Source organism: Vipera ursinii (assembly GCF_947247035.1).
Source record: "Vipera ursinii genome assembly, chromosome: 7".
Taxonomy (NCBI): Eukaryota; Metazoa; Chordata; class Lepidosauria; order Squamata; family Viperidae; genus Vipera; species Vipera ursinii.
Genome location: NC_139521.1, coordinates 227,612 through 368,318, shown reverse-complemented (window position 1 = coordinate 368,318; position 140,707 = coordinate 227,612). Strand labels below are relative to the sequence as shown.

Sequence of the window (140,707 nt, the reverse complement as noted above, 5' to 3'; positions counted from 1 at the left end):
CTCCACATACCCTCCAGAGTTCCCTGAGACGATGCCTCATCCTCCCAGGGATGTTCTGATCTGCCCAAGCAGGTGTGGAAGACATCCTGGATTAGTCTGAAAACCAAAATGGGCCTCATCCATGACTGTGGTCTTGCCATATATTCCAAGCCTGGTCAAAACTAGCATGATTTTCAGTCCGTGGAGGTACTTTCTTACATTCGATAGAGCCCCCTTCTGCAGATCTATGCCGGAGTTGGATGCGAGTCAGAGGAAGTCGTAGTTACAACCAAATTCCAAATGCTTAGAGGGGAAGAGAGGGTGGGCAGAGCCACCTCCTGCTAACAAAAACCTCAGGCTTGGATCTCCTGTGATTGGCGATGCAATTCCTAGTGCCTCTGAGTTGGTGGTTTGCAAGTATTTTTACCCACCACGTCTTTCCTTTGATATTTCCTTTTCTTTGCAAACTGTTTGGAAAAGTTGTGTTGTTCACCCATAGCCAAACAAAGTTCACTTTGGCAATATTGGGAACCCAGAAGATTTGGAAGGGGAGGGGAGGGGAGGGGAGGGAAAGGACTTACAAGATTTGCCATTTTTGTTCTCCATGCTCCACACTTTACAAAGCAACGTGTCATTCTCTTGGAGGTTTCTATTATGTTTCAGAGCTGGGGAGGCAAACCCACAATACTCAGAATTCAAGCTGCAGAAGGAAATCAGATTATAACTTCTGTTCAGACAAGCGACATTTACAATCATGTTCCCATGTATTAAGTTTCACAACTCAATTGCATTTGTTTATACAACCTCTTAGGTATGTGTTGCTGTATATTCTCTTTCTTTTCTGGGCAAAAGATTTGGAAATCTTCAAGAAAAGTTTGGTTATATAATGAAACTATATAATTATAGCCCAAGAAAATCAAGAAAGGTTTCTTGAAATCTTCGGGAAAATTATATCTTAATGAGGCCTTTCTTACCACAAAAACACACTGTTTGTGGCACCTGAAAGGCTGACTCATTCACTCAGGGATAAGCTAATGGAATCTTAATGCCTGCTTTAAATGGTTGTTTATCATTATATACCACCGAGGGTTGCTTCAATAGTTGAGGTGGCTAATAAACTGACTGAATAAATACACTTCCGCCTTGCAAACCAGGATGTGGTGCTGTAAGTGCTGGAAGGGGCCAGCTGGGAGAATATATATTAGGACAGACAACTTGGCCTCCACATCTCCTCAGTGTAAAGTCCCTGTGGGGGGAAATCTACACAGGTGGTCTTTGATTTACCATCAGCCGTGACCGTTCCAACCCAAAAAAAGGGGATTTGCAACCCCGATTCAAAGTTTCACACAGTCGGAGCCCCTCCTTGTCAAGTGCCAAACTTGAGGCACTCAGGAAAAGGGCCAGGTGGCTACATTTTGCAATGTTTTTGCCGAAAACCAGCACTTCCAGTTTTTGGCAAATCTGTGCCCATGGCAAACCATTGGCTCACTTAACAACTGTGTTATTCACTTAACGACCTCAGCAATTCATTTTGCAACTGCTGATTTGTTAATATTTCAGCGTTTGCTTCAGTAACACCAATCTGTAATATTTTAAAAAGGGCGAGTATAGTCTGGAAAATGACAGATGCATATCATTTGCAGGAGTGTGTAAAAAGGGTATTTATGTGTAAACCAGATGTAAGACTAAATCAAAGACGTTTACAAACTGAGTATGATAATGTTTTATTAGCTGAGGGGCTAATTGTTTTTTTTTTCTGGGAAAGCTTGCCTCAGAGTTCACTTGAAAATATATTCTATTTGTGCTGCCGAAATTGAGCACGGAATCTGACTAGGTGTTCCAGATTCAGATGGCAAATTCTGTTGTAAAACAATTCAGGCTTTGTTGTGCTGCCTCAGACTTCAAGGCAGATATCCTATTACCATGTATTTTTCATCTTCCTCCTCTTATAAAAACAGGTGTTGCCTATTCCAAATCACAAAGAAGATTATATCTTTATTCACTTTCTGCAATTACATGGTGTGCAGGAGAGGGATTCTCACAGTGTACTTCTCCATTTGAACTTTCACTCCTTGGCTGTGATTTCTGCCCATTTTATCTAAGGAGGAGGAGGAGGAGGAGGAGGAGGAGGAGGAGGAGGAGGAGGAGGAGGAGGAGGAGGAGGAGGTGGTGGTGGTGGTCAGAAATTCATTGCATCAGCGCCAGTGAGGAAGCGGACTTGATTTGTCTTATTCCAGAAAAGATGATGGCCGCTTTTTGATTTCCCACCAGACTTCACTTGGGGTGGACTTCTGTTTTGGCATGGACCGAGCTCCTGATGATCAGAGGAGCATCAGTTTACCAAACTATGAAATCTCTTTCTGCTGCTGTTATTTCCTTTGCTGAATTATTTTTGTTCTCTCTGAGGAGAACAAGAAACAACAAGAAGCTGGGTGCCTTTCCTACTGCATCATCACCTCCCAAGGAACAAGGGGATTTTTCCTATCTCCCCTAATAAAAAGTAGAAAGAGTTTCCAATGGTCGGCTTCCCTTTCTGTTCACTCCACCTGTCCTAGAACATAGACGATAGAATAATAGGGATGGAAGGGACCCCAGTGGGACCCCCTTCTCCAGCAGGAGACCCTATAGCATTTCGGACAGGTGGGTGTCCAGCCTCTTCTTAAAAACCTCCAGTGATGGAGCACCCACCACTTCTGGAGGCAACTTCCACTGGTTAATTGTTCTCACTGGCAGGAAGTTCCTCTTTCGATCCAGATTAGATCACTCTTTCATGATTTTCCCTCCGTTGCTTCTTGTCCTGCCCTCGGGCCCCTTGGAGAATAGGTTGACCCCACCCCTCTTCTCTGTGACAGTGCCTCAAGCCCTGAAGATCCCTCCCGGTCCTTCTCTTGGTTAGATTAGAAATACCCAATTCCTCAATCGTGCATCGTATAGTTTAGCCTCCAGTCCACTAATCATCTTTGTTGCTCTTCTTCGCCTTCTTTTGGGGGGCTCAACATCTTTATTTGTATCAGGGTGACAGGAGGAATTGCAAAGAAGGGAAGGAAGAAGATTAATCTGCAAGAGTTGTTGTTTCCAGGCTTCCAACATTAGGTGTTATTTCATATTCCAGATATGCTAGAAAATGGTATCCTTGTTGCCCCAAGGGCTCAGCTTTTAACTCAATTTCAATAGCTGCTCACCCATAACAACTCTTGATTTAACAGCGGTCTGAATAGCGTCAAAGCGCGCCTGGGGTTCTAAAATCGCTAATTTACTGTTAATGAAGAGGCTAGCAATTGCCTTCCATCCTCCCCCTTTGGGCTCCTCAGTTCTTAACGGCTGGTTAAATATTTAAGTTTAGCTTGACAGATTGTGTTCTATTATGGAATATAGTCTCGTTATTAAATACTAATCCAACGGTCATAAATTTCGGCAGTGTACAGGGTATAGAACAGCAGATAATAAATTGTTAATAAATGTGGACCATTGTAGTAGGTTATGACGCTGTCAAGCTGAGTTTAGGATGTCTGAAAGAAAATCAGTTTTCAGTAAAATATTCCAAGTATAGGCAAAAACGTGAAACACCACAACCATCTCCAATAGATCACCATATAGACACTGCCGAGAAATATAATATCTTTTGCTACGTAGCTAAAACTTGACAGCTCCTTTGTAAAACAAGAACATTATTATAGGTTGCTCTTTAATAATACATCTTCTGGGATTCCTAAAAGAATGCTATGAACCTCTTTTTCTTCAGTGTGCCACTGCTGAGACTTTTGCCAAAAAAATACCCTTGTTCCCGCTCTGGGGATAGGTGCCCGGTAGCAATGCCAAGATCCAGAATTTTCTCTTTTGCCTCTTGTTTTGGAAGAAAGGACTATCCCAGCACTCTCATTGCTTGGGCGGGCCCCACCTGAAAATATTAGAACTGCAAGGAAGAATTGGCAGGCTTCTCAGATTGGGAAGACCAGGAAGGTGAAGCAACATCCCAAGACGCAGCCGTGGAAAACCCGCCTCTGTGCTACTGCCAAGAAAATGAATCGGAAGGCGGGATGGAGTCAAGGTCGCCAGGGGCTCAGCTTGAGAGGCTTCAGTTTCACTGCTAGATACATTTCTTGGTGGTCTTGGCTATACTGACTAAGTGAAGAGATGCTTTGGTCTCTTCAATGATGCCTTGGATGAATGGATGGATGGATGGAGATAGATAGATAGATAGATAGATAGATAGATAGATAGATAGATAGATAGATAGATAGATAGATAGATAGATAGGAGATAGGAATAGACAGACAGACAGACAGATAGATTCACTTAATGACCTTATAAGTCCACTTAACAACTGTGGCAAGAAAGATCATAAAATGGGACAACATTCATCTAACCATTGTCTCGCTTAGCAATGGAAATTTTGGCCTCAATTGTGCTTGTACATTGGGGACTATGAGGTGCGCATTTTTTATGTACAGCCAAATTCCTTGCACATAATTCCTTAAAAGCTTCCTCGTGTTAGGTTTTTTCCTTTATTTTTCCCTTTTAAAAAAGAAGTTTGCACTTGCTAACGTGCAACTCTAACCTATGAGAAGAGCTGCAGAAATCATCCCCTCCTTTTAAGGGCAGTTCATTTTCATGACGTGGTGGCTTCCCTTTCTCTTGTCCCGTTTCCACCCCAAAGGGAGGGGATGTTATTACAAGAGCTATGATTGCCTAAATTACAATTTAATTAATGCCGAATTGAGAAATAGCATTAATGAACAAACCTTTGTGGCACGTCCTTGTGAAAAATCCCTTCCAAGTCATTAAGGGATGTTGCTAAGGATTAAACCCTGATTTCCTGGCAGCAAGAATGTCACCTTCGTCTGGCCCTGTTTGGAGAAATGTGTGGCTCAGTTGGGGAGCTTCTGGCACCGAGAAGTTCCTCCCATCGCCATTCAAGGCCTAGTACATAATAGGCACCCCGTGTGGGAGTCATGTTGAGAAAGCCAGCCGCCGTTTGCCTAAAACAAACAAAATGAGGCTCAAGAAAAGCTTTCTTTCTTCCTTCTTCTTTCTTTTCTCTCTCTCTCTCTCTCTCTCTCTCTCTCTCTCTCTCTCTCTTTCTTTCCCTTCCCTTCCTTTCCTTTCCTTTTCTTTCTTCTCCTTCCTTCCTTCCCCCCTCCCTCTAGAAGAACGTGTACCATAACAAGCTACTCCTCTGGACACCAGAACATGGAGGGCAGAACTTTTATTCTGTTGTTTTCAGTCGGGTCAGAGCATTTTGCCTGCTCTGTCAGTACCTCCTTCATTTCTCAGGCAGAGAATTTCACCTCTCTGGTAACCTGACTCCCTTACAAAACGGTGGGCACCAGGGGGATGCAAAGATTATGCCCAATGTCTTTTTAAGAAATATGGCCGTGCCAGAGGTGTTACGAAGAAGGCCTGAAAAGATTCCCCACCTCTTGGAAGGAAAACCTTGCCAGTTTTCATTTATTGTCCCTCTTAAGTAATCTGGCATTATAAAACCACAGGCTTCATCCGAACCCCAACTGTCCACTCACAGGAGTGTGACTGTTCCATCACAACCGAACTGAACTCGGTGCTAAATCTCCCTGCAACGAGATGGCAACCGGTGCTCTGAATTAGCCCCACGGCAAGCAACAACACCCGTCCGTGAATTCGACGATAATAGATGTAAACAGGGGAGAAGAATCCCGAATGACTTCACACTCCTTTAGTTCGCCACCATGCGAAATAACTCATTTTTTCACCTTGCAGAGAGTATTTCAAACTCCCACTCGAGAACTCGGATAGACAGGCACAGACTCTCACTCCAGGGAGTTGTAACGCTGAGTTAGCTCTGAAAGCTCCTGACAGATAAATCACTGTTGACTTGTGTTCAAATGTGGCACCACTGAGCCTTTGTGTGGAGGTGTGCAGGCCGAAAGGAGCGTGAAGCATTTCTGCCTGGCGGCTTGCAAATCTGAACCGTGGAGAAAGGGGGCAGCCAAGAGAGTTGATCCTTCCTCTCCTGGGCTGGTTCTCCTCGCCTTGCTTTGGCTGCTCAGAGACTTTCAGCGGAGTCTCAGAGGGGACCCGGGGCCCTCAGGCAGAGACTGGCTAGGAGGGAACCATGCAGGCTTCCTTGCGCTGAGCAGACCTCTTGAATGGTGAGAGAGATCAGAGGAAAACACGTTATGTTTATGGACTTGGCAAAACAGGGAAGGTGCATGGATCTAGAGCAGGGCTCATCAAACTTGGCCCTTTTGTGACGTGTGGACTTCAGCTCCCAGAATGCCTCAGCCAGCGTTGAAGCCAAGTTTGAAGACCCCCGATCTAGAGTGAGACAGAAGTAGCGGAGATTTCGCTAGGAATCCAAGGGCCCCCAAAGAGCTCTTTGGAGCAACCTTGTTGTGCCATTTTATTTTCTAACCAAAACTTAAATTCAGATTAATTTTAGGAACTTAGAAGAATTTCTAAGAACTTCTAAGAATTCCACAAAGATTTTGTAAGACGAAGTTGGGGGGGGATCATGTGTTATTGTCAACATCACTTATAATAGCTATGTGCTCCCTCCCCCTGCCACCACCACCCCAGTGGTGGGATTCAAATAGGCGAACAACCGGTTCTCTGTGTGGATGCCGCTTCCGGAAGTCCATGTTGTGACTCAGGGCCAGCCTGTGGGTCCGACAGCTGGCTCCGATGTATCGGATGACTCAGATGTGGGGGAGGAGGGAAACGAACCGGCTGATGATGATTTGGAGGCTTTGCAGAGTCCTCAGCCGGGGACCTCTTCTCAGCTGCGTGAGCCCGAGAGTGCGGAGGAAGATGACCCACAGCTGGCCCTGTTCAAGGACGCCCGACGCAGGAGGCAGTCGAGCAGGAACAAACAAAGAAAGGCTGTGAGACTCCTCGGGAGGAGGCACAGGGAGACCACGCCCTGAGCTCTCTATAAAAGGAGTGTTTGGGGAGGGGCTGGTTGCTGAAAGCAACTTTTCCGCTTGAGAAGACAAGCTCTTGTGTTTTTGTTAACTGCGTAATTAAATCTTGGCAGATGCCTTTTAGCCTTGGAAGCTCTCCAGTCTCTTCTTCTTAAATAGGGGTTTGTCTTTACAAGGCCAGAAGAGGGCTGGTTCAGAACAGTCCATTCTGGGCCTGGGCAACAAAAAATTAGCTACCGGTTCTGCCGAAGTGGTGCGAACCGGCTGAATCCCACCACTGCCTCCCCTCGAACTGAACCTCTGAGGCTTCTTTTATTTTTGTCTTTAGCAAATCCTTAAAAAATATAAAAATGGAACGTATAATAACATAGTTATCATGCTATTTGTTAGGTTGGTTCGTTGGCAGCCAAATTAATAAACTGAATGCTGTATTTTACTAGCTGCGCTGAGACGCTGCTTTCCTGGCAATGCTTATTTGGAGCAAATGGCAACACTTGATTGACTTTCTCTGAGCTCCTAAACTAATCTGGGATAGTCCTGATTAGTATTTGGATGGAGACCTCCAGAGAACACAGTACCAAGATTGTGGGTTAGGCTGAGAAATGGAAAGAATCATCCAGAAGAAAGCAGGCTGGCACAGATTTTTTGTGGAGAAAACCTGGCGGGAGGATCAATGAAATGGCAAAAATTCAAGCTCACTTGGAAGAAGATGTTCCTTTTGAGACACAATCACTGACAGAGAATTAAAAATGATCTCCCCTGAGCCTTTTGGTAAATTCCAACTCAAAAACGCCCCTCTAAAGGACACGACACTTAACCTCACAATTTTACACGATTTATTTATTTTTAACGGTACAAGGATGTTTATAGTGCATGCTGAAGCTTTGTATATTGAAGGCAAACAACTGGAAAGCCAACCCTCTTAGGAGCCGGGAGAGGAGATCTCAGAAGAATGCGGTGGGCAGGACCTCTAAGGAGCTGGCAGGCAGGCAGGCGGCCAGGGGTCCTGCCATCCACCTGGAGGCTTCTGCTGAGAAACAGCCCTCAGAAACACAAAAGCAGCCGATTTCTTCATGCTTAGGAACACCTAATGCTCTCCTCAGAGGGTTTTCTCTTCGCTTCTCCTCTTCTTAGTGTCCACGAATGCCTGGCCAGCTTGTGCAAGGCGCCTATTTCCCCCAACAGCCTGGAGAAAACTCTCCCAGAAGTCAGCTCAGCATCCTCCATCAGCACATCGCAGTCTACACTCTTGTCCCATTTTGGGTTTCAGGGCCTGGGCTCGTCTCTCCACACTTCCCTGTCCAAGAGCCGTTTTCCCACCGTTCAGTCAAGAGCCGAGGATCCCTGGGGGTTGGCTTCCCTCCGCAGGTCAAAAGGCCACCCTGGGGCAGGCGGAGGGGGAGGATTTCCCACTGAGGGAATGGCTGAGGTTCACCTGGGTGATGGCAAGTATGCAGGCTGACCAAAGGAAGGGAGACCTGACAAACTGGGGACTAGAAGGCCTTCTTCCCCGTAGAGCCATTCTTTTAGCCGGGAGGGGAGACAACGGCCCGTCATCCCGTTGTGGCTTTGATGAGACTGTGGTCTGTCGGCCATTTGTTTGTATATTTCACTTGAATCTTTTGAAAACGACAGTCTGGGTGATGGAGGAATTAATGAGGAATGCCATAAACGTTCTTAGTATATTCTGGTGAAGGAAGGGGAATGCACACACAGAAATGTTTTGCAGTTGTGTTGAAAAATTGTGACTATGCAGCTGGGATAGAACATTAGTTTTCTAATGGGAAAAGCTGTGATTGTTGGTTATTTCTCCTTCCTTCCTTCCTTCCTTCCTTCCCTGACAAGGAAATAATCTGTTTATGAGCATGGAAAAATACCTTGAGGAATCAAACATATTTGCTACACCTTCCAGAAAATTGTGTTTGGAGGAGGGGGAGAACCACAATTTTCATAGGATAAATAGACCCACCTACCATACCCTGGTTACAAAAATCCAGATAATCACAAAATGAAAGATTAAAGACTTTTCTGAATTTCTTTCAGGATTTTTGCAACATGCTGGTTGGATAAGCAAAATATAGTTTGTAGTGTTCTGTTGATGCTTTCCTTTTTCATTAAGCTCCTGCTGACCAATCATTTTAACTAAATACTGTATAAAGATCTACTTCTGAAGTCACAGCATTGAGATATCATTGGAATCTCGAATTTGAGAGGGAGGGAGGGAGGGAGGGAGGGAAGGAGAGAGAGAGAGAGGGAGGGAGAGAGGGAGGGAGGGAGGGAGGGAGGGAGAAGAGCTGGGCTGCATTTGGAAATTTATCTTCTTCCAATTCCATAATAATTAACTCTGGTCCATTGGGAAGTTTATTGTTGACATTGCTGTCAACAACCCTGTGCTTCTAATAAAGACCTCTCTATTTAATGAGTGATTTCTCTCAAATGGAAGAGAGGATCCTCAGAGCAGATTAGTTCTTTGGCCAAGAGCAACCAAGCCCCTCCTTCCACTGGGCTTTTGACCTCAACCTTCTGATGCACTCACAGTTCCTAATACAGTCCCAGGTAGCTAATCCTCCTGGCTGGTTCTTCTGTTACACAAGCACTATTTTCCAGTGTTTCCAGCATGATAAAAATAGACTTATTTTTGGATTGTTCCTCCTAGCAATGACGGATGATGTCTAGGATTAGTTTAATCTACTCATGGATCTCCAGAGGTGCAAGATGAAACTTCTGCTTTTTACTGCTCCGATGATTGGTACTCTTCTAAATAGCATATCCCATTCCTGATTCCGAGGCTGCTTGGCTTCAGGAAGTATTGGAAGAAAAGGCTTGGACCTCACATCAGACCTTGCCTGAATCATGGGAGCTTCCCACCTTTTTCAGCTGACCTGCACTGTGAGGTCCAAACCATTTCATCCAAATTATTTTCAAAGCACGCACAACTGATTTTTCTCCTTCTCCGACAATTGTGCGTAGCTGTTGAATATATTTGGGCACGTTGGATTGTAGCTGTTCTGCTTCTCTTGCTAAGCATAACAGTTTTATAATTTTTCATTTTCTTTCAGAAAATACTTTGGGCTACAGTTATATGCTCACATGTGGGAGAACATTCGGCTTAATTATACTAACTGCCAATAAAACATTACTTGACACCATATTTATCTGTCAATATATTGTGATGCCTTTCACAATCTTACCTTGATGTTATTGACGGAAGGACAATAGGATTCTTGAATTGGAAGGACCCTTTCAAGTTTTAGTCCATGTCCTGTTTGAGGTAGGAATCCAGATTAAAGTATCCTAGACAAATTAGCATTTCTTGAACTTCAGTTGAGGGAACATCACCCCTCTGGATCATGGGTTCCCCTGTCAACTCTCTCTTGTTAGAAAATGTTTTTCAATGTTTTGATGCCTTCCTTCCTGTAACTTAATTCTTTCCTCCATGTCCTTCCCCCTGGAACGAGATAGAACAGATCCCAATCTTTTTCTATCTGACATCTTTTTAAGTCTTTGAAGAGTGCTGTAAGTTACTGAAACATCCCTGCCTAATGCTAAGATCTTTTGATCTCTTTTCATAAAACGTGTTGCTATTCTCTAGCCATCTATATTGCTCTTCTCTGAATGCGTTCCAATTTCTCTGAATACTTCCTAAAAAAGGGCAGCCCAAATTGGTCAAATTATTACATTGGGAGTCTGATTAATGCAGAACACAGTGGAGTAAGTTCTTCCCATGATATGAAAATTAGGGTTCCATTGTCACAATCTAAATTTGCATCTTCCTTCCTTGCTAAATCATATACTGTATTCATAACGCTTTTTCACAGAGCAGAGAAGACTATATCCTTCCGTTGAGCATTTGATAAAATGACATTATTGTGGTTTGAACAATAATAGGGCCATGTTTCTCATGGGCAGCCATGTTATTCTTTTTTGGTTTAAGATGATTGAATCCTGTGTTTTTAATCTTAATGTTGTAACTCTAACTATAGGAGATGACCAGGCTGAGTCCAAGGGAGGAGGGCGTCAAACATGTCATCAGTCTGGAGTCTCCATGTTCCCACAAGAGACCCAAGTCCAGCCCACCTTGAGTTACGTTGACTCTAATCTACCATTAGTAGTTCAGATTCTTGTAGAGAGTTTTTGCATACAATAAACCTATATATTCCTTTGAACTGCCCGGATTCCAGATGAGCTGCAGATGACACTAACAGAAGTATATGAGCTGGGAAGTATGTCCATATGATCTAATAAATAAATAAATCAGACTCATATTCAAATTATAGTCAACTACTGTCCCAAAAATGTTTTTATGACTTCAATCAAAGACAGATATTCAAATCTTTATTGGCGCAAGGTGTCCAATTCTCTCCACATTGCATGACACCCGTGTGGATTTTGGAGACAATCAACCTAATTGTCTTTTGCCTTTTAATCAATTTTACTGCATCTACAAGTGAAATACTTATGCTAATTTTAGATACTGCTGTCTTAGACCACAATGGCCAATATTATGCTTACTATAAAATAAATAAATCAAAATTTAACACTTTTGATTTCAGCATTATATCCTTAAACCACTGAACTTTATCGTGAAAAGATTTAGAAATTTCTAAAACATTCCTATAAAGACAAAGACAATAAAAATGTGGGGACTTTAACTCTCAGAATTCAGAATTCCCCAGCCAGCATGTTATTGGATTTTAAGAAAGCGATTAAACTTGATTGTTTCTTGAGAAATGAGTTGATTTCTCTTATCAAACCATTTTCAAGGCTGCAGAACTTCCTCCTGGTCCCGTGGTTATTCTCACATTTCATTATACTCTCCACCTTGATCTGGTAGGCAATACAAATAGAAGAGGGAGCGAGGAAAGCTGTATACAGAGCTATCTGGACCTGTGCAGCATCTCTTATTCCTTAATACTAAGTAACAAGGTCTAATACTTAGTACACGGGCCAGCAACCTGTGGCTCTGGAGCCACATGCGGCTCTTTCAGCCTTCTCCTGCGGCTCCCAGTCATCCTCTGCCATTTGCAGAGAGAGAGGGGGGGGCACTTATGCTTCCCTTCTCTCTCTCTCTCTCTCTCTCTCTCTCTCTCTCTCTCTCTCACACACACACACACACACACACACACACACACACTGAGTGGGGGAAGAGGACTGGCAGACCAAGGGCAGGAGAGCCAATCCAATAAGAATGTGTGTCAGCTGGTCAGAGAAGATCATGAGGCCAGCTGGCCAGATGAGCAGAAAATTGGAGAGAGGGGGAGAGGGGGGAGGACAGAGGGAGGGAGAGAGAGGGAGGGGGAGAGAGGAAAGGAGGGAGAGGAAGAGAGAGAGAGAGAGAGAGAGAACTCATGCACAGCAGCCTCTATTTCTTTTTAATTAAACTCTTCACTCAAGCTTCCTCCCCCATCGAGTTTTGCAGCTCCCCGTGTCTTCTTTTCTCTGGGAAACGGGTCCAAGTGGCTCTTTGAGCATTTAAGGCTGCCGACCCCTGACTTAGTAGAAGGCAATGGCCAATGAAGTAATCAGGATACGTAAATGGAGATCAGGCTAAGAAGATGAAGCAGTAGCAGGACATGCACAGAGTCATTGGTGACTTTGACATAGCCAAGCTGGTTTCTAGAAGAACAATTTGATGGAGAAGGCACCACAAGATGCAGGAAAGAAGAAGGAAGAGGAGGAGGAGGAGGAGGAGGAGGAGGAGGAGGAGGAGGAGGAGAACATAACTTTTATGAATATGAAATAAGTCAAAGTTGCCTTTCCCAACTCAATGTCCTCCAGAAACACCAGACTTCAAATATCATGGGACAAGAAGAATGATTGCGTTAAGTTAGAAGGAAACATCACAAATCTTCAGATCGAGGAAATTAGTGCTAGATTATACAGACAAAGCAGTTTTCCCTTTTCTGTTGACTCCATCCAAAGCTGGGCACATAGCAAAATAAGCACCGCTCATATTTCAGCAAAAGAAGAGCATTCCTGGACTCACTAGGAATAGAAGAATAAGCCCCCAAAATCCCACTTCCTCCTCTGAATGATCGAAGAAAGCAGTTGAAAGTCCATGAAAGACGAAAAGACTATAATTTTGGAAGACAATTGAGAATTGAATCCAACAAACCCGGCACATAAAAGTCTTTTCCAGAGCTAATGGAGTGCATGGGAGTTTCTAGGGAAGAAATTGGATGGAGGAACCGCTTTGGGCTTTTGAATGTCATCCTGGCTCCAATATCGACTCCTTACTTAGCCACCTAATGGACTCAAATGTTAAAGAGAGAAGGAAATACACATTTGTTTCTATTGGTAGCTAACTGGGAGGTTTAATGTCTTTCTCCCTAGAAAACCAATAAGTGGATTCAATTACTTGTTAGCTGTGAAAGGCTGATAATGGAAACACTTTATTCTACGTGATCACCCCTAAACCAAGCAACATTTTGAGGAAAAAGAGAAAACTTTTATGCACAAAGCAAACCTTTTGGCTGTTCCTAGCAAAGATTTTATGTGCTGCCCATTCAGATCTTTGCTTCCCAAATGGGTTTGATTGGGGGGTGGGGGGGGTGGGAAAAGAATTTAACTGCCAGCTGGCTGTCAACAACAGCTGGCACACCTGGCATAGTGACGTGGTTCCCAGGGTGACAATATTATAATATGCAAACATTACAAGGTGGGACACGTAGCGGCTCTCTGAGTGAACACTGGAAACATTTGTAAAACAAGGACCCCGTTCCCACAGCAGATGCCACCTGGGCAAGCAGCCTTAGACGACCTATTGTTGCAAGTACGGATGCAAATAATACGCTGAAAAAGACACTGGAGGCTTGTTTGAGTGGCAGGCTGGACCGGCGGTGAGGCAGGCGTCTATTCCGTTCATTATGAAGCCTTCACACGGGATGGAATAGGTTGAGAATCACCTGGGCCGCTTTTGTGATCAGGAAGAGGAGGAGAAGTAGAGTTTTGGACAACAGACGTGGCAGTGGCTGGAGAGGGCAGAAGACAAAAGAAAGCAACGGTATCAACCATTAGGCACCCTGGATGAAATCCCAAAACATCTGGAGAACCACTTGAACAAAGGCAGCTTTGCTGGGAAACAGCTGGCCTCCTGCAATTTCATTAAACAACGTCTGCTCATCAGAGAGTCTTGGAAAGGACTTGAGAGATGGACAAAACTGCCACTTCGAGTCCTAATTTTTGTCTGACCGGGTAATCAACCATAATAATCATAACAGCAACATAGGATTAAATTTTGTAACACCTTACGTTCCTGAAATTGAAAGAGTCGCCAAAACCTAAATAAGACTATTTATAGTCAACTATTGTGTCAGATACAAAAACAGAAAACAGCACGTTTCTCTACCTGGCACGGGGTCTGACAGACTGCAGAGAAGGCAATTGTTTGTCTTGTCTCCAAAAACCGGGCAATGTAAAACCAATTTTTCTCATCCACTTAGAGAAATAGAAAGGAACATTAGAGTCCCAAATATACCCGGTGTTTTGCTTCTCTCTTGAGGTTCCAGGCCTTCGTTCCTTCCCTGCGGCCTGTTTATCAGCCCCCTTGATTGACAGCGGTGGTAAGTCCATGCCAAGCCTCAGGACTCCCGTGGAATTTAGCTTCACCTTTTAAATCAAGGTCTGAAGGGCACTTTTCTTCTGCTCTGGAAACATTTCCAGGATGTAAAAAAGACAGGCATGAGCTGGGAAGCTCCTGCAATCTGTGCTAGAACTCCCAAGGCTTCGTCTGCCTCCGAGGCACCCTGCGCTCTGCTTAATTACCCGTGTGGTCCACTTAATGACTGCAATGGGGAGAGAAGGGATTTGGGTCATTAAGCGAGGTGATCATGTGGGCACGTTTAATGGCCACCATGACTTGCAGCCACAATGGGCAGGCTCCATGACAGTCATAAATAGAGAACTACCCATAATGCAAATGAACGAACCAGGGAATTTACAGCGTCATAGAGATTATCGCTTTCTAATATATGTTCTGCATTAGGTGCAGGGAGTTAAATGTATTGTCTGCATTATATCCCATTAAAAGGCTGAGAATCGCTGTAAAAGCCAAAAGTGAATATTATGAAACATGGTTGACACAACACAGACCAATGAATAAATGAATGCAGCTGGTTCTTGGGTTACGACGGCAGTCGTAGTGCATTTTATTGTCTTTGAACTGTATCCAAACCATCACCCTCCGGAGAACGACCTCGCTTGAAATCCCTCAGTGTGGCCCTTTCTACAGAGGTGTCCTTAGCCATGTCGGCCCCACAAGGAACCAAGAGCCCAGACTCTGGGGGAAAAAGTAAATGAAACCATCAATTAAGCAAGTTTATGCACCCGTTCCTACTAGCGTTAAGAAATGCATACTTCGGTGACTGAAATGCATATATATATGTCAATGTGGTGCAATAGTTGGGCTGCTAGATCTGGACTAGATCGGGGCTGGGAGGCCGTGTTCTGGTCCCACCTAATCTAGTGGGTGACCTTGGACAAGAATCAGCACAGGGTAATGGAGCACAGTGGTTACGCTGAGCCCGTTTGGGCACAGAGTCATCTGGTTGATGCTGGGCCAGGCTCTCTTCCTCACTAGATGGAGAGGTTGAAGAACATCTGTCTACCAACCTGAGGTAGACCAGTACAGTAGATTGTGACCTACAATCTTCAATAAAGAGTATTTTATCCTGCAGCAAATTAAATGATGTCTATATATTCATTCTGATAACGCACAGATTTCATACTGGGTAATGCTGTTCGTGAAATGAAACCTTATTCACAGGACCAGTTTAAATTTGACAGTAATGCTGTTGGACACAAATCTCGTTGGCAGATTTCATGCACTCTAAAGCTGTGTTTGCATTTGATATAATTGCAGGTGTGGGTGGTCGCCATACAAAGCTGTTTCTACCATATCCCAAATGTGTGTTTAGAGATCATAGCAAATCATGGCTGAATATAAAATTACAACTAGACAAGCAGAAGTTACGTACATTTGATCAGTTTATATAGCTAGTCATCTCACTTTGGGCAGCAAACACAGGATTTAAACAATTAAAATAATAAATAATAGCAATAAAAATGATAACACAATAATAACACACTGGCGCCTCAGAGCAATTAAACTTAAACCATATAATCACAGTCAGGTTAATGCTAATAATGACTGTGATCTGCTAACCATTGCCTTTCCTGGCATCAGTAAGATCTTAGTGTCTTAATCTGATCTGTTAAGAAGCCTCAGGGGAAGTTTAGGAAGCCGCACTCCTCCTGAAATCCAGACTGAAGTTGTCAAATTAAACAAGAGCACTGCGGCTCCCGATGTAATGATATCAAGATTCGATTTTGCTGTGTAATTCGGTCTAGGGCTGCTAGATTTCTGCTACAGAATTCAGCCACCACTAGGGTGCAGCAGAGCTTATACAAAACTCTAATATTTCTGCCACCTAGTGGCCATGTGGATTTATGCTGCCCGCTTCTGGTAGCCGGGAGCAAAGACAAGGGGCCAAAAATCCAGCATAATCCAGAAAGAATAATCCAGAAAGTGAGAATTAAGCAAAAGGGAATTACAGCTTTTGGGAAGCAAGATCAAAATCATTCAGAATACTGCATCCAGTTCTGGTCACCAGAACATAAAAAACACATTGAGATTCTGGAAAGAGTGCAGAGAAGAACAACAAAGATGATTAGGGGACTGGCGGCTAAAACATATAAAGAACAGTTGCTGGAACTGGGTACATCTAGTCTAATGAAAAGAAGGACTAGGGGTGAGATTATACCAGACAATATTTGAGGGGCTCCTACAAAAATGAGGGGGTCCAGCTATTTTCCAAAGCACCAACAGGCAAGAAAAGAAACAATGGATGGAAACTAACCAAGGAAAGCAGCAACCCAGAACTAAGGAGAAATTTCCTAATGGTGAGAGCGGTCCACCAATGGAACAACTTGCCTTAAGAGGTTGTGGGTGCTCCATCACTGGAGGCTTTCAAAAAGATACTAGACAACCATTTGTCTGAAATGGTATAGGGTCTCCTGCTCGATGAGGGGGTCGGACTAGAAGACCTCCAAGGTCCCTTCTAATTCTATTATTCTATGTTCTAAGAATTCCAGACTCAAAGGAAAGGAGTTAATGAATCCTTAGTTACCATGGCCCTGGTAACTAAGAAAGACCTTGTCCTTTGCCTTCTAGTCTTACTGAAACAATTAGTCAACTCAGTGACCCTTGCATAGTTAATCAAGGGCAATGGCAATTAAAATCACCAAAGATTAATAGCGTTAGAAATAGTATTGGATAGATGAAGGTCATCTCCAGAATGACCTTGAAGTAGTTCTTCTAACTCTACCACTAATAAACCCAACGGGAAGGGTTGAGTGTAAGATATAGAATCTCATTTAGTGTACAATAAATCATATTTTATGGCATGTTTACAGTGTTACCTTAAAAGCCATGCCTATTTTTAGCATAAAGCAGGCTTTATAAATATGAGTCTCCCATAAAAGCTTAGAAGCATTAGTATTAGACTTATAGTAAGCTAGACACTTCTTGAAGAACTAAATTATTACGGTTGTTCCCACAGCCAAATGTTTAGTCTGGATTTGGCATTTTTATCCACCTGTCAAGTCCTTCCCAAGGATCTCGGGTGAGGAGAAGTTATTGTTTGATGTTGTTAAAAGGATGTAAGCTTTTCCAAGTAAAGCTGCCTTTGGCAATTGACTGATGGGGATTTTGTCGATGCTGATGGGGTTCAAGTGGAGCTCCAGATGTGTTGGGATTCCACCCAAAGTGCCTATCGCTACTGGTACTCTACTTTTATTTTCAGGTCTTTGTGTTTTGTGAATTTTTCCAGTTCTTTATCTTCTATTCTGCTACCTCAGAATAACAAAGTTGGAAGGTACCCTGAAGGTCTTGTTCAGGCAGGAAACTCTACACCATCTCAGAAAAATAGTGGACCAATCTCTTCTTAAAAGACGTCCGGTGTTGGAACGCCCACAACTCCTGGAGGGAAGCCGTTCCACGGGTTAATTGTCCTCACTGTCAGGAAATTCCTCCCGAGTTCCAGGCTGTTTCTCTCCTTGATGAGCTTCCATACGTTGCTTCTTGTCTGCCCTTCTGGGGCTTTGGAGACTAGGCGGACCCCCCTCCCTCTTCTTTGGGGCAGCCCCTCAAATATTAGAAGACTGCTAGGACATCACCCCTGGCCCTTCCTTTCACTAGAGGAGACAAACCGAGTCTCCCTGCACTGCAACACCCGTTATCTAGAGCTGCCTTTTCTGTCAACAATTGTGACCCCTGGGGTGTTACCTGGCAGGTGTTTTCTGCTTGAATTCTAAAATCCCAGACCCCCCAGGCCTCCTTGATTTACAGCCACAACTGAGCCCCAAATGTCTGATGATCAGTGGGACATTTGTTGAGGTTTGCCCCATTTTATGACCTTTCCTGCCACAGTTGTTAAGGGAATCACTGCAGTTGCTAAAATAGTAACACAGCTATTCAGTGAATCTGGCTTCTCCACTGACTTCCCAGAAGGTGGCCAAAGGTGACCACCTGACCCCGGGCACACGGCGGCCATCATAAACGACACATGCCAGCTGACCGGCATCTGAACCCTGGCCATGTGACCACGTCGGGGATGCTTTTCCCAGCGGCTTTGCAACTTCAGGCGGCCACTAAACAAATAGTTGTGAGTCAAGGGTGTTTGTAATGCTTGTCCCTCGTTCAGACGATTCCTTATACCGATTTCTACTCCCCTACAAAGGGTTTGCACAGACCTTGTCCCACAGCCAGAGAAACAAGTGCTGCATCTAAAATATCAATCTGTAATTTCAAAAATTAACTTTTAGGCAGGGGGTTAATTCCAACTGCTAAGGGCAGTTGTTATCTCCTGCTCATTGCCTCCTGACCAGTGTCCTCCCATCCATTTAAAAATCTCCTTTTAAAGATCTGACATTCTTCATTCAGTATGTAGCAGCAAAGACGAAGACCTTAAGGAGACTCAGCTTCCCTTCTCCGGGCTGCATAAATCAATTTATGCGCTGTCCACGTGGCAAAGGAATAAATACATATCTAACGTGTGGCTGATTTTTAAGATGATATATTGACAGAATTAATGAAGATACTTGATGATAAAGAGTTTCTGAAAAAGGAACACTTCAGAAATTTTTGTAATACTGAGAGTGGATCATAGGAAAATTAGACATGAAAAAAATAAAGGAGTGAAATAAACTGAAGAAGAACAATGACTAGAAATTGGAAGACATATTAGAAGACAATTACCGTAATAGGGCAATAGATGGGAGTAAGGAAGGGGGGGTTGTGTGCCTTTTCGTTGCCATCTAGTGGGCCACTCAAAATTTTGCAGCCCAAATATGGAACCCCAAATGCCATTGCTTTTCTCCAAGATCTCAAGGTAACGTTTATGGGGATACTCCTTCTTTTTATTCCCAACTCCGCAAGGCAGAACAGAACAAGAGAAAATGCTTGGCCCGAGGTCGCAATGTGAATGTCATCATCTTATATACCAACAGAAGCCCTGCACGTTTCTCTACCTTTCCCATCTAATGACATGAAACCAGAGTAGAAAATGCCAATTTGGGTATCTGTGCAAAATAGGGTATTGCTATTTTCAGCAAGGTGCCCTTGTGTAGTATATCTTGCATCCTAAGGAAAATCTTGCAGTTTTTCTGTCCCTCTGAAAAACAAATAAAATAGCTCACCCTTAATAACCTGGATCTGCAGCAATCCTTGGTGCCCACCGTAACTTTTCAATTTTGCTTGTGAGATGAGCAAGGAGCACAATAACATTAGCAAATTCATTTTCTACTCTTCTTTCCATCCTCCTTCTGTATTACTAGTTTATCATATTTCATATATATATATTGGAAATTATTCGGTCCCATAGTATTTCATTTGCAGGAAAACAAAATAGCCCAATCGTGTTTTCTATTAAACTAGAACAAAATGTAGAAAGAGGGACTTAATACAATATAAAGTTATATAACATCATATACACACTGCAGCTGCTGACATATTTTATTTTATTATTATATTTTTTTCCAGTTCTGAGCCTTCTTGCCTCTATGGGAAACCTCTACAGTTTTTACTCCTAAGCAATTCTGCATGAGAGCCATTGCAGCACAGATTGTGAAATTAAAAAAGCTAGGTTAAGGGAGATTTCTTGACATCTCCTTCATTTAGGCCCAGCTTTCCCACTCCCCAATTATCCAAGTATCTCCAAAATCAGACCCCATGCCCCCATTTAAGTATGAGACTCTCAGCTTTGCCCACCTGTAAAAATGCATGCAATTTCAAAAAATCATCTGAAGAAAGCAAGGTCTGACTTGCTCTGAAAACCTGGAAATGTCCTCTAGGACGTTTAGCCTGAGTCAGAGTTTGAACAGATGTGACTTAGAAGGTCCATGAATTAAAATCCAGGCAAGGGAAATATTCAAGCAATTCACGTTTTCCCTTCAAAGGACGAACGCTCCTGTCTCTTTTGCCTGGATCTCCAACTCCTAGCAAAAATCACTGGTTGGAGCAAAGGGTCAAAAAAAATCAAGATGGCAGCTGCAACCGCACGACTGAAGCCCCGCCCCTTCTGCATGTGCAGGGCCTGTACAAGGGGGGGAGGGGCCTGTTCAAAGGATGGCAAAGGCCACCCTGGTTTTTTCTACTCCCCCAGCAGACATCTCCGTGGGCTGTGATTCATGCACGAGGAGAAGAGAAACGGGACGCCTCCCGAAAGTTATTCCTGAAGTTAATCGGAGAGACAGATTCCAAAGCCAACTATTTTGTTACAATCACTCTGAGAATTAAATACTATTTTTCCACTGCACTTCCTCCCCTCGTTTGCTTTTCCTGGCATGAGTTCCTTCCTGCATTTTCCAGTTACATGTTCTTCAGCAAAGCTTAACACAATCTCTAGCTGAAAAGGTTTTAGACTCCTGAGTTGTAAAGCGAACTAGTCAATGGCCGCCAGGTTCAGTATCGCCTCCCGATACCCCAGAGGAACATTTTTAAGGGGATTAGAATGGGCGATGAATGAGGGTTAGGGTTAGAGGTCTGGCTTTTTCAACAAATTGGTCGATGATTTCACAGCTGAATTTTGATAATCATTCACTGGATGAAGCCTCTCTTATGATCACCATACCTGGCCCTTCCTGTCATCCTCACGCCAGCTAGAAGAAAGCTTTTGCTGAATAGGTTAGTTTCACAGATGTTAAGGTTTCTGTTAAGGATGTTCACGCATTAATGTGTATCTATTTAGAAAAGTGGGGATTTTCTTAATTGTTAAGCCATAATAATTGGCTTGCAATGCCACTTGATGCGTATTTATTTAGAAGTAAACCCTACTGTGCATAAGAAATATGCTTGGCTTTGAAGTTTATATTAGTGTGTTTTGATGGCCAAAATAAGAATAGCAAAAAATCTAGAGACTGATCCTGCCTGCGTTAGGGGTCTTCAGACTTGGCCCTTTTATGACTTGTGGACTTCAACTCCCAGAATTCCTCAGCCAGCATGCCTGGCTGAGGAATTCTGGGAGTTGAAGTCCACAAGTCATAAAAGGGCCAGGTTTGAAGACCCCTGGCCTATGTTATTGAACAAGACAAGGGTGACCATAGGAAGGCGGGGGTGGATTAAATCAAAAAGATATCAGAAGGAACATTATGCTAAAACCCCACATCCTTTGTAAGAGTGTCCATGTTGCACACCTATTAAAAAGGAGTGAGGTTTTGCATTTCTGCAAAGATTCTGCCATGTTTGGATGCTGCTGACAAAAGGCCAGCCTAAATAGATTCTGTGCACACACAGCTTCCGATTTTACACCCATGATGGGAACCATCTTGGGAACCCACCAAATAACAGAAAGTTGCCTCTTTGTTTTCCAGAAGCTGACCAGGCTCTGCGGTCTGGAGCAGACAGTTCTTCTCTCTGCCTGTTTTATCTCGTTTCTAAAAGGTTCCCTGGAATCAAAAACACCTGGCTGATTCATTCATCCAGTTCTTAGACAAAATGAAAATGAGTCCTCAAAAGTAAAGCTCAGACAGGTTAATACGGAGCGATCTGACACCGCGATGTTCTGAAGGCTGGTAGCTGAGGAGGGCTGGGGAGCCAGAGTCAGCCTCTGCATTCACACCTGGTGCCAAACTATGTTTTGCTTTGTTTCTGGTTTTTTGTTTTGTTTTTTTTGAACCAGTCTTCCACCTCAATACTTCCACAGAATCGTAAGCCACAGTCCCACTAACCACATCTTGGCTAAAAGAATCAGTCATTACCTCATGCTGAGATCTGGAGCCTATCAGAAGAGGCAGTGAAGAAAAGGAGGGAGGGAGGGAGGGGAGAATTCTCTTGCCAACCTCAAAAACAAGTCTAGTCGCTTGTCAGCATCCAGCTTGAAAAACTTAACACTGGAAAGGTCTTCTCAAAGAAAAGGAGGAGGAGGGGGGGAAGCGCTGAGCCCTCTCAGCATCACCACGGAGCCTAAAGGATTTGTCATTCTGTTTCCAGGACCAGATGTTTCCACACTGACTTCCACATCAGCCCACATCCCAGCCAATTCTCAAACCTCTAGGAGAGCAAAGGACACGTCAAAGTCACCAGTGAAGAGGAAGGCTACCAGATCTGGATTGAAGAGATCTGTTCTGCATCTCCCTGCTGTCACCTAGTGGTTGTCTGACGTTTTACAACTCAGTTCTGGCAGCTCTATATTTGATATAATATCCAATTCTCTAGCAAAAATACTGTTCCTGGAAGCCTTACTAAGAATATGACCCCACAGGACTGTGATATACGGACTAAAAAGTCTGGCTTTAGGATTGAGAAAAGGGTGAAATATTGGGGGTCATATTGACAAATACGAACACAAAACTGTTTCAGAATAAATTTGTGCTTCTCGGGAATGATATTAAAAAGGACATGTTAAGATGGGATAAGCGGCATTCATCCCTATTGGGTAGAATTTCTGAAATTAAGATGAATGTCTTGCCAAAGATGCTCTTTTTGTTCCAGGCATTACCAATACTTGCAACTGATACTCCATTTAAACAACGGCAGGGGGATATTTCCAAGTTTATACGGCAGGGGAAACAAAAGCAAAAGTTAGATATAAACTATTGCAAGATGCTAACGAAAGAGAGGGCTTGGGTTTAGCAAATCTGAAACTGTATTTCAATGTTTGTTGTTTGGTCTGAGTAAAAGAGCAGGTGAACCTCCAGAATAAGAGCTACTTGATTTAGAAGGCCACGAATTAAGGTTTGGATGGCACGGTTATTTATGGTATGACAATGTTAAAGTAAATGTTGATTTTTAACAATCACATTGTTAGACTTATCATTCTAGAAGTCTGGAATAAATATAAAACAAGGTTTTTTTATGAAGATGTCTCTTGGGTGTCCCCTCAGGGTGCTTTTTTCAAAAAAGAAATGGTGGTGAAGCCGGACTGGTGGACCTATGGTAAAATAATATCATTTAACCTTGGTGATCCATTTCAACTTGAAAATGAGGATTTTGTAGACATTCTTAACAGAATAATACAAAACAGAGTTGGAAGGGACCTTGGAGGTCTTCTAGTCCAGCCCCCTGCTCAGGCAGGAAACCCTATAGCATTTCAGACAAATGGCTGTCCAGTCTCTTCTTAAAAACCTCCAGTGTTGGAGCATCCACCGCTTCTGGAGGCAAAGCTCTTCCACTGGTTGGTTGTTCTCCCTGTCAGGAAGTTTCTCCTTATTTCTAGTTGCTTCTCTCCTTGATTTTTAAGCTACTGGACAGTTCAAAACTGACATGGCATCCTTTCACATTTTTGGTCCTGGCAATATTTAAAAGAAAATATATTCTCCCATTGATGCTAGTTAAATTATTCTCCCTGCATAATTTATTTGTTCCAACCCAATGTCCACCTTCCTGGTGTTTTAGTAAATAAATTTGGACCCTTTAACAGGGCAACATTAGTTTAGCCTTCAGAAAGTCCAGCAACTTCATTTCTTCGCTGGTCTGAATTGTTTTGTCTGCAGGGCATACCTCTACTGTCCAGTATTTTTCACTTTGGAGCCTAATCATGCTATGCATCTTCATATCTCCCGCCAATGGTTCAGCTCCCAGAACATTAGATATGGAGAAAGAATAAATTAGCTAATCATCAGAGGCTTGATTCAGTTTTAATGACCCATGGAAAGACTCCCTACATCTTAGATCAACGTCTTTGGCAGAAAGGTCAGCCTTACCGAAGAGAAACATTTATTAACCTTATTGTGCCCCGGGAGCTCCCCAAGGAGAGAAGACCTTTCCAGAACCCCTTTTTCCCAATCTGCCCCTCAATAAGGTTGCTCAACTCATTTGTTTTCTGGGTTTGCAGACTACATTCAACCATAAGCCAACCAGACAGGCGGGGTTCATACAATACACTAGCACGCTCACACAGAGAGAGAGAGAGAGAATCCTGACTGTTTAATATTAATCATATTTTGTAAAGGAGAACTTTCATTGACTTGGTTAGGAATGTTGGGTGAGCACAGACTCTGCTTCTAGCCACATCAGTTCCTACAAACTGACGAGGCCACTTCTTACTTCTCAAGTAATTGGTCTCCCCTGTGCTTCTTCCGTGGTCCAGCAAGCCCAGCCAGGAGCTGAGCATCAAGAACACCTCTGACCACGGTCTATGCAGTAAGAAAAAAAGTAGCCAGTTCCTCCCAGAGTTAACAGAAATACCAGTTATCACCACAACCTGTAGTTGCTGGGCTAAAAAAAATTGCAAGTATCACGAAACTGTGGAAAAGCAGCAAAAATTACGCCCTGGTGAGCTACCACAGGAAAGACGGGTCCCCACATACAGTTGGCAATCAGGCCTGCAGTCATGAGGATGCCTCGTGATCAAAGCACAGATTCAGGAGAAGAATGTTCATGGAAGTGTGTCGTTATCCATGAGCGGAACATATTAGATTAACATGGGATTGGGTGGCCCATTAATCAATTTACTATCATTTTATTTGCATTTATGAAATGTATGGGGGCCATGGGGGGGGCTCAGCAGTTAAAGAGGCTAAGTTTGTCAGCTGGAAAACGGACAGCCCAGGTTCAAGACCTGAGCACCACGTGACGGGGTGAGTTCCCGTTACTTGCTCCAGCTCCTGCCCATCTAGCAGTTCGAAAGCATGCAAATGCGAATAGATAAATAGGTTCCATTTGGGTGGGAAGGCAAAAGCGTTCTGTGTGCTTCGGCATATAGTCATGCTGGTTACATGACCACGGAAATGTCTTTGGACAAGTATGTAGGCTATCATGTGAAGACAGAACACAAACATTTGTTTGTCACATTCTGTAATTGAGTTTAGTGCATTTTGGGTGACCATCCCACCTCTTAATGGGAGGAGAGCCATCTTTCCCTTACAGCTACACATCTCCCATGTATGGAGCCACTATATCTTCCCCTTTAAACACCTGAAGGATGAAACTCAACTGAACTTTGCATTTCTTTGCATAATATGATAGTTAATTTCAGAATAAATAAAGCAATCACAGTGATAAACAATTCAGAGATACACATACTACTAACGACTGCAACATTTGTAGTACAGTGTTGATTAGCAGCTTGAAATGTCAAATAATTTTGCCTGAGAGGACTTTTATTTGTTTAGCTTTTACAGTTATAATCAAAGAGAAGTCAGATGTTTAAACCATATGGCATGCTGCTCTGATTTTTATCTAAGCATAATTTAATTCAGAGTTAAATTCAATAAACACTCTATACATTTTTCCAGGTTTTTTTCTAGTTCCATAAAATGTAAACAGATTACATATTGTATCTCATGATGTTCGGACTGTAGTCATTCGAGCAACAATTGCAGAATTTATTTAAGAAAAATGGAATTCTTCCTATATTTTCACCTCCAGCCCCTTAATCATCTTAGTTGCTCTTCTCTGCACTCTTCCTATGAGTTTCAAAATGAGTGTCAATTTTTTTTTTTGCATTGTGGTGAGCAAAACTGGATACAGGATTGCAAGTGTGGTCTTACCAGGGCATTATAAAGGGGTAATTAACATGTATTTACTTTCCCTCAGAATTCTGCTAAACATCTTCCCAGAGACACCAAACAAAATAATATTCCAATAGGCTTTTGGGGGGGGGTTGTCTGGGAAAGGTAGAGGAGGAGGAGGAGGAGGAGGAGGAGGAGGAGGAAGATCAGCCACAGGATGGATGAACATGGTTACAGTGGAGATGGGGTACATTCTTGGAAAACCTGAAAAACCAGGTTACAGACAGAACTTCATGAAGAAAATCTCTCTCTGTGTTTGCTAGAAGTTGAGAAAAGAGCTCGATGGCAGATAATCAATCAGTTAATCAAAATACTCCTTCCAGTGTCCTCTCCCTTCAGCTTCACCTCAGGCCAGTTCTATTTTTAGCTCCAGTAGCTGTGCCAGAAGCTCCTTGTTGAGTCCATGTCGCTTACTTCCAAAACAACTTTGCCTTCCTTAATTTTGTGCCCCTTGCTCTTTCAGCTTCCCTTCTGGCAACTCCAGACGGCAGAGATGCCTTCTTCTTCTTCTTCACCCTCTCCCGTTTACAGCCCTGGCCTTCTTGCCCGGCTTGTCAACATCCGTGGCCTTCTTCTTCGTACCACTGTTCCCACAAAACATCCTTCTCCATCAGACCCACTAGCCCAACTCCGCACACTTTTGTGACAGTCTGAATTTTTTTTTCACTCTTTTCCAAATCAATTCCCACATCCTCTTTCCTTATGATTATTTTCCATTCATTGCTTTGGGAGAAACTGCTTTTTTTCTCCTACAAAAGAAAAGCAGTAAGAGCTATTTAATTAGCCTGTGTTGGCCTTAATCCTACCCTACCAAAGCATGTACAGTTTCTCTGCTTATGCCCTTGTTCTACTTCTTTGTTGCAGAAAAGCCACCTTTGTTGGCGCAGCATATTCCTTTTCCTAGAAGCTCCTCGTTTAAACAGCCCCTTCCTCAAAAAAAAAATCTTTTGTCTTTGGAATTCTTGAGCCAAAATGCAAAGTTGATACGATCTCTTCAAAGCTTACTATCAATGTTCATGTTTGAATTGCTACCAACTAGGCCAGTGAGAAAGATAATACGTTAGCATATGGAAAGATTGAACGGTGGACGAAGCAGCATAATTTTATATATTAATTGTATATATACTGAGACAACAGTATAACCATCTCAAGAGAATATTCACCAATTCCTGACAGCTTTTAGCAATACCACAATGGGCCAGCCTCAGCATTTGCAAGGGAATCTCAGAACAGGACAGTCTAGGCTTAGATTAGAATTGATGACGCTTTGCCTGCCAATCCAGCTGACAAATTGCAGCTGCTGACTATTTTCCTGGCATGAGATCTACGGATTGAACTTCTGTTTATCCATCCCACATTGGCTATCATTATAATTAATTCTACTACATTTAGATTTTTTAAAAAAAGTGATTTGTGGCTGAAGAAAAGTGGATTTAATTTGGAAAGACCTGTCTTGGGTCACCTTTTGAAGTGACCTCCATTCGAAAGAACATCGTATTTTGAGTCTGTATAACAAGTCCTTGTTTTATTCCAGTGTGGCTTACAGGCACCCCGGGGGTTAAGCCAGCCTGAACATTTAAGTTGGACCCAAATATTCAGATACTGATACTGAACTGCAGTAAATACATTCCCAATAAGCTACATAATTCTTTATGTAATAGTAACAATTTTAACTCTTGTGAGATACTTTTTCACCTTGCATGGGTTTCATTTAGCACAGATATAGGGCAGTAAAATAAAGTTCTGTCTGAGGCCCAAAGCAAATCTCTCAGAAGGAACCCTTGTTTCCAAGATTATTCACATTACAATAAAAATACACACCTGCAAAAAAAATAATCAGAATGCTGGGAAATAAGCAATTTTCCAGTGGTGATTCAACACTTGTGAATGTAGAATAGAATAGAGCTGGAAGGGACCTTGGAGGTCTTCTAGTCCAGCCCCCTACTCGAGCAGGAGAACCTATACCATTTCAGACAAGTGAATGTCTAGACTCTTCTTAAAAATCTCCAGGGATGGAGCGCCCACGACTTCTGGAGGAAAGCTGTTCCACTGGTTAATTGTCCTAATGATAAATTATGTCATGAAAATTCAGTTCCTCCTGGACATTGGCAATTAAAAGATGAGATGAAGACAAGAAACTGCCTCAAGGGGGACTGTTGTTTCCCCCTTTTCCTATTCCCCTCTCCCCATTATCAGCATCATCCACGGAAGAAGAAGACCTTATTCTCTCGTGACTGCGGGAAAGGAGAAGGATCTTCAGTGGTCAATCGCTGGTCCAGCGATTCTCAATTTTGAGAACTTTTAAGATGTATGCACCAATTCTCAGATTTCTCCAGCCAGCAAAGAGGTTGAATAACCGTGTTCTGGCCAATGAAGGGATCGACGTTGGTCAAGAACAGGTCAGAGGGAAGGATTGGGTATTGCTGCATGACATGGCTGAGTTGGCAGCTGTGGAAACTGGCCACCCCATTGCTATTTTGCAAAATTGGGTTTTTCGCCCCTCAAATCACATAATTGCAAAAACACTTGCTTATTCATGTTGTTTGGGAATTAAGAGTCAAACTTCCTACTTCTTGATTGAAAAGAAAACCCAAACAATGCACTGCTGGACTTATTTTTTAAAGCACTGAGAAACGTAGGAAGTCCATGGAAATTTTAAAAATAGCAATAAAATATTTTTGCCAGGTTTCAAACCAGCAACATACTATTTACCAGGCAAGAATTATAATCATCGTGTTGTTGTAGCATTTCTGATAAGGAGAGATTTAAAAGACATTAGAAAGGGACAGGTTATCTGTACCTGTTGCAGATGCCCTTTCATGCACATACATGCAAACAGACATGTTAATGTATCTGCGTAGATTAAGACATATATACAAACATCTACGGTATAATCATGAAAGTGCCCAAGGAAAATCCTTCCACAGAAATGGAAGCAATTGTCAACAAGGCAGGAGGGCAGAGTAGCAAGGGAATTACCGAGTAAGAGTGCTCCTGAGAGTGCGTATCTCCAAACAATTGATAAATGTTGTGACCGGATTATCATGTGCCAATTTATAAAACGCCCAGAATGAATACAGGACAGAAACAGCACAATAAAGCGGTTGATACAGCCCAGGAACATTTTTTGTATTTCTCTGCTGCCCTCTGGTGGCCATCTATGAGTTTACAGTACAAATATTTGAGCTGTAAAAATCCAAGTGACCATATACAGACAGGCACTCCTCGACTTACAACAGTTTATTTAGTGACCAAAGTTACAGCAGCACTGAAAACAAAGTGAATTATGACTGTTTTTCATGCTTACGACCGTTGAAGCATCCCCATGCTCATGTGATCAAAATTCAGAGGCTTGGCTCCTGACTCGGATGGCTTGCTTCGGTCACTTGCAGGGAATTGGCTGGTCTTCGGTTGGCTTTTTTGTGGAGACAATATTAATGCTCCCTCAGCCATGTCTGCAAACCGACTCCCGTGTTGGAAGAACAACGGGCGTTGGCTTGGGGACAAGAGGGATATAGTTCCTGTCTGACATTTTGCATGGTGCAACCATCCAAAAACCGGCCTCTCCTCCTTCCCTGCCCAGGCAAAGCGGCCACTTGAGAAACAAGCTTGCTGAGAGGCCCAGCACTCATGCTAAGTAGATTAATGCTCGCCCTTCCAAAAAATTAGGAACAGGGAGGGGGGAGAGCTCTCCTTAAATAATCCTCTTTAGATTTCAAAGCAGCTGATCTTCAGATATCCCAGTAAAATGGTGAAGGGGGAGTTCTTGAATCTTTGAAGCCTGGGTGGGAAAAGGCAGCTGTTAAGCATCCATCCGGGCTCCCAATCAGCTTCTCTCTCCTTAAGCGTCTGTGTACGGTTGGGGGGGAGGGGGAGAGAGAGAGACCCGTGGTTTGGAGAAACAAAGCCCCTGAGATCCAGCCAAGTTGGTGCTCAGTGACCCAGCCCAGTCCCAGAGCCAATTTCATCACACACACACACACACACACACACACCGGGCCTTGAGGCTTAAACTCCAAGTAAAGATGGGTGGAGGAAGGGTCAACCGCAGCTGGGCTGAATGGTGGTGCCCAGCCTTGGGTCCTCGTGAGGAGGCTGGCAGGAAAATATGGATCAATATTTTATCTCCTGTGGAATTGTATCAGCAGCCGTCTTCCAACCGTGATTTTGTCATCCCATCAAGTCCAATGTCTTAGTCATGACATCAAAGGAGAAGCATAATCTAGAACTTGTATAAAATGGAAATGGATATTAGGGGGCAATTGAACATCTGAAGAGCTGAGCCAGACCTAAAATGGTCCATGGCAAATACTCATCGTGGATGGAAAAGTGTTGGCCTGCTGGGCTATCAAATTGGCGAGTTTGTGCATGTTCAGTCTCAGCACAAGAGGGATGCCAGAAAAAAACTTATTGGGGGAGCAGATCCACGAGTTAAAAAGAAGAAATTGAAATTCTTAACAGCAGAAGATCTAAGAAGATTCCAAGGGGGGAAACATTGCATATGTGACAGGAAAAAATTGCATGTGGAAAGCCACAGCTGAATTTTAATAGAAATGTTTGAGGACAGCCTAATAAAGGGTATCCATAACAGCTTTTCTAATGAGAAGATGACTTGAAGTAATCCAAAATGTTAATTGTACAGTATTATTTCAAATGGTTCTTGTTCATTTCACTGCCTTGGAAGCACCTATTTCAGCTAACTAAGGTAATGAGTATGATTAGCTCATAATTACTTTTTCACACAAAGATAATTTTAGTTGTCAATCAATCAATCATGCTTGTCATATTTGTTTCCTAATCGGACATTTTGCACACATCTGAAATCTTTTGCTAAAAAAAATGTAATTAGTCACAGATTCTCTGAGTATTGCAACACCATTTTGATACACACATAGTCTCTCCGTTGCTTAGAATTATACAACCATAGAGATAGACGGGACCTTGGAGGTCTCCTAGTCCAACCCCCTTCTCAAGCAGTCAAATGGTTGTCCAATTTCTTCTTAAAGATTGATGGAGCACCCACAACTTCTGGATGCAAATTGTTCCACTGATTAATTGTCCTCACTGTCAGGAAATTCCTCCTTAGTTCCAGGTCGCTTCTCTCCTTGATCAGTTTCCATCTGTTGCTTCTTGTCCCGCCTTCTGGGGCTTTGGAGAATAGCTTGACCCCCTCTTCTTTGGAGAAGCTCCTCAGATATTGAAACCCTGCTCTCATGTCACCCCGTTTTTTTCTCTCTCGATTGGCCATACCCAATTCCTTCAGCCTTCCTTCATAGCATCCAGTCCCTAAAAATCTCCCTGGCTCTTCTCTGCACTCTTTCTACAGTCAACATAGTTTTTATATTGCGGTGACCAAAACTGGTTGCAGGGTTCCTAGTGTGGCCTCACCAAAGCCTTATAGAAATCTACCAACCTTTCAAGTGATCTCGATTCTATTCCCCTTTTATTTATTTTTTATTTTAATCCCATTTTTATCCCGCCCTTCTCCGAAGACTCAGGGCGGCTTACAATTTAAGCACAAACCAATGTGCTTAGCAATAGCCTTCATTCTATGTATATGCCTGTTTATTAGGGCTTTCGCCCCCCCCAAGCGGCATTATTACAAAGTCAGCTTATTGCCCCCAACAATCTGGGTCCTCATTTTACCTACCTGGGAAGGATGGAAGGCTGAGTCAACCTTGAGCCTGGTGGGACTCGAACCTGCACTAATTGCAGGCAGCTGGTGTTACTTAAGGAGGCATTAGCCCACTGCTCCACCAAGGCTCTTACTGCAGCCCAGGGCTGACTTGGCTTCTTCATTCCAATTAGGATGGTTAACGGAGGACTGCCTGTCCTCCCTTTAATGTCCTGTGCAGGAGAATGGAACACACACACACACACAAGAAGAGGTATGGTTAGAGAAGGGCAGCAAAATGCAATTGTGGGTGTGTTTTGGAAAAGTGGACTTCTACCCCATCTGATTCCCCCCTCCCCCGCCTCCATCCTTTGCAGCCGGGCACAAAGGAGGCACTTTGAGCTGATGTTTCCGTATCCCTTTGCTGTCTAGAAGCACTTTGGCAGAGAACATCATCCAGGGAAGATGTCAAATCACATGCATCACTTCAAATTAAAGGGTCTGATTCTTCCCTGTAATGTGAAATAACACCTGGCACGGGATGTCTCCGGCCCTCCAATGCTGGGACGTAGTGGCTGAAATTTCAAAAATCAAAATCTCCTTCGACACAAGATGGACTCCTGGCGACCTGAAAGACTTCACCAGAGCAGTTTCCTTTGGTAACACAAAGGAAGCACAAACGCGGTTTGCAATTAGGGTTTGCTCACAGACTCTTGTCTCCACGATACACACAGAGAGAGAGAGAGAGAGAGAGAGAGAGAGAGAGAGAGAGAGAGAGAGAGAGAGAGAGACCGTAGGCTTGATTCAGTGACCTGCTTGTGGCACTGTCTTGACGCTTCTGCCATTCTCTGCTTCCCCCGGCATCAAAGATAATTTCCGGGATCTGTGAAACGCTTTCACTGCCCCTCTGTTCCATTCTGCTTGATAGCTCATTGTACTGACATCTACAATCAAGAGAAAACAAATATTCCAGAAAAAGACACTTCTATCTATTTGGTGCCGGAGCCGAAGCCCACGCAGAGGCCAAAGTGAAGGAATGCGGCCCCCAGGCCATTTTCAAGTGTCACCAACGCTGGACGGCCCTGGAAGTTGTTGAGTAACATTTTAACACACCGTGTCAGTTTGTATCATGTCACGACACGCCACAAGCTATCCTGTCCATCAGGCGCAAATGTGCTGTGACCGTTATCTGACTGGCAGCAGGACTGGAGAGACGGGGTGGCTGAGACCGGAGACCGGCTTGAACCAGCAAAGGGTTCGGTCCCAGGTGCAAGACAGTCCCGATGTGAGACGGACCATTGCAACTTATTCATTTCTACTTTTCCAAAGGCTGTTTTGTGCAGGTTACTTGATTCGTGGTTTGTCAAAACGTATGTAATGGTAAAAAAGAAGAATTTTAGGAAAATACTTTCTGTTCATTTCCCACTAAAGGGCACCAGCAACATGTCATCCCATCTCTGTGCTTTCCTTAGGTCCAAATTCACACTGAAGCCTTGCTCGGCGTCTCTTTGTAAACTCTGAACTTCTGTGTGTTTCGCATTCAAATCCAGATCTGATTGCAAAACCCTGTTTCGTTTACGACTGTTGTTTCCTGTAGATTCTCACTATTTAAGAAACGACTCCTGCTACAGCCCATCCTCAGGGGGAAGTTCTCTTTACCAGAGCCTGTGGTGCCTGGTTGTGTGTGGCAAGCAAGTGTAAATAAATGTCTTCAAGTGAGTTACTGAGGGAAAATTGAAAACTCTTTGCCATTCAGTCAATTTTTATTATGATCACAGACAAGCATTACAAATAAAAACATTGAAAACATTTTTTAATAACCCTGTAACCTCTTGCTTTGTGGTGGGGTTGGGGCGAGTGAATGGAGACGAGTATTTACTAGCCGGATGCCCTTCCTGTTGCCTATGCGAAGCTCACAGCAGATATTTTCTCTTTGTCTCCAGACAGAGAAATATCTGCCACTACCTAGGATTGAACTCATGGCCTCCCGATTGTGAGGTGAGAGCTCCACTTCTAGGCCACCACATCACTCTAAAAAGGAAAACATTTTAAAAAATAAAATAAAAAGCAGACAAAATAATATATTACAATTAGTGGTGGCTTATCAGCAGGCAGTTAGAGTCTGCCAAATTTTGCACACAGTATGCTCTGTGTAGTCTGTTCATACTGACCAGGCTGTTTATACAAATATCTTTCCGACTTACAGCCTCCATCGTCTGGATCCCATCGTTTGTCGACCTTGGGCTGGCCGTGTGCTAACACCAGTCATTTGTGGTGCGGGTGGATGCAAAATGAGCTAAAGGCTCTGGAAGATGGCTTAAAATGCCCAGTTTGGGCTCCTGCACCTGGTTTGCTTGGCGAGATTTCTCAGCCAAGTTGGAATTTGGAAGGAAAGAATCATGAGCCGAGTGAAACTCACAAAGCAAGAACGGAACAGGAGGGGGACAATAATCTAAAGTCCCAGCTATGCAGTTGTGAATGGGCGAAGCTGCGGTCATTCTGCAGACTTGTCTGGAGACCCAAACAAAATAGAAAAAAAGGTTTCTGCAAAGTGGGTGCCCCAGAAGCAAAGAAGTTTTCTTCAAGGGAAACAATTGGGATTCAATCCATCCCCCTCCCCGAGAGAGGACCACCTAAAATCTCTGCCCCCTTTCTGAAGGGGCTGGTTCCGAGCCAGCAGCACGGACGCTCCCCCCCACTCCTTCTCCGTCTCTGCTTCCCAAAAGAACGCCCCCCCCAGCCAGGCCCAGGCAGGTTTAGAAGAGGCCCAAGGCAGGTGTGCTACTTGAATGAAGCTGGTTTTCTTCTGGTTAGGCTTCTCCCCACACACACACTTTTTTTTCCTCCATGCACAATAACACAATCCTGCTTCCTGCCGGCCCCCTCGTAGGCCATAAATACATGTCTGCACTGTGGGCAAAATTCGGGAAGGCGCCAGGACAGGAGTGGATTGGGGGGGGCAAAAGCAGGAGAGTTTGCGCCTAATGAAGCACTTCAGCTCCCTGAAGCAGTGGCGGGGGGGGGGGGTTCCCACTTGGCTGTCTGGACAAGCAAGACGATAAAAGGAGGAGTAGGAAGAGGCCGGACTCGCCGAGAGAGCGACCAAACCCCTCAAAATCCTTTTCATTCTGCAGAGCCCCCCACTGGCTCGGCCTCTGCTGTGTCGAGAGGCCTACAGATTACGGCCTCCATCGAGTTTGCATTTCACTCTGGGAGGCTCTGATTAAGGGTGAAGCTTTCTGTTCTCTCTCCGACAAAACCTCCTTGCTGCTTCCACCGCTTTTCTCCCCCTCGCAAGGTTTCAAAACCCACGGCTGACATGACCCAACTTTTCAAAATGTAATATTTGCCCGCCTTGCTGACCATATTGCCACCCGAACGCCACCCGGCAGCCCATCCCCAACCAAACTCTTTCTCCAAAATGCTTTTTGGCTGAGTGCAGAACAGAAAAGGCTTCTTAATGATGAAGACAGTTTTTAAAAAGAAAATGGGCTCTAAAATGGCAACGTGAGCAAAGATCAAATTAAATGCTGGAGGCAGAGAGGCAGAGATGTTTCTTGGGGAAGATGATGCAAGAGAAATTAAAGAGCAATTAGGGTATCCTGGAGGTATTTCCCATTCCTTTGCTTTTTTAATTGAATGGGTTGTATCAAATGCGCCTTTTCTCCCTGCTAATTGCTTTTGTCTGTCCACAGATGAGCCCCACCCCCCAACCCGATTGGGGGTTGCAACCGACTGACACACTCCAAAGTCTCCTTTCTGTTCTATTAATAAACCGAAGGTCTAAGTAGTTGCCTCCTTTCCCAAGATAATTTTAACTCTTGAGGGGCTTTTGGGGGGGGAGCTTCTGCATTAGCATTTATTAGCAAAGGTCTCACACCCAGATCCACACCGCATCGTCCTCCGTTAAAACAGCTGAGATTCATTCGGAGGGGAAGATCAGAAAGATGAGCAGAAAAGTTCGTTCCCAGACAGTGGTGCTCAAGGGAGAGAGTGGATTACAGTGGGTTCCAGTTTTTCCCTGCGATCCTGGGAACAGGCGCAATGAACATCAAATATGAAAGGTGGAATAGTGTCGCGAGTGTGCATGCAACTTTCAGTTTTCAGAGCTGGTATTGTGCCCCAATGTAGTGTTGCCTTTTTTCCCCCCTAAAAATGAACTTTGCATGTAAGAGCCAAGAAAGAGTGTGGAGTAGAGCAACAAAGGGGATTAAGCGACTGGAGGCTAAAACTTAAGAACAGTTGCAAGAATTGGGCATGTCTAGCTTAGTGACATGCCTTAGTAACAGAGTGAGTGCCTGTTACTCGTCCCAGCTTCTGCCGACCTAGCAGTTCGAAAGCACATAAAAATGCAAGTAGAAAAATAGGGACCACTCCGGTGGGAAGGTAACAGCGTTCCGTGCGCCTTTGGCGTCTAGTCATGCCGGCCACATGACCACGGAGACGTCCTCGGACAAGCGCTGGCTCTTCGGCTTTGAAACGGAGATGAGCACCGACCCCTAGAGTTGGAAACGACTAGCACGCATGTGCAGGGGAACCTTTACCTTTACCTTAGCTTAGTGAAGAGAAGGATCAGTTCCCATCCATTGCTCCTTGTCCTGCCTTCGGATGCTTCGGAGAAGAGGTTGGCCCCCTCCTCTTCTCTGCGGCAGCCCCTCAGATACAGGAGCCCCCCTCTTGTCCCCCCTGGCCCTTCTTCTCTCTAGACAGGCCCAATTCCTGCAACCGCTCTTTGTACGTTTGAGCCCCCAGCCCTCCGTCTAGGAAGGTAGACCCAACGTAAAACCGTATTTAATCCCATTTTTAAATACGGCAGATTTCCAGGACTAAAAGAAGACACAGCCGTAAAGCAAGGAGAAAACAGCTCGATAAATGAAAGGGTTAAAAGTGGGGAGGCTGTTCTTCCTAAACTCTGAATGGGTCTCTGGCAGACCTGCATTTCTTTAGTGTGTTGCTGTGGGAATGTTGTGTTGTGCAAGGTCCCACCGCCATCTAGTGTCCACCTGAACCTCTTCCGTACGACCGACCTTGAACGGAGAGCTATTCATGCTTAATTTTAAGGAGCATTGCCTGCCAGATACAATTCAAAATACAATTTTCTGGCCTTAATGAAGAAAAACTCATTTGCTGCAGAAAGAGAAAGTCGTTAGCCTTTAGTGAATACAAATGCACCAAGACACTCCATCCCCAGAGTATTATTCACCTTTATAAAAGATGCATTAATAAAGCAACATACAACCAGATAAAAGAATAAGCCTCTGTGTGACTGTTAACTAGTTGCAAAAAATATGCAGCCTCCCCTGGGCCACCCGGAGTTCAGTGCAGGAAGCAAAGCCAGTTTCTTCTCTTCGGACCAGCCTGCCAGCCCCTCTCTCGCCCTCAGGCCGCCATGAACTGCCGGGGGGGGGGGCTTCAAAGGCCTCTGCATAAAAAAGGGCTACTTTGCGAACTAAAATGCACAAACTTCATTTACTGATGGCGGCCACGCATCACTGCAAAGCCCCATGGTGCTACAGGGAGTTCAGAAATTATGGCCGTCTGTACAGTGACTGTCCAAAGTTAGGATATCAGATGCTGAACGGGGGGAGGGGAGGCTTCCGACTGTTCTGGCCGACTCAGGGTCCCCACCCTTGTGTACTTGTGATCCAGGCACTCAGCACCCGGCTGGCCATTGTGACTTTGCATGGAGCTGCAGTTGCGATTTGCGCAACAACAATGGCAAAGCCAGCAGGGTTTGCACGCCCACTCATGTGGGATCCTCATTTAATAACCCATGGATTCCTCATTGACCAACGGCAGCAGGATGGCCATCGCGAAGTGACGTGGTCATGTGGCATCACACTTTTTATGGCACAGCAAGACAGTTCTGGTCCCAATTGCCATTATCACCTAAGCAATAGCAATAGCATTTTAGACTTATATACCACTCCGCAGTGCTTCACAGCCCTCCCTCAGCAGTTTACAAGTATCAGCCTGTTGCCCCCAACAATCTGGGCCCCTCATTTTACCCATCTCAGAAGGAGGGAAGGCTGAGTCAACCTTGAGCCAGTCGGGATTGAACTTCCTGGCTGTGGGAAGAGTTTGCCTGCAATGCTGCACTCTCACCACTGCGCCGTCCTGGCTAAGGACTATACGTAGCAAAGCCCATTGCTAGTGGAAGTCCCTACATTTTTCTGGCTCATGCTCAGGTTTCCTCAGATTCTGGAAAGAATAATAGCTTTATTTAGTAGGGCTGGAGAAGAAGTCTGAAATTTTGGAGTGGTGTGTTTTCCTACAGAAGCCCAGGAAAGACCCAGGCAAAGGCTTTTCATAGCTTTGATGGGGAATCTACCAGCTTCCAAGGTTGACATCTTCCTTGCAAACAGGAGCTTTGTTGCTAATAAAGCTAAATTCAAAAGTTTCACAAACACCCCTCCTTTTGTTTGTGCGTTTAAGATTACCTTTATTGTCATTTTTTTTACTGTGGGCACACTGGCACACATTAAAATTGGAATTCTGTTGCCTGGTCTCAAAAGTGCACACACACATAAGACACATATAAAGATGCTATATACATAGATATGTATATATACCTACACCCATACGCATAAAAACCTATAAATATTAATCACCGTCCATCTTGAACGCATAGCGGAAAGAGGAAGCTTGAGAGTTCACAAGGTTGATACTGTACGGAACAAAACTGTGATTGAATCTGGATGTTCTCCTTCATGTGTGTGTGTGTGTGTGTGTGTGTGTGTGTTTGAGGTCTTAAGGAGGTAACATGTTACATCTTGAAAATTATTTGCTCACCTTTGTTTAAGCAGATACAGCTCTTCCATTTATTTTGTCTCTGGCCAGAAATTACTATTGGAAAATTGTGCTTCAAGGATTCCCTGGTGACTGCCCTCTCTGTGTATAGTTTAGCTATAGATGGACGTTCTTTTGAAATATTTCCAAAATAAATTGTGAGGAAACAATTGCTGGAAGCAATAATTAAAATAAAATAACATGCAAGAGAGTATAACTTAAAAACACATTTGGGAATGCAGTGCACTTTTTGGAAACTGAGCTTCGTAGACCTTAATCAGGAAATATCTGAAAGTGAGGAGCTGACATAATTCTCTTCTTTCTCATCACGGAAGGCAGGGCAAGAATCCTGGATCCCTCACCCACAAAGGGGGAGGGGGGCGGTTTCAAAGAGAAAGTGACATGCTGATGCAGCAGCTCTGCACCCACTTGCAGGGGGGAAATGGTGACGACCCCCTTCCACTGGGGTTTCAGCTGGTTCTCGTTCAACAGAGGGACAAGGAAGAAAATTTGCAAATAATTTGGTCACCTATGGGGCTTCTCAGGTGTTTTTTTTTTCAAAAGGCAACTGGACTTTCTTTGTTTTTCTTTGAAGATGTTTTTCTTCTCATCCAAGAAGCTCCTTCAGTTCCCAATGAAGAAGAACTGAAGAAGCTTCTTGGACGAGAAGCAAAACGTCTTCAAGCAAAAACCAAGGAAGTCCAGTAGCCTTTTGAAAAAGCACCTTTGGGAAAATAATTTGGTTAAAACGTCATTGAGCTCTTTTGCCCAGCATTGGATACCCACCTCTGTCACGTTTGCATTTACTTTTTCAGTTTAGATTACTGTGCAGAGTTGGACAGAATCTCAGATACAGGGAAGCGCATCCATGCAGGTAAGAAGGAAGGGAGAAGGGGAGGAACCGGGCTAGCCTGGAAGCCTTGGGCTGGAGGGAGCTTGAGAAGTCTTCCAGCCCTGACTGAGGCACAAATCCTTGAACCAACGGCTGTCCAATCTCTGCTTGAAAACCTACCCTGGTGGGGGTCCCACAACTCCCGAAGGCCAGCTGCTCCCCCGCCCTCCCGAGAGCTCTCATGGTCAGGAAATTCCTCCTTGGGCAAGTTTTGATTTCCTTCTGCAAAGCTTCCGCCTGCTGAAAACTATTCTTCCCCCGAGTCAGTCCGAGGGTGACTCCAGGAGAGCCAGACTTTGCAGGCATCCAAACCCAGCGGTCCCCAACCACCTTTGGGGCACCAGGTGAAGCTTCCCATGAAGCTTTGCTCGCTTGCGCGGCCCACTTCCTAACGGGCCACAGACCGGTGCCAGTCAGGGGCCGGGGGGTTGGGGACCCCTCTCCTAATATACGTGTAGCATAACCAGTGTGTCTATTAAAAAAAAGTACGGCATAATGTGGACAGAATAAAGATTAAAAATCGATCAATTCCCATCAAGCAATGGGCGTCTGGATGGACTGAGGCCGATCCCTTTAGCCCTTCCCTTCCTCCCTTCCTCTCTTCCTTCCCTTCCTCCCTTCCTTCCACTCTCCTCCTCCTCCCCTCTTCCTTCTTTTCTTCCTTCCTTCCTTCTTCTGTTATTTTTTTCTTCGGGGACTGGTGGTTGTTTTTTTACTTTCTGGAGCATCGCAAGATTCACCTATGATGAATGATTGCACATTAATAACTTGGCGTGTGCTAACAGCTGCCACGGAGCCATTTAAAATGACCCCAGATGGAGTCAGCTGCTAATTTACAACGTGGCTGGGATCCCTCTAGATACCATGAATTAGTTTTGAAAAATGCAGTGAGGGAGAACCCCCGTCTGCTTCAATTTGTCCGGCTTCTACAACATTACAATATTCTTCGTAAATACACTACAGAAAGTTTAAAAAAAAATTCTTTTGCTTTAAATTTTTCTTCAAACAAACATTGAAAAATTACAGCACGTGTTGGGCTGCCTTAGAGAATTAATCAGATCTTCACAGGAAACAAAATGCAGGGCTATCTTTTCTTTTCTTTTTCTATTTATCAGGTGTTACTTGCAAAGCGAAAAATCTGCTCCAGGGACTGGCTCAATGACAGATATCTCCAGAGGCATCCAGTGGAAAAAGCAAAATGTCCAGATGCTGTCTGAAATCAAGCAACTGAAACCTTAAACCATTTTTTACAGGCATCATACCTGCAATAGGCGTCTGTTACATGTGCAGTGCCTGTAAACACGTCTTCTTAGTTAACACTCTGATGAAGTGACAGACGTGCTGGACGCTTCCAGGGCACCCTGATCCCCGCAATTCCTTGTCACCAAAGAAGAGCTCCTAACGCTAATGAGGATGGTTCTTAATTTCTTTCGATAAAGTTCACGTGGTTTCTTCTACGTGGAAATATTCCCCATATTTGCAACCCACAAATGCCATACTTGAGTCCAGTTCTAATCACCATGATTAAATAAAAAAAACCTAGAAACTCTAGAAAGTGGTGCAGAGAAGAGCCAGAAAGATGATCAGGGGTCTGGTCCCGTGGGAAAGCTTGAGGGAACTAGGTGTGCTTAGAGTCTAGACCAGGGGTGGGGAACCTGGGCTCTTTTATGACTGGACTTCAACTCCCAGAATTCCTGAGCCAGCATGGCTCAGTTTGGAAACTTCTCTCTTTTCCTTCAGCGTGGCTGGCTCAGGAATTCTGGGAGCTGAAGTCCACGAGTCCTAAAAGGGCCGAGGTTGCCTACCCCTGGTCTGGACTAAGGAAGAGGGGGATTTGGGGAGGACAGGATAGCACTCCTCCAGTAGTGGAGTGACTATCAGAGAGAAGAAGAGTTTGACTATTCTCCAAAGCATCAGAGGGCAGGACAAGAAGTAACAGCTGGAAACTTATAAAGGAAAGATCCAGGCTAGAAATAGGGAGCCATTTCCTGACAGTGAGAACAATTAATCAATGGAATCGCTGGCCTCCTGGGGTTGTGGCTGCTCCATCCTTGGAGGTTTTCGAAAATAGAGGACAATCACTTGTCCAGGATGGTATAAGGTGTCCTGCCTTGAGCAGGGGTTGGGCTAGAAGACCTCCACGATCCCTTCCTGCCCTATGATCCTACATTCTGAGTATCTCTTGTCCTCCGGGAATTGGCCTCGAATGTTCTCCTGGATCTAACCGCTGCTTCCCCTACTACAGAGTGGAGAGAGTGTGCAAGGGCAGGTGGAGCCCAGCTGCAGAACTGTCCATTCCTCAGAGCGGCTTTATTAATTCTGCTCAGCCGATCCCATTGAGCCCTATTTATGGCCACCAGCTGTCGCATTTCGTTGACCTTTGCAAAGTGCAATCTAAGGATGCACACCAGCAAAATACATTTCACATATATTTCCATATTAGAAGCACCATAAAATTTAAGTTAAGGAGATTTTGGCATAATGCTCATAACTTACGTTTTGGTATTTTAGGAAAGGTGGTAACAGCTTTTCCTGGAATAGCTACTAATAATTATGATCTGTGCTCGTCTGCCTTTGATGTTTTGGGCATAGAGCGAAGCGAAGCAGAGCGATTTATTCATGCTCTTGTCACAATTACAAAGCCAGTTCCTCAAGACATCATTTCAACCTATTTATGGCTCGGAAATGAAGCTTTAGTCCTATGTCTCCTGAGATTAGTGAATCTAATTACTTTCCCAAATCTAGAAAGTGTTTTATTAGCTAAGAAGCAGAAACTAACGCATGGACCTCATTACTTCTTCTATGTTATTAATTTGTTTCAACCTTCATTATTTAAATTGCTAATTAGAAGTAACAATATGAAATTGTCATAACAAATGTGTTCAGAGGATAGGTATACGGGAAGGCAGGGTTCCCCCCTACAGCCACTGCTCACTAAGGATCCCCCCCCCAAGATTGCCTTGGAGGGTCCGGTCATTTTATCAATGAATTGGTGGCTCATTTCTTACCTGAGCAGCACGATGGCCTAGAGGGGAAGACGCTCGCCTCCCACTCAGAAGGTTGGGAGTTCAATCCCAGGCAGTGAGAGAGATTTCTCTACCAGGACGCAGAGAGAAAAAATGTCTCCTGTGAACTCTGCACGGGCAGCCGGGCAGAAACTGCTCAGCTCCACTCAGCCGCCCTGACCCCACCCCGACATTACTTAAAAACGAAAGCTTGAAGAAAACATCTGCTTGCAAGAAGAACTTGGGTGACTGTTAGTTTCTCAACATAACTGTGTTGAAAACTATCTCGGGTCTTGGAAAAAGGATTCTGACATCTGTATTTTTATGGAAGAGGAATTAACTTGCCTATTCTTTGATCCAGTCCCAAAACATTTTAATGGGTCAGGTTTTTTTATCATGACATAAAATTTATTATCAGAATACCAAAAGATGTTGGGATTCTAGAAAGAGTACAGAGAAGAGCAACTAAGATAAATTAGAGATGATGATGATGATGATGATGATGATGATGATGATGATGATGATGTACTTGTTGGAAGGGACCTTGGAGGTCTAGTCCAACCCCCTATGCCATTTCAGACAAATGGTTGTCTAGTCTCTTCTCGAAAACCTCCAGTTTTGGCGCATTCACAACTTCTGGAGGGAGGTTGTTCCCCTCATTAATTGTTCTCAGTCAGGAAATTCCTCCTTAGTTCCAGATTGCTTCTCTCCTGCATTGGTTTCCATCTGTTGCTTCTTGTCCTGCCTTCAGGCACTTTGAGGAATAGCTTGACTGCCTCTTCTCTGTGACAGCCCCTGAGATATTGGAACGTTTGCTATCATGTCACCCCTGGTCCTTCTCTTCATTAAACTAGACATCCCCAATTCCAGCGACCGTTCTTTATATATTTTAGCCTCCAATCCCCTGATGATCTTTCTTGATCTTCTCTGTACTCTTTCTAGACTCTCAACATCTTAAGGACTCAGAGACAAAATTATATGAAGAACAGTTGCTGGATTTGGGAATGTCCAGTCTAGTCTTTGGATTAGGATTCTGTCACCATGAACTTGGAGAGCAAAATGGACATCAGCAACAAATTTGGAATACTTGGGTATGGTTAGGAGGGCACTGACTTTTCTAGGCTGCCCTATCTATGTTTCCTGGTAAAATACAAGGGAAAATCCCATAGGAGGAAAATTCCACTTAGGGTTAGGGTTAGGTCACCATGAACTCATAGAGCAAAATGGATATCGCCAACAAATTCAGAGTGCTTGGGTATGGTTAGGATGACACTGACTTTTCTAGCCTGCCCTATCTATGTTTCCTGGTAAAATACATGGGAAAATCCCATAGGAGGAAAATTCCACAGGGTTAGGGTTAGGTCACCATGAACTTGAAGAGCAAAATGGACATCAGCAACAAGTTTGGAATACTTGGGTATGGTTAGGAGGGCACTGACTTTTCTAGGCTGCCCCATGTTTCCTGGTAAAATACATGGGAAAATTGCATTGGAGGAATAGTCCACTTAGAGAAAAGGAGGACTGGGGGGTGAGGGGGAGAGAGGACAGCGGTCTTCCAGGATTTGAGGGACTGCCACAGGGAAGAGGAGGATCAACCTATTCTCCAAAGCAGGGAAGGCAAGACAAGAAGCAATGGATGGAAACTGTTCTGAAGACACTATCAATGCTTCTACTGGATGTTTTGGTTTAAATTTATAACATTTTCATCTAGCTGTGGCTGAGAGTGATGAACAGTGCAGGCAAAGGGGGCGTCATTAAGCACGCTTCATTTGAACCCAACTGCCAGTGGCATTTTCTTTATATGGTTCATTTCACCAACAAATTATATTTCAAATTGTTATGACTGTTTATCATTTTCTGTATCAGAAAATTGGAAACATTGCCATGGTAATTAGTGAGCTCCTAGATCAATCAAATGCAATATGTCGTTGATAAACTTTAAAGAATCCAAGGAGGTTTTTCTTATATGCAAAAGTCATTCAAATTCAGGAAAGTTAATCATCTCCCCACAGTTTCCCCCCAAAATTCCTGAAGTGCCCTATGTGGATTCCAAAAAGAGGTGAACTTCCACCTTCATAGTAGAAATTTATAATCTATCCAAAAATAGATTATGGAAAAATGTCTTTTAATTTGGAAATTGAAATTGACTCACAAAGTTCTTTTTTAAAAAACCTAGATTTTAGTAAAGACTGGAGGAGGAAACTAACTGCGGAAGACAGAATCCTCTAAACAGCCTATGTTACATCAGGGGTCTTCAAACGTGGCCCTTTTATGACTTGTGGACTTCAACTCCCAGAATTCCTCAGCCAGGCACACGAGCTGAAGTCCAGAAGTCATAAAAGGGCCAGGTTTGAAGACCCCTGAGTTAGAGGAATGGAGCCATTGCAAAATCAGAAGATAAATAAAGACCTTTTAGCCAAATGATTACTCTTCAGATGGTCTGTAAAGCACACCAACCTTAAATATCATCGGCCTGTTTTTGACAGAATAATTGATTGCTGGGATCCTAAAAGACTGGAGGAATCTTAGACAAATTGGCCACCTTCATGCCCACCCACCCCCCACCCCGGGGCGTCCTGGACTTAACAACCATCCGTTTAGCGACCGTTCAACGTCACCCTGGCACTGGAAAAAGGGGTCCTCTGATACTCAAGGCTTTAAGAGGGAGTGTCCCTCCCTTGAAGTAAGCCTTGTTGTGCTCTGTAGATAAGCTGCACATTTAAAAGGGGAGCAAGGCGTCCATTGTGCCCATCTTGATCCCTCCCGCGTGGCTGCAGTTAGCAAAGCACCTTGAAAGTCGCCCCTTCCCAAACAGCCAAGTTCCGCCTATTTCCAGATAAAAATGATTTAGGACGTTGGCAGGTTTGTTGCGTGCAGCAGAGGAGGGAGAAAGCCATCAGCTTCATTTTAAGAAATGCTGAGCCAGCCAGAATATCTCTATAAATAAGAGTGATATTTAGCATTTCTGGCAGCCTGGCAACCTCTATAGACTCTAAAGCCCCAGAAGCTCAGCTCAAAGTCATAGCTTCATAAATCTCAGTTCATTCATTCATTTGTGCCTGTAGCCTTTCATTTATTTTTTAAATTCCTAAAGGCTGTTTCCAAAAGTTTAACAAACCCAATTTCATTAGTGTGGTTTCTTTCCACTTGGAATGATTGTGAACCTTGCATAGGATTCCCTAAAGCTTTTTTTTAAGAACTTTTTTGTGTGTGAATAGTTTCATTTACAGCTTTGTCCATGAGCAATTTAATGGCCCCCTCTTTTAACTGAAAAATTAAATTCTATGTCTACAATGCTAGGCATAAAAGAAGCCTATTTACCTATTTTGTGACATTCTACACCAACATTAGTTGAGATTGAAACTCAGCAAGTGAGACTCTTTATACCGGTAATCTAGTTTTCTTGCTTATGAGCAGCTGGCATCATCTAGAGAGGAGCTGAAGGCTGATTCTCTCACCGCCCGATATAATCCACAAAACTGTGGCACTGGGGATCAATGAAATGTCCTGTGGCTGGGCTCCATATTCAAGTAGACGAGTTCACTAAGCAACATGCAGGTCATAGCCTTTGCCAATCCAAATGTCCCTTTACACACACACACACTTACATACATTACAGGTAACTCACCTATTGATATGGACCAAAAAGAAATGAGGATAAGTGGGCTCTGCTGCATCCCAACTACGTTCTTGAAAAGATTGAAAGCAACGGAGGCAGGCAGGCAGTCCTCATTTAATGACTGAAACTGGGGCCAGCAACTCCTTCACTAAGAAACACAGTTATTAAGCGCAGCCTCACCTGACTTATGCCGTAAGTTCTGCTGCAGTCATGAAGCAAACTGCCATCGATCATTATGTAGGCGAGTTCCCGCTGGCTTCCCCACTGACTTTGCTTCTCTGAAATCAGCTGTGATGGTAGCCAATGGTGATCACCTGACTGGCGGATGATGTGACTGTTGTCAGCCACACGGGCTGCGTACGAAGCACCAACGCAGGGATGCTACAATAATCACAAGTTGGAGGAACGGACGCAAGCCCACTTGTTCGGCACTGTCGTAGCTTTGAATGGTTGCTGAACAAAGTTCAGTGTTCATCTCTCACCAAGTTCACTGAAAACTGGAAACTCAGTTTCCTGTCCCTTTGAGGGAGGAACGCATCAAACCATGCTCTAAAAATGCATAATAAAATTTAGGAAAAGGGACGCTAATAAAAAAAACTTCCCCTGAAAACACGTGTGCTGTTCTTCCTTCCGGTGTGAACCTCCATTCCCTGCCCCCCCCCAGGTGCAGAAAGCAAGGAAGAGGAGCTTGAAAAGAGGCAAGCAGCTTTCCTTCTTAGGCCAAGAGGACGGCATCATCGTTAAGCCTGGGGGAACAAGAGTGGAAGCGGAGGAAGTGGATCCGTTTGATACCCCTGCAGCCTGCCCCCTCGGGGTCGGTGGTCCTCGGTTGGCTTCTTCGGCCCTTCCTCGATGGTCGGTGTCCCGTGAACCTCGGGGTGGTGGTGGCGCTGGTAATCCCAGATTGCCTCGCAAGCCCGAAGTTTAGCAGCTCTATACGTGTGTAGGCTAATTTAGCCCCTTGCACTACACGGTGCACATTCATCCATACACACACTAATCCAATCACCACACACCAGTCCCGGGAGCTCAGGGCCGCTGCGTGTGAACGCGCTGCCATCCTGAGAGTGAAACGCTCAGAAGCCGGCCCATGAGCTCGGAGATCGGACCTTCGCCCTCACGAACCGGCCCAGCCGCAGAACCTCCCTCAGCAGCCCCACCGACCCCGACAGGGCAGGACGCCAGCAGTGGTGGGACTGAAAGATGTGAACGACCGGTTCTCTGTGTGGATGCCGCTTCCAGAAGTCCATCCTGGGCCTGGGCAACAAAAAATTAGCTACCAGTTCTGCAAACTGGCGGAATCCCACCACTGGACGCCGGAAGATAAAACTGATGGGCAGCGCCAGCCCCTGCTCGCACCGATGAGGTTACCTAGTTTGGGTCACGAAAGGTCTGCAAGGAAACCACTCAGCTCAGAGAGCACCAAGATTGACCCCTCGTGTCAACCCTGAACCACAAATACTCCCCTTTATTGGTGCTACGCTTAACTGGTTTCCCTACGCTTAACTGGTCTGAAGAACTGGCATTCATCCAGCCACACTAATCCCTTAATTTAGTTATGTGCCTGTTTATTTTTAGATTCTAAAGGCTTCAGCCTTATGGGATAGATACCCCAATCCTCTTTTCGGATGAGCCCCTTTTCCCTTCCCCAAATCAAAACAGCCAGGTAGCATCCTTCTCAATGTAACAAGTTTGGCCGAGTTGAGCTGGCTCCCTTTAGTAAAATTTGTTAGTTGGGAAAAGTGCTATCAGGCTCCTCCCAAATTTGGCTTTCGAAAGACAAATATGGCTCCCCTTCGCCTCCTAGGGATCACTCTTCCAAGGATGATCTGGGAATCTTCTGGTTAGATCTTACTTTAAATTCTTAGTTGTAGCTCTGGCTTTATCTCATTTTAACTTCTTACAAGTAAAAATGAATACACTCTTAAATAAATATGCATATTTTTGAACTGCACAAATGCCAGCCATTAGGATCATCAATATTACTTTAATCATAAGCTTTAGAGTTCCTGCTCTGAAATAAAAGTATCAAGAGAAGTGATAAAGCAATGAAACTGTGAAATTCACATTCTTCGTATTACTTTATTTCATAATCTTACTGTTCTGTTACTTATGACCTGTGGCTGTAGCAATAAACTAACCAACTTACTCTATGGCCCAAACTGATCAGAAAAGTCACAGTCCAGACACAGTCTACCCTGAGGCTCCTTGGTGCTCTCTGAGCTTGGGGGTTTTCCTGCAGACGTTTCATGACGCAAACTAGGTGACATCTTCGGTGCACCCGCCTAGTTTGGGTCGTGAAACATCTGCAAGAAAACAATGGTCTCCAGGACTCACAACTTAGCCCCACGGACTGACTTGGTCCAAAACTGTTCCGGGAAATGAACCTTTTAGTAAAAGGGGGAATCTATACACTCTTAGCCATCAGGCTGACATTTTAATGCACAAATGAATATCCATTATTAAGAAGATAACTCAGTTAAGCAACCCCAAATGCTGGTCAACGTTTTTGTTCTGCTGTTTCTTTTGTCCTAGGAACAGAATAAAACATAGAAGCTGCCACGCTCACGTGAGGCTGTTTGTGACTTTTTATTTAGCAAAGTTGAAGTAGCGGCTCTTTATTGCCCGGCGTGATTCGTCTTTGGTTCAGCTCGGTGGTCCCGTGGGCATAGGAACAGGAGGCAGAGGGCAGAGGGCAGCCTTGAGGGTGATGCTGGTCAAACCAGCACAGCCGGGTTTTTGTCGCTTCAGAAGGGAGACGGGCTCCCGTCTGCTTCCTGGGCCTCTCCTCTTGTCTCCAGTCGCGGATGCGAACTCTCCCACGGTGGACTGGGGGGAGGAATCAGGAGGACAGGCCAATTAGTGACAAAAGACAAACCCCACCTGCCCCTCCCCCAATCTTACTGAAGTAGGCCTGCGCCCAGAGGAAGAGCGCAGTCCTTCCTCCCACAGAAATCCAATTTCCCCATGGATCTGAAAGCTAACTCGAGCGCTGGGGTGTTTGTCAGCTTTGGGAAATAACCACTGCAAGAAGACTGGGAGGGCCGGGACTGCGTGAGCTGGACCAAGGCAGTCGTGTGTGGGAAGCGTGCCGAACAAATGCTTCACTCAACGACTTAATTCGGACGCAACTCAAGGACTACCTGTAGAGCAAGTTCATCCATCTCCCCGCTTCTCCCACCCCCAGTCCCTCAAAGAGCCCCACCTTCCCAGCACTGAAAGGGCAAAAATGCGTCTCTTTCCACGTTCCTCTTCTGTCGATTTTAACGTTAATTGAATTGCATATTTTACACTTTATACCTGAACTATCGTAAGGACAGCCCGTCCAGGACTTTCTCCCTTATTTTGGCAGCTTGAGAATCCAAGTGATGTACAGATTAAACTTTAAAGTAGTATTTTTACCTAGCTATTGCCCAACCAATACATCAATGAGATTATAGGGAATTACATAATTCATTTATCATTTTAGCAGATCCTAAAATTTGAGAACTAGTGATACACAGAACTAGTTTGCTGATATTAAAAATAATAAAGTTGCAGATACAATTTTCTCTGAATTCCAAAACTTATGGTGTGGTGATTACTTTTGCTAATAAAAAACATTGAGAAGATATTACAACATTAAAAATGAGAGTAAAGAATACAACCAATAAATTGCATTAAAATACGCTATAAATCCCAAGGCAGACACTTGACATCAGAAACTCTCTGTAAAATGATGGGATGACTAGCAAAGTAAGAAATCTTAACCTGATGCAACAAAGCAGCTTCCGTGGGAGTGCCGGGGGGAGATCACCTGGAGAGGAAATTCCACAACGGAGAAGGCCCTTCCTTCTAGACACCCACCACCCTTGACCTGGAGGAAACATCTAGAGATCTTTCCAGGATAATCCCACCACGAGTAGTTGCCTAAAGGAAGACAGACTCTTCTACGGCTCACACCAAAAGCCTCCAAAACTCAGCCCAGAAAGGGACAGAGACGGAACTACATTCTTACCTTTAAATACCTGATAATTGTTTCTAAGCAAGGTCTGTAGGCCCCCATACTCCTTCTTCAGAGTTTTCAGCGTGTCCTTGTCTAAATGTCCAGCAATTTCACTCAAGGGAAGACTCTCTACAGAAAACAAGATTGTTAAAAAAAAACCTGTTAATTCTCCGGGGGCTTCTGGAAATCCATGTCCTTTGGATTATTCACCTCTCCCTCCCTCCCTCTGTATTATTCCCCCCCCTTCCTTTCTCCAAAGGTTTTTATTTATTTTTTAAAAAGGCTGTACCAAAAGGGTCACTTTTTCCCCTTTTTCAAGATTATATCCCACACTGTGCTTTGCGAGCCTTCAGACTGATATTAACCTTAATCTTTTTATGATGTCAATCATCGACACAGACTTCTTTTGTTACTTGTGAGGCTCGAGTTCTATATAAACGCTTCCGCCACTGAAGAACAGCTGAAAAGCTCAGGGTGTCTGTTGCTTATTAAGTGTGTGGCGAATTTGACCTGCTCGTTCAAATCACCCTCCGGAGCCTAATCCTTCAGGCGCCGACCTCAGGCGCAGGGCTCACCTCCTCCGTTCCAGGGGCTGGAGGCTCCGCGGAGGCTCCCTTCCGTCTCCCCCAACAGCAGATGGGCTACCTGCAAGGCCACCCGGTCCACGAAGGCACGCGGGAGGGCGGTGCAGTTCCTGACCTCTTCTTTGCCCCGAGGCAGAAACCCAGAGGGCAAGGCGGTCCTGCCCTCCCTCTCCCGAGAGGCCTCTTCGCACAGCCGCTGACTGGCGGCCTCTGCTGCGGCCGAAAGACCCTCCTCCTGGGGGTGCGAGGGAAAGCCTTGGTCCGATGCCCAGCTCGGGTGGCGGGGCTGGCGGGGCTGGCGCCTCCTGATGTAGCGCCTCCTCTCCTCCGCAAGGGCAGGGCCTTCTGCTGCCGGGAAGGTTCTGGACGTCCCAATTAGACAGACCTGAAACAAAGAGGATTCCTGCGGTTAAGAGCCCAAGGGGATCTTCCGGGATCTACGTGCAAGGCCTATCAGGGCCGCCAACAGCTCCGGAAGCCTCACAGGCAATACAGGCTCTCCTCGACTTACAGCCGTTCGTTTAGTAGCCAAAGTTACAACAACACTGAAAAATGTGACTTATGTAGCATCCCCATGATCACGTGATCAAAATTCAGAATTGAAGAAGGCGGGATGTGCAGCTCAGGCTTTGGGAAACTCCCCTCACACAGTCGAGGCTCAACAATAAGGCTGTTAAAATCTAGAAAGAGCCACGAAACCAGAAGTTACCCTTTTAGTGGAAGGAATTCTGAGGCAATCTTCTTCTACTTTAAAGCCGCATATGGCCCCGACTTCCGTCACGAAATCAAGATATTCCCTGTATTGGCTCTTCTGACTCCGCCTCCGGTTGTATTTCCCATAGAAGTCAAAAAAGCAGCAAGGCAGCAGAAAATAGCGACAAGAATACGACGACCTGCAAGCAGGGGCACAAGGCCGAGTCAGGCGCTGCTCACAAAGCCTCCAGGGACTTGGGATGAGGCGTGCCCGTCGAGCTGTCAGGAGCCGAGTGTGGGAGGAAGGGAGACACTGGGAGAAGAAGCCAAGTAGGCTCCTACTTTACGAGGTGAACAACATCTCACAGCTTTCTAAATACCAGATTAACTTGTCTGCTCAAAATGGACGTCTGCAGTTGGATAAGTCTGACTGAGGCTTCCAAACGCTCACTACTAAACACGACTGCTAAGTACTGCGAGCCACATCCTCTGAGTACTTTGCTACTCAATACAGGGGTCCCCAACCCCTTGGGCCACGGCCCAGTACCAGGCCACCGAAAGGACGGGTGCGCATGCGTGCACATCTCCATTTGCACATGGCAAGCGTGCATGCCCGCCACTCGTGCAAACGGAGCTGCGCCAGCACACATGCTTGCCCGCCGCTCACGCAGAACCATCGCCTTTCCCCTCCCCCGCTGGTGCACAAACCCAGAAAGGTTGGGGACCTCTGACTTAACGAGCGGCACTGCTACTGTGCTGGTTGCTGTGCACCCTTTGGGAACCGCTACGGACCCTGTGAAAAAATTAGAGACACTTAGTGCTACGAACTGAGAAAATTTGGGAAATTCTGCTTTAGAAGTAGTTTAGTATTCATGCTGCCTTCACCGATTTCCACTTTCTGGAGGTTTCTCACAACTAATGTAGAATTTTGGCCAGTCCGTTTTCTACCCACTCTCTGCAGGAGCTCAGATGCTGACTGGCCTCCAGTTTCTATTCCTCTGAATCAAAACTTTCTTAAGCTCCTTCTTTCATTCATACCTCACTTCCTCTTTCAGTATTTCCTGATATTCTTAGTATCACTTTCACTACATACATTTCTTCAGATACAAAAAATGTTCCTTGGCCTAACTTAAAATGCATTTGATTTTAATGTCAATGGTATATATACGTATTGCCGTTTCGAACTGCTTGGGTCAAGGCGGCAGCTCCCAAGGAGAAGAGCTGCGGAAGGGCCCGGATCGCTCCGCTTTCAGAGGCCCACCCAGCTGGTACCTGGCCGCCATTACGGGTATCCAGGGCGTCAGCTCGTCAGAGTGGTTCCCAATTAGCCAGTCAACATCTGGATAAAGGTTGTTTGGGTTAATGGCACTTTCCTAAAATAAAAAGGATGAAAACAACTTAATAAAATATGGAAAGGCTTGCCGGCCTTTTTCCATCGAAATCTATCAGTACAGGTAGTCCTCAACTTATGACCTCAATTGAGCCCAAATCCTTTGTGCCTAAGCGAGACAATTCTTAAGTGAATTCTGGCCCATGTCACAAAAGGGGATCACGTGAACCCGGGGACACTGCCACCGTCGTAAATACGACCCAGTTGCCCAAACATCTGGATCTGGATCACGTGGCCACGGGGATGCTGCAGTGGTCGTCAGTGTGAAAAATGTTCATAAGTCACTTTTTTCACTGCCCTTGTAACTTTGAACAGTCACTAACCGAACTGTCGTTAAGTCGAGGACGACCTGTATTTCAGCTTAAGGTCATTTTGCAGAGCACGATGGCAGAGGGGCCCATCGGGGCAGAAGCCCTGGGTGAGAGAGACCCACATCTCCACCCTACCTCCAAGCGGGTCTCTGGGCCGTACGTGTCCCATATTTTCCTTCTTCTGACGTCGATTCCTTTTCCCGAATGCTGGAAAAATTCACACAGGAAGCACCGTTAGCGAAGCGGCCTTGATCGTAACATACACGTGAAGCAAACATTCCTCTCTTTTCTTCTGACAGCCGATAAAAACAAACAAGCCATTCTGGGCACAGGAGGCGGCCTGGGGACTGGAGCAGCCTCGACCCTTGGGCTCCCTGGATGGACAGACAGGGGCCCAAATCAAACACAACAAGCTAGTCCTCAGGAGTTCAGTTCAAAGGGAAAAAGGAGAAGGAAAACCAGAATGCTTGGGCATGGAGCTTTAAAATGTTACCCTTGCATGTCAATCAGTTAAAAAGCTGCACTGGCTACAAGGTGGCTGGAGTGTTGTTATTTGTGTATCTGTAGCTAAGATTCTTACTTTATCCCTTCCTAACAAAAAAAAAGTTTCTACTTGGGAGACTCAATGCCGAATAAACAGTAAATGCTTACTTACTGGGGCTTATTTATTTATTTAGAAAATGTATCTGGCCTCTCAATTCACTCCAAGAGCGCTGAACAACCTGTTTTCCCTTCTACGCTAAAAAGGGTTAAATGTAACAGCAGTATAATAAAAGGAAACAATAATACAAAACCACAACAGCATACTAAGGAAGAAGCTAAATTGCCAAGGATGAAACCTGGCCTCCCAGGGCAGGGTGGAGGATCTAAGTGATCCCGGATCTCCTTCTAGGTCTGTTATGGCTTTTCTGAAACGTTACAAGGGCGGGCTCAGTCTGATCTTGGGTGGGTGGGCGGCCCTTTCGAAAGAGGGGCTGCGAGGGAGGAGGCACTTCCAGAGACTGAAGGGTGAGGATCAGCACCTTAAACTACAGCCCTTCCCCACCGAAGTTACCTCAGTGTTTCTCAACCTCGGCAATGTTACGATGTGTGGACTTCCACCCACCCCCACCCACCCCCGGAATGTGTTGCCGAGGTTGAGAAACGCCATCGCCATCAGTTTGGGGGGGGGAGGGCTGGCAGGTGCATCAGCCGCGGGGGACCAACTTATTAGAGGGGGAGAGAGAGAAAAAGTGGTTGGATCAATCCTGTGCAACTGACTTACCCCCTCGTTACTTAAAATGTGAACTAGGAGTCCATTTCCACAGCCAAGGTCCACAAAAGACTGCTTCTCGGCCAGGCCTCTCCGAGCTCTCTCGTCTTCCCAAAGGATCTAGCAAGACAGGATCGCCATTCAGAAACCCCAGATAACAGCCAGCGTGAAGGAGCAATTGGGAATGATCAAAGGGCGAGCTGGATTCACAGAGACCCAGGAGATTCCACGTCGGGGCTGACTCCTGGGGCATGAGCCCACCTTCCCTCCCTCTCCCAGTGGGACCTCTGAGGGGGAGGGGAGGGGCTGAGCTCTGGGGTTGAGGCTTTGCCCCCCCCCCATCCTGAGCAGCTTTCCTGAGTTCTGCCTTGCCACTCAGGAGGGTATTTAGAGATATGCAAGTACCTGCAGACACAGAGGCCACTTCACAACCCCAGCGGAGATGGACTTACTCATGGCCACCAACGTGAAATTCCCTAACTATTAGTAACACTCAATTTTTTTAAAAAAATTATATATTTATTATATTTATTTATTATAAATATCCCACTTTTATTATTTTTATAACTAACGGAAGGCAGCAAATAGAACTAACCCTGCTCATATTTTCCCCACAACAATAATTCTGTGAGGTGCCACAGGCTGAGAAAGCGTGAGTGATCCAAAGACACCCAGCCAGCTTTCATGGCCAAGGAGGGGCTAGAACTCACAGGCTCCTGGTTTCTAGCCTTAACTAACACTGGACCAAAGAAATCATTTCAGAGTTCCTTTAAAATGACTTCATCACGTTCAGTTTGCCTCCCTTTCCTGGAAAATTGAAGCTGTCCAGGCAGTCTCTGAACCAGACGTGCTAAGCGCTGCCACCTGGTGCATTCTGAGGAATCAAAGAGCAAAACTGTACCTACTCGGCCAGCAAAACCTCTAGAGGCCGCTGGAGAGCAAGAGACCATTTTCTTCTCTCTTTGCTGCCTCTAGTGGCCATCTATGCTTTTGCAGCCTGGATGTGGGAGACGTCCAAGATTCAAGTGGGACTTTTGGATTCTGTGTCATTTTAAACTTTTACCAACAGCTCTTTCATACCGATAATTTGCTTTAATACAGTTTGAAAACATTGTAGGGCTAATCTTACGTTGGGGAAAAAACATGAGTGTGGCAGCCCCTTTTCTAGCCAACGTATTTTATTAAAAGGCAAGTTTAGTTTTTGTTTTTTTGCTGACCCTGAAGTCCATTAGCTTTACATCCAGATACGTGCAATCTAGTTCTCCAACTGAGCCTGCATTATTGTTTGGATGCAACATGCAAAATCACATTAACCAGCAGATTTTCTGGAAGAACTTATTGTAACCAACTCTCCATCTACCGATCAAATTATTTTGAAAGGGTCCCACACACTGAGCCTTTATTATGGCATTCAGTATCTGTTCGTGGCCTTGATGTTAGATCAACTCTGAGCAGGAACCATTTGGATTTTAGACAGCTACAGCTTCCTGGTGCCTTGAAAGAGACGCAGGATGGACTCACGCCTCCCCTGACAGTCAGTCCTTCAAGGTAGACGAGATCATGAAAATGACCCATCTTGAAACCTTCCCTTCTGTGGCTCTCCACACTACTGTTGGTACTCTGCATCTTTTTCGTGAAGAATAAATAAGGTAAACCAAATTCTCACACATAACACTCAGCCGCTCCTTGTAAGCAAATAATCTCCTAACTGAAATTATTAACAGAATTGTGCTCAAAATGTATCTTGTGTATCCAATTTAAAGTGTCAAACTTTCACATTCAGAAAAATCTATTCTTTATAGCTGAATTTTAAGAAAGTTATTAATTTAGAATAATTTATTCTTTCAGAGTAAACTTTTAATTAGTTTTAAACACCACCTACCAGTAGATAAGTAGCTATAGCAACATCCTCATATACAAACTTTTCAGGATCTGTTACTTCAGGCCAAACCTGCAGGCAAATAAAGATTCAAGTGATTAACTATAAATATAGATTAACTATATTCAAGATAACAGGTTATTTCAAATTTCCAGCAGATGCCTACCTAGGGCACCTTCAGGCCCACACAGAACAGCCGCCACAGTGGGTTGGGGAGCCTCCGTAGAGAGATGGCGATAATCCTTACGTTGGCTCTCCCTGCCAACACAGCCCACCCAGGACCCACGTTCCTAGCACAAGGCCCGTCTCCCTCCAAAGCAACCCAGGCCCTTTTACTTGCATGGGCTAAGTGCATTCAGACATCGCTTCGGAGGCAAGGGTGTTATTTTCTGCATACTGTCAAGATGACCAGTGTTACTTTCAAGAGGAGCCACTATGCTGGGGATAAACACCATTAACTATCCATTTTCTTCCTTTCCCTCCAAAACTGGGTGACTTTGTCCTCAGCCTTCAGCTGGCACAAAGTGCAAGTGGCCCGGTCAGTCACACGCGCACCTAGATCAAGGCACGTTTCACCTCTGCTCCAGGAGTTACGCTGGTTACCAGCTGCCTTCTGGCTTCAATTCAAAGTGCTGGCAATGAACTCTAAAGCCTGACCTGGCATGAGGCTGGGCTGAGGGATCCCTCTCTCCAATCACACCCACCTGCCCAGCAGGGAGAGCACGTCGCGGACCCTTCACCCCGGACGGGTGCCGGGAGAGGCTTGCCTGCTCTTTGGCCCATCCTTCCGCCAAGGTCAGACTGCTCCCAACCCGGCCGGTCTTCAGGAAGGGCCTGGAAACAGGACTTTGCCCTCAGGCCTGGGGGATTAACTATAAAGTCAGTTATATTGTTAGGGAAACTGACTTTGGTCTCCTGGAAATTTATTTATTTTTTTATTTTAATTCCATTTATATCCCGCCCTTCTCCGAAGACTCAGGGCGGCTTACAAGCTTAGCAGTATTTATGTTTTATGGTTTCACTACTTTCCCTCATGTTCCTTCATTATTAGTTTTACTCTTTTTTTGGTGTCCAGAATCACATATACTGTGTTAGAGCAGGGGTGTCAAATTGCCGGCCTGCGGGGCCGGTTGCATCATACAGAGGCTGCAGCCATCCCAGCTCCGTCAATGCAAAAAAGGTCACGATACGTCACGACACGTGATGAGTTTGACACCCGTGTGTTAGAGGGACAGCTATATAAATTTACCAGATAAATAAACAAGCATACCACCCAACCTGAAGCTCATTAGATTGGGAAGCAGATTCTGCAACAAACCCAAAAGTCTGCTTTCCTCCCACATTTACACCAACAGCTCCATGCACAAGACTAGGCACTGCTTTGCTTCTGAAAGTGATGCATCCATCAGCAAAAAGTTCCTCCAGATTTCACGTATCTCGGAGTACAAATGGGGCAAATGTTGTACAATAGGACACAGGTTTGGCATCAGGTCTCAAATCCGGACAAAATAAGGCAGCAGCAAAGCATTTCAACCTTCTAGAAGCCTCCTTTAACAGAGCTCAAAGCGGCCACCTTGGGAAAAATCAAACTCTTCCCCGGTGCAACTGAGTGAGATTGCTGAGCTCTCACAATTTACAGATTTCAGGCAATCTCAGCAAGTCTCAACAAACCCAACAGGTTTTTAACACATTACCTGTAATTACATTTCTCCATCAATCTAGCTACTCCATAGACCTGATGAAGTGAGTTGCAGCTCATAAATGCTTCCTAACATTTGCTAACCCAGAAAGTTGTTAACAAGATTCCCTCAGATTTCACAAACTCAGGTGTGGCTCCGAGAATTATGACACAGCTTTAGCCCATATTGCATTTCAAGAAGATTAACGGCCAACACAGGCAGGCATCCTCTCCATCTGGCAGAGACGAATTCTCACACATATATGCAGATCTCACGTTTTTCAATCATAATTCATGCTTTCCTCTGACACAACTGGATTTCAGCTTCCCCCTTCCTTTCCTCCATGGCTTTAGGTCTGAATTCTCCACAGACTTTCCCATGAAATCAGAGGAAGACTAGACACTGCCCAAGAAACATCTTCTGTTCCCAAGGTGCAAGCATCCTCCTTGATTGGATTTCCTTATGCGTTTAAGAACAAAATTTATGCTTTTCATTTAAGATAGAGACACTTTTCTGCACGTACATTACATTCAAAAATGTCAAAGCAAAAAGCATCCAGATCTACTTACTTTGACCATCTCTTTGTACTTTTCCTTTAAATCTTGATAAACCTTGCTGTATCTAGCTACAGAAATTAGAGACAGCGTACTCTTAAATTCATTTTTTGTGATCTCCGTAGACCATTTAACCAGTTTAGAAAGCAATTCACTTCCCAGCCACGTTGCTTTAGGATATACGATTCCATCAGGAACGTATTTTTCTGGATTCAGGAGCACCGACAGAGTCCTACAAACAAACAAAACTAAGGATCAGTGTCAATCCGTAATAGAGCACTAATTTAATTGTGCCTCTGGCCAATCAAGCAAGATTCTTGTTTTAGTTTAAACTAGGATGCAGCAAAATGGGACGGTATTTTCTCAAATGGAAGAATTGGAGGCAGAGTTGGTTTGGGGAGAGGAACGCAGCTGGCAGCCCACCCTCACCTGCAGCCTCCTTAGAAAGCAGCACCAACCAGCACAGGTGAGCTTCCCTGCTTCTTCCAATTAGAAGGATCCAGAAGCTCGTTCATTGCCACAGGGTGAGGGATCTTCACGATGCTGACAATACCCAATTATGTAATCCCACCCTGGTGAACTAAGCAATTAAGCCACGAACGTCTTATCTTGGTGTCGGAAAGCCATGAGGATCTGGGACAGGAACAACAGCTGAACCCTGGCAAGACTCGGGTTTTGGGGGTACACCAGGTCTAAGCCATCCTTGGTACTATACTCTCGCAGACAGGACCGGTGTGCAATCTTGGAGTCCTCCTAGACCAGAGGTAGGCAACCTTGTCTCTTTTATGACTGGTGGACTTCAACTCCCAGAATTCCTAAGCCAGCCACACTGAGGGGAAAGGGAGAGGTTTCTGGCTCAGGAATTCTGGGAGTTGAAGTCCACGAGTCATAAAAGAGCCAAGGTTTCCCACCCGTCCTAGACTCATGACTCCTGCTGAATGGGCAGGGGGCAGTCATGGCTAAGAGGGCCTTTGCGCACCTGCTTCTGCTGTACCAACTGAGCCGGTTCCTACCCACAGTCGCTTCCAGAATGAAGTACTGCAATGAGCTCTTTATAGGGTTGGCCCTCAAAGAGTATCCAGAAGGTTCCACTGGTACAGAGAGCAGCAACGCCTCTGCTCTGAAAAAACTGGTTGCAGATTACTCCCAAGTCCAACTTACGTGGACCGTGGTGCCAAAAACCAAATACTACCAAACTGAGGGCAGTGACTCCCAAACCAGATGCAACCTGCTAAACTTAAACCTTAACGCAGAAAGATTCCGTATATAAAACAGTCTGGCAAGGCTGAACGACGCAAACAGAAGCAAAGAATGATCACTCCCTTAAACGCATCTTGTACTGTGGTAAAAGGATTCAAGGACAGCAACATCTTCTGAGCACCCACCATTCATCGTCCCGTATGTGACGGAGCCGAATCTGATAAATATTGCCAACCTTCACCTTGAATTGCCCTTCGCAGGTCTCTTCCAAAGGCAGAAAGGTCACCGACCCATTAAGGACATCTGTAAAGAGTTGCAAACTGTGTGGCTTTGTTCTTTGTAGAATACGCATCTTTTAGAAAACGATAAAAAGAACGTTACGCAGAACTCTGAATTCAATTTACCGAGCGTATCGCTTGGCAGGGTCAAACCATCCAGGGCAGGCCTGTCAAACTCGCCACGTCACGTGACATCGTCTGATGTATTGCGACTTTTCCCCCATTTCCGGCAGCGGGGCAGGCGCGGTTTTGACTTGGCGCATCTGGCCCACAGGCGGCAGTTTGACAGGCCTGATCTAGGGGGTGGGGAGAGGAGGGGGGGCCGCGGACCAGGCCGAGGAAGGGAGAAGGCGCCCCAGAGGGGGGGAAGGGAAACCACTCCCAGGCGCTCTGAGCCCCTTTCCTTGCGGATGTTTCGCGACCCAACTAGGGACCCTCACTAGTGCGCGGTTAGGGGCCTCCAGAGGATTCCTTCCAGATTCTCTCCGCCGCCCCAGAGGCAAAGGCAAAGGCAAAGGCAAAGGCAAAGGCGGGCAGGGCGGCGGCGGCTCCCTCTGCTCTGGCCCACCTTCCTACCCCCACGGCCCGCCCAGCCTCCCGCCCACGGGGGTCGGTCCGCCCCGTCCCGGGCCCCGGGGAACACACCCGGGCGGGCGGGCGGCCGCGCTCCCCTCCACTCTCTCGGCCGGCGAGGCTGCAGGCAGAGCTCCCAGCGTCCCTCCAGGAGGCCGCCGCCGCCGCCATGCCGGGCGAGGCGAGGGAAGGTGAGGCGGGGAGGGAGGGAGGGAGCGCAAGGCCGGCCGCTCACCTCGCACCACCAGCTCCGGGACGGGGCCGGCGGGCGGCGGGCGGCGGGGCAGCAGCCGGCGCAGCACCAGCTCCGGCGGCCCCTCCAGCCCCAGCGCCGCGGCCCCCGCGCCTGCGCAGAAGGACCGCCAGGCGCGCTCCGCCGCCTCCGGCACGCCGCCCGTTCGGGGCAGGCGGAGGGGCGGCTCCGCGCAGGCGCCGCTCAGCCGCTTGTTGGCCACCTGCGGCCGCTCCAGCCACACGCCGGCCGCCGCCCAGAAGCCGCCGGGCAAGCGCCCCGCGGGGTCCCGCAGCGCCGCCTGGCCCGCCGCCTCCATCGCCCCGCTTCCGGGTCTGTGCCGCCGGCGCCTGCGCGGTGGAGCTCGCCGGGCGGCCGGAGCCGGAAGGGACGGCGGCCGGGCCGGGACCGTCCCGGCCGCTTCGCGAAGGCCGCCTCCGCGCAGCCCGCAGTCCCCGCCCCGCTTGTTTTGCTGTAGAGGCCAGAGGGCGCCCGCGAGGTCGTCTGTCCGAGCTCCCAGAGGCCGCGGAGGGAAGGCTCGGCTCGCGGCGGCCTTTCTGCAGGTGCGGCGGGCGGAGGGGGGGCTCCGTCTCTGGGAAGCGCAGGGGGGGCGGCGGGGGGGCTACTCGGGAGCGGGCGAAGAGTCCGAGCGGGGACCCCCCCTCTGGCCCCGCAAGGGGTGTGCGGGGGTGGGGGCCGCTCGAAAGGGCAGCCCCGCGGGCGGCCCCCGGACTCGCCCCCTGCCCGGGAGGGCGAGGCTCCCGCAGCCGCCGCTCCGCCAGACCGGCTGGCGCCTCCTCGTCCCGGCTCCCTCCCGGGCGGGGCGTCGGCAGCTGCTCCTTCTGCCGCCAGGGGCGACCGGGAGCCTCTTTCTGCGCCCGGGGAAGCCCCGGGTCTCTTCCGAGGCCGCGTACGGGTGGTCCTCGCCTTACGACCGCAATTGAACCCGGCGTTTCCGTGGTTGAGTGAGACCTTCGTTAATCGAGTTTTCCCAGGAGACGCTTCGTGACCAAATCGGGGACCCTCCTCGTCGCTGGGCCAGACCAAACCCCCTTTCCCCCCACCCACCCCCGGTCCTGGCAGGGATGGGGGTCCCCGGTTGGCAGGGAGACCTTTCTCGCCAATGTGGCTAAGTGAATTGCTGCGGGTGTTCAGTTAATAACCCGGTCGTTCAGTGAATCTGGCTTCCCCCTCTACTCTGCTTGTCAGAAGGTCGCCAAAGGGGATCGCGTGACCCCCGGGACACGACGACCGTCATGAATACGAGTCAGTCACCAACTGGCTGAAATTTGCATCACGCCACAGGGATGCTGCGGCGGTCGTGTGTAAAACTGGTCGTGTCACTTTTTTCAGCGCTGCTGTAACTTCAAACACTTCTAAGTGGAGGACTGCTTGTAACCTGCCTGCTATAAGGAGCTCAACTGGATCGCATAGGAACGTTTGCCAGGAACTTCTCAGAAACTGCACCTGTCGGATTAGATTAGAAACGGAGGATTATCTCCGTGTAGACGTGGCTACTTTTGCACAGGGCACAATGTTGAGACGGTAATCTGCACATTTCTGTCTTTCTGCCAAGCATTTCTGACGTCCTCTCCTCAATTTCAGTTCGATTTCCAGTGTCTGGCTACCGTATCAAGATGGCTCCGTTTGGGGAACTGGCACCGTCCAGCTCCTCCGACCCCTCGCTGCTGCCGGACCTCCCCAAGGGGCCGTTGTGCACCTACCGGAAGAAGGCGTCCTTCGAGTGGAAGGAGATGGCCCTCTTTGTGGAGGAGGAAGACCTGATACGCTTGAAGGTGAGACTCCGCAGGAATTGGGAAGGAAGCCTGGCCCGTGTGTGTGTGAGTGTGTGTGTGTGTGTGTATGTGCTTCAGTGATAGCGTTTTCAGAAACAGAATATTTGTGACTCAGTTGAATTATGGAGCTCTTATTGTTCTTTAGTTGTTTCCTTGCAGACGTTTATTACTCGGCTCAATAATATCATTGGCACAAGCAAGTGTAGGCTTTGCTGCCTCTTTTCTTTTAGAAACTATACAAAATGTCTGCAAGGAAACCACTAAGATCAGAGGGCGCCAAGAACGCTGCCTTTCCAGAAAAGTTGGTGATGAGAAGATCACCACCACCACAAATAAAGGGAAATACATGCCAAGTTGTGTTACCAAATACAAGGTTTTGAGAACCCGGAAGTTGCTGTGACGTGAATTATTCCTTAGAGGAGCATTTGAAGCATCGTCAGCCTTTTTTCTAGCGCTAAAGGCTCCAAACTAGCATATGGAGACCGATCCTGCCTTTAGATTGACAGTCCCAAAGGCACAACTTGCAAGCAGGAAGGAAGAGGAGGAGGAAAACGCATTCTGGGTCTTTGGGTGCATATTTTCTTGCGTTCTTTGCCAGAAATGCCTTTAGAATGTATGTACTGCCGACAGCGGATGTTTGGAATTGACTTGAGCATTCTGAATTTTTTGTTCGTGAAGCACAAAATATTCTCAGCTCTTGAAAACGACCCTCTCTTTGCTCGTGTTCCTGGGGAAGAGTTGCCTCTGGAGAAGTACCGGGAGCTGACCTTTCTGCGCTGCCGGAAGCTTTTTGAATACGATTTTCTAACTTTGGAGGAGATTCTTGAAAAACCCTTGAAAGTGGTCATTCTGATCAGCTGCCTGGGCATGTACGACTGGTCCCTGGGAACCAAGTACTTACTCAACTACCAGGTAGGCGCAATTCTTCTCACTGGAGCCGCACGATCATCTTTTTTTTGTTCATTTTATGGTCCTTGCTGTTGGGAAAGTTCTCTGGTGGCTGTTCAACTAGATTTTTGCTTTGATGCCATTTATCAACTTTGTTGCTTAAGCATGTGAAATTGCCAGGCTAGCACATGGGCTTCTCCTCATTTAAATACGAAGGGAGTAAACTATTGAAACTGCTAATCCAGAGCCACATTCGGCTCTGAAAGCATGGGCAATGCTTTCTACTTTCGGCTTAAGCAACGATACAGGTAGTCCTCGACTTACGACCGCAACTGAGCCCAAAGTTTCTGCTGTTAAGTGAGACATTTGTGAAGTGAATTTCATCCCCTTTTACGACATTTCTTGCCACAGTTACTAAGTGAATCACCGCAGTTGATAAGTTAGTAACCCGGCTGTTAAGTGAAGCGAGTTGTTAAGGCTTCCCTCATTGACTGTGCTTGTCAGAAGGTCGTTAAAGGGGATCACGTGACTCCGGGACACTGCGACCGTCAAAAGTATGAAACGGTTGCCAAGCATCTGAATGTTGATCACATGATCCTGGGGATGCTGCAACCGTCATAAGTGTGAACAACAGTCATATGTCACATTTTTTAGTACCGTTGTGACTTTGAACGGTCAGTAAATGAACTCTTGTAACTGTTGCAATTATTCTCTTGTGAGACGGATCCCTGCTGAGCTGAAAGAGAGAGGGAGGCCATGTGGAAGCCACTCCGCAGCCAGGAACCCCGGGGCGAAAGCCTCCGGAGCGCTCAGGGCGGGGAGCAAAGGAGACCTCAGCAGGGGACCCTGGGCCGCCTCTGCCACTGTCAGACGGGTGGACTCCCAGAATTCCCCAGCCAGCTGGAAGGCAAAGGGCAGGGGAAGCACGGGGCATGAGTGGGAGGGAGGAGCCAAGGGTGCCCGGCTGGTCCCGCCCACTGAATGTGGACCGGCTCCAGCTGCGGGCTCTGGGTTTTAGTCCAGCCAGAGATGCCTCCCCCTCAGGCTGGCCTGGCTCAGTTGTCTCCTCCATGCCCAGAGCAAAACGCAGTTTCCAGAATTTATTTTATTCCCTCCTTATGTTTCCTGTGAAAAGCTATTTTGTCCTAATGTCTTTTTCGCTTTATCTGTTTAATATAATCCTTCATAAAATTTTTGGGAAAAAATCTATCTTGCCCGGAAGAATAGTTCAGATTTTTTTATTTATTTTTTAGTTGAGCAGCAAATGGTGCAACATCTTTACATTTAAACTTTTCCGAACATTGCATGATTCTTAACTGGCTTATTTTGAGTTATTCATTGTTTAATGCTTTTTTTATTTTTGTATTTTATGTCTCTTAATTTTTATTGTTGTGAGCCGCCCTGAGTCCTTAGGGAGAAGGGCGGCATATAAATTTAATAAATCCTAATCTGTTAATGTGACAGGTGTTCAAGGACACCATTGAGAGTTCTGGATCCGAAAGACACAGAAAATTTATTAAACAAGTTGAAAGCATGGAGGTACGTCTTTTCTGCTATTTGGAATTTGAATTTGTTGGCATCACTTTTACAAAAAGATTAATTTCATAAAAAAGGATGATAGGAATCTTCTGTAAAATAGGAAGGCTCTCCCTTTTTCAAGTTTGACTGTGTTAATACTGTAGATTTTCTAGTTGCCAAGGAATCGCCAAAGGGCAGATAAGATGCACAGTCCAGGCCCTCCCAGCAATGCACATTAAAAAATCCATGTCGTGGCCGCCATTGTGACTTATTTGACACGCAGACAAGCCGCAGACGGCCTACCAAGAATGGGATCTGTTGGACGTTGGTAATGTCCTCTTAGCCCCGAGGCTCAGCTCACCAGTGGAACCATGGCACAACAATGCTTCTCTGTGATTGTGTTCCCACTCTTAAGATCTCTTTGTGTGTCTCCTGGCCACAGATATTTGGATGTTTTGCGCTGACTGAAGTCAGCCACGGCAGCAACACCAGGAACATCCGGACGGTTGCAAGATACGACCCAGACACGCAGGTCAGATTATCAACGGCCAGCAGCTTCTAATCCTCAATCTTTAGTTTTATTAAAATAATAAAATTGGATGGTGGTGAAACTGTGTTTAAATGGACTCGTTGGCTAGTGGGGGTGTCAGTTTTTCACCAAAATCTGTTTAATGGCATAACTGTGGCCTTTCAGGCAACTCAAATTGCTTCATTTAAATAATTTACATGACGTCTCTGCGCTGGAAGAATTTAGATCTAGGCTTCGTTGGCCAGCAAGGCTACTTTTGAGATTTCCTGCAGAATATTTCCTGTTTCTGTTTAAAAAGTCCTAGCATCAAATACAAGCAGTTCTTGACTTAGGACCACAATTGAACCCAAAACTTCTGCTGCTAAGCAAGACATTTAATTTTGCCCCTTTTTGCCACCCTTCTTACTACTTGCTAAGTGAATCACTTCAGTTGTTAAGCTAGCAACCCGGTCATTAAGTGAGTCTGGCTTCCCCTGGACTTTGCTTGTCAGAAGGTCACAAAAGGGGATCATGCGACCCCAGCACGTTGCAGCCGTCATAAATATGAGTCAGTTGCCAAGCGCTTGAATTTTGATCCTGAGACCCTGGGGATGCTGCAGTAGTCACAAGTGTGAAAACAGGTCCCGAGTCACTTTTTTCAGTGCCGCTGTTACGGTCACTAAATGAAACTCATAAGTCGAGGACCGCTTGTAGAGCTGGGTAATTGGTTTCTTCCCTGCTGGGCGCTGAGTGTCTCTTCCCCCCCCCCGACCCTGCAGGAGTTTGTTCTTCATTCGCCTGACTTCGAAGCTGCCAAGTTCTGGATTGGCAACATGGGGAAGAACGCCACGCACGCTGTGGTCTACGCCCAGCTCCACACGCCCGACGGCCAGCACCAGGGGCTGCATTCCTTCGTGGTGCAGGTGAGGGACGCGCTCCAGCTCTGTCAGGAGGAGCGGCGGCAGCTCTGCTTTCCTTCGCCCTGTGATCGATACGCTCAGCAGGGCACAACGTCCCATTTTGTGGCATCCTGACAGAGAGATCCTGGGGGGGGGGCCTTCTTCGGCACTTTCGGTCAGTGTGGACAGCCCTGCGGTTTTCTTGGCAAGATTTTGGAAATGGCTTGCTGTTGCCCTCTTCTCCCGCGGGCTGAGTGAGGGCAGCCAGCCCAAGGTCACCAAGCTGGTTTCATGCCTAAAGCAGGACTAGAACTCGTGATCTCCCAGTTTCTAGCTGGTGCCTTAACCACAAGACGATTCTTGACGCAATCAGAGCATACAAAACCTGGCAGGTTTTCATTGCTTAAGCCGGCCTCAGTCACCACCAAAGCCAAGGAGAACCGGGATGGTGAGGTTTTCTAGGTCAGGTGAAGCCCAGGTGTGATGGGTTGTTCACATATAATTTTAGGTTTTACGGCCACTCACTCATGCACGATTCTGGGCAACTCGGATCCCCCCAGGCTCAAGTTCACCCCAGGCCATGAAAGCAGACTGGAGGACGGACGTTCCTCTCGTACTGGATAGCGGAAGACAGGAACGTCTTGTGACCCTGGGGGAGGGGGGGAGAGTCCCAGGCGGTGATGGCCCCGGTGCCCCTCCCCAACTTCATCGTTTCCTTGTTTCAGAGCCCCGGGGAGCTCCGTCCCCTGAGCTTCACCCTCTTTGCCTGGCTGGGTAATGTCTGCCCCCAGCGACATCTCTGTGCGACCTTTCTTGGGTGATTGCCTAACTTGGAGGTGGGCTTCAAACGGAGGATAATTTCTCAATCATCCAGGTCATGGTTGTCCCAAAGGTGCTTTTTCCAAAACTGAAAAAGCTGCTTGGATGAGAAGTGATATCTGTTCAAAGAAAAAAACCAAGAAAATCCAGTTTTCTTTTGGAAAAGGCACCTTTGAGATGATAACGATATTGGTGAAACAAACGCCTTCAGCACCTTAATCTAAACAAAAGGGCTCCCATAAATGCATTTGTTGATTTGAACGTGCCGTGCCTCTGTGCTTGCAGATTCGAGATCCGAAAACCTTGCTTCCAATGCCAGGCGTCACGGTCGGTGACATAGGGAGGAAACTTGGGCAGAACGGCTTAGATAACGGGTAAGTACCCTCGGGCAGCAGGGCGCCAGTATTTCCACTCTGGGTGAGGGTTCAGGCTAAGGCACCAGCTTAGAGACCGGGACTTCTAGGCCCAAGTTGGGCACAAAGCCAGCTGGTGATCTTGGGCCAGCCCTTCCCTCTCACGGCAAACCACTTTCAAAATCTTGCCAAGAAAATTGGAGGGGCTTTTCCAAGCAGCCAAAACAACTTCAGAATGTGAGGCTCCGAGGCTTTCTGGAGTTGAAACAGGACATACGAGGATACTTTGTATAAGCCTGTTAGGTTTACCTATCCCATTGTCAGACCTGCCCCAACTTAAACATTTAGGAAAGAAAGACTCCATTAGGTTGAAGTGATAGGTTCTTCTACTAAAGTTAAGTGGTTACAGCAAAAGCAAAGCTTCCCTGGCCCTCCCCCTTTGACCAGTCCATCATTGCCCATGAGTAGGCCTTTCTGATGCCTTGGGAACGGCTTGGATGCTTGGCGCCTCTTGATGTAGTTTCTGTTCCCAGGCTATTCTGTCCTTGGCGGCCGCTTCATTCCAGTTTTGCACCTCTGGTTCTTGCCAATGTGTCTCCCCTCCCGCCGTTTGCATTCTCATTCCCAGGCCCGGACTTTACTACCCCTTATTCCTCCCCCCCTCCTCGCAATTTATGGCAGGATGCCAGCAAAGCAAAGAAGTTGAAGGTGGCAGATCTGACAGCCAAGGGGGCTCCCTGGCCAGCGTTGTCTGAACTTGGAAGCTGTCCGGCCAGTCCCCGTGTGGGGGGGACCTGCAGGAGTTTTTGGGGGGCTGGGCTGGGCTGCTGCTTAAAGTCCGTCCTGCAGGAAGGGGGGCAGGATGAGCTGCTTCCAGAAAACCGCATGTGTCTGTCCCAGGGAGCCCCATCCGCAAAGTCTTCCTGCTTTGGCCAGAAGAAGGAAAGCAGCATTGTGGCGCAAACTTGCTTTGGGGGGGGGGGGAGATGTGCTGTTCTGGCTGAGGGTTGCTTTGTGTGTACGCTGAGCCCAGGAGGGGCCCCCACATTCAACCATCTCTTGAAATCTGCCAGGTTTGCCATGTTCCACCAAGTGAGGATCCCCAAAGAGAATTTGTTGAGCCGAACGGGCGATGTCAATGCTGAGGGGAAATACACAAGCGCCTTCAAGGTAGGGACTCTGCTTCATATCAGGAGTCTCTCTCTGTTTTTTTTAATCCCACCTTTATTAGTTTTTACAAACAATTCAAGGTGTTGAGCAGACCTCATGGTCCTTCCTCCGCCTGTTTTCCCCACAACAGCCCCGTGAGGTGGGCTGCATTGACAGACTGGGACTGGCCCAAAGTCACGAAGGCCTAACGTTGGACTAGAACTCCCCCTCTCCTGGTCCCTAGCCCGGAGCCTTCCCCACTAGACCACACTGGGTTCATTTCCCTCGCCTGTCAACAGAGTTGCCGTTGCCTGGGAGGACCCGGTCTCCCTGCAGGGTTGCGCAGGGTGTATCACCGCTTCCTTGGGGTGGGTTGTGTCTCCTCAGGATCACAAGCAGCGCTTGGGGGCTTCGCTGGGCACCTTGTCCTCCGGGAGAGTTATGATCATCTCCATGTCTGTGGTCAACCTGAAGCTGGCCGTGTCGATAGCCATTCGCTTCTCTGCCACCCGGCGCCAGTTTGGGCCGACCGAGGCCGAGGAGGTGCCTGTCCTGGAATACCAGATGCAGGTGAGAGCAGCCCGGCCGGCGGAAGCTGCCTCAAGGTCAGGCCTGGTTCTCGGTAGGCGACGGCTCTCGCCGGGCCGTGATTCAGTTGAGAATTCTGGTCATAAGCCATTACGGTCGTAGGTTGAGGCGGCCGCTTGACCAGAAGGAATGTTCCGGCCTTTTTCATGGTTAAGTGAACGTGTCAGTCAATAAGCAAGTGCCTTCCTTTGAACCCATGGCAGTTGGGGTTTTTTGCCAGAAAAAATGTTTTGCAAAAGTCCCCGCCTCAGCCTGATGCGCTGCTTTGGGACTGGAAGAAATGCCAAGCGGCAGCAGAGTGGACCGACAGGTGTGCGGGTCCCTGTGGGAACGTCTGTGCCAGTTCTCTTGTAACTGCTCCAAATTTAATTTAAAAGATTAATTTGAAAGGTAAGGCAAGCATGGATGGTCCTCCACTTACAGAAGTTCATTTAGTGACTGTTCAAAGTTACAACAGCCCTGAAAGAAATGACTTAGGACCGTTTCCCATACTTGCCACCTTTGCAGCATCCCCAGGGTCACATGATCAAAATTCGGATGCTTGGCAACTTTCTCATATTTAGGACGGTCGCAGAGTCCCTTTGGGGTCACGTGGTCCCCTTTTGCGACCTGAGAAGCATAGTCAAGGGGGAAATCAGATTCACTTAACAACTCGTTACTAACGTTATCAGCTGCAGTGATTCACTTAACAACTGCAGTAGGAAAGGTCATAAAATGGGGCAAAAATCAGTTCACAAATGTCTCACTTAGCACCAGAAACTTTGTGCTCAGTTGTGGTCGTTAAGTCGAGGACCACCTGCACCTAAGGCCCCTTTTGTTCCCTGACCTTAGGCCTGATTAATTTTGGTGATATCTTTCTCTCCTCCCGTCACTGACCGGGGAGGACCTGGGGAAACGGGGCCGGCCCTGGGTGGGCGGGAGCAGAAACACGAGTGGAATCCGTGGGATTCTGAGCTGCGGGTGGGGGGGGCAGGGTTTCCGCTTCCTCTCAGAGTTTGTGGCGAAAACTCTTCTGGAAAGGACGTGGGCCTCCCCGCTCCCCCAGCTCACCGGCCCGTCTCTCGATTGCAGCAGTGGCGCCTGCTTCCTTACCTGGCGGCCACCTACGCCTGGGACTTCTTCTCCCGCGCCCTCTTCCTCCGCTTCATGGAGTTCCACATAGGGCAGCTGATGAAGGACAAGAGCGCTCAGCAGGTGGGGGAGTCTCCTTCCACAGCAGGTCTTGTGCCCCTCCCCCAAAAGATCCCCTTCCAATCCCTGGGCCCGGGGCAGGCCAGGTGGCTGCGCTGGGGACCCCCCAGGATATCACAGGCGGTCTGGGTTTTTTTTCATGGTGCAGAGTTCATTGCGTTTGCATGAAAAGGGTGGACGTTGCTTTGGGCCAAACCCTGAAGGTCATCGCAAGGTCATGGCGGAGGGGAACCCCATGGAGATAGAGCCACCCTGTACTGGGGCACTGGGGAGCTTAATAATAAAGAGTCTTCCTTTCTACCATAAAAATAGTTTTGAGTGGAAATATTGAATGTATACAGGCAGTGCTTGACTTAACAAGAGCTCGCTCAGGGACTGTTCAAAGTTTCAACGGCACTGAAAAAAGCGACTTATGCCCATATTTCACACGACTGTTGCGGCATTCCCTCTCGGTCACGTGATTAAAATTCAGACACTTGGCAACTGACTCGTATTTATGACAGGCGCAGTGTCCCAGGGGTCACGGGATCCCCTTTTGTGACCTGACAAAGTCAATAACAAAACCAGATTCACTTAACAACCACAGTTACTAATTAACAACTGCAGTGATTCACTTAATTGCTGTGGCAAAAAAAGGTCGTAAAATGGGGCACAATTTACTTAAATGTCTCACTTAGCAGCAGAAATTTTGGACTCAGTTGCGATCATAAGTCAAGGATTACCTGTACATTTATAACTGAACTTCTCCTCAGATTTATAAAATAGGTATGTGTGTATATATTGCAACAATATTTTTTATACTTAAGTGTTCTTTTCCTGCAGCTGCATCTAGCTATTATATTGGGGGGCGGGGGGGATTTGGAGCATGGGATTCTTGTTAAATAAGCATGCAAATAAATCCAGTATAAACTTTACGCATCAGATAGGCAGGAAAGTGCCAAAATGTTTTGCGTTTTGTTCCCCCCTCCTGTGTCTGACTTTCCCCAGGGAGGGGCTGCTGGAGGGACCCCCCCTCCTGCCGTGGGGAGGCAGCTGGGCTGGTGGCGGTGACTGCTGTGTTGTTCTTCCTCCTCCTCCTCCTCCTCCCTCTCCCCCAAGGCTGAGCTGGGCCGTGAGATCCATGCCTTGTCCACCTCGGCGAAGCCCCTCTGCTCCTGGCTCACCCAGCAAGCCATCCAGGAGTGCCGGGAGGCCTGCGGGGGACACGGCTACCTGGCCAGTAAGTGAGGAAGCTCTCCTGGGCCCCCTGCCGTGAGGGAGGACAAAAAGGAAGGAAGGGGGAGGGATGAAGGAAGGGGAGGGGGGCAGGCTGGGAGGGGCCTCCCTCAAAAGGCTGCAGCTGCCTGGTGACGCACTAGTGCAAAAGTGTATTCCTTTTTCACAAGTTAAAGGTTTGATTCTGACAATATTAACTGGTAAATACAGGTAGTTCTTGACATACGACCATCATTGACCCTAAAATTTCTGTTGCTAAGCGGGACATTTGTTGAGTGAGTTTTGCCCCATTTTTTTAAAATCCCATTTATATCCCGCCCTTCTCCGAAGACTCAGGGCGGCTTACAATCTAAAGCACAAATCAATGTGCTTAGCAGTAGCCTTCATTCTATGTATATGCCTGCTTATTAGGGCTTTCACACACACACCCCCAAGCGGCATTATTACAAAGTCAGCTTAATTGCCCCCAACAATCTGGGTCCTCATTTGGCCTACCTGGGAAGGATGGAAGGCTGAGTCAACCTTGAGCCTGGTGGGACTCGAACCTGCACTAATTGCAGTCAGCTGCGGTTACTTTAGGAGGCATTAGCCCACTGCTTGACCGTGACAGAGGTAGATTTATTTATTTTTTGTAATTTTCAATAAGAAGGATTTTTGTAGCTTTTAAATAGACGACGGTCCCTTTATAATGCTTGTGTCTTTTGTGTGCTATTTATCCCTGACCCCCAGTGAATCGTCTGGGCGATATTCGTAATGACAATGATCCAAACTGCACTTACGAAGGAGACAACAATGTTTTGTTACAGCAGACAAGCAACTACCTGCTGCGCTGGATGAGTGAGAGATCCCAAGGTTAGGGGCCGGGGGGGGGGGGGGGCTAGAGGTTGCCATGCTCAGAGCCCAGAGAGGTGGGCAATGAAGGGAGTCAGCAGATGCTTCCCCCCCCCGGTGCTACTGTGCATCTAACTGCCTCCCCCACTCTAGAGGGCCAGGTAGACGGTCCCTTCAAATATCCCATGTCGGGCTTTGAAGGCAGCAGCCAGCACCTTGAATTGGATCCGGCAGCAAATATCCATAGCAATAGCATTTAGACTTATATACTGCCTCATAATGCTTTACAGCCTTCTCTAAGCAGTTTACAGAGTCAGCCTGTTGCCCCCAAGAATCTGGATCCTTGTTTTACCATAAGGACGGGATCAAACTCTTGGCAGTTGGCAGAGTCAGCCTGCAACACGCCATTCTAACCACTGCGTCCACCAGGGCTCAGCATCCATTGCAGCTCCCACAACAGAGGTCAAATGTGCAAATCTAGACTTGCACAAAACCATGGAGTCTGCCGCATTTTGAACCAGTTGATACTTTGCACAAGCAAAGCCCCATGTAGAGTTCATTACAGGAGCCAAGGCAGGAGGTGACAAGCATATGAGTAACTATGAGCAGGGATGATTGTTCTGAGAAAGGGTGTAACTCACCATAGGCTGAGACATCTCTATTGGGTAAATGGTTAGTTTTATTCTACTTAAATAGGCTCCTTCACCAATTCCCTTCACTTGACTTTAGAACATAATGCATGGGAGCATCTGGGATGCAGAGTGGACCCAATTTGCAAAAATTAGCTGTATTTTGGAAGCAGTGCCCTCACCGTGACAAAAAAGGGCACTTCTTCTAAAACCAGATATTTTTAGGAAAAGTGCTGACGGGAGTTGAGACCGGAGGTCCAGGAAAACAGTTTGACCGGTAGTGAAGGCAGGGGAGAGCACCCGACCTCCACAGGGCCTCAGAGCAACAGAGGCAGTAACTCCTCGTGCCTTTTGGCTGGAGGTTTGGATCTGATGTCACTGGCACTTCATTTACAGGTCACCCTGTTTCATCACCCCTGGGATCGGTTGATTTTTTAAACGATTACGATGATATTCTCTGTCATAAATTTGTGATTCCAGATGGCCAAGACCTCATGGACTCTTCAGGTATTTCTTTTCCCACTGCCCTTTTGGGATCTCCTTTCGGGATCGGGGAATGTTCCAGGGGAGAACTGCCTGCTCCTAGTTTCTTGGGCCTGTGGGCGGTCACCGGCTGCTTGTGGCTCTAACCGGCCTGCGTTGTGTGGCCCTCCTGAGCAAAGGGGCCAGTGGGCAGAGGAAGTGCAAGGCAGAAGTGGCAGCAGGGCTTCTGGGGGGGGGGGTGTTAGAGGGGACTTATCAGAAGGGTGGCTTGAAAAGCCGTGATCTTGGCACATTAAGTGAACTTCCCGATGTCAGTGAAAATTGATTCATCCCTGTAGGATTTGTTGGTCACAGCACCTGTTTATCCTTTTCTTCTTTATGAACTGCACGCAAGAGAAAAAAAATCTGCCTGGCAGGTGCTCTTGAATTCTGGCAATGCTCATAAAGCATCTAGTGGCCTTCATTACACTTATGGCTGCTCGCTGTCCTCTTCATCGCGTTGAATTGCCCGAATGAGTGTCTAAAACAACTGCAGTTCCTTCCTCCAGTGTCCTTGAGGGCCTACAAGTGGCTGGTTTGTTACTTGCTCCGAGAAAGCGTCCAGAAACTGAGGAAGCAGGAAGAAAGCGGCTGTGCTGATTTTGAGGCAAAGAACAACAGCCAGGTAACTTCCGGTTCTAATTTCAGAGTTCTGTGTTTTCCTTCAAGTGATCGTAGCAGCCTCCACTCACTTTAATTCCACAGACACCCTGCGTGGGACAAGCGTCAATTCATCTGGAAGGCGGAATGTGTTATATTTGTAGCTCTGCTTTTAAATAGTCATCCTGAAGTATCCTTTCCCTTTTTCCCCACAGGTGTATTACTGTCGTTCTTTAGCTATAGCTTTTATTGAACACACAGTTTTAGAAAGGTACCACAAACATGTGCACAGTCCCAGCACGCCAGTGAATCTTCAGCCGGTACTAAAGCTTATTTGTTCACTCTACGGACTCTGGTCCTTAAATAAGCACACGGCAACACTCTACCAAGGTGAGACTGGCTTTGTCTTCTTGGGAGCTCTGTGACCCACAAATGCCTGTTGTCAAACACTTACAGTTCACCTTATCTGCTAGCCCACTCAGAAATTAAAGTGCCCAAATTATACCATTTAAATAATAAGGGTGAAACACATTACATGCTAAAATTTCAGCCTCTGTGTTTTTGCATTTTAGTTTTTAGTCATGCCTCTTTTTCTAAAGGATGATGTATTTCTCTTGAATAACTTAGAGTAAACTTTAAGCCTTCCATTCTGTTACTTAACCTATTTCTAAGTTGTCCCAAGTAGAATCGGGGCCAGACTTAGCTCTAAATAAAACTGGCAAATTAACTTGCTGCTTGCATGCCTGGCTTGGTTGCTGCGGAACGTTATAGATTTCCTTGTTAAGAGACGCTGCTCCTTCATAGGCCTGGGACACCCTCACCCCAAAGCAGGCTATTAGGGAAGGCTGTGCAGCGCTTTGGATTCAGGAACACACACCCCATCCCCTAAGGTGTAGGCAGGGCCAGGTGGAGGCTGTGGAAAGAGGGCCAGATGTCTCTTGGATTTGCCTGTCCAGGCCTCTCCACCCTCCGAGGCACAATTTGCGAATCCCCAATGGGATATTGTTAAGTCACCCTTCTCTGTGCACAGGTGACGGTCCTGCCCTCAGCCCAGGAAGAGCATCTCCCTCCTTCCTTCCTTCTTTCCCAGTCGTGCAATTTCCATATCCTGAAGTCAGGAAGGTCTCAAATGCAAAGCACTGGAGCGTTAATGTTCAGTACAGCACCTTCGATTTATTTCAGGAATTATTTCTGCATATCGTGTATCCAACAGGAACTGTTTCATTCTGAATGTGTTATTGCTCTAAATACGTTTCAGGTGGCTACATTTCAGGTGAAAATGTTGGTAAATGGATACAGGATTCAATTCTGGAACTTTGTTCAAAGGTATGTGCCAGTAGGGACTACTGAAATCTTGAAAGTTTGCCAATCCCATCAGATTTCAGTGGACATTTAAGTGCACAGTGTTAACGTCACCATCCATGATGTAAGAGAAGACCCAAGAAGCTCTTAACTCCTTATGTTAGCTTCAGTGCAGAACTGCAAGCAGTGTCCTCTCTTTCCACATCCTTTGACCTGCCTACCCTTCCCAGCAAGTCACAGCCAGGTCAGGTCCCTTTACTGAGGAGGAAATTTGGATTCAGAGAAACAAGAGGGATCACTTCCCATCTGCCTCCCCTGAGCTGCATTTTCCAATTTCAGCTTCCTTGGTCCAGTTTAGAGAGATTATTTGGAGCCGTTTGCAATCCCTGTTGGGTGTTATTACACTTGTGTCATTCATGAAAATGTGTTAGCCACATTTTCTGAAACAAAGCAAGTTCTCTCCTCTTCCCTCTCCTTCTCCTAGCTGAAAGACGAAGCGGTGGCTCTGGTGGATGTCATTGCCCCCCCTGATTTTGTCCTTGGCTCCCCAATTGCCAAGGCCGATGGAGAGGTAAGCAGGGCTCACCCTTCCCTGGGGGGGGGGGTTTGTCGTCTAGCCTGTCTTCTTGCTTTCTGAATTGCATCACACAATGTCACAATTGCATCCCAATCTGTGCTACCAACTTCCTTGTCCTTCCTTTGAAACCTACTGCTTTGACCGAAACCTTTCTTGTTTTTCCAGCTATATAAAAATCTATGGAGTGCAGTTCTTCAGAGCCCAAAGATCCTGGAAAGACCCTCCTGGTGGTCAGAATTTTGTAACAACAAACCTGTTGTTGGCAAGTTGAGGTCCAGAATGTAAACAGGAAAGCCCATCAAGAGCTGCTAGTGAATCTTCATCACTGGAGGGAAAGGATCATGTTAACAGAAATGAAAGAAGACAGTGAGCTTAGGAGACACAGCCGAGTATCACAGGGCCTCCCCGTGGAAGTTTCCGTGAACTGGCTTCTTGTCTGCTTTCAAAATGATGAAATATTCCTTCTCTGCCAGTTCAGCATTCCTTCTCAAACTTCTCGAACAATAATCTGTTAAAATAGCTTTCTGTCCATAAATTAATGACAATACTGAAAGCCATCAGCTTTTTTCTTAGATGTCCCTTTAAATATTTGCCTTTGGTCCACAAGATTAATATCATTTTATTCTTCAGGAAAAGTTTTGAATTAAATTGTCATTATTTTGCATCTTATATCAATGTTCCGTGTCACCCCCGAAGGCAATAAAATAAGCAGCAGCCCAATCCTGTAGCAAACAGGAAAGGCATATTTCAGTTCCTCTGAACTCTCATTGTGGAAGGCTTTTTTCCTTTTTTTAAGTTCTTCGCATGCTTTTCTTTTTAAGAAGTTTTAGGATAGCCAACGCTGAAGAGAAAGCCCTGAATGTCTCTCTGACTTTCCAGCTGCTAGGTGCCTAGAAGGCTCTGCTAGGGAAGAATAGACTGTCTCCATAGGAACTATGACACCCTGGCAATGGACTTTGCAGGTCCCCACTCCTTCCTTCCCAGTGAAACGTGGAAACCTTTCCCAGTTGTGCAAATCCAACACCCTTTTTATTACTGGTCAAAAGTCTCCAGTGAGAGACCCCAGGCAGATCAGGAAAACTACTTTGAATCAGGAAAGGCAACCATTTCAGTTCTTAAGCATTATTGACTTACAGAGTTGGAATCCAATCCTGAAGAAAGTGGCTGAGGAAATGTGTTTGCTCAGCTGGGATCTATTATGGGCCAACTGCTGCATCATTTTGACAGATTCTGGCTCCCACTACCTATAAGGTAAATCTTGTAATCCGTGTCTGGTTTATTCAGTTTTCTATAGCTATGTATGTCTGTACAGTAATAAAAAGATATGATGTTTGTTCAGTATGTCCATTCAAATTCACAGCAGCTTACAAGCAAAAAATAAAATAGTCTGGTACCACATGAACACCCACAGTAAGACTGAAAATAAAAAGCATCTGCAACAAAAACATGACAATATTCGTGGTAAGGTAGAGTTCTAGGAGAACCCCCAACCCTTCCACATATTTGTCGCTCTGTTCTGCATGTTGATTTGAGGAAGAAAGAGGCACCTTGCATGCAAAGAACTGGGCATCCAGTGTTTCTTTCATTGATCTTCAGTTCCTTCTGTGCTTTTGGGTTGAGGAAATTCTTGTCAGATTTATTCCAGGATGAGGACATACGTGTTCTGCTCCAACAGAAAGAATCTGTTGTAACTGGCTCAGTTGCACGGAGGGGCATCTAAGGATAATCCTGAAACAGACAGTGACAGTTGCTATAAAGGGAATGTACTGGAAGGCACCCAGCTTCCTCATGTCACACCTTGTCAAGTTCTCTTGAATGGCTCAGACATATTTGAGCTTTTCTTTCTCGCCCTAAAAGAAAAAAGACTAAGCCAAGGCCCAACTCTCTAGATCCTTTAGAACATCTGAAGACCACAACCGCCCTGCAGTCCTTCATGGACACAAGAGGATGTTGAACAGAATTCGATGAGCCCGCTCTCTGGGAGTGCTAGGGAAACCCTGACTGTAACTGGGTCCCCCACCGAACCTTACTGCTTTACTTTTACTCTTTTTCATATGGAGATCCATCAGTTGCTGCCTCAGGTAACATATACTGTAAACACCATTTCCCAAACAAACCTGGAACTATGTTAAAATTGGAGCATGAGAAAATGTTAAGCTTCAGTTTGTATATTATTTTAGCATATTTATTATTTTCAGTTAGACGCTTTCATTTGAACACGTTCGCTGACTTCAACTGTTCTGTGGTTTCATAGCCAGCTCCTTCCGGGATCATCCCTGATGCTTTTCTTTCTTGACTTGGTCCTTATTTTGGGGGGGAAATGGGGGGGGAAAGAGGAGGAGATGCCGAGTGCTGCAGAAACTGAAGCTCTTGGCCTCGGGTGCCAGAAAAAAGGGGGTTGCCGTCTGCCCCTCGCAAGCCCCCCAGCCAGTGTCTAGAGGGAGAGCCGCCTCATGGGACCTTCCTCCCGGGAGGCTGGTCTGGAGAGAGGTTGATTCTGCAAATATTTAGCTCCGTGGCGAAGGCTCTGGCTTTCTGGTAGAAGAAGAGGGACATCTCTCGGTCGATAAGGAAATTGTGGTAAATTATGGCCAGTCTGGTGTAAATCTTCAGTTGCGCCTTCTTGTTCCCCAAGTCCATGGCAGCAGCCAGGGCCAAATTATAATATCCTGCGGCATCAAAAGGATCCTGAAACATCAAGCAAGAGACTGCGATTACCTTTTTTTTAAAAAAAAATGGAAACAGGCTGGTTGGTAAGTCGAAGCCTAGGAAAACAACAAGGGTGTCCGGGGATTGCCCAGCAGCTGTCCAAACGAAGTCAGAGACGCTGACACGAACTTGGAGTTTTATATAAATAAATACATTTTACGCCTATGTAGCCAACAAACCAGTCAGGAGCATCGTCAGGTAAATCCCGGAGCACCCAAAGGAAAAAGGCGGGAAAAAGGGAGAACTCCCCCTCCACACCCACAGCAACCAATCACAGAGCCAGCACTCTGCAACCAATCAACAATAACAACTCCGCGATCTGCCTCACTCTTGGCTCCTCCTACTGGCTCGGCTCGGCTGGCTCGGCTCGGCAACCCGGAAGTTGGCAGCTTTGGACGCCCGCTGAGGTAAGGCAGCCACAACCTCCCTCCCTTATTCCAACCTCCAATGGCGATTACACAGCCTTCCCACACACACCGTCTCACACATCTGCCACTGAGATTCGGCAAAGGTGGCAAAGCTCATTCTGGGCCAGCGTTTCAAGAAAGGCCAGAGCGCCTTTTGTGGTCAGCCTCCTGCCCTGCCTGCTTCTGCCTGCCTGCCTGCTTCTGCCGGGAAGGGGGCAGGCGACGGGGGGGGGGCGGTTTCGGTGCCGCCACCGCCTCCAGCTGCTTTATTCCCCCTGGGTCCCGTCGCCGTGCCCCTCGCCTGCCTGCCTGCCATGGGGTCCCTCCAGCCATCCCAGCCCCTCAGGACTGTCCCCCACTTTTTTCCTTTCCTCCCCTGGCTTCTTATCGAGTCTAATCCCTGCATTTCGCTTCTGTTGGGGAGTGATAACAGGCCGGGCTTCTCACCCGGCTTCCCAAGCTGGTGGCGGGGAGAGCTGAAGCTTCCTCAGCCTGCAAAGAAGGCAGGAAGGTGCAGAAGAGGGGTGGGTGTGTGTGTAAGAAAGAAAGGTGTGCAAGAACAAGCATCAGTGTAATGAGGACGGCACATGCGCTCATCTAAAATTAGAAGCCTTTACTTTCTACAAAAACATTTTGCACCTTTGAATTATTTGTAAGAGGCTGTGGACTGAAGGCCACAACTTGATTGCCCCTCTCCTTTACACAAATTCTTTAAAAGGGGCCAATGCACTGAGGTGGGGAGAGAGAGAGAGGCAGCAGTCACTGGGGAAAATAGCATTTGAAAAACAATCACAGCCCGAGTTCTCTAAATCAGCAAGGCTTCCTCATCAAATTAAAGGGGAGAGGGACACAGGGGAGCTGCCATTAAGAAGCTATGAATCTTGGGAGATAAAGACCAGCCTCTGCTGAGCTTCTTGTGGATCTCTGCCTTTCTGGTAAGATGATCCAATTTATTTTGGGCAAAACATGACGAAAGCCACCCTTAGCATAGATTGTTTGAAATCATCCCAGCTTCTCCTTCTGTTCTGGTCTGTATTCCTGTGTCTCCCTTCCTAAGTAAAGATTCCACAACCAGGTGAAGCAAAAGGGATTTCCTGTCTTCAGGTTCTTATTCCTGTCTTACCTTCAGGTCGTAGAAGGTGATGTCTCCCAGGAGAAGGTATACTTTGACATAATAGAGGGCTTCCTCGTCAAACTCCAGCGGGGAGGGGCAAAGGGAAATGGCTTTGAGGAAGAAATGCTCAGCCAGTTCACACTGACCCAAGTGATGGTGGATGACCGCCAGGCGGTGGTAGGCCACTCGCTCACTTAGCTGGTCTCCTAGCCAAGAAGCAGAGAGAAAACCAGCCATCAAAGAGAGGAAGACAGCAGGCAGCAGACCAGGGATGATCCTGATTCACCGTGTTTAGGAGTGAACAGCAGGCCCAAAATATGCCACCAGGAGAAACTCAATGTCTCCTTAACGCAAGACTTGGCTCTTCACTTATGCTGAGATACCTGCTTTGATGGCGGCAATAAAATTCATTAAAGTTCCTGAGAACGGTTGTTGGCCACTATGTTTGATTCTACAGAGGATATCTGAGGATGACAGGAAGCATAATTTCCCAGAATAGTTTGGATTTTGACTCGCCTGCTTGGCAAAATACTAGCTGCCAAACAGTCTTTGAAGCCTCCAAAACTGGCCCTTGAGATGTTGCTTCAAGAGCGGTCCAGCCTGAGACATGGGAGTAGGGGCCGAAGGAAAAACAGTCTCAAAAGAATACCAAATGTAAATACTTTAAACAACTCTGGCAAAACCTGTCAATCCCTGGATTCAGCCCTCCTTTTTTCCCCCTTTCCACCCTGTGCACCGTAGAAGCATTTGTGGAGATTGCACTGACACAAGGCCAACGATACGTCTCTTTAGCTACAACTTTGAATCAAGGGACTGAAGGTTGAATCATGACAACTGGACTAATTTTTTCTTAGCTTGAGATGTTTTGGTGCTCATCCAAGCAGCTTCATCAGCCAGAGCAAGTCAAGTGAGCAGAGAGTCATTCAACCTTCAGACACCTTTGCCTGTATGACGAAGAGTCTTCATCGACCTATTGCAACGCATTTTTGGGAGAAAATCCCTGAGGTTGGTGTGGCAGGCATTGGTATGTTCCAGTGATTCTCTGCCTAACTAGCTTGCTCTGACTCATGAAGCTGCTTGGATGAACAATAAAACATCGGAAGCTGACAAAACAATTAGTTGCCACGATTCAACCTTCAGACACCTTTGCCTGGATGACCAAGAATCTTCATCGACACCCCCAGGTGACTTTCGGAAATGCATTAGACAGGTTTACCTAAATTGACACTGAGCATTAACGAAGTCTGGGCGTATCCGAGACATTCTTCATACTTCTGTAAGGTCAAGAACAACCCAACCAACTTGTTGAAGAGGCGAAGTTCAGCGCTGCCGTTTTTGGCCTTCATGGCGAGTGGCAGAGCCTTGTCCTAAAGCAAGAGCGGGAGAAGAACGCAAAGGGCTGTCTGGCGGAATGTAACGTCACAAAGGTATCAGTCACTCAGCCTTATCTGCCCAATGTCTGGAGGACAACCCGTGAGAAGGTGGGAAGAGTATACCCACCCTGTAGAAGGGCGCTGCCCTTTCCTTGTCCCAGTCTCCATTGAAAAATATGTCTCCCGAGGCTTCGAGCATTTCCATTTCTAAATTGGGGTCCTGAGAACTCAGAGCCGTGTTGTGAGCAACCTAGGAGGAAAGGAGGGTTCTGCCAGATGGAGCAAGACAAAAGGAACAGTTCCAACAGGAGCGCAACACAACCAAAAGCTGCTTCTAATCCACTTTTTCTCCCCTTCTTCCAGTGTTCCATAAATAGACCTTATGGAATTAGAACTGCTGCTAGCCGCCTCTCCCTGGTGTCACATTTTACATTTGAATAAGAACTGGGTCATTTCCTCTTTGCTGGAAATGTAGGAGATCTTCTTGAATCACTCCAAATCCCATCATTTCAGCTAAACTTGGTGATGCTAAAGGCACCAGAGAGAAGACGGTCTAGGCAAGAGCAACTCTGGCTGAGGAATTCTGGGAGTTGAAGTCCACAAGTCATAAAAGGGCCAAGTTTGAAGACCTCTGTTCTAGGCAGTTATGTCAAATTTATTACACAGGTAGCCCTTGTTTTACAACCACAATTATGACCAGCAACTCAGTCATTAAGTGGTTGCTAAGTGAAACCATGACTGTGTTCATGGTCTTAATTCAGTTTTCCTTTGCTTTACAGACTTGCAAAGGTCATAAATGCAAGAATTAATTTCTCACTGTTGAAACTGTGAGTGGTGACTTAACGAGTCAGTCACTAAACAAGGACTATTTATGTAGCATGTTGAAAGATATTCGCTTAATTTAGACCACCAGCTTGGTAACATTTGAAAAACACTGAACCTGAAACACGTATTTCTAGATTTGCTGTCAGTGACCTCCCCAGATCATTCCTCTTACCTGGATATAAACGTCAACTAATTCATTCTCCCGCAGTGCGTAGTAGATCTTTCCTGCCTGAAGCCAGGCCTGAGCCTCCTTGCTTTTGGCCTGAAGATCGATGAATATCCCAAGGCTTCTCTTGAGGTAGTCCAGGGCAAAACGGCAGGCCCTGAAGCGGACAGAGAAACACCATCCGGCTGACCTTGTACTGTTACTCTCAAAACCTCTGAGGACCAACCAACCAATATACTTTGGTATATTGTGGATCCTTTACTTTAGATCCTTCTGCCATACTCAGGAAACCCATGAAACCAAAGCCATGTTTGAGAGGCTTCCCGTTCAGTTCAGAACTGAAGAGGTTTCTTAGATAAGAAGCAAAACATTGTCAAAGAAAACACTAAGAAAGTCCAGTTGCCTTTTGGGGGGAAAAAGCACCTTTGGGAGTGACAGGGGAGAATTGTACATTCAGATTTGCAAGTTCCTGTTAATGTAGCTTTACAATAAAGCAGAATTAGCTTATCCAGCCATGTTTCCTATCTGGTTTACCTGGAAGGCTAACATCAATCTTGCAAATCTGACAGTACAAAACTCCCACTATCACCATTATAGCCTGATAACTTAAAGAGACTCTGTCCTGAGCCGGTTGCTCTGTCTGCTGTGGGATATTCTCCCTCTTAGCAGCTGTGGAAACCATTCTGGTTAGAAACCTCTTGGAGACTGTGATCAAACTAACGACACTTGGACAGAAATATGACTAGATCTATAGTAACATCAACACCAGCCCTGCAAGTTAGAGATCCTCATGCAGAACTGCAGTCAACCAATCTCTCCCTGCTGGTGGAATTTTTGTCTGGCATGGTTCCTGCACCACACAGGGATAAAAGTGGAGCACATAAAGCTCTCAGGATGAGAGAATTTAGACAAGCTCCACCAGTTGAAATTCTGCTTGTCGTGAAACTCGTAAAGTCAGAAGGAAAGTGGCAGGCCAGGGTCCTCCAGGGCTTTCCCTGCAGTATCGTAAGCCGGGTCTTCTCAGCACCACTTTCGCAAGCCTGTTTCTGTGGGTCTCTTAACTTCAAAGACTGGAATGCCTGACCCCCTTAGAGAGAATGTAGGCATCCTGCAGCAACTGTGAGGAAAGGCTGAACAACGCGGCTTGTCCAGCGGCTTGTCCCTGCCAGGACAGGGTAAACTGGCTCGCGATGATGGAAACTTTAATCCCAGACATCAGAAGAGGGCCTGTTCTTGGGATAAAATAACTTTTTGTCCAGAAGAACAGAGACTCTTCTGCCTGCAAAAGGGCACTTTTGTGTCCAGCTCAGTAACAAAGTGGCCGAGTGTCAAAACCCTCTTCATCTGAAAGGCAGAAGCTTGTGCATTGCAGTTCCTACCTTTCTGTTCCCAGAGACAGATAGAGCTGGCTCATGGTCTCTAGCACCTGCCCTTCCATGACCTTGTCAGACATCCTCCTAACCAAGGTGAGCTGATATTCGTTGTAAAGGACACACTGTGCTGGATCTGGGACAACCATGCTGTAGAAATGACACAGATGCTGGACGGCCTGGAGTTGCCCTAGAAAGGAGGAGTGGTTGGCCAATTAATGCAACAAAGTCAACAGCAAGACACCTTCAGCCCCCACAGCTTTTCATCAGTCTACAGAGCAGCCATTTATGTGCGTCAAGGAAGAAGGCATGAGAAAATCTTACTCTACACAGAACCTTGCTCAAAGCATAATCCAAAGAATTTGCAAAGTTTTAGAAACTTACCAGTCCTTTGGGTATTGAAAGTAAGAATAGGAATAACAGAAGGAGGAGGAAGAGGGGACAGAAGCTGCTACCGTCTCTTCTTGTGTCTTCTATCCCTTTATGGTTCCAGATCATAGCAGAGGGAAAAGCGAAGACATCAAGCAGACTTGCCTTGAAATGTGTGTGAGCAGACAAAAGAAAGTTGAGTAACGCCCTCAAACCATAAGATATCCAGCTTAGCTCCTCCGGGCAGTGGCTCCTCACCTTGGTAGCTAGGTAAAAGCTGCACATTATTTATACTAATTGTGAACCCGGGAAATGAATTTACCTTCCACATCCTCGAGTTTCATTGCAATCAGAAAGGCCCACTCATAGCAACTCCGCCCCTTCTCCTTCTGAACCCCATGGGCATAGTGGCGCCCCAGCCGGAGGAGGATGGCCACGAAGTTCCCCCCACATTCTCCACTGGAGAGTTGGGAGAAGAGCTGGATGGCTTTGATCAAGAAACATTCCCCCAGGCCTTGGGCAGATGAGCGCAGGCACAAGACGCCCAGGTTGGCCAAAGCCACCGCCTCATTAGCCATGCTTCCCAACTCTCTGGAAATGCTCAGAGCTTTGAAGTAGCTCTCTGCAGCTCGCCTGGGCTGGTTCTGCCGTCTCAGACTAATGGCCGCCATGTTATGGATGACACCCAACTGCTGGCGGGTGCTCCAGCGGGACTCTGTGACTGCATTTAAAATGTGCAGAGCCGTCTCATTCTGCTGAAGGAGGATGTAGAGCCAGCTCAGGAAAATGAAGTGGTCAACAGTGTCTTCCAGCTGTGCACTCATGTTCAGCTCTAGAACCTCCTCCATGTAACCAATGGCTTTTTTGTATTGCTTGTATCGGCTATGCAGCTGAGAAAGTTCATAGTAAATGATGCTGCACAGTTTCTGGCAGCCCCTGCTCCCTTCCAGCTTGCTAAGCAGTTCTCTGAGGTAAAAGGCCATGAGGGAAGGGTGCATTTGTCCCCCAGGTGTGGGACTGTGGACTGCGGAGGAGTTCCTTAACACCAAATCAATACTCCTGAACAACTCCTGCAGAGAACAGGAGCTGTGGGAAGACACCACCTTGGCGCAGCTGAGCGCAAGACGGGGCAGGCACTTCTTGCTGTAGAGTTGTCCAAGCTTTAAGTAGCAGTCCACGGACCCTCTGCCGTTGGGCAACCCCTGGCCCATATTCAGCAGTTGCTGCAGCCTTTCCAGGAAGGGGGCCGGTTCCTGCCCTTGCTTGAAGCTCAGGCAATGCTTTGCCAGCAGGAAGCAGGCTCTGGCCTCAGCGTTTCTGCTCTGGCTGAGCACGGCCCTTTTCAAGGCGTATTTCAAGATCTCTAGTGACATCTCTGCACCGTCTGTGTCGCTGGACATGCCCATCAGCAAAGAGGCAGCTTTGTCAAGGAAGCAAGCACTTTTTTCCATGTTCTTCTGTTTCAGGTAAATGCCTGTTAGATGGATATAGAGAGTAGCTACCAAGTGGAGGTCACGAAAATCCCCCCGTAGAGTTGCCAGAGCTTCTTCAAAATACACCCGAGCCTGAGACAGCTTGAACTTCCAGAGACTCATTCTCCCCAGCAGGTAGCACAACCGCGTCATGGCCCAGGGCAGGTCGGCTTGTCTGGCCACTGCCCGGGCTCGAGCCAAGAAATCCATCAGCTCTTGCTCAGTGGCATCACCATGGAAGGACATCTTGAGAAAGGACAACGGAGGGTCGTAGAGGCCCCCGAAGCCATCTTCGTAGCCTTCCCGATTCAAAAATGACAATAACGAATCAAGAATTTCTGGCCCCAAAGTACCATCCTGGCACACGGAGAAATGTGGCTTCTGCAAAAGGGGAGGATCCTCCTGCCTGTCAGAAGTGGGGGGCTGCTGCTTCTTATCCTCAGTCAGTTGAAAGTCCTTCATCTTCATTAGTGACCGCACCGCTCTGCATGGAATTGGACTCTCCTTTTCATTAAAGAAGGAAGGTGGCATTTCTGAAAGACAAAAAAAAGAAGTTTTTGGATCACTCCTTGACAAGTTTCCCTCTGTTGCTTCTTGTCTTTCCCTCAGGCCCTTCGGAGAGTAGGTTGAACCCTCTCACTCTTCTCTGTGGAAGCCCCTCAAACGTCAGAAGACTGCTATCATGTCACCCCTAGTCCTTCTCTTTAGACTACATATAAAACATAACTTCATTAGGTATCTTCATTAAAGGTACCACATAAAGCTTCCATCACACTTCATGTTAGACCAATGTTTCCTCCTCCACCTTGTTTTACACTTAAAAAAAGGAAAATGTCCCCTCCCTCTTGAATCTTTACACCTTTTACCTTGTTCACGAGGTTTTTGAAGGCCAGCATCATTCTCTGCATCTATAAGATGAGACAAATGAGGACATTGTTCAGCCCATGTTTGGCTCATTGACTGTCTACTGTGGGAGGCCTAATACTGTAGTGAGACTCGAACTCCCCTCCTGGTGCATCACAGGGGATTCTGCAACACCCTGGGGACAGTGAGTGGCAGTAAGCAGACCTTCCAATTTTTCTTAAGTGCAGAAAAGCTGAGAAATGACCTATTAAATCCTTTGAAATTGAGGAAAATCATATTCTGGCTATATTCATTCTCATTTAAGCTTCATCCTGCTGAAATATCCAAATGATTGAATCTTTAAATTCACGCTCATTCAGTTCCTTGAGCTGGAGGCTAACGAAATGTAAGTGATATATAACTTGGTAGTCCATACAGCCACTTGTATTTTTCTTTTTATCAAAATGTCAAATCCAAGAGGCGCCCAGAAGCCTTGCACCTACATTCTGCACAGGAACTGCTCACCAATTTGATAGATGCTGCAAATATTCTCCTGGGAGGTTTGTGTCAAGAGCCTGGTCAGGTTATCCAAAAGGGATTCCTCTTTCATGAAAGAATCACCGTCTTCCTCGAAGAAATCCATGTATGGAAGTCTGAGAAAGGGAAAAATATGGCAATTTTAGGACATGTATGGCTTTCCAGGCAAGTCATCCTTACCAAAAAATGAGGAGGAGCAAGGAAGCAGTGTGAAAAGTAGGGGGAAAAATGGGAGATGGGAAGATAAAGGCGTTGGCGACATTATCTTTAAGGAAAGTCTGCTGATCAATCATAAGGCTATCCCATCGGCCATCTTCCTTGATGTTGTGTTGTGGGTTCTGAAGAGCAGGAAGGACGCCGAGATGAGTACAGCATGGCAGATCTTTATTAGGTGGAGGTGACTGTACTGGGGAATAGGGGTTACCTGCCCTCCTTTTATACCTGGCCATGTGAGCAGCCGGCCAATCGGTTTGAACCACTGTTTCCCGCCGAAACCTGGGTTCCCGCCAAAACAGTTATAGTTCAACGCCCCCTGTTGGTGACTGCTATGTAAGTGTGTATGTGTTCTCTTCACCTGGATGCATAACACTTGATGCAGAGAAAGGGACACAGATCTGCTTCATTATCACCAACCCAGGTCAGAAACAACCTTTTCTGCCTCACCTGACGTGATACATGACAAGTGTCATTGGCTTGAAGGGTGCTTACTCTGCATTGATGGCCACGAAGCCCTCGGGCTCCACACAACTGCTCTGCACAAAGCCAACCTGGCCCGTAGAGAGTCGCCTTCCCACAAACCAAGGCATGCATTTCATGAAATAGCCAATGATTTCAATTGTGTCTCCTTTTTGGAAACTGATCTCGTCTGGCACAACACTTTCATGGCTGACGACTGCGGCAGATAATCCTGTGGCTGGACGATACAGAATTGGGAAGATATCAAACAAGTCCATAACATGTCAGAGATGTTAATTTTAATGTTACAAGTTTCACAGAGAGTAACATTAGAAATAGGAGGTCATTAAACCCATCCAGCTTAAAAGTGGAGCGTATTTCTTAGTGTATAATAACAACCCCTGCAATAACCAGAAAAAAAGACCAGATAGAAATAATGAGCTTTGAACATTCCTCATATATGATCCTGATGATGAAGGGGGAGGCGGCAAAGGCAACTGGGGATCCCATGACAGTGCAATGCCTACTGGGGCAAGATGGAGGTCAAATGTTATGGTGAAGAGACCTCTTCAAGATACAGAAGCAGAAATTAAAAGTCCAGTTTTAATTATTGCTCCTTACCCACTTGATCTGTGACTGGAAGTGCAGTTATGCAGGCAAACCCGTCAGAGGCTGCATTTGCTTTCAGAAACCATCTACAAATTCAAGAAAATAATATTCAACCAAACATAAATGGCATCACTGCAACGCATTGAAGATAAGCTAGTCTCCGGAGCTCTCGTTCAGACAGAGAGAAGCTCCGCAAGGGAACTCAGGTACCTACTGGTGGAAGGGCACTGACGTCTCCAAGATATCTGTGGTGTGGCTGTTCCGGACTTGCTCTGGAGCTGCCAATTCCACCTGGCAAATGGCTCTTCGATTGGCTATATCAACATTCTCAGGACAAAACCCAAAATAGGCACCTGAAGGGGAGAAAGCAGCACATGAAACAGAGGGGAAAGTTTGAAGTTGTGGACGCGGTTGTCATTCATCAAAGAGTAACATTATGCTTTGAGTACTACTTGGTGGGAGAGTGGAGACCTCATGATTGAAGTAGCTCTTTTTCCCCCAGGTGGAGCAGATGGGCTGCGAGAATAACCTTGGGAGACAGGAGGAAAAGCTACAGCCAGGACAGCAGTTAGACAAGGAATATGTCAGCCCCTCAAGGTAGTCCAGAGAGGAAACCAAAATCATGAGCAATAACACTCCTTTTAATGTAAAGTTACAGTAACAGGGTCTTGCAAGTCTGAAAGTGCTTCCCCCTCCCCTGCCTAGGGAGGGTCCCTTCTGAGACCTCACTTCCTGCTATCCCTCCACCTGGTACCAGCCAGTCCTTAGGCCCTTTGTTGCGCTTGTATTTGAGGAATCCAGAAGGCCAGTCCTCCCGAAGGAAGGGCTTGGGAGCTGACTGGGAACGAATTCCAAGCCAGAATTCCTGCTTTCTCAGCTGCCTTGGAGCTCTCCTGTGGCTTGGACTGCAACAAGGACCTTGCTCAGCCACTAGTCGCTCCTTGTTTCTCTGGGAGCCCAACAGCCAGCAGCTATTTTAGTGGCAGGAATGAAAGCTTTTTCCTTTTCCTGTTTGCAGCTTCCCTCTGGTGATGGAGAGATGAAGCAAAGTGCCGACTAAAGGGGAAAAAACAATGCCCCATTTAATTTTTTATGGGCAAAGATTTCAAATTCTCAGGAGGGATTTTTCATCAGTTCTTTAGCCAGAAAGACTGGCCTCAACTGCAAAATGAGTATCTTGTATAACTAAATCCTTATTCTTCATGGTGGAATGGGGGGGGGGAATAAAGGCAGATCAATAGCCCCCCCCCAGGGAAATTCCTGTATTTTTCACTGATCAGCAGCCTTTCCATATTTTGTTCTAATTACAATTTCTGGAGACCTTTCTTTTGAGGTTAGCATCACAGAGAGCATGCTGCAGATAACTGTTGCCAAATGCAACCATGTGTGAATGCAACTCCTCAAGTATGCCTCTCCACACAAACACCGGTTCTGAGCCTTGGCACAGCCGAGGAGACAGACAGACAGACGGACAGAAGTGTGATCCCAGCCAGAACAGAGGCACCTCCATCTCCGAATCCAATTTCCTTCCAACCAACAGAACCTCTTATTTTTTTCTTTATTTGAAGTCATCTATTCCTCCCTCACCCAGGTGGTTATGGAACTGAGGCAGGGCCCAAAGCTTCTGCTCGCATCTCATTCAGCTCATTAAATACAGTTTCACAAGTGCAGATAAAAACTCAGGTACCTTCTTGAATCAAGAGTCCTCTGTACACCCGTTGGAGACAATTCTCATCTAGGAGGACCTCAATTCCAGCAGCTTCTTCTGGTGAAGAGAGCCAGAAAGAGTCGTCCAGCAACAGAGTCTCCAGACAGGGATTTAAGAAACCTATCAAAGGCATTTTTCATATTATCCAACAAGGTTTATTCTTTAAAAACAAGTAGCATTAATCTGAAGCGTATTCTTCCTGGAAGTACCACAATTTTTGATGAGGTACACAAACTCCTTGACCTCCAGATTATTTCTACCCTTAATCCATCCCAGGTTCAAGAAGAAAAGGACGGGCAGCTGTGCCATGGGGCAAAAAGGATCCTTTGATCAATACAAGTTGGAGAATGAAACGTCCTTATTTTGACAATTGTTGGATTTTCTGATTTTGATCATTTCAACCTGAATACAGTAAAATAGTAAAACAGTCCCTAAACTCAAGCCCTTTCCCACCTCTGACCAAAATCTCCCTTTCCTGATCCTTCCAGCAGCAAAAACTCCCCTGGGTGGGACTGGCAGATTGGGGCCGTGGCCGTGTTGCTTTCCACCCCCACCCCAGTTATTTGCCTTGTAGTGTAACAAAACAGATTGTATATTCCTGAAGCTGTATATTGTATATTCTTGAAGCTGTCCTTGGATGGGGAAGGAATAAGTGGGCAAGGCGACTTTCACAACCCTAGCAGTTCTGTCAATCATTTCTCTCAGCTCAGAGGTTGAGAAAACTAGAGAGGAAGAAGAGGGGCAGTCGGTGCAGCAGAGGCAAACAAACCTGCCCAAAACCACGGTTAGATCTTGGACTCAGGGAGGTGGATCCAGTCTGAATAGTTCTGGCCTCTACCCATGAAAACCCCCGGTGTGAAATTAACTGAGGCACTATCAGACACAACATTTAAAACTGGATCTTTAAATTTGCATTTCTTAAACAATTGTCTTCATAGTCACTGGACCAACAACCGGCAAAATACCAAATGTTCTTGTGTGTTGCTTTACCAAGAGAATAGTAAGTTATAAACTTCCAGATTTCCTCCAAGGTCCAAAATGTGATGGCAATGAGGTGGTCTTCACTGTGGATGGACAGCAGTCTGGCCGACAACTCCTGAGGAAGGCAAAGAGGAACTGGGCATTTCTTCTGGGAACAAAACTAGTAAATCTTTGAGCTTAAGTACAAGAAAGTCATAGTGGCAGCCTGATTCTGTATTACACAAATATGGCTGGCCAAAAATGGAAATAGACTTTTGCAGCTAATTTCTGCCTTTCACTGGCCCGGTTACATCTGCTCTTAAAAGTGTTTATAAGTTTGGCAATCATTATTCCATTATGCTATGTGTTTAAAAAAAGTATATTTTCTGAATGGTTTAAGACAATTACATAGGTAGAAACGGAAATTGACCTCCATATAAAGCGCTCTATGGAATCTTGTGAGACAAAAGCACCTCTAAATCTCTTTAGGAAAGGGAGGGGAGGGGGGACCAAGAGGAAAGAGGAACTCACAGGTCAGGAGGTCCAGAACCACTGATCTCCACCACTGTGTTTTCTACTAGCCAAAGGTTCTAGGATCCCAAATTTGGGAAGAGCCCTTGGCTCCATGGGGTTTCCCCAACTCCTTCCCACGTCGCTCTTTCCAAGCACACAGGGGAACTGCAGCGAAGCCTCAACCACCTCCCTCCCTGCAGCTTCCCTACATTCAGGAGAACGTCTGACTTGTGGCAAAAGAGGCCACAGAGGCCCCGCCTGTCAAAAGGAGGAAAACCGTGGCGCAAATGTCCCGTCTCCTCTCCACACCACCCTGGAAATAGATTGGAGGAGCCACTGGGCTCATAAGACAAAGGCCGCCTTTCGTCCTACCTTTACAAACTTACACTAAAAACCGCCACGGCCCCTTGGCTGTCGTTCTCCAGGAGACGGAGTCTTCCCTGCAGATACCCCTGCAGCTGGGAATCGGGAAGGCCTGTCCTTCGTCTGATCAGGGTTATCCTCAGGAAGAGAGCTGAAAATGTCAGGTTTACGGGTGATGGAAACTTCCCCAGGAACAGCCGTTCAGTTTTCCTTTCGCCCTCTCCCTGCTGAAGGCAGTGGGGCTTCCTGGTCTGTTGAGGGCAAAACCCCATCTCCGTTTCTTTTCTGTGGGGCAGCTATGGGGCTCAGTCGTGAGCAAGGGAACTTCACTTTGCATTGCAAAAAGTCAGAAAACAGGCAAGTGAAATAACCGCCACCTTTCCTGAAAAGAGTAATAGAATCTGCCCTGCAAACCCATCCAGAAAAGGAGAGCAGCGGGAGGGACCCTTGGCGTAGAGAGAGATGAAGGAAAGCCGCCAGCCGGGCAATGGCCAGATCAGAGCCCCGGCCAAGAAACCCACTTTGGGAAGCCTCTCAGACCAGCCCTTCCCCAGTGCCCACGAGGAGAAGGGGAGGGAGGGAAGCACTTTCAGACCCGCCCAGAGCTCTTCCAATAGATGTCGTCCTGACCTCCGCGGCTTTGCTCTCCTCCCTCCTCTGATGGACCTTGCCTGGCCGAGGCCTGGTCCAGGCTGCCCAGCAGAGCCCCAGGTTGCCAGCAAGAGGAATAAAGACTTTCCCCCAAGCTCTGAACACCCCCCACCCACCCCGTGGACTGCTTGACCCCCTTCTCCCAGAGCTTCACTTTTCCCTCCTCTGAGGAACTTAATCTCCATTGCAAACTTTATTCTCTTTGGCATAGTTAATTAAATACTCTCCTTTTGTTATAAATTTTGTCTGTAGCCTTGAGTGCTTCCGGGGTAGAAAGACAGGGAATCAGCCCCCAAAATAAAATATAAACATTAGTAAACATTTGAATACCATTCCCGTTACTTATGATAAAAGTATTTATCCATATTTATTTTTGCCTGATTTTATGTATTACTTTAGCTGATGCCCATCTTTCTTTGCTACAAGCCATGGGGTCGTGGCAATTGTGCCCTGCAGCAGGTTTTAATTTGCTGAATCACAAAAGCTTTGGCATCTCAAATTAGTAAAACATTTTGTCAGAAAATGAGATCACAAACTTTCACTCTGGCCAACCAGAGATTATATCGGGGGGGGGGGGGGAAGCATCCCTAAAGCCCAGAGAAGAAACCCATTCAAAAGTTAAGGGGAAGCTGGAAAGATTGGGGGGGGTGTCTGTGTGGCTGGGTGGGTGTCTGTCTGTATATGTGTGTGTTACCTTTCTGTGGCTGCTGCAGTGTAGCTCCCTCCTTCCGCGCTGGAGACGGCAGGGCTTTCGAGTGGGCAGGTGGACATATCCGGCCGTCGGGGTCTGGCTGTCCCAGGAGCTCCGGCTCTTCTTCTTCCCAGCCCGCTGTCTGCCCTGCTCCGGGGTCAAGGGGAGAGCCGAGCGGAGGCTTTTCCGGGGGAAGGACATCGGAGGTGGTGGCCTCAGGGCTCCCGTCAGCTGCTTCTGCTGCCGCTCCTGAGGACTCCATGTTTTCTAGCTGCGGTCTGGGCAGCAGAAACACCTGGTCACACAAGGCCTACATGGCGACAAACCATCTTTGGTTAAAAGATCGCCTTTGCTAGGAGCCAGGCGCTGGGTGGACTTTGACAAGGCGTTTCTTCATCGCCCCTTTTGCACCCTCAGCTGCGCAATAAGACTGTCCGGCTGCATGAACGCAACTAGCTCACGCCTGGGAAGTTTCTGGAGCACCTGAAACCGCAGTTCATCAATTTAATAGGAAAGCGAGTTCACCTCCTTTATTCCCGTTCAGCAGTTAGCCGTCCTGCCTAATACTGCTAAGCTTGTAAGCCGCCCTGAGTCTTCGGAGAAGGGCGGGATATAAATGGAATAAAAATAAAAATAAATAAAATAAAATAAAATAATTCCCACGGACAGGTCTCCATTTCTGATAGATCTGAAGAAAGGAAGACACCTGGACACCAGCTCTGCTGAAACAGAGACCCTGAGTCTTGAGAAACGTGTGTGCCGAGGCTGCCTCTTTATTTCCTTGATTTCTGAAAAGATGGGAGACCTGCCTGGGCTCAGAAGGCTCTCCCCGAGCAGTGGAACATCTGCAGCTGTCACGATGAAGTCGGAAGGAAGGGGACCTTCTCAGCTGGGCTCGGCACGGGCCAGGATTCCTCCCTGCCTGTTGGCTGCCGTGGGAGGAATGCTTGCTGGGGAGGGCTGCCAGATGGAGATGGGCACTTTCGTGCTTCCCAGATGCCCGCAACTATCCTAGGGGACGCTCCCGCGGCCCTTTTCCTTCTCAGCCTTGCAAAGGGCATCTTGAGGGCCACTGGGAGAAAAGGGCAGGGAAGGCAGCAGGGTGCAAATCTCAGAGGCCCCTCCCCCTCCTTGCAAGAAGGCCCCGCCCTCCTTTTCTCAGCCACTCAGACTGAGCTATCGGTGCCACTGCAGTGCCCCTTTCCACCAATGGCCCTGGGCCCACCCTGGTGTCCCAGAGCGGGTAGCTGCGTCGGCAGCCTTTCTGACATTCCTGCCAGACGCTGATCCCCTCTCCTTGCTCAGGATCGCCCCTAAAGTTTTGCTCATCGTTCAGGTTGTGGAAAAAAGTTAACACCCAAAGAGCCAACTTAGCAGGCACCTACCTCCTTCAGTCTTGCTCACTCCAGTTTTCGCTCTGCCACTCCAAAAGTGTTGATCCTTCCCTTCCTGTTCAGGCTCCCAGCTCGTCCCCCACCCAGTTCTCTCTCTCTCACAAACACACACACACACTTTCTTTTCCTGTCGGCTGTGGGCTAATCGGGCCCTTTCTGCAAACACAGCACGTTGACCTTTAACAGGCTCTGTTAATCTTCACAGCCTCTTCCTGAAGGTAGGTCTTGCTCAGAAACAGCCTGTCCGACCTCCTGGGCCCAAGTGAATTTATGAACCTCTTTTCCCCCAAGAATTGCAAGAGCCAAAATATCCCTGCTTCCTCCTAGCCGCAGTTGTCAGCCCTGCCGCTCTGGCCCCCTGGAAACTGCTGCCGGCCAGGAAACCCTCCAGAGACCAGGCGAAGGGGTGGCTTTCGAACCCAGGGGCCTTCAGAGCCCCCAACAGCGCAGGGAGGGGCAACTCCTGAGCCGGCTGCAAATTAACCCCCAACGGTTTGAGGACACTTGTTGCGATGCTTCAGGTTTGCACAAATTGAACAGACTGAGAGTGACCAGACATTGAGGTTGACCTCAACACCCAAGGACCCCACTCAGAAGCCCCATTTGGCCCCATTTTCTGGATCAAGGACTGCACAGTCTCTTGTTTCACCTTCACGGGGCCAGTCCAGGCAGCGGTGCTGAGACTCAGTGGAGCTTTTGGAAAGCAGCCCAGCTCCCTTTTCTCACCTGTCCAAGCTTGGAGCACAGAAATGACCTTCTCTCCCACCCCCACCCCCACCACACACATGCCTGGAGTTCCTCTCAATGGCTCATGAATTACAGAGCCTGGAGTGGATTGCTCTAAAGATGGGCTTCTTCTGCCTCCAGACCGTTGCCTTGGATGCCCAATTCCTCAGGGTGGGGGTCTCTCACTTCCCTAAAATGCCACAACAGAAACATCTGTGAAAGTGCCAAAGATGCTCACAAGAGGGGAGAGTTAAGAGAGGCTCCACCATTGGCTAATTGATGCTGCAGGAAGCTTTTTGCTTTCCTTTCTTAACTATAACCGCCATTGCTGTGTCGTCTTCAGCCTGTCCTTTGGAAGCTCAAGGGGCAAAAACTCCTTTCTCAGGGGAATGGAAGGAGAGCTGGACAGCAGCCCCAAAGCACCCAAGAGCCCCCAGCTCATCTGAGTTCTGGAACTGGTGGAGCAAATAATTTGTCTCCTGCTTCACCACCTAGCCATCCATGAGGGAGGTTTGGAGTGTGCAGGAGGCGCCACCTGCATCTTGGGGGGGGGCTTCCTTTCCCTGCAAAGGGCCAAGCAGAGGTGCTGCTGGACAGGGGTAGGGGATGACCTGATGGGCCCGTGCCAGATGGCCAGAGGCCATGTCTGCATTTGCCCCCAAAGCCTGGCGTCTCCCCGAGGCCTGCACAGGAAGGGAGGGGGGCAGGCGCAGAGCCCCCCCTGCTATGAATGCATGGTCCCCTCAAGGACACCTGGCTTCACAGGGCCCCTAGAAGAACTGGGAGCAGCTATTTAATATGGGAATTGTTTCTGAATTGTTCCCGAGATGTTCCTTTTGTGCACCACCCTAGAGTCGATCTGACTAGATCAAATATCAGTACTGACCAGTAAAAAGTGATTGAGGTGTCCATATGAGCGAGAGCAGATTCTATTCATGCCGCAGAGGGCCAACACATGTCGCAGTCAGTTACTGTCCTGGCAGGGCTGGCAGAGAAGAATTGAGACCTCCTCCTCCTCCTCCTCCTCCTCCTCCTCCTCCTCCTCCTCCTCCTCCTCCTCCTCCTCCCTGGGCCTGGAGGGGGGGGAAGGGAGGCTGAGCTACAGCCTTGCTGGAATCCTCTGGCAGGCCTGGGCTCTCCCTTCCTTCTCAGCCACGGAAAGGGGAGGCGAGGGGACAATCGGCCAGGCTCAACCCTCAGGAAGGGATTCTCCTTGCTGAAAAAGTTCTCTGTGAGGATTACCAGGCCTGTCAGAATCTAAATGGACTCTCTCCCTTCTGACAGCAAGTAGGACCCAGATTGTTGAGGGCAATTAAGCTGACTTTGTAATAATGCCGCTTGGGGGGGTGTGAAAGCCCTAATAAGCAGGCATATACATAGAATGAAGGCTACTGCTAAGCTTGTAAGCCGCCCTGAGTCTTCGGAGAAGGGCGGGATATAAATGGAATTAAAATAAAATAAATAAAAATAAAATGACACACATTTGTGGAACTTGGGCGGAATTTCCAATTGATGCCTTCATTTTGATTGGAATTCAGCCACTCGGGTACATAATCTACACTGGGAAGCAGAGGATAACCACGCTGGTTCTGCCGGATCCCTTATCAAGGACAGAACCAGAGACCACAGGATCCCTCTGGCCACCTGGAGGAGCCGGAGCTGGTAGCTCACCAGATGAGCCCCAGAAGCTGTTGCTACGAGAGGCCTGACTGTTGCTACACAATACCGGCATTAGTAACCAATCCCTCTTCCCGTCTTGTTCAATATGGAAACTCGATAGTCCAGTTTGCAGGTAAGAACCCAATTCTAGACCTCATTCCCAGCTCCAACTGGTTTGGCAGAGACCTTCCATCGGGTGGGGTCTGCCGTGGCCTGTTGGGGCCTTAAGTGCATCCATTTCTAGAGCAAGCCTACTGGGCCGGATGACCCGGGGGTCTCGTCATCTCTTGGGTCAGAGTACACATTCTCTGCATGGGGGTGCCCAGGAAGACACACCCCGGGAGTTTCAGCCGGTCCAAAACCGGCTGCCTCCAACCAATACATGCAGCCCCAGTCTTACACCAGCCGTGTTCGCTACCCCGTTCATTTCTCAGGCCAACTTCTTCAAACACTTGCGAGAGGCCTGCGTAGCTTGAATGAATCTGTGTGGCCCGTTAGAGCCGCTAGATGCCCTCTGAGTGGCCCCAGCCTCTCAAGACCAGCTATGAAGAAGCACAATGTTTTGACCACCTGAGGCTCACACCTGGGTCTCTGCATTTTCAGCTCTCTCTCTCTCTCTCTCTCTCTCTCTCTCTCTCTCTCTCTCTCTCTCTCTCTCTCTCTCTCGTCTTACCTAAGTGATTTTCCAATGGTTTCCGCTTACTATAGCATCTGCTATCTGTTTTATATATAGATGGCATTCTAAATCCATTTTAATTTGAAAACCAACCTTAAGCACTTCTGGAGTAGAAAAGTGCAATAACAATATTTTAAATAGACTTTTTTGTTAGACCATTTGATGGCGCACAACATTCTCTTTCCAGATGCCCAGATTTGGACTTCCTTGGTTCTGCTGCACATCAAAACACAAAAACACGACCCCTCCCTTTCCAAATCCCTTTTCGGTGGATCTGCTGTTTTGAATTTCTCCGAAAGGAAGCTGTGGACACAACGGGTGTTGGGATGGTGGGACTCCAGTGCTTCCTTTCATTGTTTCCTTTAGGACCGGCCCCCGTTTCCTGCTTTATTGCCCTGCCCGCTTGGCTGGTTTGCCTGCAGAGTTTCTGCACCGTCTGCTGAGGAACATCCACACGGGGCAGGGGTTGGGCAGGGGTTGGAGCGGAGAGCTGGACAGCATGGGCAGGCAACCAAAGGGATCACGGCTCTCCTCACACCGGAAGCGCATCACGCAGCGCCTTGCTCTACATTTAAGAAGAGCAGCTCCTGAAGAGCATTTAAGTCGCGCCCTTGCACAAACTCTGGCAGTGGGGAGGTTTGGAACAGTCCTCTGCGGCTCTGAATTCCTGTTCGAAAATGGAGACTGTGAATTACTTTGCTGAAAAGAAGGTGCCCCTCGACTCTCACTAGCAAGCCAGGGAATGTCGGGCAGAAAGCAGGTCTGTGTGAGGTGGATCCTGGCTACTCCCAAAGGACTCGGAGTCTCCTTGGTGACCCTCATCAAGTGGAGGGAGAGGAGGGTCAGCTATGGACCAAGTCCGCCGCTCTGTTAACAACTTAGATAATGGAAATGGGGGATGGAGAAAGAGTTGTGGAAGAGGATACTCAACTGTGGGGTTCAACTCATTCTCCACAGGACAGGGACAAAATGTAACATTGTTTTGAGTGAGCGCGAGAGAAGGAGACTTGAGAAGAACAAGCTGAAATTTACCAGAGGTGAATGCAAAGTTCTTGACTTGGAAGGCAGATTTGCAATCCTCAGACTTGATCGCAGCAGCGATGGGTGCCGAGCATTGTCCGGAGGCCTGAAGGGCCTGGCTGGGGAGTGACCATCTCAGAGGAATCTATATGTGGTGGCTAAGAGCCAATGTCGGTGTGATAGCTTATAAGCATTGTGATCAACCAGGGTTATGGGTCCAGGGCAATTCAATTAGCAGACCCAGTTTTGCTTTTGGTAAAAAGCTACGCATATAAGTAGTCATAAAGTACTAGCTTATTGCATACATTTAACTGTATATCCTTGCATTTGCATTCAAAGCAGCATTTTTATCTCTCTCATTCAGAAGTAAGAAGCTCCCTGTGTAATTATTATTATTTTATAAACTGTCTTTCTGACAGTTTATAAATCTTTCCAGCGTTACAGAAGATAGCAAGCAAAATGTACTTTTTTCTCCTAGTAAAAGTTTGGGAAATGTCAACCGTCAACAAACAAATGAACAACGCCCAAAGATCAGAAACTCACAACAGCAACACCTGAAGGGTAACAGGTAGCTGGCTCTACTGGCATTGCCATAATTAACTCAGGATTAAAATGCAGGTCCACACTGAGCAAATGATGGCTTACTGGTTGGATGGCTGCATTTTTATCCCTGTTCTTCACTACTACACTATTATTTGAATCAGAAAAGCAGGTAACATAATTTCATCACCAGGTTTAAGGCTTTTGCCTCCAAAACGCCAGAAAGTGTAACTGAAATATTTCTTCAGTTCCCCACTGTCAACCAATGTTAGCTTTTCATACCTCTACAGAAAGCTGCTAATAAGTAAAAATGATTTCCAAAAAAAAGGGGACCTAGTAGTAGCCACAATTTTGAAAACAAGACTGCAGTCAGGAAAATATTAACCACGTCTCAGAAACAGTCCCTGAAAAATTTCCAGAGCCTCTTACCTCTTTTTGTGGACTCTTGGGGCTATTTGTAGTCATGCCACCAGACCCCAGAAACAGACCAAAAACCTGGTGAGAAGGAAGGATAACGAGATGCAGAGCTGAGGGGGAAAAGCAAAGCAATTTAGCAGCAGGAAAACAGCCAGGGGTGGTTTCAGCCAATAAAGAGGGGAGGAAACCTCAACTTAAAGGGCCAGATGGGGGATTCCCACAAGGCCACTTCTGACCATCACCTGCATTTCCTTCCTTGACTGAGCTCCGTGTATGCGAATTCACCCCAGGGGGAGCTTCCAACAGCTGTTTTTCCCGCCACAAAGGCTGCCTCCTTGCCCACCCTTCTGACGGCTACTCTTCTAGCAGGCACGGCTAAGGAAGCAGGCAGTGCCTCGGCTGTCCCGGGGATCCCATTTGCCAATCAGGTCCTCGGCTGTCTTGGTGCTTTGGGGTCACTTCAACAAGGGAAGGTTAACAGAATTCAGGTATGAGGTACGTGAGGGAAGTCAGGCAATTTGCTTGAAACAACTGGGTAACTCCTGAGACCAGCAACTGGGTGAAGGGATTGGAGCATGTGTGAATTCTCCTCACACAGGGGGAGGAGTGCTCTGTCTGCGCCTCCCTTGCAGCGGTGAGGACAGCGCACACTTGGCCACTTAACTGTGGCTTCACTTGATGCTTCTGGCCTTGGCTCAAGATGGCAAAACTCCAAAGGGGAGCCAATTAAAGCCCAGCTAGGTATTTGTGAGGTGATGTGAAAAGACAAGTGTGGTTTTTTTCTTGTCCCTTTCTTGCATTTGTAGCTTTCTCTTTGATTTCTTCTGTCTTTTTTCTCACTTTATATTAATTTGGTTTTTCAAGTAAAATATTTAATAAAATTATACGACGCCCACAAAAGAAAGAGCCCAGGTTTCAATTTTGCAGTTGTGGCTGCCATTCTGTTTTGACTCCCACCTGGGACGCCAAGGAAAGCCCCAGGAACCAAGTAAGAAAATTCACCTGACAACGAAGCCCAAATACAGATTTCTCAGCAAGAATTCAGCACTTGTTAATTTTAAATAGTCCATTTCTACCGTCTTTTATCTTTTCTTGTTTAATTAGGCAATCAAGTTTGTTTAAAGAACAGAATGGCGGGGTCTACAGGGGCCTCTCAGGGTGGGCGAGGGGACCCGATGAATCTCATAAGACTGGATTTTTATGGTAATAATAATAATAATAATAATAATAATAAGAAGAAGAAGAAGAAGAAGAAGTAGTAGTTGTTGTTGTTGGAAGGTACCTTGGAGGTCATCTAGTCCAACCCCCTGCTCAGGCAGGAAACCTTATACCATTTCAGGCAAATGGCTGTCCAGTCTCTTCTTAAAAACCTCCAGTGTTGGAGCATTCACCACCTCTGGAGGCAGGTTGTTCCACTGGTTAATTGTTCTAACTGTCAGGAAGTTTCTCCTTAGTTCCAGGTTGCTTCTCTCCTTGACTAGTTTCCATCCGTTGCTTCTTGTCCTGCCTTCTGGGGCTTTGGAGAATAGCTTGGCTCCCTCTTCTTTGGGGCAGCCCCTGAGATATTGGAAGACTGCTATCCTGTCCCCCCTCACTCTTCTCTTCGTTAAACTACACATACCCAATTCCAGCAACCGTGTATGTAAACATGGGGGGCTTTGAGCGCACCCTCATGACTCCCCCCCTCCTTTGTTTTTCTTTATCTCTCTGGACTTCACAGGCCCAAAAAATGAAGCTCATGAACCGCTCCTCAAGGAGTAAGACTTGCTGCCCTGTAGACCTCTGTGTGTTACAAGAATAATAATTAAGACTACAAGAGCAGCCTCGGTTTAGCAAACGGGCACCAAATCTTTTTTGCTTGTTTGTTTTTAACAAACACGTGTCCTGCCTCCCAGGAACCTGTCCTGACAACTATCCAGAATATTGGATATGTTTTCATTTGATTTTTATCTGGCCTTCTGAATTAGGATGAAGCTGGCTTCGACTAGACCAGGGGTAGGCAACCTCGGCTCTTTTATGACTCTTGGACTTCAACTCCCAGAATTCCTGAGTCAGCTCAGGAATTCTGGGAGTTGAAGTCCATGAGTCATAAAAGAGCCAAGGTTGCCTAGCCCTGGACTAGACTATTATTCTTTTCCACATTTCCATATGAATACGGTCTTTCTCAACCTGTGCAATTTTAAAGACTGTGGACTTCAGTCCCCAGAATTTGGGAAGTTGGAATCCTCTGCCTCAGCTGCCCAGCTGGAGGAAATCCAGCAGCAATGCATCAGATTCCATCCGGGCACCCTGAATTGTCCTCAGATTGTGAACATTTAATGGAGTGTGCACATCGGTCATAACTCGTGACGGTCATAAATTGGATCAGCCACCAATGCGATTTTACAGCTTTTTTTGAGGCGGTTGTAAAGCAACTGCCACAGTTGTTAAGCAAATGCCACAGTCATTAAGCGAAGCAAGGGTCCGTTGTAGGCCAGTTTTGCTGCTTTTTGAGAAAACTCTCATAAAATGCCGGAAATGGCCATATATACAGCCCGGTTGCCAAGCTCCCAAGTTTTGAATCAAGGTCATAAATGCCCCCTGGGGGGGATGGGGGTGTCTTTCACAACTTCAAGTCAAAGACTAGTATTTTGTAATATAAATTATAGGAAAAGAATAATAACAGCTTTATTGTTGCAGTAGTTATTAACATCGTTATTAAAACATGGAATTTTCTTCGTTTTGCTTACTTTATTATTTGCATTAAAAGAATACTAACCATCAACCCTGCTTGAGCTAGGAAAAATGCCCCAGGCAGCCTGAGCCGCCACAGACAGGTGCCGGGAGGGGGGATCCCAAACCAGGGGGGAAAAAAGCCCCAATCTTTGGCACAGCCTCGGTCCTGGGAGCCGGGAGGGCCCAACCACTCCGGGACCAAAAATACAATTAAACCCCGAGTTTGCCGCAGGGCCGGAGAGGGCTCCCGACTTCGGGAGCAGCGGGGTCCTGGCTCCGCGGCCGAGGCATCCGTGCCGACTTTCAGCGTGGTTTTTTGGGTGGGCAGACCGCCCCAGGCGGCCGTTCCCGCGGGAGCGGGTCTCCGCCGAGGGACGGAGCAGCCTGCAGACCCGCGGCGGATGCGGGCAGGTCTGACCCGCTCTCGTCCGCGACCTTGAGCTGAGCCCGGGAAGAGCCGTCCGAAAGCCGCCTCGACCCCCGGCCCGCATCGCCGGGGCCCGCCGTCCATCCAGACCCCGCCTGGCCGCCCCCAAGAGACGCGTAGTAGCAGCCCGTCCAAGTTTGCGCTCAGCCCCCCGCCTCCCCGTCCTGCAAAGCCCGCTATGAGCTTCACCGCCCCCCCTCCGCGCCCAGCTGCCCCTTCCCCGCCCCCCCCCGGCAGGTGGGGGACCGCAGTGTTCCCCCCCCAGCTACTTTGGGGCGCCACTGGCCGCCACCTCTGGGCCCCGCCCTGCCCTCCGGCCGGCCATGCAGGCGCTGCTCTCCGCCCGAGACTGCGGGGGGGGGCTTGTGCGGGGGGGCGCGCCCGGTTCTCTCCTCGCGTCTCCCGTCTGCGGCGGGTCCAGCTGGCGCCCAGCCCAGCGGCTCCGCAGAGGCGCCGGTGCCCGGCTGAGCGTGGCCGCGGCCGGCTGGCTGGCTGGCTGGCAGCCGGCGCGGACTGCCCTGCCCCGCCGCCGCCCGCCCGCCCGCCCGCTCGCCCCACCTTCTGCGCCGGAGATCGACAGCGCGGAGGAGCGGCAGCCGCAGCCGCGCACAAGCGCCGCGGCGCGCCCGGCTGGCCAGCCGCAGGGAGGAGGCGCGAGCCCGCAGGAGGTCCGCAGAGGAGCCGCCGCCGCCGCCCCGCAACAGGTGCCCGGGGGATGCGCGCCCCGCCGGCCAGCGCCAGGGGCAGCCCCTCCGCGGCCGGGGCGCCAGGCGGGCAGGATGAGCTCGGGCACGGCAGGTAGGTGCGGGGCGGGGCGGGGCGGGCGGGTCCGGCCGGGCGGCCACGTCCGACTGCGGCGGCTGCGGCCTCCGCCCCTCCAGGGAGGCGGGGGCGTCCCCCTGCCCGCACCCCGCGCCCGGCCCGGGCAGGCCAGGCAGGCCGAGCCGCGCGGGCGGAGCCCCTCCGCGGGGCAGCTGGATCGGCGGCGGGGGCGGGCGAGGTGGCTTCCGAGCGCCGCCGGCCCCTCCGCGCCTCCCCCTCCCGGCCCAGGCGCCGCTGCGCTCGGCAGGTGCCGGTGCGCTCCGGCGCCGTTCTTCGGCCGCTGCGGCTGCGGCTGCGGCGGAAGCGGGCTGGGCTGGGCAGGCTCCGCGCGGCGCCGGGTCTGCCCGCCGGGCGCCTCGGCCGGGGCGTTGCTGGGCGCAGGTGCCGCGGCGATGGGGAGCCCCCGGCTGCCTCCTGCGGCGCTGCCCCCCAGCCCAGCCCGCCTTCAGGCCGCAACGGGCGGCTTAGTCCGGCTTTGCCTTTCGGGCACCGGCGCGGCGCTGATATCCGGCTCGGAGGGACGATTCTGCGACGCAGACCTTGCGGGCGGAGAGGGTCCCCGTTGCGGGCGTGGGGAGCCCGTGGCCCTCCAGCGGCTCCTCAACTACAACTCCCGGCATCCCTCGGGATCGAGCGGTCCGAGGCCCGGGAGCGGGGAGTTCTCCGGAGCATCACCCGAGGCCTCTCCGGGTTTGCTCGGCTGCAGCAAATTCAGGGCGAGCAATGGCGGTGAATTTGCCAATAGCGGCAAAAAGACAGGCGAGGCCGGAGCCCGATAACCGGGAAGGAGCCGGGGGACTGGACGAGGGAGGGCTCCTCCTGCCCCTGGGAGGACTCCCCCCAAGTCCCTGCTCTGCCTGCCAGCAGCCGCCCGTCCCTCTGGCCTGGCAACCAAGAGAGCTGGGAGGCCCCTCGGGGGCCAGGAGGGCTGCAGCTGAGAGGGGGCAGAAGGGGCAGAGCTGGGGAGCCTGCTTGGGGGGGGGGGTCAGCCCCACACTTCAGTGGTGCAAAGGCGGGCGAAGGGCCCGCCCTCCCCAGGGCCCAGTAAGAGCAAATCTACTAGATCTCCCTGGACTCCAGCCGCAGATAGGAGATCTAGAGGATCCTGGAGAGAGAGGAATGGCCAGAGGCGGTCATTGGGGGGGTGGGGTGAGGGAGGCCTTGGATGCCTGGCATGGTGGCTCCTGAGAAGGCGAGCAGGTGCAGGTGGCCCAACTGCCCATGGCAGGTCCAGGGGCTCCTGACAGAACCCCACCCCACCCCCCGCCGCTCCCCCATGCACTGAGTCTTGTCCAGTCCTGTCAGTTGCCCCTCAGGAGGGAGAGAGAGAGAGAGAGAGAGAGAGAGAGAGAGAGAGAGAGAGGAGGAGGAGTCGCCCCCCCCATCAGGTCCCGCAAATGGCTGTCCAGTCTCTTAAAAACCTCCAGGGGATGAGTGGAATTGTCTTCTATAGTACCTGGAGGGAAGTTTTAAAATTTAATAACATCTGCTTCGGTATGCATTTTTGAGTACCTAATTTCCTCCCATAAATTTTGCAGATTAGCTTGATTGTGCCTTTTTATTACCCGGTTCTTAGGTGAGGGCCTTGTTTATCAACGTGGGTCCAACTGTAGGACAAGATCGAAGCAGCCTTTGGGCTGTCCTGGTTTACCCAAACAAGTCGGTCAGAGTCAGATGTGGTGCCCCCTCTGGGGAGCCAGCCCAAACTTTACGTAAGCTGTTTTTCAGATTATTAAAAATTTGGGCACCCATTACAGGAACAGCCATTCCAGATTAGACTAGCAGTAAAGGAAGCCGCCTCTTCTGTGAGAAAAAGACTCAGAAAAGTCCCACCACGAGATCTATATGGATTCTAAACAGTAGCGTCTTCTTGCGGGAATTCTTACACCGGGGCTTCTTTTCGCGTTAAAAACTTTCTAGAGGGAATGCTGCCATGTCGCGCTTCAGTTCAGGTTGCTGCCAAAGTCCTGGGCCAGACTGCCTTCAGCGCCAGCCTCGGGCCCACCCCAGAGGGACGCTTTAAACGCAGGGGCTCCTGACCTCCTGAGCTTGTTCCCAGAAACCCTGGAGGGAACCTCCTGCCTTAGAAAAGGTGGTATAAGCAGGCCGTGGAGAGGCCAGAGCGGGGACTTTGGCTGTTTGAATCAAATGACTTAAATCTATAATGACTTATCTATAATTTGAGGCGCTTCAAAATGCTGCTGTGTTTTGTTGTTAATTTGCACAGTACATGGATTCCTGCCAGTCTGATTAGCAGGCTACATGGAGTGGTTTGGATGGCATGACAGGGAAGGGGGTACAAAAATCATGGAGAAGCACTCGGGGGGGGGTCCCTGTCAAACTGGAGGGACGGAAGGGGGTGCTGAAAGGTTCAGCCCACTGGAACATTTTAAATAATGTGTTTGGTGAGGGAGGTAAAGGATGCTTATCAAGTTTGCAGAAGACATAAATTGAGTGGGATAGTTAATATTCCAATAGCCAGAAATAAACTACAAAACTGTCTTGGTGGATTAGAGAAATGAGCAGAAGGAAATGTCTTTAATTTAAAAAACAGAAATGAAATGTCCAGGTATAAAATGGGGGATATTTATAAAAAAAGATATTTGAATTATAGTTGACAATAAACTGAATAAGATTAATTAGTCTGAGACACGGCTGTGAAAAAGGGCTGCAGATTCAGGATGCCTAGGTGCTGTTTCCAAGTGACTAAAGGTCCACTCTGTTTGGTTTGGATATATACCCCACCCCTGCCCTGACGACCGGACTCTCGGAAGGATTCAGAGAAGCAGGAACGCATTTTCAGGAGAGCATCAGAGATGACCGGAGGTCTGGAGGAACAGGAGAGTCCCTGAAGGGAGATTCTTCGGATGGACTCAGTTAGCCTTGAGAAGACAGAGGGGGCTACGATAGCACTCTTCAAACACCTGAAAAGGTGTCGGGCAAGAGAAAATGAAGGAAAAAAAATTGGGTCAAAATCTTTTGGTGTATGCTCGTGAAATAGTTGAGCAGTGGGTTCAACAAAGAAGCCATTTGCCCTCTGAACAGAACAGGTGGCATTTTTGGCCAAGCATGTTGATTAATTTGATTTACGCAGCCACCCAGACTCTTGCCTGGACCAGAGCAGGTCCCCCTACAGACAGGAGACGCGTGCTGGCCCTCTTTGCCCCTAGGAATCTTGGACCGTCTTTGGCTACGAGAGGAGGCGTCTTCACATGCTCTGCCTGGCTTGTTTCTACTTGACCCATTGCTAGTTCAATGTGTCCCTGTTTGCGGGAGCTTCTGTTTCTCGTGTTTCTTCAATGGGAGAAGATATTGTGATTGGGTCTGGCACACGGAGCACAGGATCCATGGTGCACCTGCTCAAAGGATGGAACAGCGAGCGTAGCTCTCTCTGAGGAGAGCAGGGCCAGCTGAGCGTCAAGCCTCAGGATCTCATCCCAGCAGCCACTAGCAGGCAATCCCTCTGCCCTGTTCCCTCTTCCGGGTCAGTTTTACAGTGCTGGTTGAGGTGCAGACAATTACAGAAACCTAACACACACACACACACACACACACACACACACCAGTCAGGTTAGTGGACAAGATCCAGGCACATGGGAAACACTCAAAAGTTGTCCATTTGGGAAAGCAACAAAGACGAGAGGGTGGCCACTTGAGGATCTTCCTGCCGCAAGAAAAGCAAAGGTGGGTCTTCCAGATGTCCGACATTACGAGGCCAGAGGACTGGCTGAGGGATAGAAATGGCAAAGACCCATCCCTGCTGCTGCTGTGGAAATGCCAGTGGCAGCCAGAGGCACGGACGTTCTGGACACAAAAGCCTTTCTTGCATGGAGAATTAGAGGAAGATACTGTTTTGTTCATTCATTCATTTATTTAACAGAATATTGGAGTTGGGAGGAACCTTGGAGGTCTTCTGTATCAGGCAGCAAACCCTACATCATTTCAGACAAATGGCTGTCCAGTCTCTTCTTAAAAACTTCCAGTGCTGGAGCATTCACAGCTTCTGGAGGCAAGTTGTTCCACTGATTAACTTCTGTCAGGAAATTTCTCCTTAGTTCTGGATTGCTTTTCTCCTTGATGAGTTTCCATCCGTTGCTTCTTGTCCTGCCCTTGGGTGCTTTGGAGAATAGCTTGACTCCCTCTTCTTTGTGGCAGCCTCTGAGATATTGGAACGCTGCTATCCCGTCTCCCCCGGTCCTCCTTTTCACTAAACTAGACTTACTGAGTTCCCGCAACCGTTCTTCGTATGTTTTGGCCTCCAGTCAAATACTTGTGGCTCTTCTCTGCACTTTCCGGAGTCTCAACATCTTTACATTGTGGTGACCAAATTAATCCAATCCAGATGAAAAGCCTCTTGGGATTTTGGAGACTGGAAGAGATAAAGAAAGAAGTCACCTCCTGAACTGAACGCGGCATTTGGTTTAGAGCACCTGGAGGCTCACCCGGTCAGCCTCCTTGTGAGGCCAAATTTCCCAAGGGAAGATTGAACAGCGAAGCTGGGAACAGGAAATAGAGGAGCAGAGTTAGGGAGCTCCTGGATGTGTCGCCGCAAACTAGACCAGTGGGGAGAACCGAAGACAGGAAAATAAGTGCCAGGCCAACACAGGCGGGGCTGCAGCCAGAAGGCTGGGCGGAGGGCTTAACTCCTGGAGGATGAATTGAGCTGAAGTCAAATCTGCCAGCCAGCAGCTACCTTGAACCGTCCGGCCACCTGGATTCAGACTGAGTTGAGGATAGTCTACAAGTAGACATCACATCGGTGCAGCAGTCAGCCATAAACCGTGGCTGAATAGGTTTTGTCTGGCCAGTTATGAAGCCACAGGGGCTTGCAAATCACCAGGAGACCAGCCAGAACAAAAGCTTCTGCCTTTTAATAAAAGGGGCCGTCAGCCTCTCCCTGATTTCTGGCTACTATCTTTGGAGTGGCTGAACTCAAGCTCGTACTAATTTTAGGAGAGACAAAGGTGGCATTCAGTTCTCTCAGAAAGAAGGAATTAATTACTGCGAAGAGAGGAGCTCACTGACGCCAAACAGTCCTACTTCTGGATTTGCAAACTCCAGACATGTCGGTCTGCAGGACCGGCTCCCAAAAGCTGTTGGCGGCTGATGCTCTGAGGACCCTGGGAGAAGAGGGTGGCCCAGAGGAGGAGAACGGCCTCCACGAAGGCCAATGCTGGGAGATAAATCCAGGGAAGCCTCCGTCCATTCCAGCTGGTCTGTGGTTACCTGAAGGACCCCTTGTGTGTTAACCAAGGGTCAAGGGCCCTTGCATTGCTCTTCTCCCCTGCCTGCCCCCCTCTCCATAGCTTGCCTCTCCCTCTCTCTAGTAGCCTAGTTAGAAGTGAAACTTTCCTAGTCTGCGTATTTCTTACCAAATGGAACTTTTCCCTAAAACAGTATGAGGAGTATCTGCTAGCATTCACTGAAACACAGGCTTAAGTCTCCAAGGTAACTATTTTTTGAGCCTTTTACTCTCTTTAAAGTGACTTCCTGCTGCATAATTACCATCATTAATTTAGCCAGGAGAACATCCTCTCTCCAGACTCCCGCTGGGTCTAAATCCATAACGTCAAGCTTACTTGTGGCCAAGGAGGGCAGCAGTCCAGTTAAGGCCTGGGTGGGCAGGAGAGACGGCGCTTGGGCATCTGTCCTGGTGCAGCCAGGCCACCATTAAGGGTCCGGCTTTGATAGGAAGGCAACGTACTGGGCACGTTCACAAGCAAACAACCTGATGCCTGAACAATCATAAAAAGAGGGGACAAGTAGCCAAGTAGCCTCTCTTCCCCAAAAGAGGGGTTTCCACCCATCACATCACAAGAGTAGATGAGAGAGGAGCACAAAGCTTGAACCCTGATTTTATTACAGGTTGGAGTTGGGTTTGATATGTAGCCATTGCTGGGATTCTTTCCTAATCACTTCAGTAATACTGGTTTTTGCACTTTTCTTATTCCATATAAAACACCTTACTTTACACACCCTGTAGGAAATGAAAATTAGCATCGCTCTTAATTTCATTAAGGTAGTTATCTGATGATAATTAAAGCAATATAGTGACCTAGAGGGGAAGACCCTCGCCTCCCACTCGAAGGTTGAGAGTTCAATCCCAGGTGGCGACAGATGTTTATCAGGGCATGAAGAGAAAATATCTACTGCGATCTCCACGTAGGCATCAGGGAGGGAGTCTGGCCAGTAAATGCTCAGCTCCATTCAGCCGCCCAGACTCCACCCCGATACAAGGGATTACTGGGTCGTAAAAAGAAAAAAATCTGATAATAATTATTGAGTTAAAGCACTCTGGGAAATGGACTTTGTTCAACGTCCTCTCCACCCCATCTCTCAAAATTTCAGAAATAATCCCTCTCCATTGTTTTCATGGATCTTTTTATGATCTACTTGAGGACCTCCAGGTGTTGAGGGCAGTGAGTGGTCTATACTTCCTAAATTATCTTTTTGGGGGCCTATTTTCAAGCAGAAACAGTTGTTCTCCTTCACTTGTTGGTTCTTGCTGGCAGGGGAATTCTGGGAGTTGAAGTCCACAGGTCATAAAATGGCCACGGTTGGAGACCCCTGTTCTAGGATGGGCAGAGTCGGGTCAGTCTCTGCTGAAGGACGAAAGCAGGGATGGAAGCCACCTTCTCTGTAACCCTCTGAATAAAGGCCATTTTCCTTTCCTGCAGCCTCCCAGCGACAGGCTGTGCACAGCCATCTGGAGACGCCCTCTGGAGCCGCCATCCTTTGCCACAACTGTGGGAGTCCGTGCAAAGGAGAGGTGCTGAGAGTGCAGAAGAAGTATTTTCATATTAAGTGCTTCGTTTGCAAAGGTAGGTGTGATAACTTCTGTAGTGGGGAAATGATGTGAACACTGAGCTTTTTTGCCAGCGGGGGGGCCCGGATGCTCCTCCCTAAAATTTGCACTCCGGCACTCTTTGCAGACATTCACACATGGGGAAGTAGGACAGTTAAATTAGGGGAGGGTCCTGTCCCCTTTTTGCAGGTGTTGCATGCAGGAATCACACAGTCACAGCCAACCGCTGGTCTTTTTTGACCCCCACACATGCAACCCTCCTTTCCCCCCCCCCGGCTACGCATAGCCAGGATATTATATCGATCCTTATTTCCGAACAGAGGCTTAGATTTGTATTATACCCCAGAGCTGAAACTTAATTGGGGGAAACTTAATTTGCACATGGGAAAATAGGACAGTTCAATTAGGGCGGGGTGTGACTGCGCCACTGAGTGTTGACGATCCAGTGGCTGCTACAAACCCCAAAGGACGAGGCTTGAGAGAAGTGGGGGAAGGCCCTCTCCGAGGCGTTAAGTCTCTCTCAAGCCTCAGCCTTCGGGGTTTGTAGCAGCCACTGGATCGTCAACACTCAGTGGCGCAGTCACACCCCACCCTAATTGAACTGCCCTGTTTTCCCACCTGCAAAGGCCCAGGACCCTTCCAGGGAAGGGAGGATCGGGTTTTCTCTGATCTCGCCTTTTCCTGGGAAAGGAAGAGGTGCCTCTTCTGGGCACTTTTCAGAAGGAGACCGATGGTCACAGATTTGGCCAGTGAGGAGACTGCAGGGTTAAGAGGTAACTTCATAGTAAACACTATGTAAACACAAGGCCATTGCTGGGGGAGGGGGGGTGCTCAGTCAGTTGCCCCAGAGCAGACCCCTCCCTGGGCAAGTCTATAAATAGGGTCTTTCCAGAGAACTGAAATGTCATCCTGGAGAGCCGGCACACGGCGAGAGGGCCGGGCCGGTGACTGGCTGGAAACAGTTGCTGGGTGATGAGAGCTGGAATAAGGGCCTCCGCGTGCCCGGTGCCAACCAGGAGGGCACAGCAGAGATGCCGCGTCCAAAGCAGCAGCTGTGCCTTGGCAGAGGCTGGGCTGCAAAGCCCCGGTGCCTCTCACAGGCTCCCACTCGGTAGGAATGCCTGGGGTGGGGGCCCTTTGGAGCAGAAGATCACCAGGGGGCCTCTGTGGCCGAAATGCAGGGCTGGACGGGGGCTCTGGCTCGGGCGCAGGTGCCTGGGCCAGAGGACCTGCAGCCCTTCCGCAGAGCAGGCCACGACCTCCATTCATAAAAATTAAGGCAGCTCTCCAAACAGCCCGCATGTGTGTCACATGATCAAAATTCAGATGCCTGGCCAGTGGTTCAAACTTATGATGGCCGCAGTGTCTCGGGGTGTGTGTGTGGAGTCACAGGATTCCCTTTTGCAACCTTCTGACGAGCAAAGTCAAAGGGGGAAGCCAGATTCACTTAACGACCGAGTTACTTATCAGCTGCGGTGATTCACTTAACAACCGTGGCAAGAAAAGTTGTAAAATGGGGCAAAAGTCACTTAACAAAACTTTCTCTTAGCAACAGAAATTTTGGGCTCATTTGTGGTCATAAGTAGAGGACTACCTGTAATAAGAGTTGGAAGGGACCTCGGAGGACTTCTAGTCCGACCGATGCTAGAAGAGAAGAGAGGGAGGCTCTTGCCCTGGCTGACCTCTGCCGGCAGCCGGTCCTGGCCGCCCGAAGGCCCCCAGCCCGGTTGGGAGAGAAGGGGGGAAGGACAGTTCCCAGCATTCCCAGCCAGCAGATCAGGGGCTCTTCTGCCCTCTCTGGAACCTCCTCCCTCCCCCCCCCGTGGTTTGGTTCCCGGATGGTCCTGCAGGAGGAGGAGACGCTCCTTGGGCTTCAGCTCCCTGGGTCTGTTTTGCTTGCAGCCTGCGGATGCGACCTGGCCCAGGGGGGCTTCTTCGTGAGGCAGGGGGATCACATCTGCACCTCGGACTACCAGCGGCTCTACGGCACCCGGTGCTTCAGCTGCGATGGGTTCATTGAGGGCGAGGTGGTCTCCGCCCTGGGGAAGACCTACCACCCACACTGCTTCGTTTGCGTGCTCTGCAGGTAGGCCCCCGGGCCCCCCTTTCCTCCGAAAACCGGGGAGCCACGGGGAAGCCCAAAACAGGCTCGGTCTACTCTGTTTTCCCCTGGGGCTGCTCCAGAGAGTGTCCAGGGCAGCGGACAAGAACCTGGGGCTCCATCCAAGAACCGGCCTCACTCCGGTTAAGGTCCTCTGCTGACGGGAAACCTCCATCCAGGGGCCCAACTGAGCTCCTGAGTGCTGTGAGCCTGAAGGGCCGCCCAGATTCGTTTGTCCCTGTAATCCCAGAGCCCCCCCCCCCCGCCACACACACATCTGGGGTCATCTGGGTGACTGAGAAAGGGAGCGAAGGAACATTTGTGGAGGAAAATGGCCCCTTCTCAGAGGATTTCCATGGGGGGAAAGATTGAAGGGAGAGGGGGCGAAGGGGAAAGAGAGCCGGAAGACCCATTTAGTTATGCCGCTTCTGCATCCTTCTGCAGGCAGCCGTTTCCTCCTGGGGACCGGGTGACTTTCAATGGCAAGGAGTGCGTCTGCCAGAAATGTTCGCTGCCCCCTGCTGGTGCCAGCTTTCCAGCCCTCCGAAGTAAGTCACGGCTTTAGGAATCTATTGCGAAGTGGCTGCTTTTAATAGCCAAAGGAAAATATCCTTCCTGAATGTTTGCCTCATCTGCAGCCTCCAGTTTGATGTTAAGTAAAGGATGCTCAGAGTAACTTTTCAACCTTTGGCTGGCCTCCTGCAGTGTGCGGGACGTGGCGCTGCTGATGGAGGCAGCCTGTGCCAGCCGGATTCTTCCCCGGTTAGGTGAGAATAGGATGGATCCTGATTGCTTATCCCTGACTTCTGTGCCCGGTTCACGGTATGGATCGCTGCTCGGTGGTGGAGGCCCAGGACACCCCCTCAGCCTGCCCGGCTTGATCTTCCAGACGGGGACACACACTCCCCTCGAGAGATGCACGGAGCAGGCAACAGGCCTTCTCAGGAGCGCCCCTTCTTTAGAGCTCGTCTGCGCAGAGCCCTGGTGGCCTGGAGAAGTGGTCAGCCGATGGCCGTTCGTTTAGTGGTGGTCCAGAGTTATAATGGCCCAGGGGGGAAAGTGATTGATGACCTGTCTCCAAGGCCGGTCCCAGCATCCGTGCAGTCGTGGGATCATGACTGGCAACCTCCCCAGCAAGTTTCCAACAAGCAACATTAAGCTGGATTTGCTTAATGACCATGTGATTCACTTAATGGCTATATGATTAGTTTAACGACAATGGGGATTCACTTCACAGTCAGGGTAAAAGGTTATAAAATCGGGTTCAGTCCTGTGATGACTCGCTTAATGACTGCATTGCTATGTGAATGAAATTCCGGCCCCAGCGGTGCTCCTCAGCCGAAGGGCCCCTGTGGGTTTTATGAAGGGGCTCTTAATTGTCCAGCTGTGGGGCCGCCGCTCCCCCCCCCGGCCAGTCTTGGCGCATCCCTTGCAAGTCCCGGTGGGAGTGGTGGGTGCAGCTTCTGAGGTTTGACTTTGTCTTCGCAGATTGCGGGAACTGTGGCTCCGAAATCAAGAACGGCCAGTCCTTGGTGGCTCTGGGCCAGCACTGGCACCTGGCCTGCTTCAAGTGCAAGGCTTGCGGGAAACTCCTCACCGGGGACTACATCAGCAAGTAAGTTGGGGACCCCCTTCGGCCACCCGGCGGGTAGTACAGATCGGGTAGTGCCAGCTGGCCTTCTGAAGTGCTGCGTGACCGTGATCTTTTCTCCCCTGCAGGGATGGCGTTCCATATTGCGAAAGAGACTATCATGCTACCTTCGGGATCCAGTGTGACCGTTGTGGGAAGTTTATCACTGGCAGAGTTTTGGAGGTAAGGCGAGGCTGAAAGAAAGACGCAACAGGGATAGAGCAGCACGGTTTGACTCGTGAGGTACCTGTCAGGCCCCGAGAGCATGGAGTTACTTTGGAGTAGTTTCCTTTATTGTTCTTCGCCTATAGACAGGATCTTGCCAGAGTGGAGTAACTCTTCACATAACTGCAGATGCACCTGAGAAAAGCAGGGCAGGAGGCTTCTGAATGCTCTTCCTGCCGCCCAAACTTCCCAAAGCAGCCCCTCCCCCCTGGGAATCCAGGCCACATTCCATGACAGTAGCAGACGTTTTGTTCAGTGTAATTTAAAATAAGGAGAGACCCTCTTTCTCAAGGCAGACATCTTTATCTGGATAGTCCTCTTGCTCTTCCTTCTCCAGTCAGACCTGCTTCTTGGACCCTGCAGGATTTCAGGGAAGGCAAGCAATGGGAGACGGCCAAGGGGGTGATGGGGGTTCCCTTGCCTGAGACTCCATTGATTGCCTCCCCCTCCCCATTTTTCTCACTTTTTAAATCCAGACTAGAACTTTAAAAGCCCCGTTTTTAAACTTGGAGCAGAGAACTGGGGACGCCTCAGATCCTGAAAACTGGAGCCCGGTGGCGTCCATCTGCTCACGGCAGCAGGCTCTCTGCCCCACACCCTGCCTCCCCTCTGGAAAGAAAGTGCCCCGATGGTGATCGTGTAATTTCATGTCTTGCCCCGCTCCTGTGGGAGGTGGCGACTTTAAGGCCTCGGATGGATTTTTATCCCCTGGGGGGAGGCAAACCCTTGCAGACAGAGGGTGCTTCTGTCCAAAGCTCAGGCTAAACCCAGCCTTCTATTTAAAGCCGAAAGATAAATCACGGGCAGAAGAGTTATTGCAACGGAGGGAAGAAACTGGGCAGGGTGTGTGGAAAGGAATTGGCCAGGCACCTGCTGGAAGAGATCATAGATTTTATTAAGTGCTACCAGAAGAGACAGGGAAATGCAAGCAGTGAGGAACCTTGGGGGCGGGGGGGGGGAGAAAAAACACAAAAATCAGCATTTCAAAATGCAGTAAAGCAGCGCCTTCCCACCAGCCCAACCTTTTGGGCACCAGGGACCGGTTCTGTGGAGAGAGGTTTTTCCACGGCTTCGGGTGCTGCTTGGGTGCGCGGCCCGGCTTCTGGCATACCTCCACGGACCGGGGGTTGGGGACCCTGCTGTAAAGCAGATTTTTTTTTAACATTTTGTCATCTGATAAATTACTAGTTATAGCCGTTTTATTTTCTTTTGTAAAGCAAGGTTGTGACCGCATCTCTGCTGCGAAGTAAACCGGGAGTATGTAGGATCTTTTCACATATTTAAAGCTGCCTCTTCGCTGAAGCCATGTGAAAGCAGTTTTATGCATCACTTGCGGGTCAGCACTTGAATACAACTGGCCTCGCATTTCAGGGGACAAGAAGTGGCTGCGCCCTCTCTGATAATGTTCACGCTCACTACTTCCCCCCCCCCAGGCTGGAGAAAAGCACTACCACCCCACCTGTGCCTGCTGTGACAAGTGCAGTCAGATGTTCGCGGAAGGAGAGGAGATGTACCTTCAAGGTAAGCCAGCCAATCGGGCAGCCAAGCCTGCGAACTAACTGGCGTTTGGGGTGGGCAAATGTTTCTCCTCCAATTCCAGATATTCCGACCTTGAGATATCCTGCTAGGAGTTCAGGACAGCTAGTCTGTGTTTGAAATGGGAGGCTAAATAGGATTCTCGGTCACGTTTTTCTCAAGGGTGCTTTTTTCAAAAGGCAACGGGACAGCTTTTTCCTTGAGGAAGAAGACATTTCGCTTCTCATTCAAGAAGCTTCATCAGTTCTGACCGATGAAGCTTCAGAGCTGATCAGACTTTTTGGATAAGAAGCATGTGATCTTCTTCCTCAAGAAAGAAACAGTCCAGTCGCCTTTTGAAAAAAGCACCCTTGAGAAAGGGGAGACTGTTTCAACAATTCCAGTAGCGAAAAGGAGCTGCATACTGAATGCAAACCACTTCTGGGGTGGCCAGAACAGCTGTCCTCCGGTCTGCAACAGCTGGCTCTGAGGGCATCTGGAGCAGGAGGGTCAGCCGGTTTGCAAGGTTTTTGTTCAATATGCAATGGCAGGCAGCACTTTCACTTGGATCGTTCGCTTTCTTTAAGGGAAATAGACTAAAAAATAATTGAATAAACGGGCTGTGATTTCCCCCCCCCCCTGCAAAATATATGTACGGTGTGTATTTCTGTAAGGGTCTAGGACAACTTGCCGCAGCCAGCTCATTGTGGCCAACTCACCTTGGGCAGCTCACTACAGCGAGTTGTCCCATTCCGTTTCTAAAAAGCTGCTGCTGGTTGCTTAGTAATTCCCAAATGGTACCTTTGTGTCTCCAGTGACCGTGATACTGACAGGATCGAAACACTCTCCCATACTTAGAATCCTGCAAATAATTAACTGACACACGGAGACGTCACCCTTCCCTCTGAACTTGGTTTAGCGTGTTCACCCCACTCCCAAGGAATGAAACCTTCCCCGTGTAATTCCTGGCTGTCCAGCTAGATGGCGGCATCTGCATGAGTGTCGGAAGACCGGCCAGGAGTTGGAGGGAAGCCCCCACCCCGAAGGAAAACTGTGGGGATGTTTGCAGAGAGGGCAACCCAGGGCACCCTCCGTGGAGGCGAGTAGGGCTGGGTCTGAAGGGGGCTACCCTCTGTAATCTGTGGCTGGGCATAACCGTCCAGTAAAGCGGTCATTTGTCCTCTGTAGGCAGAAGGCTGAAGAAAAAACTTGGGCAAACAGCTAACTGGGACTCTTAATTCTGTTTTCAGGATCTTCTATTTGGCACCCAGCCTGTAGGCAGGCAGCCAAGGTTGAAGAAAAGGCCAAGGTAAGGGATCCCGGCCGGATTTTATTTTATATCCTGCTGGGCGTCTTTGTCAGAGCGCTTGGCAGCCTCCGGCCGCCTCTTCCTGGCTGCCCAGAAATCCCACAGCCCTCAACCGGGAGCTTAAAAGAACATCCTCTTTGATGCAACGCTGGCAAAACTTTCCATTTTCCTCCAAGAAAGCTACAAGGAAATGTCCTGGGAATCTCCAGGCTCCACTCCCGGGACTGCCATCACCCTAACTCACGTCTGTCAAACTGGGGGTGCTTTTTCTTTCTTTCCAGAGCCATTAAAGGTGCTCCCCCAATTATTGCGTGGAGGCCAAGCTGGGTTGCATTGCAACTGTGCCTCTTTGGAAAGACGACAGTCTAAATTCCTCTCCCCCCAACGTTCAGGCCCCACCAGGTTGTTCCAAACGCAGCTCCACAAAGGCAGCTCTGCTCCTGGGGGTGGGGGGACTATTGGAGGCACAGGACCACATGCACATCTAGAAACTTCTCCCGGCTGGTTCTCTGTGGCGCTTTGCCTGTTTGCTGTCCTGGCAGGAGAATCCACAGGGGCCTTCATAATGATTGATGGTGTCCTTGCGCCTGGAGCCCTTAAGCCACACTTTACTCTTTGGTGCAGAGATGCTGGACACACTTGGCCTAGTGGGCATCCCAGGAGGTATAAACCGCCACTGGCTACTCAGTACAAGCCCACATGGCTGGCAGTGGCTGAATTTTGTCATGTTCAGGACCAGCGTCAAATTCTGATCTAGCAAGAAAAATATACTGTTCCTAGAAAGAATTTTAGTATCTTTTTTGTTGTTGTTTTAACTTGGCTTCAAAGCTATATTTTATCTGGAAGACCTACCTTTTCTTTCTCTTCCTTTTGTATGTTGTGACCATAAATTGAATAAACTGAATTAAACACTCAAGGGAGACCTTGCTTTTTACCGGGATGGGTCTCGTCCCCACCCCTGTTTAACCTACCCAGCAAAGAAATATTTGGAAGGAATGACGGGCGGAATAAAAAGCAGAGCCCGTCTTCTCTAACCCTTTGAAAAGTGAAAGAGAATGGAAAAAGGGGAAGGTGAAAGGGATGAAATTTTAAGAGTAGCAGCCACCTCCCTGCTCAGAGAACACAGGACTTAGTCAGGAGTAAAGGAAAGCGGGGAGGGGTTCCTGTTTTCTCTTGTCAGTTCAGGAATAGATGGACAGAGTGCTGGTCAAACAAGAGAAAGGCAAGTATAGATTCAGCCAAGGACACTTTGAAAGGGAACGTGGGGGGGGAAGACCTTGCGGTGGGGGGGGGAGGAGGGAAAGATATGCTACCTAGGAAGCAATCAAACAAGAGAGGGGGGAGTTAAAAGGTCAGAGGAAGAAATTTAGGAAGTTAAAAGTGGTGGTGGGAAGTCTGCACGTTCAGCCTTGCAAGAGAGTCTGTTAATGCGTCCTTCCGATGAAGTAGATTTCGCTCATCGCTTGTCGTGTTTCCTGTCTGGTCTGCCTGGGCAGGCTGTCTCATATGTCTCATCCAGTCTACAACTAATCAGAGGAAGTTGTGCAACTGTGCAAGTGAGATAATTCTGAGAAAAATGTTCCTTTGAGCGATGGATTTGGAGACAGTTACTAAGAGGAAAGCCCCAGTAGCTCCCATGCTAGCGAAAAACTAGGGGTAGTCTGTTTCTCACCAACACAGTTTATTTATAGGCATAAGTTTTGATGAGCTGCACTTTCTCCCTTCAGATAAAATGTTTGAGTTGGAAAAGAAAATAGCAGATTCCAGTAGATCAAGAACACCAGGAACTGCCAGTCTTTGGCGTTCCTCCATCATCCGGGTCACGATGCCTGTCCCAAAGGTGCTTTTTTCCCCCAAAAGGCAACTGGACTTTCTTGGGTTTTTTTGCTTGAAAACGTTTCGCTTCTCATCCTCGAAGCTTCTTCAGTTCTGAACTGCAGAAGCTTCTTGGACGAGAAGCGAAATGTTTTCAAAGAAAAACCAGAAGAGTCCAGTTGGCCTTTGGGAAAAAAGCGCTTTTGGGTCAATACTAGGCACTCTTGGAGCTGAGAATCAGCAAACGGAGACCGACCGATTGGACTTTGCTAGGCGGTGGGGGAGGGAGCAGGAAAAAAGTGACTGCGCCTGGAAAGGTTGAGAGAAGTAGGTTTAAAAAAAGGGTCAGGTGAGGGGACAAAATCAGAGAGCTTCTGGAATGTCCTCGGTGTGTTGTTTACAAGACGGGGAGCATCTGGCCTAGAAGGCTTCTATCAGGATGTAGCATTTATTTCAAGTTTCTTGATTTTTGGCTTGCATGGATCCAGTGATCCGGCTGCTTCCTGTATGATTCTGGACTTGAGAAATAAAAGGAAAATTGAGATGGGGCAGCGAAGGATGGACCTTTCCTATGGGGCGAAATTCTTATTTTCCTCATATTGCTATAGCTAAAAATAGTTGGTTATAAAATTAGCTGGTTATAAAAATTCCAGTTTTGAAGTAATTGAGTCCCTTACCTGCTAATTTTAGGGCAAAGTTTATCTGTAAGCAGGAGGCTTTTAAGGTATTTTTACAAAAATAAATATGTAACAAACTTCTCACCTATATTTGTTTTCAGTTGCAAGAAACCCGAACTTCATCTGAAAGCATAATTTCGGTACCTCCTTCAAGTACATCAGGTTCCCCAAGTCGAATAATTTATGTACGTATCCATGGGTGAAATGCAAAAAAAATAAATAAGCGGGAAAGTAGGGATTTTTCAGAATATGACCATTTAGATAGCCGGTTATTCGTAAAATTGTCACCCGGAGTTCTTTGGGGGGAGCCTCTGGGTTTGGTGAGGGGGAGGGCTTGCCTTTATGTAGGACACTTGTGTGGCTGACCAGCTCAGTCAGCCGAGTGAGTCTGGCTGGACTCAGTCAAGAAAATAAAAAGAGCAGAAACGGTTAAAATCAGAGCAGCGAGAAGCAGCAGCCAGTTGGGAACACCAACATGCCTCAGGCCTGCCCTGGCAAGCATACCCACCGTCCTGGCCCCAGGGCTCGCGCCGCCCTTCAGAGGGCCAGCTGCCTCGGGGCCAGCTGGACATTGGTGGGAGGTCACTGCAGAGGCAGGCCTGGCAGGCCTCGTCGGCCCCATGGACGGCCTTGTTTCAGAGAAGGACCCCAAACACGGGAGAGGCTGTGGGGCGGGGGGGCCCTTGGAGCAAGGTGGAAGGGGCAGGCAGAGCCTTCCTCCCTCCTCCAAGAGCTGGAAGCCAGAGATGCTTGGGCAGAGGCCTCCCTGACGGGTCCCTGGGCCGTGAGGAGGAGGAGGAGGAGGAAGGCTAAAGCATCATCAGACTGGCAAGGCTGCATTCGCAGAGCCCGTCTCCACAAAGCCTAGCTCTGGCCTGCCTTCTGGCCTGGCCTGCCTCCGAGGCGGCTGATGTCAGCCTTCTGCATTTGGCTTCTTTAGTCATATTTTCTACAGAAGCTACTGTATGTTAGCTATTTTCCTGTTCTATTTTAGGAAAAAGTTTCATTTTCTTTTCCCTTGCTAAGTCGGCAATTTCACATTGTAAGTTCTCTAAAATCTCGGGGGGATCCGTTGTAGGAGCCAGGATGATATTATTATTATTATTGTCGTCGTCATCGTCATCGTCTTGTCAAGGAAGCTGCTAACTTTTGCCCTTCTCTCTTCTCGTCCAGGCGAAGCTTGGGGAGGAAATCCTGGACTACCGAGACTTGGCTGCTCTGCCTAAGGACAAGGCCATCTACAATATTGACCGCCCGGACATGATCTCCTACTCGCCCTACATCAGCCACTCGGCTGCCGACCGGCCCAGCTACGCCGAGGTACTGCCGGTCTCTGCGGGCCTGGAGCGGCGGCCGTTGCGCTGGGACTCCAGCCTCGCTTTCCTCTCCTGCTCAGGTGTTCACGGCCTTTCGTGGGGCGGGTGTGAACCCTGGAGTTCAGCGCAAAGCCCTGTCCGTTACTCCACAGTCAGGCCTAAGTGCCACGTTTGTTTCGTATCTTTTGCTTCCTGAGGGGGAGACGAAAGTTTGCATTTTTTGCTAAAACTGAAATCGCAAAATTTTGGACGTTGGGCAGTCGCGATGACCGTGGAATCTTGTTCAGGGCAAGAATCTGTATGAAAGCATCCCCAGCGCTGGCTTGCACAGCTTCTGCTTGAACGTACCAGGAAGAGTGACTTTAGCTAAGAAGCAGGTGTGGATCAGCGTAACAGAGTTGGAAGGGACCCTGGAGGTCTTCTAGTCCAACCCCCCGCTCAAGCAGGAGATCCTAGACTAGGGGCTTCAAACTGCCGGCCCACGGGCCGGATGCATCACACGGAAGCTGCGCTCACCCCAGCTCCGGCAAGGGGGAAAAAGTTGCGATACATCGCGACACGTCATGTGACACAGCAAGTTTGACACTCCTGCCCTAGACCATTCCAGACCAGTGGCTGTCCAGTCTCTCCTGTAAACTTCCTTTGTTGTAGCACCCACAACTTCTGGAGGCAGGTTGTTCCTCTGGTTAATTGTTCTCACTGCCAGGAAGTTTCTTCTTAGTTCCAGGTTGCTTCTCTCCTTGGTTATTTTCATCCGTTGCTTCTTGTCCTGCCTTTGGGCGCTTTGGAGAGTAGCTTGACTCCCTCTTCTTTGGGGCAGCCCCTGAGATATTGGAAACATGGCTATCATGTCACCCCTGGTCCTCTTTTTTTCTAGACTAGACATAACCAACTCCCCTAACCATTCTTTGTATGTTTTAACCTCCCGTCCCCTGATCCTCTTTGTTGCTCTTCTCTGCACTCTTTCTAGAGTCTCAACATCCTTTTCACATCGTGGTGACCAAAACTGAATGCAGAACTCCAGGTGTGGCTTTACTAAGGCTTTATAAAGCGGCACTAGAACTTCACGTGATGTTGATTCTATCCCTTTGCTAATGAACCTAGGATTGCATTGGCTTTTGTGGTGACCACTGCACACGGCTGGCTCATATTTAAGTGATCAAAGGACCTCCCAAATCTGTTGCAGTGAAGAGAATGATCATCTGGTGATCGGGTGATCCATCCAGCCTAGTATTCGCTCAGATTTGTCTGCATTTCATTTAGTTTCTCCTCCATCTCTCTTCCACCCCAAGATAGTTTTGGACTGAAATGCAGAGACAGTTGTCCTCTTGTGCTGATGGTGTTTCACTCTCCAACTTTGGACGGTTTTCCCTTGGGGCCTGATATTAAAAGAGCGCTCTTAACGCCAAACCTGCATTCAGCTTGAAAAAAGGAGTCATCTATTATTCTGAGTTTGGTATTTTGGCAGCAGAAAAAAGGGCTGGTTGAGGCTGCACAAGTTAGCTCTCATTATCAGCTTATTTTCTGGGGTCAGAGAAAAGAATATTCTAGATCCAGTATTTGCAAATTGTCTCTCAGTCTCTTCTGTCTAATTCAGTTTATTGGATTTTTTGATTTTGAGGATGCCTGCATTTCTGAGTCCTTCATGGTCTCACACCCCTGAAGCTGTGTGTAAACTTTCCATTGCTGGATTTTCTTAGATGACAGAAATAAAACTAATCACCAACCTAAAACTAAGGAGGAACGTCCTGACGAAGAGAACAATCAACCAGTGGGCGCTCAATCGCTGGAGGCTTTTAAGAAGAGACTGGGCAGTCATTTGTCTGAGATGGTGTAGGGTCTCCTGCCCGTGCAGGGGGTTGGACTAGAAGACCTCCAAGGTCCCTTCCACAGCTCTGTGATTCTTTTATTTGGAGTCTGGGTGGATGAGGGCACCCTTCCTTTAGGGAGATTTCTTCCTCTTGTCTCGTGTTTTCTGCCTGATTATCTCCTTACCTTTTCAGACCTGAGCTGCTCTTCCTAGCTCTTGTCTTCTCCGTTTGCGTTTTGCCTTGCTCCGAGGGGCAGATCCCCCCACAGCAGCAGATATTTCATCAGGGCCATTGGCCACCGGGGGGGGGGGAGGGGGGTCCCCCGGCTCCCATAAAAGCAAAGCAAATAGCCGGAGGGTGGGGGTGGGGGGGAGAAACAGTCCCAAGAAAGGAATGTTGCCTACCTGAGAGTGGCTGCCGGATGCCTTTTGTGCCTTTCCCTCTCCTGGGGGCATGAAAAAAGCCCCACCTTCCCTGCCCTCTTCACAGGGTGACCAAGAGGACCAGCCCCTCAAGCCGGGCCGGATTTCCAGCCCCAGTTCCACCAGCTCGCTGGGCTACGGGCGCACCACGCCTCTCTGCGCTTCGCCTCCGAATTTCAGCCGAGCAGGTAAGGGGCCGGGCAGGCTGATGCCCGTCGTCCTTCCTCCTCCAGAGGAGACCCCTTTCTCTCTTCCAGAGTGGGTAGCCAAGACGTCCCAGGCCGGGTGGCAGGTGTGGCCCAGAAGGCTTTAAGCCGGGCCAGACAGACTGTCCTGAGAGGGGGAGCCCCCTCGGGGAGCCCTTTCTGACCCGCCAGTGTCCCCGGCCTCCAGGCCTCCCCACGGAAGGGGAAGGGCCTCTTAGCCATAGGGAGCAGGGAGCAATTCTTCCGCCGTGGGTGGCCCTGCTTCTCTGGAGGGGCTGGGGGTTCCCTGGCTGCCTTCTTCTGAAAAATTAACCCAGTCCGAACAGGGTGCCGGGTGTCGGAAAGGGCTGTGGATAAACACGGCTGAGTTGGCTGGCCATTGTCACGCTTGCTGTTTGTCTGGGACTGGTTTTTATTTATTTATTTATTTATTTATTTATTTATTTATTTATTTATTTATTTATTTATTTATTTATTTATTTATTGAATTTCTATACCGCCCTTCTCCCGAAGGACTCACAGGGCAATAAAAGCATTACATACAAAACTTAAAATAAAATTAAATTAATTAAGCCCTAACAATAAATAATTAAAAATACCCCAAACCCTTAAACCAGGCCGGCCTGTTCAAATAAATAGGTTTTCAGATCACGGCAGAAAGAGCGAAGGTCGGGAGCCATCCGGAGCTCAACCGGTAATTGATTCCAAAGGGCTGGCATGCCCACAGAGAATGTTCTCCCCCTGGGGGCCGCAAGCCGACACTCTCTGACCAACGGCACCCTGAGGAGGCCCTCTCTGTGGGAGCGCACTGGACGGAGGGAAGATGACGCCGGCAGTAGGTGCTCCCGTAAGTAATCCGGACCCATGCCATTTAGGGCTTTATAGGTCATCACCAGCACCTTGAATCTCACCCGGAGGGCAACTGGAAGCCAATGCAGCTCGCGGAGAAGAGGTCTTACATGGGAGTATCGGGAGACCCCCATCACAACTCACGCGGCCGCATTCTGCACCAGTTAAAGCCTCCGAGTGGTCCTCAAGGGCAGCCCCATGTACAGAGCATTGCAGTAGTCTATACGAGAGGTCACGAGCGCATGAGTGACTGTACGCAGGGCATCCCGGTCCAGATAGGGTCGCAACTGGTGCACCAGGCGAACCTGGGCAAAAGCCCCCCTGGTCACAGCTCCTACATGGTCTTCCAAACTGAGGTGTGAATCCAGGAGGACACCCAAGTTGCGAGCCCTATCTATGGGGGGTAACACCTCACCCCCCATGGTTAAAGATGGAATGGACTGAGATGCTGGAACGTACAACCACTCGGTCTTGTTGGGATTGAGCCGAAGCCTGTTCCTCCCCATCCAGACCCGAACCGCCTCTAGGCAACGGGACATCACATCAAGGACATCACTGGGGTGGTTTGGGGTAGAGATGAAAAGCTGGGTATCATCGGCGTACTGATGATACCCCACTCCAAAACCACGAATGATCTCACCCAGCGGCTTCATATAGATGTTGAACAGGAGAGGCGAGAGGACCGACCCCTGAGGAACTCCACAAACGAGAGGCCTCGAGGCCGACCTCTGCCCTCCTGTCAGCACCGACTGCGAACGTCCCAGGAGGTAGGAGGAGAACCACTGGAGAACAGTGCCCCCCACTCCCAACCCCCTGAGGCGCCGCAGTAAGATACCATGGTCGATGGTATCGAAAGCCACTGAGAGGTCAAATAGGACTAGGACAGAGGAACAACCCCTGTCCCGAGCCCACCAGAGATCATTCACCAGTGCGACCAATGCTGTCTCCGTGCTGTACCCGGGCCTAAAGCCCGATTGGTAGGGGTCCAGATAATCCGCTTCCTCCAGGAACAGAGGGAGCTGATGCGCCACCACCCTCTCAACAACCTTCGCAAGAAAGCGAAGGTTGGAGACCGGACGATAGTTATTCAAAATAGCCGGGTCCAGGGCAGGCTTCTTGAGGAGGGGCCTCACCACCGCCTCCTTCAAGGCGGCAGGAAAGCTACCCTCACTCAAAGAAGCAGTTATCACTGCCTGGAGCCAGCCTCGTGTCCCCTCCCGAGCCGCATAGACCAGCCAGGAGGGGCACGGGTCCAACAAACACGTGGTGGAGCTCAGCTTCCCCATGATCCTGTCCACATCTTCCGGAGTCACAGGGTCGAACTCTTCCCAGATAACATCACCAAGGCCGCTCGTGTCACCTCCGTCAGACTCTGCCCAGTCGGAGTTCAGACCGGCCCAAATCCGAGCGATTTTGTCCACCAGATGTTGCCTAAACTCCTCGGCACGACCCTGCAGGGGCTCCATTTAGGGTATTTTTTTAGGGGAAAGGCAGAACACAGATATTTTTACCAAAGATACATATTTTTCTGGTGTGCGTGCGCGTAGAAACTTTGGAGGGAAAACCTCTTTTTAAATGTTGCAGCATTTGTGAGCAGACCGAGAGTGTGAGAAATCGGGCCCTTGAGGACAATTACCTCGAATGCCTTTCTTCATAGAAGGGAATTGCGGATGCTTTTAATAAGACAGGAGACATACTTGTGCCTTACAGTCTGTTTGTTTGTTTCGTGCTATTTCCTGGAAGTGTCTTGTTCTGGATGAATGTGAGGGATGAATCACCTTCCCCTTTTTTAAACTCCGGAGGAAGCGCTGGAGAATTGCGAGGGCTGGGAAAACCCCAACAGGCCGGAGAAACGGGCGGAAGAGTTCGAGCTTCAGGAAAAGCAGCCTCCTCCCGCCAGAGCCCTGGGCTGAGCGGGGAGCGTTGAAGCCAGACCACCGCTCTGCTCCGAAAGGGTGGCGTGCAGAGGCAAAACCTGCTCTGGAGGTGGCCGCCCTCTCGCTCTAGCTGGGGGGAGAGGCAGGCCGGAGCCCTTAGCTCAGCCAAAGACCCAGAAGAGGCAGGCTGAGACCCGGGAACTGCAGTGCCAGGAGGAGGAGGAGGAGGACTTTCGGTTTTCCAGGCAGAGTTGAGGGCCTTCAAAGGTGGGGGGGGCAGAGGGGGCCCTCTGCCAGTGAGAAATGCCAGGCACTCCCTTGCCGCAGGAGGACCCATCTTTGAGACCCCCGGGGGGGGCACATCGTTTTATTTGCAAGCAGACTTTCTGAAATGCTTCTAGGATGGGACTTTTGTCTGACGTTTGCCTCTTTTCTGTATTTCCAAACACGGAGAGCGGCTTGGTGGCCCCTCTTCCATCTAAGCAAGCCGACTGGAAGGCAGAGGCCGCAGAGAGGGGGGTCCTGGGGGTAACGCCACCCCACTGCACCCTCTGGCTGCTCCCCGAGAGGGTGGGGGCCTCTCCTCGTGGTCTGCAGTGTGTGTGTGTGTGTGTGTGTGTGTGCTTGGGGGGCTCCGATCCCGCAAGCAACGCGGCTGAATTGTTGAGCCTGATTGGCAGAGCCAGCTAGTCCAAGCGGCCCTTTACAGACCCCCAGCCCACTGGGGAGACAGCTGTCACTCATGCTTTTCTGCCATGCATCAAAATTTGTGTTTTCTGGATCTCTCTGTCAAGTCCAGCTGTCTGGATTGGTCGATGGACGAGATTGCTAAGGCCCCCAATGCACACGCTACAAATTCCCTTGTAAGCCAACACCTTCACTCCTGTGGTGTGCCGCAGAAATGCTCCCTGATAACCTTCGGGGCCATTTTATTTCTATTTTTAGCAAATTTATCTGCTGACTGGTGAGAAAGTTGGCTTTCTTAAAAAAAAAAAAACAATTTCACTGATGGAGCAGTCAGAGGAAGGACCAGTCTTTGAGTTGTGCTTTTTTTTTTGCTTGCATGTTTGCATGTTTTTGTGTTTGACCTGCTGAAATTGGCAGGAGTCCCGCCTCTTTCGCTCCCGTGTTGTGGCATCGTGATGCAGGTCCCGCCCCTTTCCCAAGCCTGTGCACGTTCACGGAATCCGTGTGCCAAAGGAGAGCTGGCATCGGGCCAAAGCCATGCCGTGTGTTCCCACCTGCGGCTCCCAGTCTTCTGCTGTGTGTAGTCCAAAAAAAAAAGTGGGACTAAAAAAGTTTAATCAATCAATTCAAATATGCAGGGTAGGTGCATATCTCGCCTTGGCTCCACTCTTCAGTCAAACCTTGTTCTGCGCATGTGTGCATGCACACACATGCGCACACATTTTTTGCGGCTCCCAGTTTTTCCTTTTGTGAGGGAACCGGTTCTGAGTGGCTCTTTCACTGTTTCAGGTTGCTGACCCCTGTACTAGTGGGTATTAAGATAGACCCTGCTGTGCCCTGTAGGTATTACACGCTGACACATTCATTTTAAGATTTTTACATCTGGGGTTTTCTTTTCATCCACTAAATAAGGTTGATTTTATACACGGTGCAAAGCCTTAGTGTATTTGGGTGCTTGCTTCCCTATTATAGGGTTGTTGGTCAGGGCGATATATCAGCCTCGGGCCTGGGGTGATCAGACAGGGTTTATGGCTAAGTGGGCATTTCTCTTGCAGGGCCCCTGGTGTGAGCAGCAGCAGCCCCTCTTTTCAGCCCCCAGGGTGCTTCAGGACTGGCACTGGTTTAAGGAGATTCCTCCTTAAAGCAGCCACATCCTTTTTCAGGCTCATAGGAAAGCCTGGGGGAAAATTATGGCTTTTTTATTGATTAGCAAAGAGGTGCTGCGTGCACATGAGATCCAAGGGACGATTTCCAAATCTCTTTCAGGCTGCATACCCCCATAATGGCCACGTCTGAACTATGCCACTGCGGTTTGTTCCAGTAACCATTGCTTACTGTGACTTGAACCAATGCACTGCTGCACGATTTAGATTAATTACGGACGCCCTGACTGAGAGAGGTACTGATCGTGGGGAAGCCCTGCACTGGGCAGGAGAATGAGGCTCCAGCCCAGGAAATCCCTCCTCCAGCTAGGAGGGCCCTGCCCAGAAGCGGGTGGCTGTGTCCAGACTGGGAAAGGAAGGGGGCAGGACGTAGACCACCCCTTTTCTTTGGGGCTTTTGCCCTTGATGGAGAGCAGAGGGGCTTCCTCTGGGCAAAAGCCCCCGGGGTCCTTGGCTTGAGAAACCGGCCTGCCTGGGCCGCTGCCAGGAGGGGCAGGATTGCAGTCTGACTGGGATGCTGGGAACTGTCAGAACCAGGGGAAAAGACGCATTTCGTGCATTGAAAGATATCGTTGTTTTTGTGAGAACTTTGTAGCAAGTGAGAGAGAGAGTTTGTTTTCACTGAACTTTCTGTTGCCCCCCCCCAGCTGGTACCGAGACTCCTGGTACCAGTAGCTGCATCTCCCTGCCCACCTACCCCAGCCTCCCCTCCGCATTCAGGCATCGCTACGTCCCTTTCTTCAAAGGTAAGGCCCCGGAGTGCCCTCTGTGGTGTGGTGCCTGTGGACATCTCCCGCTGTGTGCTTCATGCCTTGTGTGTCTGCATGTGCCTGTGTGGCGTATTTTTTCTCCTAACCTTTGTGAGTCCTTTCTCACTTTAACTTCCAGCCCAGGCCCTCCACGAGAACAGAATGGTTACAGAAGGCAAAACTTTTTAAAATTTATAAACCATATTGCATTATTTCAAACACTTTGCAGGATCAGACCCAGAATTTGTGTGGGGATTTGGAAAACCTGCTAGGAGGAGGATGCTGACGCAGAGATCTCTTTCCGTTCATCGGTGCAGCATCGCGGAGGCTGTTTCGGCCTCCGTGTGTCTCCGCCGGTTGCTGTGGGCCGAAGGGACTTGGCTCGCTTCCTTTAGAGACTGAACGACCCGGAAGAGGGATGTCAGTGCTCAGGACCAAACACAAGGGGGGGGGGGCCTTTGAGACCCCAGGTGACCTCAGCCAAATGCAGGAGGAGGAGGAGGAGGAGCTGGGCTAGGAATGCCCTGAGGCTGGGTGGGCAGCCGTCTGCCTAGAGGAGAAGAAAGCCACAGGCAGCCTCTGGGATCCCAGAACCAAAGCGGGTCCCAGAAGCTCTTCCCGTGATCCCTGCATCCGATCTGCCAGGGGCCCCTGCCAAGGGGTGGCCTTCCCAAGAGGGTCGCTGCCCTGTGGCCCTTTCCCTCTGAGGCGCACTAAGCGCCCTTCTCCCACCAGGTGCCCCTTGCTGGTGCCTCCTTCAGTGCCCCCTCTTATTGCTGATGAGCCACCCTGGACCTGGAAACAGGAGGGCAAGAATGGAGGGGGCAAAATGGGTACCAGGTCAGAGAAAGACACTGAGTTGGGCAGCCGAGTGGTGGGGCCGGCATGCCTGAAAGGCCGAGCGGAGTAGCCAAAGGGGAGGGGGCTTTTTTGAGTGAGGTGGAGGGAGAGCTGTCCAGAGGGCTCAAATGCTGTGGGGGTGGGGTCTTCCAGCTCCAGACTTTGCCTGGTGAAACAGAGGATGAGGATCAAGGGATCTCCCTCGCATCGGCCTGGAATGATGGATTCCTTTCAGATGTTCGAGGGGAACCAGCAGGAGTAGCCAGCCCTTCTGGCGATGGTGTTTTGGCCCTGTGAATCCATGACTTGATAGTCCAAAATCTTCATTAACTGGAGAGATAGTTTTGAGACCGATTCGAGCTTTTTGGCCACAGAATCGTGAGCCAGGGCTGAAATATGAGTCCCAAAGTGTTTTACGTAAATATTTGTTGGATTAACGAGTTATTTGAAAGCAGCTTTTTTTTTCCATTGAATTTTATCTATTTTGCTTGCCATTTTTTGTTTTATATGCTTTTTCTTTTCCTTTCCTTTTCCATTTTTCTGCTCTTCCCCTTGGAGGCAGTGAAAGTGGCCGGAGCACCCCAAGCTTATCCCTCTGCTCAGACAGCAGATCTGCGTCCTCTCTCTACCAGCAGGCACCCAAACATTTTCATATTCCAGGTAGGATTCGTGACTCCTTCCTCACCTTCCCTGGGGGCCATCGGCAGCCTTTTACAGGCCGATAGGTGCGCTGCTGGGTAGGGAGAGGCAGAACGGAGGAGACGCGGACCTTGTGTAAGATCTAAGAGAGATTCTTCTTAGAATAAGTGGCATGTGGCTGTGGAACCATCTGTTCGGCAACCGTCTCACTGGTGGGAAAAAAAGCCCTTTTAGAAGCATCTGCAGAAAAAAAATCTCCAGCATCTCTTCCTTTGCTAACAAGGAGTAAAAAGAAGTCCCGGAGTTTGCAGATTCCCCAGTTGAGGTCACCGGTGTCCCAAGATGGGTCTGGACAGGAGAATTCCACCTCCCTCTCTCCTCTCCCTCCTGGGTCTCTCCCTCACAGGGAGAGGCTGATGTTGGGGGAAAGAGGGAGGGAGGGAGGGAGGGAGGGAGGGAGGGAGGGAGAGAGGAAGGAAAGGAAGGGAGGGAGGGAGGAAGGGAGGGAGGGAGGGAGGGAGAGAGGGAAGGAAGGAAAGGGAGGGAGGGAGGGAGGGAGAGAGAGGGAAGGAAGGAAAGGGAGGGAGGGACGGAGGGAGGGAGGGAAGGGAGGGAGAGAGGAAGGAAGGAAAGGAAGGGAGGGACGGAGGAAGGGAGGGAGGGAGGGAGGGAGGGAGAGAGAGGGAAGGAAGGAAAGGGAGGGAGGGAGGGAGGGAGGGAAGGGAGGAAGGAAGGAAGGGAGGGAGGGAGGGAGGGAGGAAGGAAGAAGGGAGGGAATGTAGGGAACTCATTAGAGATTCCTCCTCTCGTCAGTTTTGGCTTGACTCATAACTGGCTACGTTTAAAGGAAGAAATGGAGAAAAAGAGTTGCCCACAAATTTCAGCTCAGCCCATTTGAATTTAATTCTTCTAAGAATGAGGGAGACTTCAGGAGTCAAGTTTTAAAAACGGCCCTTCGTGGTAAAAGACGCGAGGGTTAATTGGAGAAGCCCAGGCCTCGAGATAAAAAGGGGAGTGCTGTGAAGGGAAGGCGGAGGGCGGCCAGGTCCTCCTGCTGGGAAGAGAGTGGGGCTACTCCCCCAGCGTTGGCGCCCTTGCTTGAGATGTGTGGGGAACAGGGTGGGGGGGCTTCCAAACAGAGAAATCCTGTTTCCATTGCTTGTTTTTTTTTCTTTTTCTTTTTTTCTTTCCTTTTCCTCAGAGACTGGAATAAAAGATAACATCTATAGAAAACCCCCCATCTACCGACAGCATGGTACAGTCTGCTTTGCTCAGCTGCCCTTTCCCCTCCCTGGCACACACACACACACACACACACACACACACACACACACACAGCACCCCTCTGGAGTTTTGCTGGCCGGCCCCCAGTGCCCCGCCTGGATCTGGCTGCCCTGCTTTCCAGGATGGGTCTCCGGACCGCCACGCAGGGCCCCTCAATCCGAGCAGCCTCTGGCTTCTGGGGCGCCTGAAGAGCTGCTGCCTGGCTTTGGGGGGGAGGGGCTTCTTCCAGGTGGAAGGCTTGGCTCTGCAGCCCCGCTTTTCTGGAGCCCCCTCCCCCCCAGGGGAAGCCCTCCCGAAGCGCTTCCTGGCGCTTCCAGGAGCATCCGTGCCGGCCCTGGCAGCCCTGGGCAAGTTGCGTGGTGCCTCGGCTGCAGTGCAGGTCCCCTCTCTGCCTCTTGCCCCTCCTTCCTGGTGGGTCCTTGCAGGAAGCAGCTGGTCGTCTTCAACGTCCTGAGGGATAGCAGGACAGGATCAAAATGACTTATTCAAGAAAACGTTAGCATAAGGAAACGCGGTCACAAATTTCTGTTCTGAAGGCGTGGCAGCGTACCTAGAGCTCACTTCTTCAACGAGGGTTTGCAGTTGCTCTGCCGCCTTGCGAGCGTGTCTGGATGTAATTGTGTGCAGGGTGGATTGTACAGGCGAGAAAACATCTCGAGGGCACTTGACTTCTGCAGGAGGGTGCAGCCACCTTTTTAAATGGAAAGAAAAAACTGAGCACCACTGGATTTCAGGCTGGATACGGCAAAACCAAGAACGTTTTGTCTGCAGATGGTTCTCGGCTGACCTTGCTGGCTTGTGATCATCCTCCCGTTTCAGTTTCTGGATCAGAATAGCTTTGAGCTCCCAGGACAGACAGCGCCTGTCAGGCTGGAATTGGCAGGTCACTTGAGATGAACGTCGTTTCTAGAGAACAAGCAGGCTACGACTGTTTGGCGGTACTTAAATATCGACCAAACAAGCTTGTTAGAAACTCTTTGTTAGCTATTTTTTGACATTTTATTGTCACTCAGGCTTTCCGTCTGGACGAAGTGCATCTCAGAAAATCAGGCACGAGGTTTCCAGTCTGGGCAGGTTAGAATGACTAGAAGGTGCCACCGTTTGGAAATTGCCAGCCGCCACGTGAGGTGAACACCCAGCGATAGGGATAGAGATCTCTGTGACCTGCCCTGCATCTCTCCCTCCTGGAGGGAGGCAAACTGGCCGGTCCGCCTCCGTTTCTTGCCCCTCGTCCGACCCGCGGGGCCTTCGGACGTGGGTCCCGAGGGCGGGCAGGCTGTTTGAGCTTCAATTTAGTGGTGCGTTGGGAGGGAGCGTCGTCACTTTGCCAAGGCCCCAGCCCCACACTCTGCGCGATCCCGTCTCGTGGCGAAGGTCCCCTCTTCAGTGGGGTGGTAAACGGCCCCTAGGAGCAAGAGCCGATTGGGCCCCTGCAAAACTTCCCCCCTCCCCCCAAATGTGCCACCAGGTCAGTCAGGTGCTGCACAGTGAGGCTGAGCGATGGGGTCAAATGGCCGAGCCGAGAGCACGGCGGCTGCAAAGCGGGCCTGACCTGTGTGGAGGAAGGGCCTCACGTCTGCAGTTGCAGGGACATCCCTTGCTGGAGAAGTGAGGGGCGAGGGGGCAGTGGCCGGGGCCGGGAGGGGGTGTGAAATGAGCTTGTCTGCCACTCCCCACGTTTCTCCTTTGGGCCGAGTGCAGATTCGGTGCCTCCCCGGCAGGGAACCATCCCACACACATCCCCTGTCTCAGCAGGGATTCCACCAGCTTTCCTCCTCCTCCTCCTCCTCCTCCTCCTCCTCCTCCTCCTCCTCCTCCTCCGGGACCCCTTCCCACCTTTTTGCCCCCTCCCATCTGTTGGGGCAGAGGGAGAGATTTAAAATCAGGCCTTTTTCTTTTACCTTGGACATTTTTTATTGTCTAGCCTCAAGAAAATCCGATGGCGAAGGGAATTCCGATCAAGACAGCAAGAAGGTAAATTTCAGTGACATCCAGTGAGGATTTCCAGTAGCAGAAGAGCCCTCTTTTGCAGTCCAGTGCTGCGATAAAACAACGTCTTCCTTCTCCAATGCTCGGCCCTTCCCTTTCCCACGTCCACCGGGGTCCTGCCCCTCTCCAACCCGCTGATGCCCGAAGGAGGACGGAGCTTTCTCCCTAAACCACCGGCCGGATCCCCAACAGGCCCTCCTGAAGGGCGATGCAGGCCTGGGGGGGGGGCATCCGAAAAGGAGAGCAGCCACCCCCATCCGCCCTTCCGATCGATAGAAATCGATTGTCCCCTTGGTAGAAACCGCTTTAAAGCTGGAGGAGAAATGCAGCTTCCTTGGTTCACCTAGAGAGCCCCCCCCCCCTGAGGTGACCGGACCGTGCAAGGTTTCTGAGGTGGGAGGGACGTTGTTTCTGGCAGTTGAAGTCCAGCTGGCTGACTCTGAAAGGGGACCTGGATTTTAGAAGTAACTCTCCCGACCTGGATACTCAGTCGCTGCCTCAGAGCCCCGGGACAGAGCGGCAACTTCAGCGGCTGCACAGCAACACCAGCTGCACCTTCCTACGTGAGTAGCCGGGGGCTGCCAGGCCTGGGCCGGGGACTGCCGGCCCTTCCGGGTGGTCCAGAGCAGGGAACCAAAAGGGCACAGCTGCGAACGGGCTCCTCTGGAATAGAATAGAATAGAGCTGGAAGGGATGCTGGAGGTCTGTCTGCTTCTGTGTCTCCCACAGGGCTCCCCTATTCCAAATCGGCTTCTCTCCCCGACTACGGAAAGCACGGCTTGCGGCAGCACGTAGGTGGTGGACGTGACAGCGCCGGAGCCGGGTGGAGGATGGAGCGAGTCCCGGCCCTTCGCCACGGCCCCTTTTGTGTTGCACGGCCCGTTGGGGCCTCCCCTCGGCTGCCATCATTGTTGGGGGTCTCTGGCCCCTTCCCCTAAACTCCCCCAATCCTCTCCCCCACCCCCCCACCCCGGTTTTCAGCAGCCTTTTGAGAGCCTGCAGACTGCACTTTGCTTTGGGCCTCCTCCCGACTGGCAGAGACGGACACGGGGTCTCCTGGAAAAACCTCCTGGCACACGCCGGCCCTGCCTCCCCCTCCCCTCCCCAGGATAGCGGAATTGGGGGGATTGTTATTGTTATTAATTTGCCATCCCAGAGGGTTTTATTTCATTAGTCAACATTGAGCCAAGAGCTAAGCCCAGTTTCATTTAGGGTTAGTCCTCGGAGTTATGGCCACATACGGGATCAGAATGTATCAAAATGGGTTTTTTATTTTTGACTAGTTTTTTTGAGGGAAAAGAAGACGTTTCGCTTCCTATCCCGGAAGCTTCCTCAGTTCTGTTGGATGGTGTGTGGGAGATGGGAAGGCAGTTACTGACAGTCAAAATTCATTCACTCAAAGATCAGAATTTCCATCGCCAAGCGATGTGATTGTTGTAAGATGCAACGTCATGTGACTGCTTCTCTTAGCAACGGCAGTCACTCCCGATGGCCGTCGTTAAGCAAATTCTGCTGGTCGTTAGCCAGGGAGCCACTCCGACGCAAGTCGTTGATGGGCTTGCTCCATAATCCTCTCAAAATGGGCCTGGCAAATAACCGGGTGATGCCCGCAGTGTGTGTGTGTGAGAGAACTTGTGTAGGAATTGACTTCTACGCAAGCCTTTCCCCTTCCCCCCCCCCCCACACACAGACACACATCAAATCTTCCTTTCTCTCCTAGGCCGCAGCTGAGGACCCGGAGGACCCGGAGGCCGCCTGGGGCAAGAGAGGTACTTAGTCCGCCCCACCCTCCCTTGGGGGGGCAGCAGGAGGGGTGAAGGGGGCTTTTCCCCACTGGATGGATGCTGCAACCCACAAATCGGGCTCCACAAAAGCCACCATCAACACAAACTGAGGCCACTCCGGCTATACGGGACAGATGGGAACTCCCATGCTTTAGGGGGTCAGTCGAGGCCGGCCCCTGGTTCCCGATTAGACCCCCTCACTTGGCCAGGCAGGCCCTCTGTCCCTCTGGCTCTGGAAGCACACACCTGTTTTCCCCCCCCTCCCCTCCCCTGGCCCCCCGTTGCGGTGCCGCCCTGAAGCCCCCCCCCTCAGCCTCGCTTCCTCCGTGCACTCGCTTAGCGTCCAGCCTTTCCCGTAAAGTTTCCTTTCGCCCTGAAACTTGGGGCGAGAAAGGAGCTGGTCTCTGCTAATGCGGGGATGGACCTGAGCTGGCCAGGCCGGAGGAGAGGGTCAAGAGGTCCCTGTGCACCTGTCCGGCCAGCCCCCTCGCACCCGCTCACTGCCCGATGCAAGACCAGCCCTTGCTCTGCCCCAAAGGGACCCCCACACTCCACCAAGGGGGCTGCGGCAGCTGTCCTGCCCCCAGGCAAACCAGGGCAGCTCCTACCTCCCTCCCTCCTTCCCGTGATGGGCAAAGCCCCCCCCCTCGGGGGGTCTCCCCCCATCCTTGCTTTCCCCCAGAGAAAACAGGAGATTGCAGAAAGAGACACACTATTCTAGCTGAACCTACACTGATTTATTTATTTTTCTTTGTCTTTTGCAGAATACAAGGTAAGGAAAGCTACTAAAGACACCAAAGCATGTTGAAACTCAGCCTTTTCGTCCCAAAGGTTGACTCCTTTCTTCTTCTTTACTCCGTGTAAAAACTGAGCAAGTATGTACATCTCTCTAAAAATGGCCGCCAGGAGCCCGTTTTTCCAGGAATCAGACTTTCCCCCTTCCCTCCCAGATCTATCCGTACGAAACCCTCATTGTCACCAACCGAGTTCGGGTAAAGCTACCAAAGGACGTGGACAGAGCCAGACTGGAGGTAAGAGAGGATGGTGCGGTAACCCTGGAGATTAATTGCAAATACGAAACGTAGCAAACCCATCTCACAGAACTTCCAAAATTGGTGTTAGGTCGATAGATTTCATTTTCTTTTCTCACACTGGCGAAGAAGTTGTACAGCTACAGCTTTGTAGCTGTTCTGAAGAGGGCCAGATTAGAAGAGAGTCTTTTGTGTGGTTTGAGAATCTGCACCTGATCTAAATAACTACACGTTTTGATGGTCTCCTCTCCCATTTAAACATTTCAAGACCTAAACTTGCTAAAAAAGAACCCACCGCTAGAGGACTTTTTTACTAGGACTACATTTCAAGAATCGATGTTTTTAAATGTTAATAATGGTGCAATTTCACAGGCTGTGCCATTGCCTGAATGGTGACAGCCTTGAGCTGTCCTTGCAGAGGTTCGGTATTATTTGCCAGCTATTTGTTAATTTGAAGAACTGTGAAAAGTGACTAAATGATTAAAATTCCAGTGAACCTTATAAACGTAGGTCTCTCTCTCTCTCTCTCTCTCTCTCTCACACACACACACACACACACACACACACACACAAAGTAGAATTCCTGTAAGAAAACGGAATAAAGAGTTGAACCTGCAATAGATGAATGAGATTTATCTGCAAGCTCAACAGATTAAATTAAATTCTGTAGAGGACATAGCCATGTCTCTTCTGCTGTTGTTTTTTTATTTATTTGTTGCAAGATTTAAAAAAGAAGAGAAATAGAAAAGGAAAGCAACAAAAACATTTAACAAACATTCAGTATAATTTTTGAAAACATTGAACTTAGCCCACAGAAGATACGGTTCTGCTCCATCAGGGGAAGGAGAGGCCGGATCCCCGGTGAAGGAGCCCCCTGCTCCGTAAATCCATCCTTTGTAGCGCAGTGGTCCACCCCAAACCTCAGCCGGGTGGGCTCAGCCCTGGCAGGGCACGGCGGGGCATCGCCTGCTACTCTCCCGAGGGCTTAAGAGACGGAAGCATTCCCAGAAGTTTCCCCCTGCACAGCACTCTGCCCTCAGCGCCAGGCAGCCTTGGGGGCTCTGAGGCCTTGTGGAGAACCGTCTCCACCACCTGAAGGCGGCTCTGCTCAACGCCTGGCTTAGACCCTCCCAGAATCGCCTTCTAGACTATCAGGCTGAAATTGGTGGTCCATGTGACTGAAATTCCAGCATGTAATTCAAGAATACCTTCACATATCTCTCTCTCTCTCTCTCTCTCTCTCTCTCTCTCTCTCTCTCTCTCTCTCTCTCTCTCTCTCTCTGTGTGCGTGTGTGTGTGTAAGAGACAGAGAGACTGCATTAAAGTCAGTGAGGGATTCCCAAATTGACTAAGGTGTGTGGGTACTTTGATAAGTATGTGGTAGCAATGGATGTTTCCAAAGCGTTCAAATAAGTCTTCCAAGGGCCTGTTTGTGAGCCAAAAGTTTTCCTCCCTCCCTCCCTCCCTGCCTTCCTCCATCCCTCCCCTCCTTCCTTCCTTCCTCCCTCCCTCCCTCCCTCCCTGCCTTCCTCCATCCCTCCCCTCCTTCCTTCCTTCCTTCCTTCCTCCCTCCCTCCCTCCCTCCCTTCCAATTTGTACAGGCAGCTTCCTCCGTAGCTCGGGGGATTCTTCCGGTACCATCTGGCCTAAGAAAGCCTTCTTAACTGAATCTGCTGTTCTTGCTCTGTAGACAGAAGTTGTGGGTTGACCCACAACATCTCAGTCCCTTGGTTTCTGGTCTGCCGCGTAACGTGGATTTTGCCTCTCTTTGAAGCACTTACTGTGTCCGTTCTCTGTCTCCAAGCACACCTCTCCAACGAGGAGTTCCAGGAGGTCTTCAAAATGAGCATGGAACAATTTGAACGACTGCACTTTGGAAACGCAACGAGCTGAAGAAAAAAGCTTTGCTTTTCTAGCCTGCCCGGAACTAAGAGAAACGTGCTCGACGTAGCCAGCTCCATCCTTCCTTCGCCACCTGTGCGCACCTGCGACTCACCTCATCGCGCTTCACTGTATTTGGGCAGAGAAACAGACCCCGCGGGAGGCCCGGCTTGCCCTTGCTCCCCCCCCTGTGGCCAGCTCATTAAAGGGTGTGACAATCTCGCTTCGGTTATTGCTTTATCCTTGCTTGCTGCAAAGGCAAAACCAAACCGATAATCTCAGATAGCAAAGAAAGAACCAACATTTTGACCGAAGCAAATACTCGGCTACTGATTGGCCTTGACACGTTTGGACTTGTGAGCAGACTCTGTGCAAAGTCAGAGTTGATGAAAGAGGGAGGGGGCACCCCCCCGGGGAGCAAAATGAAATAAAGCCAGTGTGAAAATGGTCAAAGAAAAGCATCAGAGAAACTCACTTTTGCCAATGATTGTGTGTGACACCTTTTTAGAAATAAAATAGAGCAAATCTACCCTGTAACATTGTGAAATCTAATTTCAGTATTTCAGACTCAAAGTACTGTAAAAAACAAAACAAAAAAAATATTACAACTAGACTGTAACGTAAATGTGTCCAGATTGGCAGGCAAAATACAATTCTTCTTAGCTGTACTTTTATTTCAAACATGTGAAATGTTTGCATTTGTGGAACAAAATTCTCCTAAATTTAAATTCTAGGGATTATATAGTAATTCTGTATTTACAAATAATAGTGCATTCTGGTGTGGAAAAAGTCATCTGGCTGTGCAATCCTGGCTGTGTATCCTCCTGTTTTGCTCCACCGTTTCACACTGACACAAAACGTGTAATTTTCTGACACACACGTCAGCATCCCCATTAAATGTCTTGTTTGGTAACCCACCGCTCTCCGGGTCGTCTTCCCCTCGCCTGGTGGGGTTGCTCTACGCAGGGAAAGGAGCTCCATGTTTGGCCCAAGGACATAGAGAGAGAGAGAGAGAGAGAGAGAGAGAGGAGAGAGAGAGGGAGGGAGGGAGGGAGAGAGAGAGAGAGAGAGAGAGGAGAGAGAGAGAGGAGGGAGGGAGGGAGGGAGGGAGAGAGAGAGAGAGAGAGGAGAGAGAGAGAGAGAGGGAGGGAGGGAGGGAGAGAGGGAGAGAGAGAGAGAGAGAGAGAGAGAGAGGGAGCCTCGTGGAAGAGCTTGGTCCTGACCTCCACTTTCCCGCATAAGGAGCTTTGCGCCTGGCGGGATCAGGTGGGGAGGCCCGACTGGGGCTGCCTTCCCACCCCTGCTCCCAACTGATCCCTTTGGATGCTGGAGGTGACATCCCAAGGAACCATCACAAATAAAACCCATTCCTTGCATAATTGGGTGGGAACAGGGCTCTCGTGGGGACCCAGTGAAAAAGTTGGTGAAAACCCTGAACAAACATTGCTCAGAGAACCCTTGATTAAACAAAAGGAGATTAAAATCCAAAAGGCAGATAGAACTGAATGTGTAGAATGGAGACCCGAGTCACGATTGGAAAATGACCATTGAAAGATAAAGATAGCATTTGTTGAAAAGGAACCAGCTTGGGGTTGGTGAACGTAGTCCATGCTCTTGAGCAGTAGCTCTCATCTGGGCCAGGGGGGGCTGGAAACCGTCAATCTGGCTGCCCGGATCCAGAGAGAGATTCAAACAGGGAACCCCCCCCCCTTCCCGTTGTTGTTTTTTCCTCCCATCCCATGGGGTTTTGTGGGAGGGAGAAATGCCCAGTGACTCTTGGCTTCTAAGCAAACCGGGGAGGTGAGACATGCCAAACGCCACAAATGCAGGATTTCTATTTTATTTTAGCTTTCTTTCAAAACTTCTTTTTTAATAAAGCACGTGTGCTGTTGTCATTTTGGAGAGATTGTTCTAAAGGGAGAGAGGAAACCCAACTTCAAAGATAGAAGGCCGTTTTGCAGGAAGGGTGGAGTCATTTTTGCCCTTCTGGGCTGCGAATGGAAAGACAGGCAGGGGGCTGTGGGGGCCCTCTGGTGAAGGCCCTCCGAGGCACAGTGGGGCCATAGAAGGAAAAAGTTAGCTTTGGATCAATAATGACAGAGAGGTCCATATCCAGCCAAAAGTTTTGTTTTATTTTATTTTTTGTAAAAAAATGACACATTCACAATAACATTTATAAAACTCCTTGTAAATCTTCACCACACAAGAAACCAAAACTTACAAACATACTTCAGATGTGGAATACTTTGCACTCCCACAATGTCATTGTTGGAAGAGAGGAAATAAATGAGCGTTCGGCGGGGTTAAATAAGGATAAATATATATATATACAGAAAAACAAGGCAGGATGGAGAAGAGGCAGAGATTTTTGAAGAAAGAGGGTGGGGGAGGACGGTGGAGAATGCAAACTATTCCAGAGGTCGGTTGAGGCAGGCAGTCCAGCCACACTCCAGAAACCATGGTCCCCTGCCCAGCCTTCCCTTTTCCAGCTTCCAATCAAACCACACATAGACACATCGAGGAAGATCACGACTTTTGCGCTGTATCCCCC

The 140,707-nt window shown here is 48.4% G+C and overlaps 5 protein-coding genes across 9 annotated transcripts in view; 2 read left to right on the top strand and 3 right to left on the bottom strand.

The window, feature by feature from the left end:
- Nucleotides 1–48,233: 48,233 nt before the first annotated feature.
- Nucleotides 48,234–60,754, bottom strand: TRMT44 (tRNA methyltransferase 44 homolog). 3 transcript variants are annotated; one of them, XM_083367871.1, is made up of 11 exons: nt 60,419–60,749; nt 59,518–59,635; nt 58,148–58,364; nt 55,903–55,971; nt 54,033–54,140; nt 52,904–52,975; nt 52,340–52,440; nt 51,084–51,267; nt 50,366–50,759; nt 49,803–49,919; nt 48,240–48,634 (listed from the first exon to the last, which is right to left on the bottom strand). In XM_083367871.1, the coding sequence occupies exons 1-11, from the start codon at nt 60,732–60,734 to the stop codon at nt 48,399–48,401; spliced, it is 1,932 nt and encodes a 643-aa protein (XP_083223997.1). In that variant the 5' UTR covers nt 60,735–60,749; the 3' UTR covers nt 48,240–48,398. The 3 variants fall into 3 exon arrangements, with proteins under 3 accessions (XP_083223999.1, XP_083223998.1, XP_083223997.1); XM_083367872.1 differs by lacking the exon at nt 58,148–58,364 and having other exon boundaries at nt 48,239–48,634; nt 59,574–59,635; nt 60,419–60,754; XM_083367873.1 differs by lacking the exons at nt 51,084–51,267; nt 52,340–52,440 and having other exon boundaries at nt 48,234–48,634; nt 60,419–60,754.
- Nucleotides 60,092–77,138, top strand: ACOX3 (acyl-CoA oxidase 3, pristanoyl). 2 transcript variants are annotated; one of them, XM_083367870.1, is made up of 18 exons: nt 60,092–60,374; nt 62,021–62,211; nt 62,890–63,123; nt 64,564–64,638; nt 65,060–65,149; nt 65,905–66,048; nt 67,129–67,217; nt 68,270–68,366; nt 68,733–68,915; nt 70,005–70,127; nt 71,223–71,343; nt 72,069–72,191; nt 73,196–73,306; nt 73,831–73,946; nt 74,137–74,311; nt 75,180–75,247; nt 75,708–75,794; nt 75,966–77,138. In XM_083367870.1, exons 1-18 carry the CDS (start codon nt 60,353–60,355, stop codon nt 76,083–76,085), a joined length of 2,169 nt encoding a protein of 722 aa, XP_083223996.1. In that variant the 5' UTR covers nt 60,092–60,352; the 3' UTR covers nt 76,086–77,138. The 2 variants fall into 2 exon arrangements, with proteins under 2 accessions (XP_083223996.1, XP_083223995.1); XM_083367869.1 differs by lacking the exon at nt 60,092–60,374 and adding an exon at nt 60,801–60,978.
- Nucleotides 77,139–77,991: 853 nt separating this feature from the next.
- SH3TC1 (SH3 domain and tetratricopeptide repeats 1) lies at nt 77,992–102,813 on the bottom strand (the record flags this gene model as incomplete). The annotated part of the gene is made up of 17 exons (XM_083368050.1): nt 77,992–78,488; nt 80,040–80,236; nt 81,247–81,397; nt 81,531–81,653; nt 82,401–82,551; nt 83,774–83,954; nt 84,456–86,138; nt 86,472–86,513; nt 86,974–87,101; nt 87,694–87,898; nt 88,282–88,355; nt 88,484–88,622; nt 89,957–90,097; nt 90,968–91,073; nt 91,837–91,964; nt 93,159–93,465; nt 102,511–102,813. 17 exons carry the CDS (start codon nt 102,811–102,813, stop codon nt 78,252–78,254), a joined length of 4,296 nt encoding a protein of 1,431 aa, XP_083224176.1. The 3' UTR covers nt 77,992–78,251.
- Nucleotides 102,814–103,145: 332 nt separating this feature from the next.
- Nucleotides 103,146–136,269, top strand: ABLIM2 (actin binding LIM protein family member 2). Of its 2 annotated transcripts, XM_083367033.1 has the most exons (19): nt 103,146–103,527; nt 110,229–110,372; nt 112,259–112,442; nt 112,902–113,005; nt 113,946–114,072; nt 114,177–114,270; nt 115,746–115,833; nt 117,078–117,136; nt 119,730–119,813; nt 120,802–120,948; nt 123,245–123,365; nt 128,607–128,705; nt 130,107–130,208; nt 131,389–131,442; nt 133,396–133,445; nt 133,879–134,023; nt 134,190–134,251; nt 135,181–135,229; nt 136,009–136,269. In XM_083367033.1, the coding sequence occupies exons 1-19, from the start codon at nt 103,509–103,511 to the stop codon at nt 136,050–136,052; spliced, it is 1,776 nt and encodes a 591-aa protein (XP_083223159.1). In that variant the 5' UTR covers nt 103,146–103,508; the 3' UTR covers nt 136,053–136,269. The 2 variants fall into 2 exon arrangements, with proteins under 2 accessions (XP_083223159.1, XP_083223160.1); XM_083367034.1 differs by lacking the exon at nt 128,607–128,705 and having other exon boundaries at nt 136,009–136,268.
- A 3,998-nt stretch (nt 136,270–140,267) lies between these two features.
- The window catches only part of LOC310643305 (solute carrier family 2, facilitated glucose transporter member 3-like), a 14,476-nt gene continuing 14,036 nt past the window's right edge, over nt 140,268–140,707 (bottom strand). The window contains exon 10 of the mRNA XM_083367577.1: nt 140,268–140,707. This exon is cut by the window's right edge and continues 2,134 nt beyond it. The gene's annotated coding sequence lies outside the window, so the exon portion shown is untranslated.

Coding starts and splice junctions, on each gene's coding strand:
- ABLIM2 (XM_083367033.1), top strand. Junction 114,271..115,745: donor TCACTGGCAGAGTTTTGGAG/GTAAGGCGAGGC, acceptor CCCCCCCCCCAG/GCTGGAGAAAAGCACTACCA. Junction 119,814..120,801: donor CCCCAAGTCGAATAATTTAT/GTACGTATCCAT, acceptor CTTCTCGTCCAG/GCGAAGCTTGGGGAGGAAAT.
- TRMT44 (XM_083367871.1), bottom strand. CDS start 60,734: ATGGAGGCGGCGGGCCAGGCGGCGCTGCGGGACCCCGCGGGGCGCTTG. Junction 55,972..58,147: donor AGTACAAAGAGATGGTCAAA/GTAAGTAGATCT, acceptor ATTTGCCTGCAG/GTTTGGCCTGAAGTAACAGA. Junction 50,760..51,083: donor GAATTCCTTCCACTAAAAGG/GTAACTTCTGGT, acceptor TCTTTGTTTCAG/GTCTGTCTAATTGGGACGTC.
- ACOX3 (XM_083367870.1), top strand. CDS start 60,353: ATGCCGGGCGAGGCGAGGGAAG. Junction 65,150..65,904: donor GATACGACCCAGACACGCAG/GTCAGATTATCA, acceptor CCGACCCTGCAG/GAGTTTGTTCTTCATTCGCC. Junction 67,218..68,269: donor CAGAACGGCTTAGATAACGG/GTAAGTACCCTC, acceptor GAAATCTGCCAG/GTTTGCCATGTTCCACCAAG.